The following is a 140037-nucleotide window of genomic DNA, read 5'->3' on the forward strand; positions in this document are numbered from 1 at the left end:
TTTTTGTAGAAGTGGGAACTCTGAAGAGTGAAACAAGGTCCAGATCTATCCTTAGCTTTAAACATCCAAGGGAAAACTCAGATTTGTTCTTCTAGAACATTGAGATGGAAATAGAGAGGCCGCCTCTGGCCATATCTCTATCCGCAAGAGCAGTGTTTCTCAAACTTGACCACTTGGACGTCAACTCAAATATTATCCCTCCCCATAAACTGGACTACAACTCCCAGCTTCCCCTGCCACCATTGCCCCACACAGCCAAACCATGAAAGAGTATCAGCCACTGTAAAAGGAAGAAAAAATTGTCTTGTGCATCTCATTAATAAGCCATATTCTAGACTCGTGATGGTGAACCTGTGGCACGCGTGGCACGCAGGTGGCACGCAGAACAATATCAGTGGGCACGCAAGCATTGCCCTAGCTCAGCTCCGGCACGCATAGCTGATTTTCGGGCCTTCCGGTCCCACCAGAAGTTGGCAAACGGGCCTTTTCCGGTCTCCAGAGGCCTCTGGGGTGGGTAGGGAAGGCTTTTTTTCTCCCTTGCCGGGCTCCAAGAAAGGCTCTGGTACCTGGGGAGGGTGAAAAACGGGCCTACCGGGCCCACCATGCCATGCCAAGTAGGGGGAGCACGGAGGTGGGCCGCGCACGCATGCATGGGTGGGTGTGGGGGGGGGTGCATTGGATTATGGGTGTGGGCACACGCGTGCGTGACCCCCCCTGTGCTCCCCCCGCTTTTGGCACGCAACGGTAAAAAGGTTAGCCATCACTGTTCTAGATAAATGTTTCTCAAATGGAAGAGATGGCAAATTGAAGAGATGGACTTCAATTCCCAGAATTCCTCAGAATTCCCCAGACGGCAAGAGGAGCCCCATCTTGCTCCATGCGCCCCAAAATAATAAGACCTCCCCGAAAATAAGGCCAAGCATTTATTTCGCGGTTCAAAAAAAATATAAGACAGGGTCTTATATGGTAGCTGTTTAGGAGCCAGTTGTGTGCGTGCGATTTTTTCTTTTTTTTTTAAGAATAAAGAACATTTTATTTAAAGTCGGGGTTTTTTTTTCCTGTTTCCTTCTGGGGGTGGGTGGGAACCTAAGAACAATAGCTGCCTTAATTGGATGTCCTGATTCAGCCACCCTCCTAACCCGCTCCACATTTTTTTTGTTTGTAACATTAAAAACACAAATAAATAAATAAAAAATTCTGCAGAACTACCGGTATTATTTTTGGGAGCGAGCGATGCAAGCCAGCACAATTTGTCCGGCTATGGACAGTCACAGCATATCAGAGGATTGTTTCCAACAGCCCGGTGATTGTGCACCTTCTCCGCTTTGCCTTTGGGTGACATTCAAAATGTCCCCGTTTGCAGGAGAACAAAGCCGTGGAAAAGGTGCAACAAAGAATGGTTGGAAAAGGTCACCGTTGTTTACCGCTTTGGCAGAGGCGCCCTTGATCAAAGTCGAATCTTCTGCATCACTTAGGACGAACAGGAGAAAGTCTTATTAAACGCAAACAATGCCGTCTTCACGGAGAACAGGTTGATTTTTAAGGGTGGCTGCGGAGAACTTGAATCTCTTCTCCAAGAGTTTGATCACTGCTTCCTACGGGCATTGTTTTAAGTTCACTCATTTACGGAGACCTGGATTGTTCTCAGTTGGCATTTCGGGCGCGGATGTCACGCTGGGTAGGGCCGCGACATCCTGCTGGATGGGGTTCAAGGCAGAGTTGAAGCCTGGGCTGTTGTTTGGAGCCAGCAGAAGGGGCATCAAGTTGAATCTCTAGAAACCCCACCCCCCACCCCTGCTTTGTTGCGTTCTGTGGGACTTAAGGAACACGCTTAAGATGTCCCCTGGAGTCAAATCTCAGATAAGTCCATCTTCCCTGTTCCAAAGTTGGAGGTTGGACACAGAATTGAACATGGAGATTCTGATCCCAGTTCTTCTACTGCTTCCAACACTGATTCTTATATAGAGTCTCCTGGTTGATCAGGGGGCTGGACTAGAAGACCTCCAAGATCCCTTCCAGCTCAATTCTAAAATTCTAAAATTCTAAAAATTCTATTCTATTCTATTCTATTCTATTCTATTCTATTCTATTCTATTCTATTCTATTCTACTCTACTCTACTCTACTCTACTCTACTCTACTCTATATATTCTATTCTACATTTATTAGTCTCTATTCTATCTTGTATTGTATTGTATTGTATTGTATTCTATTCTATTCTATTGCATAGTATTCTACTCTATTCTATATATTCTATTCTACGTTGTATTAGTCTCTATTCTATTCTATCTTGTATTGTACTATTCTACTGTATTCTGTTGTATTGTATTGTATTGTATTGTATTGTATTGTATTCTACTTTACTCTACTCTACTCTATATATTCTATTCTACATTGTATTAGTCTTCTATTCTATTCTATTCTATTCTATTCTATTCTATTCTATTCTATTCTATTCTACTCTACTCTACTCTACTCTACTCTATATATTCTATTCTACATTGTATTAGTCTCTATTCTATCTTGTATTGTATTATATTGTATTGTATTCTATTCTATTGCATAGTATTCTACTCTAGTCTATTCTATATATTCTATTCTACCTTGTATTAGTCTCCTATTCTATCTTGTATTGTATTGTATTGTACTATTCTACTGTATTCTGTTGTATTCTATTCTTTCTATTCTATTCTACTCTACTCTACTCTATATATTCTATTCTACCTTGTATTAGTCTCCTAGTCTATCTTGTATTGTATTGTATTGTACTATTCTACTGTATTCTGTTGTATTCTATTCTTTCTATTCTATTCTACTCTACTCTACTCTATATATTCTATTCTACATTGTATTAGTCTCCTATTCTATTCTATTCTATTCTATTCTATTCTATTCTATTCTACTCTACTCTACTCTACTCTACTCTACTCTACTCTACTCTACTCTACTCTACTCTACTCTAGTCATTAAAATTATTCAATTCTTCTGACCCTGGAAAATATCAATTTAAGAATGTTCCCAAGAGGGTTGGGCTGTGTCAAAGGGAACATCTGATGGGTCAAAGTTCTACCACATCTCACTAGCCAGCAGCTCTTGTGGCTAACCTTGTAGGAAAAGTTAGCCAAGTAGAAAGCGTAGGAAAGCAGGAAGTAGGAAACGAACCCGGTTGGTCATTGGATGAAAGACGAGCAAGGAAGACCCACATCTTAATAGATGGTGACAAACTGCCTTGCCAAAAATCCCTTCGGTCCATGGAGTCGCCCCACCCAACTTAAATGGAAGGTGATGTTAACTTTTTAGCAGTTCTATGGTCCTCTTAAGTTAGAGTGAAGATTCAACATGTTGGAAGGAAGGAACTCAAGAAACTCGAAATCACCTGAAGGCAGTGGGTGGGCTTCAAAAATTTTAGCAAGGGGTTCTCTGCCCGACTGCTGAGTGGGTGTGGCTATGGTAGTCAGCCTCCTGCACCATGGCGGAGTGGTGGTGATTTGCACTCCCCGGGCTCTAGAGGCTTTTCTGGAGCCTCCAGGAGGGCGAAAATGGCCTCCCCAGGCTCCAGGGGCCTTCTGGAGGCTGGAAACGAGGCCCAAATGTCCATTTTTTGCCCTCCCCGAGCCTCCGCGCGCGCCCTGCACTTACCTGCATCCAAAATGGGCCGCGTGGGGACTCCTGTGAAGGATGGGGCAGGGTAGGCGGGGCCAGCCAGAAGTGGGATTTGGGGGGGGTTCTCCGAACTGCACAGAATCTTAGCTAGAGGTTCTCCTGAACCCGTACGAACCCCCAGCAGCCCCACCCCTGCCTGAAGGTAGAATAAGAAGCAATGGGGGGGGGGAAACTAACCAAAGAGAGAACCAACTTAGAACGAAGGAGAAATTTCTTGACATGGAGAACAAGTTGTGGGTGCTTTATCACTGGAGGTTTTTAAGAAGGGATTGGGCCGCCATTTGTCCAAAACGGCCCAGGTGTCCTGCTTGAGTCAGGGGGTTGGACTAGAAGACCTCCAAGGTCCCTTCCAACTCTGTTATTCACGCCTATCTTCCCAGCTTCAGACCCTCTTCAATGAGCGAGGAGTTTGAAAACTTTTTGACCTGTTGCGCCAACCCAGGAACGATCGAAAACGGCTTTGCGCAAATTAAGCAGGTAAAGATATTACAGTATCCACTTTCCACCTTTGGTGCCAACCCAAACATCGCTCCTCTTAATCTCCGTAGACGACACTTATAGGGCAGAGCAGAAAAGCGAGTTTGGAAGGAAGGGGAAAAAAACCCCACCCCTTTCTCTCGATTCTCTTTGCTGCAATCTGCTCACTTCTCTTCCGGCTTGAAACAGTTTGTTGAGCAACTCAACAAACCCTGCTTATAAAAATCACGGTTTTACACGGTGGTTGACTCTTTGCTCAATTCCAAAGCTAGGAATCCTGGAAGGTGTGTGGAAAGTAACTCTGACAGACACATAGAGCGCCATTTAACTCGGAGAGAAATATTATCCTCTCCCCACCACTTCTGTGTAGAAAATATTGCCATATGATTTATATCCAGTTCCTTCTATTTGGGGGGAGGACAAGTTTATTATTTTAATTTGCATCACACTTTTATTATTATTTTTTTTCAAATAATTCAAGGCAGCCAATATATCCTACACAACTTCCTCCTATTTTTCCCAACAACAGCCCTATGAGGTGGATTGGAACGAGAAAGAATCATTGGCTCAAAGTCACCCAGCCGTCTTTCATGCCTAAAGTGGGACTAGAATTCACAGTCTCCTGGTGATTGGCTCAAAGTCACCCAGCCACCTTTCATGCCTAAAGTGGGATTCGAACTCACAGTCTCCTGGTGATTGGCTCAAAGTCACCCAGTCACCTTTCATGGCTAAGGCAGGACTAGAACTCACAGTCTCCTGGTGATTGGCCCAAAGTCACCCAGCCACTTTTCATGGCTAAGGCGGGACTAGAACTCACAGTCTCCTGGTGATTGGCTCAGTCACCCAATCACCTTTCATGCCTAAGGCGGGACTAGAACTCACAGTCTCCTGGTGATTGGCCCAAAGTCACCCAGCCACTTTTCATGGCTAAGGCGGGACTAGAACTCACAGTCTCCTGGTGATTGGCCCAAAGTCACCCAGCCACTTTTCATGCCTAAGGCGGGACTAGAACTCACCATCTCCTGGTGATTGGCCCAAAGTCACCCAGCCACTTTTCATGGCTAAGGCGGGACTAGAACTCACAGTCTCCTGGTGATTGGCTCAAAGTCACCCAGTCACCTTTCATGGTTAAGGCAGGACTAGAACTCAGAGTCTCCTGGTTTCTACAGTAGTTTGGCGCCTAAACCACTAGTTCAAACTGGCTCTGTCTTCTAGTGAGTCTATTTGATGGAAAAAGCAAAACAGGGAAGAAACGGCACAGGATGGCCTGATGAAAAGTTGCATTTGATAATAGAATTATCAATAGCCTGGCCTAACTTTCTCCCTCTTTTTAAACATTTTTAATATTTTAAAATATCTTTTAGTATTTTAATATTCAAAGTTTAAATTTGTTTTAAATTGATTGGGGTTTTAAATTTGTCTGGGCCAAACTATTTAATTCGATCTTATCTCTGCTTTTTAAATTTTGTATGTATGTATTTTATTGTTGGCTGTTCACCGCCCTGAGTCCTTCAAATAAATAAATATAATAAAAATCAAATAAAAGTAAAAGTAAAAGAATTATTTACCCAGATTAAAGTGATTCAATAACTTCCCCCGTCTTCTTCGGATTCAGCTTGAACCCATCATTTTTTTTTTGGAAAAACCTGGTTGCATTCTGCATTCAATTTTTTTAAAAAAAATTAAATCCCTAATCTCAACTACATAAGGGACGCGGTGGCTCAGTGGCTAAGACGCTGAGCTTGTCGATCGGAAGGTGGGCAGTTCAGCGGTTCGAATCCCTAGTGCCGCGTGACGGGGTGAGCTCCCGTGACTTGTCCCAGCTTCTGCCAACCTAGCAGTTCGAAAGCAGGTAAAAAAAAAATGCAAGTAGAAAAATAGGGACCACCTTTGGTGGGAAGGGAACAACGTTCCGTGCTGTTCTATTTCCCCCAAAGCTCAGTGCTTGCAAAAAAAAAAACACATATCAGGCCATTTGATCAGATAATGCGAAGTCTGGTTTTTCAGATATTTTGGGGGAAGAACCCTGAATTATTTTAGGGAACAATCTGCTCCCCGCAGCATCTTTTCCTATTCTGAGATGGACGCATCCTCCTCCCAAAACGGACCGTTGCTGTTTTTCCCAATTCAATTTAAAAGAAAGGAAACGTTCAAATGAAGAAATGAAAATGTGCAGGGTTTACATCCGATTTGATTTTTATTGTCCTCTCTGGGCCATTTCTACATTTCGTTGGGTTTCGATTTTTGGCGTGGGTGAATTATTTATTTAGGTGTACGCGTACATTCTTTACTTCTCGCTCCTCCGCAGAGGAAAAAAAAAACCCATCTGTGTCCACAGTGGTGGGAAGGCAAAACATGTTCCCCTTTTGCTTGAACATAGAATAAAATGTGAATATTTCATAAACGGGTGTCCACGTATCAAGAACCACGCGTGCCACAAATTTTTCTTTCTTCTCCCTCCCCTTTCCCCCCCATAGCAATAAATACAAAAATATCACTCTTAAAAACCGGACACCGGTGCAAAAGGAAGCTTCCTGCTTTTAAAACAGAACAGCTATTCCCCCCCATCCCCATTTTTGAGAACATGATGCTTAGAAGACATTCGCCCCTCCTGTATTTCTTCCCTCCGTTTACTTGGGTGTCAGAGTTACGTACGCTAAAGGGGAAAGAAATGTAAAAGTTATCGATGATTTCGAATACAAAACGGCTCTGCGACTGGGCCACGGTGCTGCTGTTTCTCTCTCTCGCTCAAGAGGCAGACCAGAGAAAAGACACAACTGGAGAGGTGCCTCCTTGTTTTGATTAAGGTCAACAGGACCCAGCAAGGAGGCAGGAGTGTCTCCTTCGCTTAGCTATTTTAGTGCACTTTTGCAGAAAGAAAGAAGGAAAGGAAGGAAGGAAGGAAGGAAGGAAGGAAGGAAGAAAGGAAGAGGGAGGGAAGGAAGGGAGGTAGGAGACAGAAAAAGAAAGAAAGAAAGAAAAAGGGAAGGAGAGATGGTGCTGCAGTCTCTCTCTCTCTCTTGCTCAAGAGGCAGACCAGAGAAAAGACGCAACTGGAGAGGTGCCTCCTTGTTTTGATTAAGGTCAACAGGACCCAGCAAGGAGGCAGGAGTGTCTCCTTCGCTTAGCTATTTTAGTGCACTTTTACGGAAAGAAAGAAGGAAAGGAAGGAAGGAAGGAAGGAAGGAAGGAAGGAAGAAGAAAGGAAGGAAGAGGGAGGGAAGGAAGGGAGGTAGGAGACAGAAAAAGAAAGAAAGAAAGAAAAAGGGAAGGAGAGATGGTGCTGCAGTCTCTCTCTCTCTCTCTTGCTCAAGAGGCAGACCAGAGAAAAGACGCAACTGGAGAGGTGCCTCCTTGTTTTGATTAAGGTCAACAGGACCCAGCAAGGAGGCAGGAGTGTCTCCTTCGCTTAGCTATTTTAGTGCACTTTTGCAGAAAGAAAGAAGGAAAGGAAGAAAGGAAGGAAGGAAGGAAGAGGGAGGGAAGGAGGGTAGGAGACAGACAGAATAAGAAAGAAAGAAAGAAAGAAAGAAAGAAAGAAAGAAAGAAAGAAAGAAAGAAAGAAAGATGGAGGGAAGGAAGTGGAAAGAGAGGGAGAAAGAAAAAGAAAGAAAAGGGAAAGAGAAAGGAAGGAAGAAAAAGAGAAAGAGAGGGAGGGAAGTGGAAGGAGGGAGAGAGAAAGAAAGAAAGGAACGGAGGGAGGGAGGAAGAGGGAGGAAGGGAGGGAGGGTAGGAGGGGAAGGAGGGAGACAGAAAAAGGGAAAGAAAGAAAGAAAGAAAGAAAGAAAGAAAGAAAGAAAGAAAGAAAGAAAGGGAGGGAGGGAGGGAAGTGGAGGAAGGGAGGAAGGAAGGAAGGAAGGAAGGAAGGAAGGAAGGAAGAAAGAAAGAAAGAAAGAAAGAAAGAAAGAAAGAAAGAAAGAAAGGCCAATCTATACATCTTTGAGTTGCTGAGATTGAGAAACAGCTGTAAATCAACTGGCAGAAGGGAGCCATTGACCATTTTCACAGCTGTATTTCACACAGGGGTTGCCAGCTGCCAATCTTGGCTTTCAACGCCCAGCTGCTTCTCTACTAATTCTCATCATTGGGTGATGAAGGTAGGACCCCTGGGGACTTCGAAGAAATATATATAGAAGTGCTTGCTATAGAATCAACTAACTGGCTCAGTTTATTCATGTCAACCCTGTGAGGGAGGCTGGCTCATCATAGATCAGGTCCTGCCTGTGGAACATCTAAGAAAGCCAGGGATCGGGGGTCAAAGATACTCCAAGTGGGGGCTTATCATAGAAAGGGTTAATCGACCCTGGTCCCCTACACTGTTGGGTCATACACTGGCCAGCATAAACCAAGGCTTAGTTGATGGGAACGAATCTAGGGCTCCTGGAGAACATCAGATTCCACCAGGCCTAAGAATTACCACAATAAATTAAGGGATTAAAACAACAACACAAGCAGAATTCACACACACATACACACACACATCCAGTTCCCCCACTGAGGTGATGGACATGCAGTCTCTCCGTTCAACGGCCTCCAAATCAGATCTTCTCCATCTTGTATCTTATCCATTGGGGGCGGGTGAGTTGAATCTTAACTCCCAGAATGCTCATTTGAGAAGTGGGGGATTTCTGGGAAATCACACAACCACATACATCTGGGAGACACCTCACCTCGCCCCCCCCAGGTTGGAGCATCCCTTTCGAACGAGGATGGGGGTCGACTCCTGCTCTCTCACGCCAAGGGGACACAAGATGGAAGGGTCGGTAGACTGCATGCTTGGAGTTGACTTTGAGTCTCTTTTGCACACTCAAGTGCGAGCGTTCAAAGACAAGCCTAGTCTTCAGTTGTAGCTTCCGTGATCCAGGACAACGCGGTATGAGCAGAAGGCGGAAACTTCAGAGTCAACACTGGACAGCGTTTCGGTCCAAACTTTGGACACCATCTACAAAAATGGTGGTTTGGGGCTGGTAGCTTCCGTGATCCTCTAAGCTACTAAGGTTACGAGGAGAGCTGCTTGGACCTTCTTGAGCTGCCATCTTGGTTCTTTCGGTCGCGTTTCCTCGTACGGTGATGTGTTCCCATCCTCCCTGCAAAGTCAGGAATGAGAGGAATGAAAAAATATTGGAAGATTCTGCACATGCGTAGATCACCAAATATGATGTCATATTTTTACTACCGTTTTTACTACTGGTTCTCAAGAACCGGACAGAATCGGGAGCAGTCCACTACTAACGTGGTTGGAAAAGTTGATACAACAACATATTAACTTGAAACTTGAAATATTCCTGTTGGGGATTTTACCAGACGTTTATAGTAAAGAAAATGTATATTTGATTATTCATGTAATAACCTCAGATAGAATTGTATTTGCACAAAACTGGAAAAGCGAAGAGGTTCCTACAGAGGAGAATATGATAAGGAAAAATATTAGAATGTGCAGAAATGAATAGATTAACACTGGCAATTAAAGAGGAAGAGCGAACGGGTTATTATGCGATATGGGAAACGTTTAATCGATGGTTAGAGGATAAATATAAAAATTAGAAATATAAGTAGATGAGTAAAGTATAGAAAATAGTTAATGTATTTAACAGAGTTTAAGCAAACTAAGAAGAGGGTGTAAAGATTGGTTATTAGTATTAGGTTGCTGGGTGGGCGTGGCCATTCAGGCATGGCCTACTCCTGCACCACAGCGGGAGGGGGGGAGCGTTTTCACCCTCCCCAGGCTCCAGAGGCTTTACTTGAGCCTCCAGGAGGGTGAAAATGGCCTCCCCCGGGCTCTGGAGGCGGGAAACGGGCTCATTTTCAGACTTCCGGGAGGCCTGTTTTAAGCCCTCCCAGAGCCTCCTCGTGGGCCCTGCACTTACCTCGTATCCAAAACGGGCCGTGTTGAGACTCCTGGGAGGGGCGGGGTGGGCGGGGCCAGCCAGTCCTTGCAACTACCGGTTCAGCGAACCAGATGTAAAATTAGCATCCGGTTTGCATGAACCGGTTCGAACCGGCTGAATCCCAGCCCTGGAACAAATGGTTTGTGTTTTTGATGCTCACCCCAATGCCGTAGTCCCAAGAGACCCCCTTGGGTTCCAGAGGCTGGACTCCGGTCCGATGGCAGACAGTTCCACAGCTCAGGCTGTGACTCCCTTGGACTTTGTCAGCTATCACCCAGATCTAAAAAAACAAAATATAACCAGAGAGGCATTAGAAGCCACCCTTCATTAACATGTAATGCCCACGTCAAAAATGGGCTTTCCTTTTGGAGCCCAAATGGGGAATTTTGAACCAGGAGAAGATGGCGGAGGTGTTCTCACAAAATGGCAGCCTGGAGGGGTATTTTTCATGTCATAAAATATCTACCATGGCAGGTAACCCCGATCAGAAGGGGCCCATTTCCTAGAATTTCCTCCAGTTTCTAGAGAACTGGAAAAGCTTCTTGGATGAGAAGCGAAACCTCAACTCCCAGAATTCCCCAGCCAACACAGAATTCTGGGAGTTGAAGTCCACACGTTTTGAAGTTGCTATGGTTGACCAACACCGAGTTCAACGATTATCCTGAAAGAAAGGATAAGCTGTGCTGGCTGGGGAATTCTGGGAGTTGACGTCTACTCATCTTAAAATGGCTGAGGTTAAGAAAACACTGGCTTAGGTTCTTAAAAGAGATATTTTTCTACTATGGCCACACCTGATCCAAGGGTCCAACAGAAACTTTCCGGACGTTGTTTGAAATGTGATCCCAACTAGATCCTTGAGGGTAACTCGGTGTGATTCCAGCACGAAACCACAGATTACCTATCGAAGACAAAATGGCGTTGAGAAATTTCAGACCAAGCAAGAAATAAACTCATCTATCTATCTATCTATCTATCTATCTATCTATCTATCTATCTATCTATCTATCTATCTATCTATCTATCTATCTATCTATCTATCTATCTATCTGTTGGTTATCTTATTCCTCATATGTCTTTGTAGTCAGAGAAGAGTCGGTTAATCTGGCACAGGTAGTCCTCAATTTATGACGACAATTAATTTTCATTGCTAAGCAAGGCAGTTGTTAAAGGACTCGTGTTTTTTTTTTTTGCCACCGTTAAAAGGAATCACGGCAGTTATTAAGTCAATCATATGGTCATGAAGCGAATCCACATTTCTCTGTTGATTTTGCTTGCCGGAAAAATCGGCTAGGAAGATCACAAGTGGGGATTCTGGGGAATGTTGCAACCATCGTAAACACATGCCAATTACAAAGCCCCAGACTTTTGATCGTGTGATTGTGGTGTTGGTCATAAGTATGAGGACTGGCCAGGGGTGGGCTTCAAAAATGTTAGCAAGGGGTTCTCTGCCCGGTTGCTGGGTGGGCGTGGCCATGGTGGGCGTGGCTTAGTGAGCCTGCTGCACCATGGCAGGGGAAGCTGTTTTTGCCCTCCCCAGGCTCTGGAGGCTTTCCCCGAGCCTCCGGGAGGGCAAAAACAGTCTCCCCTGCGGAGGCCTTCTGGAGGCTAGAAATGGGCCTGTTTCCGGCCTTCCCAAACATCCGGTAGGCCCATTTTTTGCCTTCCCCGAGCCTCCAGTTAAGTCTGTACTTAACCTGCATCCAAAATGGGCCCCTTGGGGACTCCTGGGAGGGGACGGGTGGGCGGGGCCAGCCAGGAGTGGGATTTGGGGGTTCTCCGAACTGCACATAATCTTAGTTACAGGTTCTCCCGAACCCCTGCGAACCCCCAGCAGCCCCACCCCTGGGACTGGCCCATAAATCACATTTTTTTCAGTGCTATTATAACACGTTAACAATTGCTAATGAACAAACGGTTAACAATTCAATTGCTAACCAGAAACGATTACGGATTGTGCAGTGCTTTTAATAATGTCGTTGCACTTCCTTTCCAATGGAAAACTTACACAACTGGCCAGCCATTCAAAGAAACCGGTTTTATTTATTTATTTTCAAAACCACCTTTTAAAAAAAAACAACAACAACCAGGAACAGAGGATTCTCTCCTTACCGTTTTTATCCACAGCCAGGACTGCCGTTCGTCCCACGGAGGCTTGCTTTAACTTCTGCTTCACGGGGGAAGGAACGTGGTACCAGCATTCGCCTGGATATAAAAATAAAATATGAAGTAAATATGAAATATAAAGAAAATATGAAGTAAAAATAAACAAGAATAATTTCCTTCCTTGTTATTCATTTGAATTCATCGAATTATTAAGGCAGCCACCGAAATACAAACTTGACTTGTTCGAGGCGGCCAATTTTAGCAATTGGCAGGCTTCTCGGACTACGTTCAACGATCGCCATTTATTTATCAAATTTCTATACCGCCCTACTCCCGGAGGTCTCAGGGCGGTGAACAGTCAAGATAAAATACAGATAATACAAACATTAAAAGTCCATTAAAATTATTAAATATTTTGGCCGAAAAACAAATTTAAAACACCCAATTTATAAAACAAATCAAACGATTTAAAAATTTATGTTGTGTGAAGCCAACGTTTTCTATTTTGTTGGGTGGGATTAATGGGCAAAGGCTAAAAAAAACCCCCGATTTTGGCTTTGAACCCTTTGTGCAAGGGAAAAATGTCATCCTTTCCCCTCTTTTAACTGGTGGGGAACTTAAAAAGCATTTACTTTGTTCCTTGGAAAAAAAATATCAACACCACAACTTCCGTCTTCTAACCTAAATGTGACTGGTTCAAAACACAGCAGGAACTGTGGGTTGTGTCAGTTTGGTGTTGTGGTTAAGAGGCTGGATTAAAAAAAAAACCCAGGAGACGGTGAGTTTTAAGCCTATCTTAGGTATGAAAACCGGCTGGGTGACTTTGGGCCTGGTTGAGCATTAGATGTGCAGGAAACCAGAGTTGGCAAACTGCTTTATCTTTTTGGGATGGGATGGGATAGAACAGAAAAAGAACAGAACAGAACAGAAAAAGAACAGAATAGAACAGAACAATAAGAGTGGAGTGGAGTGGAGTGGAGTGGAGTGGAGTGGAGTGGAGTGGAATGGAATGGAATGGAATGGAATAGAATAGAATAGAATAGAATAGAATAGAATAGAATAGAATAGAATAGAATAGAATAGAATAGAATAAGAGTAGAGTAAAATATAATAGTAGAGTAGAAAAAGAGGACAGTAGAATAGTAGAGTAGAATAGAATGTAATAGAAAAGGATAGGATATAGGAATGAAAAGTAGAGTAGAATAAGAGTAGAGTAGAATAAGGGTAGGGTAGGGTAGGGTAGGGTAGAGTAGAGTAGAGTAGAATAGAATAGGAGTAGAGTAGAATATAATAGTAGACTAGAAAAAGAGGACAGTAGAATAGTAGAGTAGAATAGAATGTAATAGAAAAGGATAGGATATAGGAATGAAGAGTAGAGTAGAGTAGAATAAGAGTAGAGTAGAATAAGAGTAGGGTAGGGTAGGGTAGGGTAGGGTAGGGTAGGGTAGAGTAGAGTAGAGTAGAATAGAATAGAATAGAATAGAATAGAATAGAATAGAATAGAATAGAATAGAATAACACAGTTGGAAGGGACCTTGGAGGTCTTCTAGTCCAACCCCCTGCTCAGGCAGGAAACCGTATACCATTTCAGACAAATGGTTGTCCTGTCTCTTAAAAACCTCCAGCGTTGGAGCATTCACAACTTCTGGAGGCAACTTGTTCAACTGGTTAATTGTTCCCACTGTCAGGAAATTTCTTCTTAGTTCTGAGTTGCTTCTCTCCTTGATTCGTTTCCATCCCTTCACCCTCGACCGGCTAAAAACTCACCTTCTGGTTTTTTGGAAGACACTGAACCGCGACAGAATGCCGAGCCATCTTGGGCGACGGCCCAGACTTGGTGAAACATTCCTATAGTGACTGAAACGAAGGGTTGGTCTGTCCCCACGTGCAGCCAGGAGGTGCCCTGTTGGGAAGAGAAAACCTTTGTGAGTCTTGGGAGACCTTCAAGAGATGAACTTCTATCTCCATCCCTTCCCATCTCTTCTTTGGGTCTGTTGTGGCCCGCCAGTGGCCAGCGGATCTGGCAGCAGAGTTAAGGAAGGATCCTCGGGAGATTAAAATAACTACTGGTTTGCAATAAAACAATATCAAAGAGGAGGAAAGATTTTAACCGATGGGTTTTGGGGTGTGACTTGAAGCCGGCATAGCACGTCTCCCTTGTCGCTGATGGCCCAAAGAGGAACAAACTCTTCCTTCGACCCAGGAGGTTGTGACATGATAGAAACATCTCGCAAAGCGATTGGAGGCCCTTCCAGCCAGGGTCCACTTGTGACAATTTTACATTTCCTGGAAATAAAAAAAGAAAAAGAAAAAGAGGATGTGAGGCACGTTTTCAGCCCTGAAGATGTTACCTAGTAGGGTTATGAAACTGCAAGAAGATTGCCAAGCTCAGAGAGCAACAAGGGCCCCACAGTTGTTGTCGTCGTCCTCCTCTCTGCAAACCTCATTCCCTTCTAGCACTGATGATGTTACCTAGTTGGGTCAAAGGAGGAGGAGGAGGAAGAGAAGACAGGAGGAGGAGGAAGGTTTTCTTGCAAGAAAACCATCAAGCTGAGGAATCAATAAAGACTCTACAGTCCTCCTCCTCTTCCTCCTCCTGTCTTCTCTTCCTCCTCCTCCTCCTCCTTTCTACTTCTTCCCCTCTTCCTTCTCTTTCTCGCTCCTTCTCTTCCTCCTCCTCCCTACAAACCCCACTCCTCTTCCTCTGGTCCTCTTCCTCCCCTTCTTCTCCTTCCCCCCCTTCCTCTTCCTCTTCTCCTCCTCCATCCACAAAACCACTCCTTTCTAGCACTGATGATGTTCCCTAGTTGGGTCCTGGAACATCTGCAAGGGAACCACCAAGCTCAGAGAGCGCCAAGGACCCCCACCATCCTCTTCTTCTTCCTGAAGTCTGCAAACCCAACTCCCTTCTAACACTGATGGTGTTACCTAATTGGGTCATGAAATGTCTACAAGAAAACCACCAAGCTCAGCGAATACCAAGGATCCCATAGTCCTCTTCCTCTGGTCCTCTTCCTCCCCTTCTCCTCTCCTTCTTTTCTTCCTCTTTCCTCTCCTCCTCCTCCCCCCCTTTCTCTTCCTCTTCTCCTCCTCCATCCACAAAACCACTCCTTTCTAGCACTGATTATGTTACCTAGTTGGGTCATGGAACATCTGCAAGGAAACCACCAAGGTCAGAGAGCACCCAGGACCCCATAGTCCTCTTCCTCCGGTCTTCTTCCTCCCCTTCTCTTCCTTTCCTCCTCCTCCTTCTCCTCCTCCTTTTCCTCTCCTCTCCTCCTTTCCCTCCTCTTCTTCCTCCTCCTTTTCCTTTTCCTCTCTTCTCCTTTTCCTCTCCTCTCCTCCTTTCCCTCCTCTTCCTTCTCCTCCTCCTCCCCTTTCTCTTCCTCTTCTCCTCCTCCATCCACAAAACCACTCCTTTCTAGCACTGATGATGTTCCCTAGTTGGGTCCTGGAACATCTGCAAGGAAACCACCAAGGTCAGAGAGCACCCAGGACCCCATAGTCCTCTTCCTCCGGTCTTCTTCCTCCCCTTCTCTTCCTTTCCTCCTCCTCCTCCTCCTCCTCCTCCTCTCCTCTCCTCCTTTCCCTCCTCTTCTTCCTCCTCCTTTTCCTTTTCCTCTCTTCTCCTTCTCCTTTTCCTCTCCTCTCCTCCTTTCCCTCCTCTTCCTTCTCCTCCTCCTCCCCTTTCTCTTCCTCTTCTCCTCCTCCATCCAAAAAACCACTCCTTTCTAGCACTGATTATGTTACCTAGTTGGGTCCTGGAACATCTGCAAGGCAACCACCAAGCTCAGAGAGCGCCAAGGACCCCTCATCAGGTCAACCCCGAGCTACAAATATTCTCTTCTATCGAAACTTAAGGAATGGCCTTCAGCCAATTGCACCCTGGCTGAATCATTCATTGGCTTCTTTCAGAAAAACATTCCACCCGGACTCTCGTATACAGAAAGAAAGAACAAACGAGCTATGATGTATATCTTACTGTCCCCTTGCCATTTAATCAGGAAAGCCCCGATCCAAACAAAACATAACTTGGTGCAAAAATGTAAATAGATTCAACAACGGCTTCAATTTTAGGGCCTTCCTTCCCTCAACGTGGCACTCACTGAGGTAAAAATTGCTTTCCAACTGAGGCGTAAAAGGCCCAGCGATGTTGGGACTAAATGTTGGAAATGCCATCAGACACCGGGATCGTATTATCATATTTATTTATTTTATTTTATTGATTTGATTTGATTTGTATACCGCCCTTCTCCAGCAGGACTCAGGGCGGTGAACAGCCGAGATAAAACAGAGCATACAAAATTTAAAAAACAATTTAAAAGGTAATTAAATAATTAAATAATTTCGGCCCACAATTTAAAACAACCCAATTAAAACCAATTTAAAATTAAAACCGAAACGGATGGGATCATATGGAGTAGACGTGTGCAGAAGCAAAAAAATAAAATACTAGGCAAGAATTTGTATGTGGTTGGAGATGATGATGCAACAGCATATTGATTTAAAACCTGAGATATTCCTGTTGGGGATTTTACCAGAAAATTATAGTAAAGAAAATGTATATTTGATTATTTATGTAATAACTGCGGCTAGAATTGTACTTGCACAGAATTGGAAAGGAGAAGGGATTCCAAAGATGAAAATGCGATTAAGAACATATTGGAATGTGCGGAAATGAATAGATTAACGCTTGCAATTAAAGGAAAGGAAGAATCAGATTATTATAGTATATGGGATTTATTTTATCAATGGTTAGAGAGAATAAATACGAAAGTAATGTATAATAAAGTCAAATAAATTAAATTAACTTATGGATAAATTAACGAAAGAAATAAAAGAAAAGGAAGAGACAGAATATTATCAAGTATGGAGTAAGTGGTATGAATGGCTTGAGATTAGGGAAAGTAAAAGTGAATAAATGATGTGACAAATGTGTACAATACTATAAATGAATAAAACTGGAAACAAAGGGACGATAAAGATAAAGATAATAAAGGATGAGAAAAATGGGAAATGTAGAAAATAGAAAGAAGAACGAAACTGATACGTAAAAAGAAACACATATTGTGCGTTTGTGTTTTGTATGTTGTGTTGTGTTGCTGTAAAATTAATTAATTTTTTTTTTAAAAAAATAAAGTCCTTGATGGAGCAGCGGACTAAAGCGCTGTTAAATAGCACTTAGCTGCCAGCTGCCTGCAATTACTGCGAGTTCAAAACTCACCAGGCTCAAGTTTGACTCAGCCTTCCATCCTTTCTAAGGTAGGTAAAATGAGGACCCGGATTGTGGGGGCAATAAGCTGACTTTGTATAAAAAAGAACACCGCTTGGGGGGGGGCCAAAAGCCCTACTAAGCAGGTATATACAAAAGTATGAAGGCTGTTGCTTAACGCATTGTAAGCCGCCCTGAGTCTCCGGAAAAGGGCAGCATATAAATCAAACCAATAAACAATAAACAATAATAATAAATAAGTTAAGAAGAGAAATGTTACAACAATAGATATGTTAAGTATTAAATATTAGCATTAAAATAAGAGTAGATATAAACAGTGAATATGGTGGTAACCTTTAACTGTTACGACACATAAAATTTGTACCCGGACGACACACCGTTTAATCAATGATGGAATGTTTATATTAAAAGAAAATTAAAAAAAATATAAATAAATTTTAAAAAAGGCCCAGCATGTGAGGAAAAGCTGGTTTGGAGGTCTATCTACTTATCTTTTTAGGAGATGCCAACACCCTCATCTACCGGCCAAAGCAAACGTTGTCTTTGGAATGGCGTCCGATGTTTAAAAAAAACCAAGAGAAGAAACAAGGAGTTCCCTGCAAACGAAGAGGGGAAGGAGTGGGAGACAATGGCCTGCTTTAAATGGACCTGCGAAAGGTGACATGAGTTACCTGGACCAGCGTCTCCGGCGCACAAAGTCCTTCATTGTTTTGTAGCCGTGATAAGACCTGTTGGAACAGAGAGGGACAGAATAACAAAAGTCAAAATGTTGTTTCGATGATGAAAGACGCGTAGGCAGGATGACGGTTCACGGGAAGGCCCCTCGGGCGGGAAGGCACCTTGATCAAGGCACCTCGGTGTGAGGTAACTTGGGGAAGCCACCTCACTCCATCCGGAAGGCTTCCTTTTATTGTCTTTTTACAACTATCATGGCAAAACATCAATCTCCCCCCAGAGATACGGAGGATCCCGGATCTGCGCACCTTCCGCCGCGCTTTAAAGACCTTACTATTTCACCAGGCGGGCCTGGCCTAATTTTCTCCCTCTTTTATAAAAGATTTTTAATTTTTAAATATCTTTTAGTATTTTATACATTCAATTCTACATGGGGCTCCCCTTGAGGAGCACTCGGAGGCTCCAACTGGCGCAGAGTGCGGCCGCGCGGGTGGTGATGGGAGCGACATGGCGTTCCCATGTAACACCCCTCCTGCGCGAGCTGCACTGGCTCCCGGTGGTCTTCCGGGTGCGCTTCAAGGTTCTGGTTACCACCTTTAAAGCGCTCCATGGCTTAGGACCCGGGTACTTGCGGGACCGCCTACTACCACCAATAGCCTCCCACCGGCCGGTACGCTCCCATAGAGAGGGGCTCCTCCGGGTGCCGTCGGCCAAACAATGTCGACTGGCGGCCCCCAGGGGGAGAGCCTTCTCTGTGGGGGCACCTACTATCTGGAACGAGCTCCCCCCAGAGATACGGAGGATCCCGGATCTGCGCACCTTCCGCCGCGCTTTAAAGACCTTACTATTTCACCAGGCGGGCCTGGCCTAATTTTCTCCCTCTTTTATAAAAGATTTTTAATTTTTAAATATCTTTTAGTATTTTAATACATTCAATTCTAAATTGGTTTTAAAAGTTTGGGGTTTTAAATTTGTCAGGGCCAAAATTATTTAATTTGATTTTATTCTACTTTTAAATTTTGTATGTATGTGTTTTATTGTTTGGCTGTGCACCGCCCGGGAGTAGGGCGGTATAGAAATAAAATAAAATAAATAAATAAATAAACGTTTACTTGTCCTGATTGGCTACAGAAAGCTCGTGAATTCCATATGGATCCCTCGTGTTTCCCTCATGTTATTTCCTGTGACAAACAATGCCTACGTGTTGGGCCCCCATGCCTTGTATATCTTGATATAGGGTCTCTGCCAGACATCCTGTTTCTACATTCCTGATAAGATTAGGACTTTGTGTTTTAACGTTGTTTACCCAGTGCGGTTTGCCGACAACTGAGGTCACACCATCCCCACATCAAAAGGGACCTCGGAGGAGGAAACCCTGTAAGCATTTCAGGCAAAGGGGGGGGGGCAATCGGTCCCATGATTTAACCCAGTTACTTAGAGCAGTGGTCCCCAACCTTTTTATCGCCGCGGCCCGCTGAGCGCGCGCAGGGGTGGGGGCACGGCCCAGGAGCTTTTGCGCACGGCCCAGTGCGCAAAAGCGGCCGGGGGACATGAACGCTGCAGCGCAAAGGCTCCTGGGCCGTGCGCTGCAGCGTTCATGTCCCCCGGCCGCTGCGCGGCCCGGTGCCAGGTACTCCACGGCCCGGCACCGGTCCGCGGACCGGGGGTTGGGGACCACTGACTTAGAGTGAGGGGGAAAAGAAAGAAAATCAACATCCTTACGCGGGAAAGTCTGACGCATACTGCCAACCTTCTCGGTCGGTCCCGCCCGAAACGCTGAAATCGACGGCCCAGTCGGACACCTGCGTGGCAGAGACAAAAGGAAAAAAAAAATAATAATAACAGAATTAAATTTTATTCCCCCGCCTGGCTCTGGAATCCCTGCCCAAAAAATAATAATAATCAGCTGTTGACTTCCCAGAATGCTCCCCGATGATGCTGAGAGAGGGGATTGTGGGAATTTGAATAAGACAAGAGTTCTTTTCCAGGCTCTGAGGCAATTGTCAGGGATACCAAGGGCAAGCCACTAGAACAGTGATGGCGAACATTTTCGGCATCAAGTGCCCAAATCGGAACATGCCGGAGCCCTGGAAACTTGGAGAGCAACTGGCTGGTGGCACTTACTTAGTTGGGTCATGAAACATTTGCCTAAATATAACAAAGCTCAGACAGCACCAAGGACCCCACAGTCCTCCCCTTCCTCCTTCTCCTTCTCCTCCTTCCTGCAATCCCCACTCCCTTCTAGCACCGATGATGTTACCTAGTTGGGTCATGAAATGTCTTCCTAAATATAACCAAGCTCAGAGAGCACCAAGGATCCCGCAGTCTTCCTCCTCCTCCTCTCCACAAGTCCCGCTCCCTTCTAGCACTGACGATGTTAACTAGTTGGGTCATGAAATGAGAGCATCAAGGATCCCACAGCCATTCTCCTCCTCCTCCTTCTCCTCCCTTCCCTCCTCTCCACAAATCCCGCTCCCTTCTAGCACTGACGATGTTATCTAGTTGGGTCATGAAATGTCTTCCTAAATACAACCAAGCTCAGGGAGCACCAAGGATCCCAGAGTCATTGTCCTCCTCCTCCTTCTCCTCCCTTTCCTCCTCTCCACAAGTCCCGCTCCCTTCTAGCACTGACGATGTTAACTAGTTGGGTCATGAAATGAGAGCACCAAGGATCCCACAGCCATTCTCCTCCTCCTCCTCCTCCCTTCCCTCCTCTCCACAAGTCCCGCTCCCTTCTAGCACTGATGATGTTAACTAGATGGATCATGAAACGTCTTCCTAAATATAACCAAGCTCAGGGAGCACCAAGTATCCCACAGCCATTCTCCTCCTCCTCCTTCTCCTCCCTTCCCTCCTCTCCACAAGTCCCGCTCCCTTCTAGCACTGACGATGTTATCTAGTTAGGTCATGAAATGAGAGCATCAAGGATCCCACAGCCATTCTCCTCCTCCTTCTCCTCCTCCCTTCCCTCCTCTCCACAAGTCCCGCTCCCTTCTAGCACTGATGATGTTAACTAGATGGATCATGAAACGTCTTCCTAAATACAACCAAGCTCAGGGAGCACCAAGGATCCCACAGTCATTGTCCTCCTCCTCGCCACATACCCCACTTCCTTCTAGCACTGATGATGTTACCTAATGGGGTCATGAAACGTCTGGAAGGAAAACAACCAAGCTCAGGGAGCACCAAGGACCACTCATTTCAACCCTGAGCTACAAATATTCTCCTTTGTCGGTACCAAGGGCCACAGAGCAGGTCCACTTACCCAAGACCACTGCGGTGATGGGGCCTTGGTGTTAGCTTTGGTACATTCGCGTAAGCCAGAAGCATCGCTCCACATATACCTGTCGGTGGGCAGGCCTCTGTTAAGGCAAACAGACACAAGATTCAGCAAATCTGCCTCGTGGGCAGATTTTTTTTTTAAAAAAGAATGCAAATTGACCAGATGTTCATTTTTTTAGGACATGAAAATGACCAGGTAGAGTAGTGCGGTGGCCTAGAGGTGGAGCTCTCGCCTCACAATCAGGAGGCTGCGAGTTCGATCCTAGGTAGAGGCAGATATTTCTCTCTCTCTCTGGGCACAATGAGAATATATCTGCTGGGGAAAAAAAAAACCAACTCCGCACTGGTGACAGGAAGGGCATCCGGCCAGTAAACACTCAGCTCCGTTCAGTTTCCCAGACTCCACCCCGGTGCAAAGGAATATGGGCAGGGTTGAAATCCAGCAGGTTCTGGAGAACCGGTAGCAGAAATTGTGAGTAATTCGGACAACCGGCAAATACCATATCTGGCTGGTCCCAGAATGGAGAGGGAATGGGGATTTTGCAGTATCCTTCCCCTGGAGTGGGTTGGAAATGGAGATTTTGCAATATCCTTCCCCCCGGGGTGTGTGGAGGGAATTGGAATTTTGCAGTATCCTTCCCCTGGAGTGGGGAGGGAATGGGGATTTTGCAGTATCCTTCCCCCAGGAGTAGGGTGGGAATGGAGATTTTGAAGTATCTTTCCCCTGGAGTGAGGTGGGAATGGAGATTTTGCAATATCCTTCCCCCCGGGGTGTGTGGAGGGAATTGGAATTTTGCAGTATCCTTCCCCTGGAGTGGGGAGGGAATGGGGATTTTGCAATATCCTTCCCCCAGGAGTAGGGTGGGAATGGAGATTTTGAAGTATCTTTCCCCTGGAGTGAGGTGGGAATGGAGATTTTGCAATATCCTTCCCCCCGGGGTGTGTGGAGGGAATTGGAATTTTGCAGTATCCTTCCCCTGGAGTGGGGAGGGAATGGGGATTTTGCAGTATCCTTCCCCCAGGAGTAGGGTGGGAATGGAGATTTTGAAGTATCTTTCCCCTGGAGTGAGGTGGGAATGGAGATTTTGCAATATCCTTCCCCCCGGGGTGTGTGGAGGGAATTGGAATTTTGCAGTATCCTTCCCCTGGAGTGGGGAGGGAATGGGGATTTTGCAGTATCCTTCCCCCAGGAGTAGGGTGGGAATGGAGATTTTGAAGTATCTTTCCCCAGGAGTGTGGAGGGAATTGGGATTTTGCAGTATCCTTCCCCTGGAGTGGGGTGGAAATGGAGATTTTGCAGTATCCTTCCCCTGCCACGCCCACCAAGCCACACCACGCCCACCAAGCCACGCCCACAGAACCAGTAGTTAAAAAAAAAATGAATTTCACCACTGATTATGGGGTCATTAAAAGATGATGACGAAAATAACCAGGTGTAACAGGCTGTCCAAAACAATCTTTTTTCTGCTTTTCCTACCTGTTACTGTAGCCCGTGACAGGATTCCACCGTTGATTTTCGTAAATATAGATGCTCTTTACATCCGTCTGTGGATGAATATTCTCAGGGCTGCCTGCCAAGCCTGTTTAAGACAAGCCATGAAAATTATCCCTCTATTTCCTTTTCCTTTCTTGTTTTTTTTTGACTTACGATTGAATGGTTCTCTCCCACCTAAAAACTCAAAGTATTAACTCAATGCCATGAATATAGAGGATGGTTGAAGTAAAGGTAAAGGTTCCCCTCGCACATATGTGCTAGTCGTTCCCGACTCTAGGGGGCAGTGCTCATCTCCGTTTCAAAGCCGAAGAGCCAGCGCTGTCCGAAGACGTCTCCGTGGTCATGTGGCCGGCATGACTCAATGCCAAAGGCGCACGGAACGCTGTTCCCTTCCCACCAAAGGTGGTCCCTATTTTTCTACTTCCATATTTTATCCGCTTTCGAACTGCTAGGATGGCAGAAGCTGGGACAAGTCACGGGAGCTCACCCCATTACGCGGCACTAGGGATTCGAACCGCTGAACTGCCGACTTTTCGATCGACAAGCTCAACGTCTTAGCCACCGAGCCACCGTGTCCCTTTGGTTGAAGTACAGCACCCTAATAAATTAATCCATGATATTAGTAAATCATACAAAACTCTAGGAGGACTTCAACTCCCAGAATTCTCCAGCCAACATGAATTCTGGGAGTTGAAGTCCACATATCTTAAAATAGCTGAGGTTGAAAAACACTGTTCTGGGTGAGCGAGAGTGAACAAGCCAGATGTTCTTGTAAAATTGGCAGGGACTTCCTCCCCATGTTCAACTGAAGGAGGATTGACTGGAAGGGATATTTCTTACCTGACAAAAAACTTCCTCCGTAACCACCAGTGTAAATCCAGGCGGTGTGGTCATAACCCACTCCCCACACAATGCCATCGCTGTTGCATTCAATCAGGCGAAGATGTCCCCCGACTTGGCGCCAAAACCTACAAGGGGAACGGCCCACTCATTCTAATCCCTGTTGTCAAAGTGCGCGCAGTGTGACTATGTGAGACAACCCAGGAGCAAATACAGTAAACGGAGGTTTGTATTTCAAATAGTGGTTTTATCTACAAAGAATATATACATACACGTACTTCAGTCAGATCTCAAACAAACAGCAATTGCAGCACGGAAGCACACAAGGAGAGAATGAGATACGCCCCAACAGGTCTCTTCTTATTACAGGCTCTTAAAGTGATATCAGCCCAAAAACCTTGCTGACTCATTCCCAGTATTACATCATCGTAGCAGCTGGTCAGCTCTTAAATCATTACTCTGACACCTGTCCCTTGCTTCATTTCCATCCCATCATACCATGCTAAGAGTTCTCCAAAAGAGAGAGATTATTCTCGGTTCCAAAATCATTTTATTTAGCAAGGGAGATTTGAGGTCAAGGTTACTCACATTTGATCACAAGGCATCGGCTGTGTTAGGGCCTCCAGGTCAGGGATGGGCTCGCTCACAAAGATGTCGCCTTTGCAGGTCAGCGACCAGATGGCTTCAGGAGAAGGAGGGCCCTGGAGCTGCCGGCCCTCACAGCAAGACATGTTCAGTAGGGCCAGCTGGGAGACACAAAAGGAATTGGGAAAGAGATAAGACATGGTTCAAATACTTCCTAACCTTAGATGAGGATACTTGTAGCTCAGGATTGAATTGTGGGGTCCTTGGTGCTCTCTGAGCTTGGTGGCTGTCTTGCAGACGTTTCATGACCCAACTAAGTAACATCATCAGTGCTAGTAGGGGTTTGCTCTGTGTTTGTATACAAGCGTCAGTGTTGGTGGGAATTTTCTCGGTGGTTCCTTGACTAGGCTGTTGTTTACTATAAGGTTGCTCTTCTGAGTTGGTGGTTCTTTGATTGGGGTATGGCTTACTTCTTGCTTGCTAATCTAGTGTTAATCCTGGTATTAATCTCTTGCTCATCTGGATGTTGCTTGCTGGAGAGGAGAAATTTTGATCTCATAAGGTAAGTGTTGTACCTTATGATTCTTGACAAATGTATCTTGTCTTTTTATGTACACTGAGAGCGTATGCACCAAAGACAAATTCCTTGTGTGTCCGAATTGTATTGTATTGTATTGTATTTTGTATTCTATTATGTATTGTATTATGTATTGTATTGTATTTTGTATTTATTTTGTATTGTACTGTATTCTATTGTGTATTGTATTGTATTTTGTATTGTATTGTACTCTATTCATATTCTTTCTTATTCCTATTCCTATTCCTATTCCTGTTCCTGTTCCTACTCCTATTCCTACTTGATTCTATTCTATTCTGTTGTTCTGTTCTGTTGTGTTCTGTTCTATTCTAATTAATTCCTATTCCTATTCTACTCTACTCTATTCCTATTCTATTCTATTCCTACTCTACTCTACTCTTATTCCTATTCCTATTCCTGTTCCATTCCATTCCATCTCTACTCTACTCTACTCTACTCTACTCTACTCTACTCTACTCTACTCTACTCTACTCACTTATTCCTATTCCTATTCCTACTATTCTATTCTATTCTATTCTATTCTATTCTATTCTATTCTATTCTATTCTATTCTATTCTATCCTATCCTATCCTATCCTATCCTATCCTATCCTATCCTATCCTATCCTATCCTATCCTATCCTATCCTATCCTATCCTATCCTATTCTATTCTACATTTGACCAGCTTTGGAAAACATCTCTAAACATACCCAGTCGTGCATATCTTGTTCGGTGCTTGCAGCTAGACGGACGGGCCACCGTTGCTTAGTCCTCTCCGGCGTATAGAGAGCGAACGAATGTTTGGCCTCATTCAGAATCTCAACTAGGATGGTGACTTCGTTGAGGAACATGTGGATGTACTGGGGAACGCAGAGAACATGTCAAAATCAGATCTTCAAGTTAAGGAGTACACTTTAAAAAAACGGGAACATGGGAAGCACTGGGCTACAGTTTAGTTAATGCTCGGCTGGGGAATTCTGGGAGTTGAAGTCCATGCATCTTAAAGCTGCCTAGGTTGAGAAATACTGCTTTAGGTCTAAAAGCAGAAAAGTTTCACAGTTCACCAGGTTATTGTGGCATGCCGGCAACCAGCAGAGCTGGCAGCAGAGTCGGACAGTGAGGAGGTTGGGGAGGAACATGGGCCAGTCCTGGGGGCTGGGGAAAGCTTGGACGAGGGCTCTGCATCGGAGGCAGAGAGGGAGATAGACAGTAGTGAGGCAGAGGAACAGCTGGAGCCCGTTCCCACTGTGTGCATGCTCAGAGCTGCCAGAAGACAAGAACAACTCAGAAAGCAAGGACGACTTGGGAGTAAAGCCACACCTTGAAGGTGATGGGCCCCTCCCATAGGAAACAAAAGAGGAGCAAATGGGGAGGGGGCTTTTGCAGGAAACGATTCGTTCATTCGGTCGTTTCAAGAGTGGGAAGATTTGCCCGTGACTCTAAGAGACTCTGTACCAAGTTTGGCCTTGCCCTGCGTTTGGAAACTATTGACATGGCAGCTTTCCAAGCGAGATAAGGTCTGTGTTGATAAATATCCCTCTGAAAGACTGTTTGCCAGGCCTTGCTGACTGTGAATGAAAGGAATTCACAGTTGTGTAAATAAAAGGGGTTTTGCCGGGACCAAGACGCTGCTTTGTGCTTTTTAAGAAAGCCTAGGTCAGAACACAGGGTTTCCAAATTGTCTTTCTCTAGTGGCTAAGTAGAATTTGGTTAAAACTCGGGACTATCCAGGCTGTTGTTGGGGTCCGCCAGCAGCCTGCAGAGCTGGCAGCGGAGTCGGACAGTGAGGAGGCTGGGGAGGAACATGAGCCAGTCCTGGAGTCTGGGGAAGGCCCGGACGAGGGCTCTGCATTGGAGGCAGAGATGGGGCCAGGGCCATCTGGGAGTTATGTGCGGACTCCGGAGCTTCCAGAGTCGGACAGCAGAGAGGCAGAGGAACAGGAGGAGCCTGTTCCTAGTGCATGCATGCGCAGAGCTGCCAGAAAGCAAGAGCAGCTAAAACAAAAGGGACGACTCGGGAGTAAAGCCAGGAGATGATTGGCCCCTCCCATAAGGCTTAAAAGAGAAACAAAGGCACTTGGGGCCTTTTGCAGGAAAGCAATGTTGCTAACTCGGTTTCCAGTCGGCATCTCTTGTTTGTTTCCGAACTCCGTGGGGCTTTGCCAAATAAGGCCTTTGGCAGGGTGTCAAAGAAGATAAAGGTTGGTGATTATCCCGAAGGACTTCTTCCGAAGGACTTGTTTTGCAACTAATTGGGACTCAGCTGGGAATGAACGCAATTCTCAGCTGTTACAATAAAATAGGGTTTTTTGGGACTAATTGTGCCTTGTAACGAGTCAGTAAGCCGAGGTCACAACAGCTGTAGGCTAGAGTGAGAAAGAAAGATACCTCAGAAAATGCAGGGAGAAACCATTTTCCTATGGTTGGCATAGGAACAACACGGATGTGTCCCCGAATTCAGTTTGGTACCCCATGAAGTAGAAGAATAACGCAAAAGGTGCTAAAATGTGTGTTACACGCTTCATTTTGCACACCGCAAGGTTTCTGCTTGGTAATATTGCTCTCTAGTGGACATTTTTTGAAATCACATTTCAAATGTGCATATTTCAAGGCCACCGGCTGTTCGTTTATTTCTGAGACATTTTTCATGCGTGTTTATTGCGGTTTATCAATAGATAAAATACAAAGAGAAAATATGGAGTAAAGAGGGAAGGAAGAAAGAAAAAGGCATTGACTTCCAATTCTCTTTAGCACAGTAAAAGATAACATTACAATCTCCGTTTTTTTACTTTGCCACAATCCTTTCTATAGCAAGAAACCTAATCTAATCAGCAAAAAACAGAATCAACGTTTCATTGTTTTTTCATTGCAAAATTTCTGAGACAGTTTCAATTTGCCGTAATCCCAATGCTTCGGGATCTTCTTCATTCTATCCCTACTTAATTTCTCAGATCAGAAATTGGAAAAATTGACAAGCAACGATAAAAGCTGTGACGATAAAAAAAGAAAAATGTTCTGCTCCTACGACATGAATTTTCAACTGGTGCGGCAGCTTGCAGGGAGGGTCACATGATCACCCTCTGCAACCTTGGGCAGGTGGAAGGTTGGACTAGATGACCTATAAGGTCCCTTCCAACTCGGTTAATCTCTTAAACCTTCCGAGCTAGCTTCCAACAAGCAAAGTCCATGGAAGAAGCTGAAAGACGGCACAATTCGCTTAACAATGGGAAAATAATGGAATGTGCTGAAATGAGCAAACTGACATTTGAAATTAGAGAACAAGAAGATAAACAATACTATGAGATATGAGACCTATTTTATCAATGGTTAGATAAAAACACATGGAAATGAAATATGGTAGAGACTTTCACAATACAAGAATCGTAGAACTGTGTGAAATATAACATACAGATGTATTATTATTATTGGATAGATTCAGGAGGATGAAATGAACGCGATAATAAAAATTAACTCAAATCTTAGAATACTTTGAATGATAATGCGGGAAGAAATAGTCACAGTCAAATAAATGATTAATGAGGATAAAAATATATAGATATACATTAGGTCGATGATATGAGAATCTAGGGAAATTGTAAATTGTAAGCTATCAATTTGGTAAATGATGCACAAAAGACTTGTAACCAACCGACACACTGTTTGCAATTGAAGATGGTTTTATGTATGTTTGTTTAAAAATAATTTAAAAACAAATAAACAATGGGAGCGATTCGCTTAACAACGATGTCCAAGCAGTCCGTAAAATAGGCGAGGTCGTGTGTTGACTCACTCAACGGCTGCATTGCTTTGCCATGGCAGTTCTGCTCCCAGCTGGGGTCATAAGTCAAGGATGACCTGCATTTTTGTGTCAAATCGGGGGAGTCAAGAACTGGGTGCGAATTCAACCCCCGCGGCTCGGACAAGCCTACCTTCTTTTCCTCGTTGTGCGTGTAGTAGACAAAGAGAATGCTGTCCCGGGTCCCGTCGTTCGCAGTGAATTGTTCCAGGGCCACCTGCACGTCAACCCAACGGTACGGCTTCCAACTTCTCCACCATTGCAATGTTCCGGTTTTGACCCAGACGGACTGGAAAGAGGCAAACATCCATCATTCCATCAGAATCAGCTAAGAGCAAAACTCATCGCCGCCCTTCAATCTAGCTAACTTCTTGGATCAATTCTATATCGAAGGAGGCAGCGTTTGAAAGACCCAAGGCAAAATGATGAAACGTGAGCCACCCGTTTATTGATTTATATTTATTTTGTACCCCGCCTTTCTTATTTTTACAAATAACTCAAGAGCGGTGAACGTATTTGATGCGTTTTCCTCCTATTTTCTCCACAACAATCCTGTAAGGTGGGTCGGGCTGAGAAAGAGAGGGACTGGGGTCCAAAGTCACCCGGTTGGCTTTCATGCCTTAAGTGGGACTAGAACTCTCAGTCTCCTGGTGATTCGCCCAAAGTCGCCTAGTTGGCTTTCATGCCTAAAGTTAAGATTAGAACTCACCGTCTCCTAGTGATTGGCCCAAAGTCACCCAGCTGGCTTTCATGCCTAAGGCGGGACTAGAACTCACAGTCTCCTGGTGATTGGCCCAAAGTCATTGAGCTGGCTTTCATGGCTAAGATGGAACTAGAACTCACAGTCTCCTGGTGATTGGCCCAAAGTCATTGAGCTGGCTTTCATGGCTAAGACGGAACTAGAACTCACAGTCTCCTGGTGATTGGCCCAAAGTCATTCAGCTGGCTTTCATGGCTAAGACAGAACTAAAACTCACTGACTCCAAGTGATTGGCCCAAAGTCACTGAGCTGGCTTTGATGGCTAAGATGAAACTAGAACTCACTGACTCCTAGTGATTGGCCCAAAGTCACTGAGCTGGCTTTCATGCCTAAGGCGGGACTAGAACTCACAGTCTCCTGGTGATTGGCCCAAAGTCATTGAGCTGGCTTTCATGGCTAAGACGGAACTAGAACTCACAGTCTCCTGGTGATTGGCCCAAAGTCATTGAGCTGGCTTTCATGGCTAAGACGGAACTAGAACTCACAGTCTCCTGGTGATTGGCCCAAAGTCATTGAGCTGGCTTTCATGGCTAAGACGGAATTAGAACTCACAGTCTCCTGGTGATTGGCCCAAAGTCATTGAGCTGGCTTTGATGGCTAAGACGGAACTAGAACTCACTGACTCCTAGTGATTGGCCCAAAGTCACTGAGCTGGCTTTCATGGCTAAGACGGAACTAGAACTCACTGTCTCCTGGTGATTGGCCCAAAGTCACTGAGCTGGCTTTGATGGCTAAGACGGAACTAGAACTCACTGACTCCTAGTGATTGGCCCAAAGTCACTGAGCTGGCTTTCATGGCTAAGACGGAACTAGAACTCACTGACTCCTAGTGATTGGTCCAAAGTCACTGAGCCGGGTTTCATGGCTAAGACGGAACTAGAACTCACTGACTCCTAGTGATTGGCCCAAAGTCACTGAGCCGGGTTTCATGGCTAATACGGGACCAGAACTCAGTGTCTCCTAGTTATTGCCCCAAAACCCTGTTACACCCCCCCTCCCCTCTCTCTACTTTACCTGCTCCACCGCCTGTTCGTAATGTCTGAAATTGTCCAACTCTCGGTGGGTCCTTTCCGACAGCTGGCGAAATATTTGCTTCCTCCATTGGGCAGTATGGCTGGGGCTGATGGAAAGTGCCAAGGATTGAGAGCAGGAGGTCAAAGCTATAACAGGGGAGGGGAAAAAAAGAGAATTCCCGATCAAGCAGTGATCGATAGCAGTCTTCCAATATCTCAGGGGCTGCTCCAAAGAAGAGGGAGTCAAGCTATTCTTCAAAGCACCTGAAGGCAGGACAAGAAGCCATGGGTGGAAACTAATTAAGGAGAGAAGCAACCTAGAACTAAGGAGGAATTTCCTGACAGTTACAACGATTAATCAGTGGAACAACTTGCCACCAGAAGTTGTGAATGCTCCAAAACTGGAAGTTTTTAAGATGATGTTGGATAACCATTTGTCTGAAGTGGTGTAGAGTTTCCTGCCTAAGCAGGGGGTTGGACTAGAAGACCTCCAAGGTCCCTTCCAACTCTGTTATTCTATTCTATTCTATTCTATTCTATTCTATTCTATTCTATTCTATTCTATTCTATTCTATTCTATTCTATTCTATTCTATTCTATTCTATATTTCATTTCATTTCATTTCATTTCATTCTTCCCTTAGAAAGGTTTTAGTATTTTTATCCTGCTCCACTCCCAACGACTCTTGAGGGGCAGATGGTAACAAGGATTAAAAACAAGCACACAAAAAAAAAAAATTAGTTCTCAACTTTCAACCATTTACGATGGTCCTGAAAAAAATTGATACAGGACTGCTCCTCCAGGCTGACTCTGTAAACCGCTTAGAGAGGGCTGCAAAAGCACTACGAAGCGGCATATAAGTCTAAGCGCTATCGCTGTCGCTATCACCACCCACCTGACTGAGCTGTGAACCATTTCAGCGGGCTCTGCGAATCTACAAGGCAGCCTCTGCTGGAGACCCAAATCCAGAGGGGAAGATCATCGGTCACAAAATGATCCTCGACCCCAGCCGGTAAGAACGAAGACAAACTGGAGGTCTCGGCAAGCACAGTCGCTTTGGACATCCTGCTGGCCTCTTTTAGGTCGATGTTGGTCCACTGAGGCTTGGGTGGAAGCGAGTCCAGATTGGAGAGAGGTTTATTATCTGGGCCAACTTGATGGTCTCCATCTGATCCGGCGGTGGCTTCATCCAGAACAGTGGCTAATGGGTCAATATCCAGCTCCGGGACCGGATGGGGACTCTTAGGGGTCTCGGGACCAGGTCCAGGAAGGTGAGCATCGTTCACAAGGGATTCTGCCTCCGCTTGGGACTCTCCATCGCTCTGGAAGACGGAGGGGCTTTGTTCTTTGATGTCGTCCGTAAAGAAGCAGCCGGCACTGGAGACGCAAGAGGGGAAAAACAGATCTTACTCTCCGTTATCCCAGTTGTGGTGGATGGAAACACTGGTGAGTTTAATAATTTAATTTAAGTTTGTATGTCTTTTCCCCCCCCAAAATTATTTTTTTTCTTGCAACATCAAATAAAGCCGTGATGGCGAACTTATGGCATGCGTGCACAGCCCTCTCTGTGGGCATATGCGCCGTTGCCAGCTGTTCTTCTGGTTTCCGGCGTGCCCATGCACACCAGGGGTGAAATGTAAAATTTGTTACTACCAGTTCTGTGGGCGTGGCTTGGTGGTGGTGGAGGGTAATGGGACTGGGTGGGCGTGGCCAGCTTTTTTTTTTTTTTTTAACTTTTCGAAGCATTTTTTTCTAATGCTTTGAAAAGCCTCTCTGCCGATCAGGCAACTCAGCTGGGATCGTCAGAGACTTTTCAAAGCATTTTTTTAAACCACCTCTTCAGCCAAGAGGTTGCAGAAAAAAATGCTTTGAAAAGCCTCTGACGATCCCAGCTGAGCCGCGTGATCATCAGAGGCTTTTATTTTTTTACTTTTAAACGCATTTTTTCGTCGGAAGAGGTTGTAGAAAAAATGCGTTTAAAAGTAAAAAAAAAAAGCCTCTGATGATCGTGCGGCTCAGCTGGGCATGGTGGGGGGGGGGCGTGCAGGGATTTTTGCTGCCGGTTCTCCGAACCACCCGCTGCCATCGCTACCGGATCGGGTGATCCGGTCCGAACCGGGAGCATTTCTCCCCTGATTGTAACATTGGGTGTTCTGTATTCTGCTTCAGATAACGGTTGCTTACCTAAGGAGGCTGGTGGAGCTGCCGGTTTGAGATTGGTCGCTCTCTCGGTTGCAGGCAATGGCTTTCCACATTTTCCCACTCAGCTCGCTTGGCGTGACGCCTTGACGGAAGTAGATCGCTCGGTCCTCACAGCTGATCCCCCAAACCTGCGTCGGAAGGGAAGGGGACGAAATGGATACGAGAGAAAAGAAGGGGAGGGGAGGAAAGGGAAAAGGGGGGAAAAGGAAAGGAAGATAAAAGGAGGGGAGGGGAGGAGAAAGAAGGATATATAAAATAAGGAAGGAGGAGAGGAGGAGAGGAGAGGAGAGGAGAGGAGACAGAAGGAAATATAAAATGAGGAGGAGAGGAGAGGAGAGGAGAGGGAATATAAAATAAGGAAAGAGGAGAGGAGAGAGAAGGAAATATAAAATAAGGAGGAGAGGGAATATAAAATAAGGAAGGAGAAGAGGAGAGAGAAGAGAAGAGAGAGAAGGAAATATAAAATAAGGAGGAGAGGAGAAAAGAGAGGAAATATAAAATAAGGAGGAGAGGAGCGGGAATATAAAATAAGGAAGGAGAAGAGGAGAAGAGAGAGAAGGAAATATAAAATAAGGAGAGGAGAAAAGAGAGGAAATATAAAATAAGGAGGAGGAGAGGAGAGGAAGAGAGAGACAGAGGGACAGAGGGAAGGAGGAAGGAAGGGGAGGAGAGGAGAGGAAAGGAAGAGAGAGAGAGATAGAGGGAGGGAGGGAGGGGAGGGGAGGGGAGGGGAGGGGAGGAGACAGAAGGAAATATAAAATGAGGAGAGAAGAGGGAATATAAAGTAAGGAAAGAGGAGAGGAGAGAGAAGGAAATATAAAATAAGGAGGAGAGGGAATATAAAATAAGGAAGGAGAAGAGGAGAGAGAAGAGAAGAGAGAGAAGGAAATATAAAATAAGGAGGAGAGGAGAAAAGAGAGGAAATATAAAATAAGGAGGAGAGGAGAGGAAATATAAAATAAGGAAGGAGAAGAGGAGAAGAGAGAGAAGGAAATATAAAATAAGGAGGGGAGGAGAAAAGAGAGGAAATATAAAATAAGGAAGGAGAAGAGGAGAGGAAGAGAGAGACAGAGGGACAGAGGGAAGGAGGAAGGAAGGAAGGAAGGGGAGGAGAGGAGAGGAAAGGAAGAGAGAGAGAGATAGAGGGAGGGAGGGAGGGAGGGAAGGAAGGGGAGGGGAAGGGAGGGGAGGAGAGGAGAGGAGAGATGAACAGAAAGCATCATATCTGCCCTCCAGAAGGGATATCCAACTATGAAACTATCCATCCTTTGACTTTCTCCTGGAGGATGTTGTTGGGAAGCAGACATAACCAGAGAGTGAAAACTGCAAAAATGCTTATCTTAACTACGTGCAAATGAAGCAACACGCAGTTGAGTTCTCAGTTACTTCTTTGGAAAATCTACCTCCCCCTCCACCCCCCGTTGAGACTCACCTGGTCATTTAAGCCCACGTCCACCATCTGCATTTCACCAATCATCTCGACCCAGCTGGTGCCACAAGGATTGTAGGAGTTCACCCCACGCCTGAACCAGATCTAGATGAGAAAAAATCCTCACGTCAGGGATGGAAGCTTTGGGGTTTCCCCGACCAAAATGAGCCCCTTAAAATCCTGACATTGGAACAAGTTATGAATAAGAGCAACAGTCTCATCCCAGATTTGCTTGAGGTAAATCCCAGAATGGGGCCATCTTTATTCAGGTAAACATTTGCAGTGGATAAAAAATCTATTCTTATATTGCAAGTATTATGAGAATAATGGTTGTAATTATAGTGTGTATAAAACTATAGAATTTTTTTAAGTTTATTTTTTTATTGGCCAAGTGGGATTGGACACACAAGGAATTTGTCTTTGGTGCACACGCTCTCAGTGTACATAAAAGAGAAGATACATTTGTCAAGAATCATAAGGCACAACACTTAATGATAGTCATAGGGAACAAATAAGCAATCAGGAACAATATCAATATAGATCGTAAGGATACAAGCAACAAGGTTACAGTCGTGAGTGGGAGGAGATGGGTGGTGGGAACGATGAGAAGATTAATAGTAGTGCAGACTTAGTAAATAGTTTGACAGTGTTGAGGGAATTATTTGTTTAGCGGAGTGATGGCGTTAGGGAAAAAAATGTCCTTGTGTCTAGTTGTTCTGGGGTGCAGTGCTCTATAGCGTCGTTTTGAGGGTAGGAGTTGAAACAGTTTATGTCCAGGATGCAAGGGGTCTGTAGATATTTTCCCAGCCCTCTTTTTGACTCGTGCAGTATACAGGTCCTCAATGGAAGGCAGGTTGGTAGCCCTTGTTTTTTCTTCAGTTCTAATTATCCTCTGAAGTCCGTGTCTGTCTTGTTGGGTTGCAGAACCAAACCAGACAGTTATAGAGGTGCAGATGACAGACTCAATAATATTCAATACTCAAATAATACGCAATATGTGTATTTAAAAGAGATTTGATACAGACAGTACACTGCCGTTGCAGAAATGGAAACGTTATGTATAACCAAGGAAAATGTATAATACAAATACTTTGTTAAAAAAAAGATCAGTCTTTTAAAATTCTCCTACAATCAACAGGACTAGTCACTTAGCCAACCTACACAGCTCCAAAAGCCACTCACTTTTCTGTCTTTCGTGACCGCCCAGACTACGTTCACCCCAACAGACACGTGCGAAATCCCATTGTCGGCAACTGGTGGATCCACAATGGTCCATGACGTTCCTGCCCAAAGAAAAGAGGCAGAAATCAATAGGAGGATCCCAACTCCTGTTGTAGCCCACTGGCAGCCAGCGGAACTGGTAGCAGTCAGACAGTGAGGAGGTTGGGGAGGAACATGGGCCGGTCCTGGGGGCTGGAGAAAGCTCAGACGAGAGCTCTGCATTGGAGGCAGAGAGGGAGATAGACAGTAGTGAGGCAGAGGAACAGCTGGAGCCTGTTCCCAGTTTGCACATGTGCAGAGCTGCCAAAAGACAAGAACAACTCAGAAAGCAGGGTCAACTCGGGAGTAAAGCCACACCTTGGAGATGATTGGCCCTTCCGATAGGAAACAAAAGGGGAGTGAATGGGGAGGGGGCTTTTGCAGGAAACAATTCGTTCGGTCGGTCGTTTCAAGAGTGGAAAGTTCTGTTCGTGACTCTAAGAGACTCTGTGCCAAGTTTGGCCTTACTCTGTATTTGGAAACAAGTTACGTGGCAGCCTGCCAAGCGAGATAAGGTCTGTGTTGATAAATATTCCTTTGAAAAACTGTTTGGACAGGCCGTGCTGACTGTGAATGAAAGGAATTCGCGGTCGTGTAAATAAAAGAGGTTTTGCCGGGACCCACTCCTGCTTCCCGCTTTTTAAGGGAGCCTAGCTCAGAACAACTCCACAGCAGAGAACCAGCTCCCTTGGGGTCACCCATGGGCCTACCCTGGGGGTTGTTTCGGTCGATCCCTTCTCTCACAATCGCCTGTCCTTCCCAGCAGGTGGCCCAGAGGAGATCGTACGGTCCGCAGCTGATCTGTATGACTTCGGCTGGAGCAGGGATTAAGCTCCAGGAAGATCCTTCTGGATTGTGATGAGTGACATCGTTTCGATACCAGATCTAGGAAGACAAGGTCGTTTTTTCAGGCACAATTAATCAGAAGGAGGCAAACCTTTACCATATTTTTAAAAGTATAAGACGCTCCGGACTATAAGACGCACCTACCTTTTTTGGTGAGGAAAAGAAGAAAAAGAAATCTGCCTCTGCCTCCCAGCAATTTTGCCTCATTGCAGCAAACAGCAAACAGCCTGCTTTACTTTCAGTTTCGTTTTCAGCATAGCTTGATTAGCACAAGGAAAAAAAAATTGCTCCCAGCAATTTACCTCCTTGCAGCAATCAGCAGAGGCCGCAACAAAACAGCTGAGAGTCGGTAGGTAAAATGAGGACCCGGATTGTGGGGGCAATAAACTGACTTTGTGTATATATATATATATATATATATAAAAGAACACCGCTTAGGGGGAGCCGAAAGCCCTACTAAGTAGGTATATACAAAAGTATGAAGGCTATTGTAAGCCGCCCTGAGTCTCCGGAGAAGGGCGGCATATAAATCGAACCAATCAATCAATCAATCAATCAATCAATAAGAGAAAAGGGGGGGGAAAGGAATTTTCACATAGTGCATAATTAATAAGGGGCGTTACTTTGCCTTGTAGAGTGACAGTCCAGACCGAGAGTCGACCCAGAGGTTCATCGGTGATTTCCCAGCCTCCCACGGAGATGTCATTAAAAGGATCTGGTAACTGCTTCGAATCTTGATGGGGTGGAATCTATCTCAAAATTAAAAAAAAAGAAAAAGAAAAAGGAAAGGAGAAAGACCTAAGAGTTATTGAATGGTTCTTCTGAAGGCCAGAAGAATGCATTCAGAAGTCCTTGCTGAACTCCACGATGGGACATCCTCTACTCTGGAAACCCCGCAGTACCTTCTAAAACGAGAAACAGCAGAGAGGCCTGCCAGAAAAATCGATTGGGAAAAACAAAACATGGTTTCTAATTCTTATTAAAAACCACAAGATCTATATTTTTTCTCCCAAGAGGTATTGTGGGAAAATTGCAAATATCCTTAAACAATCTAGAGAGGGGACAATCCTCACTTTTATCTGCCTTTCAGCACCCAAGAAACTACAGCTACCTGAACAAAGCAGAAGTGCTCGGCCATGCTCTGTTGTGATCTGCCAGAAGGCAAAAACAATTAAGGAAAAAAAAGGGCAACTCAGGAGTAAGGCTTGGAGTTGATTGGCCCCTCCCGTAAGACATAAAAGAGGAGCAAACGGACGTGAGCCTTTGCAGGAAGCAATTAGTTCATATAGTCCGTTCAAGCTCTGAGAAGCTCCGTTTGACTCTGTGCTCCGTTTGGCCTTGCAAAACGAAATTGACAATTAGGTCTCTGGCAACGGTTCAAGGGAGATAAAAGGTGGGTGCTTACCAACATTACCCTGAACGACTGTGGCCACTCGAGCAGACCTCAGTCGGAATCTGCACAGACTGTTTGTGAATCGTTACGGGCTGTGAATGACCGTAATTCACAGCCGTCTCAATAAAAAGAGGTTTTTTGGGGGACTTAAGATTGTGATTTATGCTTTCTCAGGAAGCCACGCTCAACCAACTCTGGACATATCAGACATTGCGAGAAAAAAAGAAGAAAAAGAGAGAGAAAGAAAGCAGCACACACCTTTGCCCAGGTGTCCCGCGCTTTGTACCTTCTGTACCGAATCCACTTTCTTCGTCGGACGCAGGAATTCCATCGCTTGTCCTTGGTGTACGTAGCTGGGAAGTCGATAGCGTAGGTCCAGCCCTTCAAAAGAAGAACAAAGTGGCCGAGGTAGAACGTGATGAGCCCGTGAGAATCAAGGCTGCAAAGAGCTCAAAGTACAAGTAGTCCTTGACTTACGACCCCAACATTCCTGTTGCTAAGTGACACACTTGTTAAGTGAGTTTTGCCCCCATTTTATGACTTAGAGTGCAGTATTGCAGGGCTACTTCTGCTGATCACCGGCTGCCTGCAATTTGGCAGTTCGAATCTCACCAGGCTCAAGGTTGACTCAGCCTTCCATCCTTCCAAGGTTGGTAAAATGAGGACCCAGATTGTTGGGGGCAACAGGCTGACTTTGTAAACCGCTTAGAGAGAGCTGTAAAAGCACTGTGAAGCGGTATATAAGTCTGCTATTGCTTGTGAAGGAAAGGGGAGGAAAGGAAAGGAAAGGAAAGGAAAGGAGAGGAGAGGAGAGGAGAGGAGAGGAGAGGAGAGGAGAGGAGAGGAGAAGAGAGGAAAGGGAAGGAAGGAAGGAAGGAAGGAAGGAAGGAAGGAAGGAAGGAAGGAAGGAAGGAAGGAAGGAAGCCAGCCAGCCAGCCAGCCAGCCATGGTGGCACAGTGGTTAGAATGCAGAATTTCAAACGGACTGCCCACTGCCAGGAGTTCGATCCTGACCGGCTCAAGGTTGACTCAGCCTTCCATCCTTCTGAGGTGGGTAAAATGAGGACCCAGATTATTGGGGGCAATAAACGACTCTGTAACCTGCTTAGAGAGGGCTGTAAAGCAGTATATAACTCTGCTATAGCTTGGGAAGGAAGGAAGGAAGGAAGGAAGGAAGGAAGGAAGGAAGGAAGGAAGGAAGGAAGGAAGGAAGGAAGGGAGAGCCAGTGAGTAGTCTTGTTTTTTATAATTCCACTCCGGACAAGGAGAGGACGTGAGATTGCCCACAAGTGCTCCAGACAGCTGCTCCTTGCCAGGAGCAGCAGCCTCCAGCAATTTTTGAGCTCTGAAAGAGGAGCGAATGAATAGCCTCTTTGATCAAACCACAGTCAGAAAAAAAAAAAAGGAAAATAAACTGAAGCATGTCTTAAAAGGGATATACAAATAACAAATTAAGACAATAACCCGTGTCATTTTTTTAAAAAATGGATTTACAAAATAGGCTTGTTAAAACTTTGGGTAACTTTGTGAGAAGGGACAGGGCATTTTCCCAGTAATTTATTATGGGTAGAGGGAACGGGAAAAAAGAAAATTGCATTTTCCTATTCACATGATCGGTTCTGTGGGCGTGGCTTGGTGGGCGTGGCTTGGTGGGCATGGCAGGAGAAGGCTATTGCAAAATCCCCATTCCCACCCCACTCTGGGACCAGCCAGAGGTGGTATTTGCCGGTTCTCCGAACTACTCAAAATTTCTGCTACCGGTTCTCCAGAACCTATCAGAACCTGCTGGATTTCACCCCTGAACTGAAGTAACTGTCAGCGCCTCAGCGCTGGCATAGAGAGGAGAGATAAGCTCTGAACTTTTGCCTGCTAAATCCCTTTGAAGCCCGGTCGTCGTGGAAATGAGGAGGGGGGAGACATTCCTGTGAAATGACGAGACAAGAAGTTTGGAAAGTGACTTGGAAGATAGCCAATAAGAAGCAGAGAACTGGGGATCGGAAAGGGAGGGATTAGGGGGCAAAAGGTCAGTCTTGTCCACATTGAGTCATGATCCGGTTGCTGGGCTCGAATAAAGAAAAGATTTCCTTAAAGATTGGCAGTTTGGAAATTCATTTATTTTGAGATAGCATCGAAGTCTGACAGTAACTTTTCCAGGCCCACATTCCCTTTTAAACACGGCTTTTCCCCCAAAGAAGGCAGATCCCATACGGTTCACCTACCCCTTTCTCTGTGGCTTCCCCTCCAAAATTTTCATCCACGTACCAGTCAGACTCCCACTCCCAGTGAGGGGACGGCAGCACAAAGCTTTCCAGCTGCTGATGCTTCAGCCCACTCACGTCACTCCATTGCCAGCGGTCGCTGGGCAGCAGACTGTCGCAAAAGCCCACCACCGGGTTCCAGCGCTGCCAGAGAAGGGGGGGGGGCAAAGAAAGAAACAGTCACACATCCCAATGACCTCATCCAACAGCAGATTTTGTTAGAATTTAGAGGCTGCTTTCTGACTCTACAAAGCCGTCAACCAGTGGAACAGGCTGCCACTTGAAGTGGAAATTCTCCTGGATGGAGAATCTTGAAGCCAGATGGCTCAAAAAATCCTTTAGCGGAGTCTGCACTGAGCACAAAAGAGACTTGGGTTGGATGACCGCCCCCCCCAAGACCAGGGGGGAAATCTACTTATCTTCCCTACCAGTTCGGAAGTGCACACATGCATCATGTGCAATTTTCAACTCTCTGCGCATGTGCAAAGCCTTCTGCGCATGTGCAGAGGGTAAAAAACAGGTTACTTCCTGGTTAAAACCAGGAAGTAATGACCTCCGAGCGGGTGGGTCGAGCCTCGTGCTGCCGCCGCTACCAATTCACCAAACCACCTACCACTGCCGCTACCGGTTCGCTCAAACTGGTATGAACCGGTAGCATTTCACCCCTGCCCAAGACCCCTTCTCTAAGTCTGCGCTCTCTGTACCTGATTCTCATAGGTTTCTTCTTTGAACCGGATGGGGACATCACTGGAGTGGACATAAACGTAGATTTGATGGTCGCAAACGAGTCCCCAACAGCATTGTTTGACGGCCGAAACTCGCTTCACTTCCAGTTCTCCATCTTTACACAGCTCCCAGTACTGGCCGGTGGTGGATAATGTGAACACTCTCCCAAAAATATCCACAGCCCACAGGAGCGATTGGGAGCCGCTCATGGCTGGAAAATACAAAGGGCAGAGATGGGTAAGGGGTTTACTCTTTAATTGCGCAACACTTGGAAAAGACTTCGCCATCGTTTCCATCAGGGAAGCTGTGAGCATCGCCAGTCCAAAAAACAAAAAACACATTAGCAGATTCCTGGAAGCCTCAGACAAATCAGCCATCAACGGGCACAGAGAGATAAATGTCATTTACACACTGTTCAAAAAAAGTAATCAAAAAATAAATAGAGACCGAAAGACCTCCTTCCCAGCACTCAACACCCAGATAAACTTAGATTAACATCAAGATTAATATCTGACCCAACAATTAAGACTCCAATCAAGGAACTACCAACTCAGACAATCATACAATAAACACTAGTATTGATGTTACCTACCGTGTTTCCCCGAAAATAAGACCCTGTCTTATATTTTTTTGAACCCCGAAATAAGCGCTTGGCCTTATTTTCGGGGAGGTCTTATTATTTTGGGGCGCGTGGAGGAAACCAGAGGAAATGGCGGGGACCGGCCGCGCACGTGTTTAAATATTTTCGGGGAGGGCTTATTTTCAGAGGAGGCTTATTTTAGTGCATGCGCTCAAAAGCCCGATTGGGCTTATTATCAGGGGATGTCTTATTTTGTTACAAATATTCTCCTTTATTGAAACAATAAACAACACTATAATCAAGGAACAAGCACGGATACTGACAAGCCACTTGTATCTAAAGAGAGCAACCTCACTTCCTTCTAGCCCTGATGATGTTAGCTAGTTGGTTCATGAAACATCTGCAGGAAAACCACCAAACCCAGAAAGCACCAAGGCCCTCAACCACCTCCTCCCTGCACTCCTTTCTAGCACTGATGATGTTACCTAGTTGGGTCACGAAATGTCCACAAGAAAACCACCAAGCCAGTGGTGAAACGCACTTACCTTCGCTACCGGTTCGGGAATGTGAGCGCGCGCGCTCGCTCGCTACGCTCACATGTGCCTCTTCTGCGCATGCGGAGAGAGAGCCTTCTGCACATGCACAGAGGGTCAAAAGCAGGACGTAATAATGTCCCAGCGGGTGGGCGGAGCCTTCTACCGGTTCGCGTGAGCCGGATTTCACTGCCGCACCAAGCCCAGAAATCACCAAGGACCACACAGTCCTCCTCCCACTCCTCCCTGCATCCTGCACTCCTTTCTAGCACTGATGATGTTACCTAGTTGGCTCATCTTCAAGAAAACCACCAAGTTCAGAGAGCACCAAGGACCCCACAGTCCTCCACGTCCTCCTCCTCTTCACAAGTCGCCTCTAGCACTGATGATGTTACCTAGTTTGGTCATGAAACGTCTACAAGAAAACCATCAAGCCCAGAAATCACCAAGGACCACACAGTCCTCCTCCTCCTCCATCCCGCATTCCTTTCTAGCACTGATGATGTTACCTAGTTGGCTCATCTTCAAGAAAACCACCAAATTCAGAGAGCACCAAGGACCTCATAATTCCACCTTATGCTACAAACGCTCTATTTTAAGGGGGTTTACACAGGACTCATTCCTAACCTGGTTACTCCCAAAGGGCAGTTTTACTTTCCGGAGTCAGAACAGGGTCTGGGGGAGGTGGCTGCAATAGGAAAAATGTCCCACAATTCACAGAAATGGGGCAGATCATAGGGGCAGCAAAAAACAATATAAAGGGACGTCATACGGTAGGCAAAGCAGGACCAATTACCAAGTCAGTTGGAACGGGAAAACAAGAACACAACTCTGCACTATATCTTAAATAATGCTTTCATTATCCCCCAAAACATTGTTTTAATTTGTCGCCTTGGCAACCGTCTCTCTCTCTCTCTCTCTCTCTCTCTCTCTCTCTCTCTCTCTTTCTCTCTCTATCCGGGAGTTCCAGGCAGCACTCCGGATTAATTAATTTATTTTTTAATCGCATTTACAGGAAAGCCAGCTCTACGCTTATATCCCTTCCCCTTCAATCCAACTGGACTTGCTCCAGAGTTAAACCAAACCCCGAGATGCCAGCTGGCTCCTTTCCAATGAAAAGCCAGTCAATTGTAAAGGGATTTTGGGGTTCAGATGACGGAGGGGGGGAAGAAGAAAGTCTTCAAGAAAAAAAGGGGGGGCATATTATTTGATTTGATTTAACGGTTTCTAGGGCTGCCCATCACAACACCTGCGATTCTACTATTATCAGAAGAGGGGGGGAAATGAAGAAGGATAGTGGGTGGGAGGGGTGCAAATCCACGCCGGGGGTGGGCTAGAAAATAATCAAGGCAGAATAAAAACGAAATAAAAATAACCTAAAGGTCACCAGCTGTCCCTTAGGTGGCTCAGTGGCTAAGACACTGGGCTTGCCGATCAGAAAGGTTCGGCAGTTCGGCGGTTCGAATCCCTAGGACAACTCTCCTGCAGTGAACAGGGGGTTTATTTATTTATTATTTATTTATTTATTAGTCCAATTTATACACCGCCCTTCTCCGTAGACTCAGGGCGGCTTACAATGCATTATAGCAACAGCCTGCATACTTTTTACGTATATACCTGCTTATTAGGGCTTTCGGCCCTCCCAAGCGGTGTTGTTCTATACAAAGCTGGCTTAATCCGGGTCCTCAATTTACCTACCTCCAAAGGATGGAAGGCTGAGTCTCACCTTGAACCTGGTGAGATTCCGAACTCGCACTAACCGGCAGGCAGCTAAGCGCTAGCTTAGCTTAACAGCACTTTAGTCCGCTGCACCACCAAGGCGGGTTGGACTGGATGACCTCCAAGGAGCCCTTCCAGCTCGTGTTACTGTTACCCTCCTCTTTTAACACGCCCTGCAAAACCGAGGCAATCTTGGGAGTGGGGGGGGGGGTTTAATGGCAAGGTGCGGATGCTAGCCATGGCAAAAAGCGGTCGAAGAGAGACCTTGGTTTTTGAAAGTTTAATAATATAATATAATATAATATAATATAATATAATATAATATAATATAATATAATATAATATAATATAATATAATATAATAAATATAATATAATTAATATAATATAATAAATACAATATAATAATATAATATAATATAATATAATTAATATAATATAATATAATATAATATAATATAATATAATATAATATAATATAATATAATATAATATAATATAATATAATAATTTAATTAATTTAATTTAATTTAATTTAATTTAATTTACTGCTTTGATTTCTATAGTAGCCCATCACAACCAAGGGGTTCTGGGGAGGGAAGGGGGGGGACCTTCTAAACGATCACTCCGGAAAGGAAGGGGTTGCATCGGATCCCTCTTTCTCCTCCAATGGGAGCCCCCCCGGCCGTCTCTTTTCTACCTGATCCTCCGGTTCGCTTTGGCTTCGCTTCTTCCGCGGCCGGCGAGCAAACGCGCAGCAAAAGCTGCAACACAAGGAAATAGAACGCTCCTCCCCACCACCACCACTGAAGGGGCGCCTCCTCATTGGCTGGCAGCACGGACGCCTCGGCTCCGATTGGCCGGCGGGAGAATCAGATGGTTACACAGCGTTCCATTCCCCCCGCCCCCTGCTTTGCGGGCGGATGGAAGCAGCAGCTGTTCGCTTGGCCGTGTGACGTCACGATCCGGGAGTGGACAAGCTTCTGACAAGACACGTGTCCGGCAGGTCGTGGGGAAAGGATCCCAAGGCAGGATCTTCTGCAATTTGGGGTGTTTTCTCCCCCCACCACCACTCGCTTCTTTGGAACAGGATGATTTCAAGCCTATGAAACAAGCATTTTTCTGGGTTTTGCTGCTGGCCTAAAAACACACAGGAGGGGTTCAGGAGGGGGGGGGGGGTACCAAACCTTGGTTTGTTCCAGGGTTGGTCTCTTCCATAAGTTAAAACTGGCCGGGTTCGCCCAAGTGTGCTAAATCACAAACTAGGAATGGGGATTTTGCAGTATCCTTTCCCCAGGAGTGGGGTGGGAATGGGGATTTTGCAGTATCCTTCCCCTAGAGTGGGGTGGGAATGGGGATTTTGCAGTATCCTTCCCCTGGAATGGGGTGGGAATGGGGATTTTGCAGTATCCTTTCCCCTGGAGTGGGGTGGGAATGGGGATTTTGCAGTATCCTTCCCCTGGAGTGGGGTGGGAATGGGGATTTTGCAGTATCCTTCCCCTGGAGTGGGGTGGGAATGGGGATTTTGCAGTATCCTTCCCCTGGAATGGGGTGGGAATGGGGATTTTGCAATATCCCTTCCCCTGGAGTGGGGAGGGAATGGGGATTTTGCAGTATCCCTTCCCCTAGAGTGGGGTGGGAATGGGGATTTTGCAGTATCCTTCCCCTAGAGTGGGGTGGGAATGGGGATTTTGCAGTATCCTTCCCCTGGAATGGGGTGGGAATGGGGATTTAGCAGTATCCTTTCCCCTGGAGTGGGGAGGGAATGGGGATTTAGCAGTATCCTTCCCCCTGGAGTGGGGTGGGAATGGGGATTTTGCACTATCCTTCCCCTGGAGTGGGGTGGGAATGGGGATTTAGCAGTATCCTTCCCCTGCCACACCCACCAAGCCACGCCCAGAGAACCGGTAGTAAAAAAAATGGATTTCACCACTGGATCAAATCTAAAAAAAGCCAAGAACAGGAATCAGTCAATATATTTTTTTTCCCTTGCCCCACTTCAACTCCCAGAATCCCCCAGCCAGCCAGTCAGAGCTGGAAAGTGGGGGAAGAAGATGTCTAAAAAACTTACTATGGGTTGGTTTCCTGCTTGGAGCAGGGGGGGTTGGACTAGAGGACCTCCCGAGGCCCCCTTCCAACAACTCTTTTTGTTATTCTTTGATGTTGCAACAATGGTTATTATTTCCATTGTCTTTTGTAATCAGGCTCTTGTTAGGCTTGGACTTGAAATAAAACCCTGTTATTGAAAAACTTGAAATCACAGCGCCGAATGAAAGAAAAACAAACATTCGTTTCTTTATTTACACTATTTAAAATGTTATTTATTGTTTCTTTTTCATAGCTATTTGTGAGTATACCCAATAAATATGTTTCCCGGTTTTAATGGTATTTTTGGTGCTATTATATTTAATTACCAAATATTCTGACTGCAGCGAGAATCATCTTTGCACAAAATTGGAAATCGGAAGAAATCCCAACACAAGATAAAATAATATCGAATAATACCGGGCTAGCTTGATCCCACTGTTTTTGGTTAAATTTAATTGATTTTAATTGGGTTGTTTTAAATTGCGGCCAAAATATTTAATTATTTTTAAACTGTTTTTAAATTTTGTATGTTCTGTTTTATTCTGGCTGTTCACCGCCCTGAGTCCTGCTGGAGAAGGGCGCTATACAAATTAAAACAAACAAATCAATAAATAAAAAATAATGGAACGTGCCGAGATGGACAAACTCACTAAAGAAATCCAAGAAAAGGAAGAATCTGAATACTATCTGGTTTGGCAAAAGTGGCATCAACGGCTGGAGAAAAGGAAACCCAAATAAAAAGAAGATGATCCTAAAAGATTTGAACCAAATCGTGTACCAATGAGACACAACAGAGTCACAACAAAACTTCAAAAAGTATCGTTATATAAGGCGAGAGGTGGGGATATATACTGAGAAATACAATTTATTTATTTATTTATTTATTTATTTTGTTTATTTATTACATTTCTATACCGCGTAGGACTCAAGGCGGTGTACAGTCAAAAAAAATATAGGTACACAAACATCATAAAATTGCTAATTCAAATTATTATTATAACATAGTTCGGCCCAATTAAAACAGAACCTCAAATTAGATAACATTTTCAAAAACAAAAAGTTAAAAATTTACCGATGTTATTTTCCTTAAGAAATAAGATATCGCCTTTAAATGTTGGATATGTTGTGTCCTGTTTTACTTGTATTGTATATGTTATATATACATATATGTTGTATATATACAACATATTGTATATGTTGTGTCCTGTTTTGTGTTCTTTTTTTTTTCTGGGTTGTGTGATGTTTTTAATTAAATCAAAAAAGTTTTTTTTTAAAAAAAAGTTTTTTTAAAAAAATGTTTGTTTATAAAACATTTAGAATAATAATAATAATAATAATAATAATAATAATAATAATAATAATAATAATAATAATCCAATACCTTAACAGTTCCTAGGTCCTTGGTTAGGACTCGAGCTGCTGAGCTATTAACCAGCCTCAAAGGCTGTGAATCTCACTAAAGATTAAATAATAATAATAATAATAATAATAATAATAATAATAATAATAATAATAATCCAATACCTTAACAGTTCCTAGGTCCTTGGTTAGGACTCGAGCTGCTGAGCTATTAACCAGCCTCAAAGGCTGTGAATCTCACTAAAGATTAACTAAATAATAATAATAATAATAATAATAATAATAATAATAATAATAATAGAGCATTTGATTTTATATTCGCCTCCTCCCCTCCCTTTAAGAGGTTTTTCTTTTTTTTCCCCTTCCTTCCCTCCCTTTTCCCCTCCCCTCCCCACTCTCACCGGGCGGGAGGGGAGGGGGAAGAGGAGGAGGAGGAGGAAGAGAAAGAAAAAAAAAAAAAGGGGGGGGGAGGAATATGTTGCAATCCGAGGAAATCACGTGACCTCCAGTCTTGTGACCGGGCTGACTTGCCGCCGCCCCGCAGGCACAAAGCAGTTGCATTGCTGCTGCTGCTGCTGCTGCTTCTTCTGCGGCGGGGTGGGAGAGAGACCCTTCCGAGCGGAGCTTCCTCCGGGGTTGCCCCCCCCTCCCCTCCCTATCCCACCCCATGCCCCGCCGGCTCTGGGTCCAATTGCTGCCTGCAGTCGGGAGCCAGCAGCCTTCCCGGGTCTGAGCCTCGGTCCTACCTAAAAGAAAAAAAAAAAGAGAATTCCAGCTAGCTCCAGTCTTCTCTCAGGTCCGCCCCCCCGACTCCCCCCCCGCTCCCCCGATCGCGATGGACAGCAAGCCGCTGCTGCAGGACCGGCCGCCGCCCTACAGCCCTTACGGGCCAGCGGGCAACTATGCAGCAGCCCAGACCTACGGGGCCATCCCGCCGGCGCCTCCCTACCCGTTCCCCGCGGGGACCGGACCAGGTGAGAATGAGAGGGGGAAGGTGGGAAGGAAGGAAGGGAAGAAGGAAGGGAAGGAAGGAAGGAAGGAAGGAAAGAAAGAAAGAAAGAAAGAAGGAAGGAAGGAAGGAAGGAAGGAAGGGTGGGTGGGTGGGTTGGTTTCCCGCCCCTTGGAAGAAGACAGGGTGCTGCCTCTGGGGAAAGAGTGCCTCTGAGCGCGGGCAGAGTGCCTCTCCGGGCGTGGGAAAGGAAAGGAAAGGATGGGAAGGGGGGGGAAAGGAGGGAGGAGGAGGGTTACCTGGGGTTTCTTTCTCGCCTGGGGGGATGGGGGAGGGAGGGAGAGTGGCTTTCCGGGCTTGCCAGCTGGAGTAAGGGAAAGCCCAGTTCTTGAGAAAGGGGTGTGTATGGGGTGGGGTGGGGTTGAAGGCCTTCTTCTTCTTCTTCTTCTTCTTCTTCTTCTTCTTCTTCTTCTTCTTCTTCTTCTTCTTCTTCTTCTTCTTCTTCTTCTTCTTCTTCTTCTTCTTCTTCTTCTTCTTCTTCTTCTTCTTCTTCTTCTTCTTCTTCTTCTTCTTCTTCTTCTTCTTCTTCTCCTCCTCCTCCTCCTCCTCCTCCTCCTCCTCCTCCTCCTCCCTCTCCCTCTCCTTCTTCTCCTTCTTCTCCTACTCCTACTCCTTCTTCTCCTTCTCCTACTTCTTCTCTTTCTTCTTCTTCTCCTTCCTCCTCCTCCTCCTCCTCCTCCTCCAAGTCTGGACTTGGCTTGCCCAACTTCAGCGGCCCCGTGGGACTACAGCACCCATCAATCCCGATGGGGTTGGGGATTGCAGTCCGGACATAACTGGTGGTGGTGGGGGGCGCCCTGTTGGCGAAGAGGGGTGGAGAGGGGGCACGAAAGAAGGAAGGAAGGGAAAAAAATTGGAAGGAAGGAATGGATTTGTTAGGAAGGAAGGAATTTGTTAGGAAGGAAGGAAGGAATTTGCTAGAGAGGAAGAAAGGAAGGAAAAAATGGAAAGAGGGAAGAAAAGAAAGAAAAATTGGAAGGAAGGAAGTTGTTAGAGAGGAAGGAAGGAATTTGTTAGAGAGGAAGAAAGGAAGGAAAAAATGGAAAGAGGGAAGGAAAGAAAGAAAAATTGGAAGGAAGGAAGTTGTTAGAGAGGAAGAAAGGAAGGGAAAATGGAAGGAAGGAAAGAAAGAAAAATTGGGAGGAAGGAATTTGTTAAGAAGGGAGGAATTGGGAAGGAAGGAAGGAAGGAATTTGTTAGAGAGGAAGGGAAGGAAGGAAGGAAGGACCCAGGTGGAAAACAGCCAGCTGGGTTGGGAGAAGGACTTTTTTTTTTCCTCCCAAAAACTTCTACCAAAGTTTTTTTTTTCTTCCCCACCAAGTAACCCATTGTTATTGTTGTTTTTTAGCTTAAAAATTGGGGAACTTGAGTTCTGCTGACTGGGCATCTGTGATTCAGAGGCCTTTTGGATGTGCACATTTGAAAAGAAAAAAAAAAAACCTTGGGTAACATGGTTGAATCTTGTGATGATTCATTTGAAACTTTCAAGGACTTAAAAAAAAATACTTTGTTTTGTAATCGCTTCCTTTGGTTCAAAACCAGCCTTTGAATTCCACTATCGCTTTCGAAAATGAGAAAAGTCCCTTTTTTTTTTCCCCATTAGGAACCATGATGGTGGTTCAGGAGGAGAAAGGGTTGGAATATTTTGTAGTTTGCTCGTGGTTTAGTGTAAGGTGTGAACTCGGCCAGTGTAACCTGCGAGGACTGGTGGATCATCTGTATTTTTTAAACCACCAGGCTGGCAAAGATACAGGGAGCCTTAAAAGAGGGGGAAAAAAACCCTGGCCTTTCTATAAAATGCAGAAGTCATTAATAAATCATAATTATTACCAAAGAACAAATATGTAACCATGGTTGTGGTTTGGAAACTTGTGCAAGCCAGCCAGGAGGGACTTACGACGTGTTTCTCAAACTTGGCAACTTTTAAGATGGATCGACTTAACTCCCAGAATTCCCCAGCCAGGCATAATAAGGCATAATAATAATTAATATGAAAAGGGTTTACAAAACTCCTGATTTGGGGCTATTTGTTAACAACACTCCCACTACCATATCCGCTGCAGAAATGTTTGGTCCGTCTACCACGTTGGCTTTGCTTTAATCATGGTTTGTGGATTGAACCCCCAACGGACTGGGTTTGTGCCTCCCTTTAGAACGGAAACCATGATTGGTACATCTGCAGAGGTGGTCTGTTTGTTGCATTTAAGCCCCACCAAGAAAATTGCATCAGGGCTTATAAAAGATAGATGGATGCAATGAGCTAATCGGTGTTTCTCAACCTTGGAAGCTTGAAGATGGGTGGACTTCAACTCCCAGAAGGCTAAAATGGAAGTCCTCCCCCGCTGCTGGCTGGGGGATTCTGGGAGTTGAAGTCCACCCATCTTCAAGCTTCCAAGGTTGAGAAACAGATGCATTGAAATTTGAGTGCATCTAAAAAGATTTGGCTTTTTCCTTGTCTAGTTTGGAAAAAGTACCAATAAAGGAGAATATTTGAAGCTCAGGGTTGAAATAAGGAGTCCTTGATGTTCTCTGAACTGGATTGTGACTAGCATTGATGATGATAGCTAGTTTGGGGAATGAAACGTCTGCGAGAAAGTAACCAAGCTCAGAGAGCAAAAAGGTTTTGGAAATAGCTGATCTATTCTTTTTCTCCCCGCTCTGGTCCTGCCAACGATCTGTTTGGAGAAGTTAATCATTAACCCCAGAACCATGTCATTAGGCCTTGACATAAAGAAGAGCAGAAGGACCAGGTTACTAAGGGGAGTAACAAAATGATTTATGGGGCATTGAGAAGAATTTCTCCCGGAGCTCCGTTTGAACAAATACCGTTGACACGTGGAGATGGAACCAACCAAGAACATCTCAGAAAAGGGGACTTCAGCTTTAAAAGGGTTGGAGATACTTTGAGGGTTCTTTTTGTGGTGTTGAGTAGAGTTGTGGTCTTGGTTTAATTTGGGAGAAGCAATGCTTATAGCTACAATCGAAGGGGACTCGCTTAAGGTCCAAAAGGACTTTGATGGTCAATTTTTTTGGGTTGGTGAGAGATCTTGCACATCAGTGGTGACTTTCTCCCAAGCTTTGAACCTCTGCTCTTCTCGATGGCTTTTTCTGGACTTCAGGTGTTCCTCACCTTCTTTGGATCAAGTCCACCTCTGAAATGAAGACTTGCCCATTGAATGACCAGAGGAGGAGATATCTCTAGTTCTAACAGGACAAGGAGCTCACTAGTTACCTAGTATAGATAGTCCTTGACTTACGACAATAGAGTCCAAAATTTATGTTGTTAAGTGAGACATTGCTTAAGTGAGCTCGGCCCCATTTATGACCTTTCTTGCCACCGTCGTTAAGCCGATCCCTGCAGTTGTTAAGTGAGTCATGCGGTTTTTTTTAAAAAAAAAAAATTTGATTTATATGCCTTCTCCGGAGACTCAGGGCGGCTTACAGTGCGTTAAGCAATAGCCTTCATACTTTTGTATATTTATACAAAGTCAACTTATTGCCCCCACAAACTGGGTCCTCAATTTACCTACCTTAGAAAGGATGGAAGGCTGAGTCAATATCAAACTAGGAAGTACCAGATAGCTTTTAGCTAAATGTTGTGTAGAAATGTATAGTTTATAGGGGGCAAAATAGCTTATTGTTATGAAGAATTGTATAGTACACAGGGGGGGAGAATAGAGGGGTGGTAAACTCTGATATAATAAATGCGGATGGATTTCACCTTGGGGAAGTCATGGGGGGTGGGGAGGGCTTGGGGGGTTAAGGGAGGGATGGGGAGGGGGAAAAATGGGGGAAAAATTGATGTTTGTAAAACTTTTTCAATTAAAAAAAAAAAAAAGAAAGGATGGAAGGCTGAGTCAACCTTGAGCCTGGTGAGATTCGAACTTACAGTAATTGCAGACAGCTGAATGTTAATAACAGGCTATTAGTCTGCTGCGCCACCAGGCTCTTAACAACCTAACCAGGCTGTTAAGTGAACATGGCTTCCCCATGGACTTCGCTTGTCAAAAAGTCTCAAAAGGGGATCATGTGACCCCGGGATGCAGCGCCCGTCATAAATACGAGCCAGTGGCCAAGCGCCTGCATTTTGATCATGTGACCACGGGGACGCTGCGGTGGTCCTAAGTGTGAAAGTCACTTTTTCCCAGTGCCGTTGTAACGGTCACTAAACAGAACTGTTTCTCTCTCCCATTTTGTTTCCTCCGTCCAGGATATACTGCTCCGGCTAGTTCACAGCCGCACAACTATCCCAATACTACGTATACAATAATCCAGCAGCCCCCTCCCACCACATCTGTCATAGTTGTGGGTGGCTGTCCAGCTTGCAGGTAAGTTTCCTTTTTTGGGGTGGGTGGGTGGGTGCAGTGGTGGGATTCAAATAATTTAACAATCGGCTGAGTGGGTGTGACCGGCTGAGTGGGTGTGGCCAGGGGTGTGTGACAGGCAGCACTCTGTCTCCTGCACCCCCCTGGGAGCATAATTTGGGGCCTAGGAGGCCTCCCTGCACTTACCTGGGAGCCAAAACAGGACAGGTGGGGATTCCTGGAAGTGGCCGGGTGGGAAGGCCCGAACCGGCTGAATCCCATCTGGGTGGGTGGGAGGAAACAGGACTGTTGGGATCAGAATTTCCGTGTCAGGATTCCAAGTAACACCCCCAACGAAACGTCCTCTCCAAGTCTGGACTTGCCTTGGCCGACTTCAGCAGTCCGCGGGACTACAGCACCCATCAATCCCGACAGGGTTGGGGACATACCTGAGGACACACATAAACCTCCAAGTGGCCTCAATGACCCTCTAAAAAGGATGCAAATGACCAGCTGTCTCAGTGGTGAAATCCTCCATGGTTTGGTGCCTGCACATGCCCGGTGCACGCCAAATGCACGCTGCATGCACCTGCACAGTCCACCAAACACATGCACATGCATGAATGCGCAATGCACGCCAAATGCACACTTCACGCAGAAAAAGGATGCTTAAGGTAAGTAGAACAGCGACGGGGGGGGGGAAACAGCTGTGCCGCGCTATTTAGATTCGCCAGAAAGCAGGATTTCCTGCTTTCTAGCGAATATAAATCATGCGGCACAGCTGATCTTTGGAAATACCGGTTGGGATGAACCAGTAGCTTTTGTCACTGCCGGTTCGCCTGATCCGGTGTGAACCGGAAGGATTTCACCGCTGCTTTGATTATAGATTTCCTGCTTTCTAGCGAATATAAATTGTGTGGCACAGCTGATCGTTGGAAATACCAGTTCAGACCAACTGGTAGCTTTTATCACTGCTGGTTCGCCTGATCCGGTGTGAACCGGAAGGATTTCACTGCTGCTTTGATTATAGATTTCCTGCTTTCTAGCGAATATAAATCGTGTGGCACAGCTGATCGTTGGAAATACCAGTTCAGACCAACCGGTAGCTTTTATCACTACTGGTTCGCACGAACCGGTGCGAACCAGTAGGATTTCACCACTGAGCTGTCTGCAAGGAATATAAATCCTTCCATTCCCCACCATCCAAGTCAGAGCTGAAGAAGCTTCTTGGAGGAGAAGCGAAATGTCTTCAAAAGAAAAAAAACAAAAGGAAGTCCAAGTTGCCTCTTGGTCCTTTGGGACAACAATGACCTGGATGACGGAGAATCTCTACAGACGTTGGGATTTCTCGGGTTTCCAAAATAACAGTTGGTTCAAAGATTTACATGTGTGCCTCTATGGTGGTTTCCGGGATGTTTTCTACTTCCTGGTCTGGTTTGACAGGCCTGGGAGTCTCCAGATTTCCCCCCTCCAAGGAATTAACCAGGCCTGATCCTGTTTAACATCCCAGCTGGGACCAAACATCCTGTTTTATCGTGCTCTGTATTTCCTTTTATGCTCATTTCTTTCCGTGGTGTGCTATTTTTTTCCTTTTTAGTAAAATCGCCGAGTCAAAAAACAAACTCAGTTAAATAAACCATCCTCGGTGCGCGACGAATTAGTTAAAATCCCAAAAGAAGGGATTTTTTTTTTGCAGATTTGAAGTGACTGTGACACTCCGAACAGGGCAAGCCCAGCTTTTAAACGGGAATGTAAACATTCTCCTATTTTTAGACGGCCTCGGGGATCGGCAACTGTAAACCACGGGAAAGTCACTTAGGTTATTCCCCCCCTCCCCTCCCCTCCCCGGCTAATTCTTACTGTATTAGCTAAGATTAGCCTTTCTCGAATTGGAAAGTTTTATGGCGCTCTGCCTTCTCGCCGAAGCTGTGATCTTCGCCGAGAAAATTTCTGCAACGTTTAAAACTGCAGAGAGATTAATGGCTAGTTCTCCAGAATCTCCGTGGCTAAACAAAGGCCGTTTTTAAGTCACTTGCACCCAATTTTGGGACCTCTTTTGCCGTGGTCGCTAAGCAAATCGGTCTTTAAGTGAATCCAGCTTCGCCCGCTGACTTTGCTTGTTGGAACTATCCCTCCCCCCTTCCCCCACCAGGAAGGTCACAGAAGGTAAATCCAAGATTCCGGGACATATGCAACCGTCGTAAATGCGTACTGGCTGCCAAGAGTCTTGAATTTTGATCCCGCGATGGCAGATCTTCCCAGCTAGCTTCCAACGAGCAAAGACGATATGGGGGGGAAGCCAGATTCACTTAAGGACCACAGCCGTACTCATTTAATGACTTGCAGGGATTCGCTTAACAGCTGTGGCAGGAAAGTTGTAAAATGGGGCAAGGCTCACTTCACTGCCTTGCTTAGCAACGAGACGTTTTGGGCTTCTTTGTGGTCATAAATCAAGGGAGGAGCCTTGTGCATTGGAATTCTGGGAGTTGAAGTCCGTGCATCTCAAAATGGCCGACGCTGAGGGAAAACCACCCTACAGAATGTGTGTGTGTGTGTATTGTTAACACTCTGGGGTGGTAGTACAGGTGGTCCTCGACTTACGACCGCAATCGAGCCCAGCATTTCAGTTGCTCAGCGAGGCCGTTCAGTTTTGCCCTACTTTATGACTTCCATTGTCCCGGTTGTTAAGTGAATCACCGCAGTGGATAAGTTAGTAACCTCGGACGTTAAGTGAATCTTTCTTCCCCCCACGCCCCCCACATGGACTTTGCTTGTCAGAAAGTCGCAAAAGGGGATTACATGACCCCGGGGGGGGGAACACAGCGACGGTCGTAACTATGAGTCCGTGGTCAAGAATTTGAATATAAACCATGGGGAGGCTGCAAAAGGTTGCAGGTGTGAAAAACTGTCCCAAGCCTGTTTTCAGTGCCATTGTTAACTTTGATCGGTCACTATAAATGGAACTGTCGTAAGTCGAGGACCACCTGTTATGTGTGCAACACCTGGGTTTCATCGCAGTGAAGTAACTCCTGTTGTGTGGTTTCCTTTCGCAGAGTTGGTGTGCTGGAAGATACCTTTACCTGTCTCGGCATCCTGTGCGCCATCTTTTTTTTCCCCGTCGGGATCATCTTTTGCCTCGCTTTGAGACAACGAACGTGTCCTAACTGTGGGGCGACATTTGGTTAAAGGGATCGGCGCCCCATTCCCGCCCCCCACCCCCCACCCCAAGGCTTTGAGGAGCTGTACCCCATTTTTTCTAATGTAAATGTCATGTACAATCAAGTTTATGCATCGGAGCTGATTTTGTAAAGAAATAATAATTACTACCAAGCATCGGCCGCCTTTTTCTCTTTCTCGTGACGTGTGAAACTGATATTCAGGCACATCTGTTACGAAGCACTAACACCCCCCCCCCGTTTTGGTTTTCGTGTTTGAAATGCACCTTTTTTGGGGGGTGGGGAGGTGGGTGGGGACATTTCAATAAAAGCACTTTTTCAAACTTCACAAGGAGGCCCAGCCTTTCCACCCTCTTTACTTCATACGGCTGTGAATTATTGTCATTCCCAGTCCGAAAGGCTTCTCAAACAGTCTTTCAGGGGAATGTTTACAAACACCCACCTTATCTCCCTTGGAATGCTGCCAGAGAACTAATTGCCACACGCAGGGCAAGGCCAAACTTAGCACAGAGTCAAAACGGAACTTTTCCAGAGCGTTTACCGACCAGATGAACTAAATTGCTTCCTGCAAAAGCTCACATCCGTTTGCTCCTCCTTTATGTCTTATGGGAGGGGCCAATCATCTCCAAGCCTTACTCCCAAGTCGACCCTGTTTTCTTAATTGCTACTGTCTTCTGGCAGCTCTGCGCATGCACACATTAGGAACAGGCTCACGCTGTTCTGCCTCGCTGATGTCAGACTCCGGAGTTTGCGCATAGCTCCCAGATGGTCCTGGCACCGTCTCTGCCTCTGACGCAGAGCCCTCGTCCGAGCCTTCCCCAGACTCCAGGACTGGCCCACGTTCCTCCCCAACCTCCTCACTGTCCAACTCTGCTACCAGCTCTGCTGGTCACAACAACCTCCTCTGAATTAAAGAGTAAAATCTCTTGTGATAGAAGCATTAATGTTCAGGGGTGATGGCGGCATAGATTGTGGGTCAGCCTTGAACCCATAGAGAGTGGAATTAAAAAAAAAAAAAGCCTGATCTGAATTGTTTACCAAAAGTTCATGCTTCTTTTGACAATTTATAGACTAAACATCAGTCGTTCTTTTCTCCAACCAGGCTATAATTCAAATGCTCTTTCCAGCAGTTTCAAGAAATACGGGGTGAATATGACAAGTTTATACAATAAAAAAAGCCAGGCTTGGTATCTGGATAACCACCAGGCTAGAAACTGGGAGATGGTGAGTTCTAGTCCCACCTTAGGTATGAAAGCCAGCAGGATGACTGGGCCAATCACCAGGAGACGTTGAGTTCTAGTCCCACCAGTGGTGGGTTCCAACCGGTGTTACCACCTGTTCTCTTTGCGCACGTGCTTTGCGAGCGATTGTCACAAACTTGCGTTCCGCGCAAGCGCATTAGGTTTCTGCCCACCTGAGGTGCGGCAATCCACTCTGCCGTATCTATCAGCTGGGCTATAAAACGAGAAATAAAGGTAAGTTTAACGTGGGGGCGGGTGGGAGGGCCCAGCTCCCAGTCAAAGAGAACCGGTTGAGTGACGTCACATCATCACCACTACCGGCTCGCCCGAACCGGGAGCAACCCACCACTGAGTCCCACACCTTAGGTATGAAAGCCAGCAGGGTGACTGGGCCAGTCACCAGGAGGCAGTGAGTTCTAGTCCCATCTTTGGCATGGAAACCAGTTGGGTAATTTTGGGCCAATCACCAGGAGGCAGTGAGTTCTAGTCCCATCTTTGGCATGGAAACCAGTTGGGTAACTTTGGGCCAGTCACCAGGAGACGGTGAGTTCTAGTCCCATCTTCAGCATGAAGGCCAGTTGGGTGACTTCGGGCCAATCACCAGGAGACTGTGAGTTCTAGTTCCAATTTAGCCACAAAGCCAGCTGGGTGACCTTGGGCAAGTAACTTTCTCTCAGCCCTAGGAAGGCGGCAACAACACATCACTTCTGAAAAACTTTGCCAAATAAAGGGAAGGGACTTGAAAATGACTCTGAAAAGGAGACCCAATTGAACGGGGGGGAAAAAAACCCCTTTTAACGTTTCCAATGATCCACGATCAAAAAGGCTGGTTTCAGACAATCTTGTTAAACAGCATCTTACAAAGGAGAATATTTGTAGCTCAGGGTTGAAATGAGTTTTTGGGTGCTCTCTGAGCTTGGTAGTTTTCTTGGAAACTGACAAATTTCATAACCCATCAGTGTTGGCATGGATGATGTTACTAATTTGGGTAATGAAACATCTGCAAGAGAATAACCAAGCACCAGGGATCCGTCCAGGGGTGAAATGCTACCGGTTCGCACTGGTTCGGACGAATCTAATGATAAAAGCTACCGGATCAGAACTGGTATTTCCGACAATTGGCTGTGCTGCGCGATTTATAATCTACATCGCGCGGCACAGCTGTTTCCTCCCCCCCCTTGCTGTTCTACTTGTTAAGCCTCCTTTTTCTGCACAAAGTGTGTGTTTGGCGCGCACTATGCACGCGTAGTGTGCATTTGGTCTGCGCTGTGCATACAGGCACGCAGCATGTATATGGTGTGCACTGCGCAATCCACAGAGCATTTCACCACTGGATCCGTCAATTAAAACGCGACCGAAAGGAAGAGCGAAGAATAGATTCAGCTTTTACATGACTGCAAACCAATGAATGTCCCATTGTACTGATCGGAGTATTTATTATTACTGTATCCCTAAAACATCTTATCTTACATAATGAAAATAATATTTGGCATGATATTCTGTTGGGTCATCCTTAAACGGCTTGCCTGTTTAGAAAGCAGCTACTCTCGTATCCAGCTCTCTACGTAAATTGTACAAGCAAAAACTAAACGGAAGTGATCCATAGGATTAAACCACACCATTGGCACAAGAGGTCTAAGCAGCGATGCTGGCAACAGCAGACTAAAGGATCAGTTCTGCTGGTTTTTTCCCTATTTGGCCTATTTCTGCTTTCCTAAATATAACTTCTCTCTTCCCTAAACAAGGCACGCTTCTAAAAATCAAAGCAAATCTGCAGGTGTCTTCAGCCATCGATAATTCGCAGAAACCAGAAGCCAAAAAAAAAAAGAAAAAAAAGAAAAGAAAAAAAAAAGAAAGAAAAAAGCTCATTTTTAAAAAGTCAGAAACTTTGGCAATTTGCAGCTGCTGTACACATTAATTACATTTAAATAAAGGTTTAAAAACAACTTCAGACAGACAGGTATTTGGAAATCATATTGCCGAAGACAGTATGGCCACCATCAACCAGGGAGAGCCTCCAGGTGCCGAGCGGGCAGCGAATTCGGAAACCATCCCAAAGCAACACCTGAAGGGACCGCAGGCTGGGGCAGGCTGTGCAATGTTGACAAGGTAGTAGGGTTTAAAAAAAAAATATCGTTTTTTTCCCCCCGATGCTGCTCATCGAAGGATTGGCGCCGATCTGTCGTTTGTGACTGTCGGTCGGAGTTTGACGGTTGCAAAGGGATTTTCGCCACTGTAATAAAGCAGACACACAAATTGAAGCACAACTACCGTGTTTCCCTGAAAATAAGACCCTGTCTTATACTATTTTTGAACCCTGAAATAAGCGCTTGGCCTTATTTTCGGGGAGGTCTTATTATTTTTGGGGCGCGTGGAGTACAACGGGGGTCCTCTTGCTGTCTTACCTGATTTCCAGCTCTGTCTCCCTAACCCTAACCAGAGGAAATGGCGGGGACTGGCTGCACGTGCTGTTAAATATTTTCGAGGAGGGCTTATTTTCGGGGATGGCTTATTTTAGGGCATGCGCTCAAAAGCCCAATTGAGCTTCTTATCAGGGGATGTCTTATTTTTGGCGAAACAGGGTAGAAGGCTTGTGATGATAAGCTACGTTAATTTTTACAAAGACGATTCCAATCCATTTCCAGGAATGTGATTAAGGCCATCTGAACGGCTCCCCAGGATGACCTCATGGAAAGATCAACCAAGGTGTCGAGCCCGGCGTGCCCGACATACAACCGGGATGGGAAGGCAGATCGGAAAGAGTAACACATCCCCAACAAAACTACAACGTAGAGGGGGCACGGGAAATAAGCGGCACGGGAAATGGTGGAGGAGCGTCGTTAAGAGGGATTGCATTTAGGGCGCGGAGGAACCCGGAATGAGAAAACCGGAAACGTTGCTGCAACTCATCCCAACACTGCTGAGCCACACGTTCATCAAGAGAGGGGTGGGGCACTAGGATATAAAGCGCTGCGAGGCGGATGCTCGTAGCGCCAACTTTGAAAGTTTGTAGCTTGGCGTTGTTCCATAACTGATGAAAAGCATTAAACCAGGATTCACTCTCCAGTTGATGTGTCCAGCTGTGTTTTATTGCTGTCTCCGTGCTGTGCGGGACAAGGAGCTGAGACAAGGCTGGGTTGTTTTTTTATTTTTTTTAGTTTCTTTGCATGTTTTCAATGATATTGCACGATTCCAACTTACCTTAGGAAAGGTGGCTTCATAATGCCGTTCATGTTAGGTTTCTGAGGAAGGAAGAAAAACTCATAATTGCTGAGTATGGAAGAAAAGGAAGGCCATTCAAACAAAAGGAATAAGCAGGAAAGGGACTTCAAAGGTCCGATTAAGCATGTTGGGGAACCTGGAAATGTGTGGACTTCCAACTCCCAGAATTTTCCAGCCAAGAAATTGGGGCACCTGGAGATGTCGACTTCAACTCCAAGAACTCCCCAACCAGAAAGTTGGGGAGCCCGAAGACGTACGGACTTCAACTCCCAGAATTCCCTAGCCAGCACGTCGGGGAGCCTGAAGACGTGTGGACTTCAGCTCCCAGAACTCCCCAGCCAGCACGTCGGGGAGCCTGAAGACGTGTGGACTTCAGCTCCCAGAATTCATGGCTGGTTGGGGAATTCTGGGAGTTGAAGCCCACAGATTTTTGAAGTTCCCAAGGTTGGAAAACCTTGACTGAAAACAGTCACGCTCTCAACCACTCAATTTTCCAGGCCTCTCCTGATTGTAATCCCTGCACTTGGTCCTTCTACGCTAATGACTTTGTAGTGTTACTTTATTTTGGTCTATCAATGCAGTATTTTATTTTTTTTAAATTTGTAGTTTAGACCGGTGGTGAAATTCAATTTTTTTTACTGCCGGTTCTGTGGGCGTGGCTTGGTGGGCATGGTGTGGCTTGGTGGGCGTGGCAGGGGAAGGATATTGCAAAATCTCCATTCCCACCCCACTCGGGGCCCAGCCAGAGGTGGTATTTGCCAGTTCTCCAAACTACTCAAAATTTCCGCTACCGGTTTTTCAGAACCTGTCAGAACCTGCTGGATTTCATCCCTGTTTGAAATCCAGCAGGATTTCAGACTGATTCCAATTTAGACTGATTATTAGTTTTAGGACCAAAAAAAGCAATAAGCCAGGATTGCAGGACAATCCTTTGTCATCATTTCCTACTTTAAAGAGAGGCACCTCCTGCATAATTAATCCTTGTTTTGAATAAGGAGGGTGTGATTCAGGGAATGGCTCAAAGAGAGTCAATTTCCTGTTGCTAATTTCACATATTCCACTTTCACCTAACGCCTAAACTGCAATGGCCCCTCGAGACCAGAAGGTGGCACTCCAGCTTTCCCATAAAACCTAAGCATTATAGCTGAAGTTTTCCCTTTAATCCCTATATTTCAGACCGAAGCGATAATAAATTAAACTCTATGAATCAAGGCCTAAAATGCTTTTAAAGTACCTTTCACTGCAAAACCACCTCATTGTTTGAAAAAGGGGCAAAAACTGCTAAAAGAATCCAGATGTTTCCAAATGCCATTATTTACTGCCTGCTTTCCAGCCTGATTTCCAGCGGTTTCCCTGGCTGGTTGATTTGACGTAACTCTCGAACAAACAGGAATTACAATATCTGAATTTACGAGCCTTCTCTCGGCCTCTGATAGGTCTGTTTTGTTCAAAACCCTAAAACATCATTTTAAACGTTTAAAACTGCATCTGAACCAAATGCCCATCCTTTGCTGCGTGCAACACAAAAGTCTGAAGCAACTTTTTAGCTCTCCACTGTGACGTCTGATTGTGCTAACACTGGGCTGGTATAATTGACACTGCGATGTCGAGCTTGGGAAATGCAACTGAAACAAGGAGTGGATTTCTCCACCCCACTCCCTAATTACAAGTACTCCTCAGCTTACAACCATACTTGAGCCCAGAATTTACGTCGTTAAGTGAGAAATTTGTTAAGTGAGTTGTGCTCCATTTTATGACTTTTTGTTGTTGCATTTGTTAAACTGGAATTCATCATCATCATTTAACGGCTCCATAATCCCTTGCAGGGTGGAGTCTGGGCCGCTAAATGGAACTGGCAGAGTGTTTACTGGCCGGATGCCTTTCCTGTCGCCAATGAGGAGCTTTGTTCAGCAGATATATTCTCATTGGGCTCAGAGAGAGAAATATCTGCCTCAAACTGAATTGCAGTTGTTAAAATTGGGAATATTGGTTGTTAAATAAATCTGGCTTCCCCATGGACTTTGCTTGTCAGTAGGTCACAAAAGGAAATCGCATGATCCCGGGACACTGCAACGGTCATAAATGTGAGTCAGTTGCCAAGCATCTGAATGTAAATCACATGACCCTGGGGATGCTGGAACGGTCATAAGTGTGAAAAGCGGTCCCAAGTCACTTTTTTCCATGCCGTCGTAACTTCGAACGGCCACTAAACAAACTGTCGTAAGTCAAGGGCTCTCTGTAATTTGCTAAAATTTAAAAGAATGCTATAACTAGCAAGTTCAAAAAGTTAAGTTCAGCCTGGCATTACTCAGATAGCTAGATAAAACCCGTCAGCAAAAGTATTTTCAAAAGCTGATTTTTTTTTTTTACATTTGACAAAACTGGTCGGTCTACTTACAGGAGGTACACTTTCTCCTTGAGCTGCTGTCGTTTTAGAAGTTTCAAGTTTTGGTCCTGGAGCTGGTTTGGTTGGCCCAGTAATCACGTAATCTGGTGGAGGGAGGATGGGGTTTTCTCTGTTTGTCAAGTTGACCGAGCTGACACTTCGGATGGGCGCAGGGCTAAAGAAAAGAAAGCCACTGTTAATAACAAAAGCACTTAGACTTATATACCACTTTATAGTGCTTTACAGCCCTCTCTAAGCTGTTTACAGAAGGTTCTGATTTAGGCTTCCTTAGAAATTAAACAGCACAAACTTAGTCCCGGCAAACCTCTTTAATTCATACGGCTGTAAGTTACTTTCATTTATAGTCAGCAGTCTTTCAGAGGAAGGTTATCAACACCCACCTTATCTCCCGTGGAAGAGCTAATTTCCAGACGCAGAGCAAGGCCAAACTTGGCACAGAGTCACAAACAGAATTTTCAACTCTTGAATCGGCCAAATGAACTAATTGCTTCCTGCAAAAGCTCCCATCCCGTTCACTTCTCTTTTATGTCTTATGGGAGGGGCCAATCATCTCCAAGCCTTACTCCCAAGTCGACCCTGTTTCCTTCATTGTTCCTGTCTCCTGGCAGCTCTGCGTATGCGCACACTGGGAACAGGCTGACGCTGTTCTTTTGCCTCGCTGATGTCAGACTCCGGAGACTCCGGGGACAGGAAAGAACTACCAGATGGCCTTGGCCCACTCTCTGCCTCCGACTCCGAGCCATTGTCCGAGCCTTCCTCAGACTCCAGGACTGGCCCACGTTCCTCCCCAACCTCCTCACTGCTCTGCTGGCTGCTGGTGGGCCACAACACAGAGTCAGCCTATGGCCCCCAACAATCTGGCTCCTCATTTTACCAACCTCGGAAGGATGGAAGGAAGGCTGAGTCAACCTGGAGCCAGTCAGGGTCGAACTGCTGGCAATCGGCAGAGTCAGCCTGCCATACTGCATTCTAACCACTCCACAGTCCATAGCCCAACAAGAAGCAACAGATCCTTCAGTTCAATTCTTAAGAGCTTCTATGTCAACCCAACATTACCTGGGCACCGGAATGCGCATGGTCTCTTCTGACGGACCTTCGAAGGGCTTCGTGTAAGAGGATGGGAACCAGCCTTTCCTAGAAGGCAATATTGTAATAATTTACCGATTTTGTAGAAACCCTTAAGATGGGCTGTATACAATAAGAGAAGACATTTGTAGGGGTCCTTGGTGCGCTCTGAACTTGGTCCTCCTGCTCCTCCTCCTCCCAATCTCCACCTCACATTGTTTTTATAATATGGGTAGTCCCCGGATTACGAATGGTCATTCAGCGACCATTCAAAGTTACAATGAAGAGACTTATGAGCAGTGATGGGATTCAGACGGTTTGCACCGATTCAAGCGAACCGGTTGTTAAATCTTCCCTGCTATCAAAGTGGATCCTGGGCGCCGCACTGCAGTGGGGAAACGGGCAACAGGGCGGCCAGCATGAGTGAAGAAGGAGGCCGCTTTCCCTCTTTCCCTGCTCCTCCTCCTTCCCTCGTGCCAGCCGCTCCATTTCCTGTTTCTCCGTTGCAGCACAGCGGCCAGGATCCACTTTGATAGCGGGGGGGGGGGGGAGAGGATAATTTAACAACCGGTTCACCCAGGTTGGCTGTCGCGGGAGGCTCGTCCCGCATGTGCGGCGGAGTTGGAGGACAGGGATGGGCCACGCCTCCCACAATGGCCAACCTGACCCTAACCGGTTGTTAAATTATTTGAATTCCCACCACTGTGGAAATTATGAGTGGATAGGATTTGCTGAGAAGTGGTTTGGGGTAATGAATGAAAAAGTTTGGGAAGCCGTGACATACACTTTTGTGATATCGTGTTCTCCGTACAGCCAGCCGTCCCTTTCCTCTGATACGAGCAGCGTGATAAGGTCGCCCTGGGCGAAACTGAGGAGTGTCTCGTTATTTCCAGCGGTGTGCGGGAAGATGGTCTTCACTTTCTGACGCTTTATTATGTTCAGTCCAGTGGCCATGGAGGTAGATCGCGATAAACTGGAATCATCTGCATGACGTCACGAGAAAGGCAAACAGACAGAAAGAGGCAGGGATAAGAATAAAGCATCATTAATCATAGAATTGCACAGCAGAGAGCATCAATCTAACAATGTGCTCCTCCAAGCTTAGTGGCCACAAATCAGAGTTCAAGATGGTCAGACTAGCTTGTGTCTGGATTTTGGGCCCTTCGGAGAGGGCTCACTCCAAGGCGCTGCTTGTCAATGCAGTCCATGCTTTTCCAAACAGATAGTTGCATTTCCAAACAGATAGTCTTTGAAGAAATCTTTCATTTTATTAAGCACGACAATCTGCCCCCGATCATGGCGTAGCCAACTCTGACTTCCTGACCCCAAACCCTCCCTTTCCGTTCCCCAAATCTCTGCATCTCATTGGCCTTCTTCCAATCACTCTCCGCATATCTACTATTTCAGCTCCCAGGAATGTCCCCCTCCCTCTCATCTCCTAGGGGATATTATCTTCAAGGAAAATAAGTAGGTGAAATATCAAGCGTCCTCTTGCCAGCTTCCCCCTCTTCTCCTTCTTATGTCAGCACTAGAGTAAATGCAGGTTGAAGTGCTGACACCTTCCTTCCTTCCTTCCTTCCTTCCTTCCTTCCTTCCTTCCTTCCTTCCTTCCTTCCTTCTTTCCTTCCTTCCTTCCTCTTTCTTTCTTTCTTTCTTTCTTTCTCTTTCTTTCTTTCTTCTTTCTTTCTTTCTTCTTTCTTTCTTTCTTTTCTTTCCTTCCTTCCTTCCTTCCATTCCCCCACCCACTCACCACCCACCCACCCACCCATCTCTCTCTCTCTCTCTGAAATATATAGGTAGTCCTTGACTGAGCCCAAAATTTCCATTGCTAAGCGAGACAGTTGTTAAGTGAGTTTCCCCCCACTTTATCACCATTCTCGTCACAGTTGTTAAGTGAATCTGGCTCCCCTATTGACTTTGCTTACCAGAAGCTCACGAAAACGGGGATCACGTCACCCTGAGTCATCGCAACCATCATAAATATGAGTCCGTGGCCAAATGCCTGAATTTTAATCACGTCTGAGCTCAGAGATGCTTCAACGGTTGTAGGGGTGAAAAACGATCATCGATCGTTTGTAACTTCGGACGGTCACTAAATGAATGGTTGTAAATCAAGGATTACCTGTATGCAAAATTACCACCTTGGTAGACTGATAGGCGCTATACTTACCTGCTGCATTGGTTAATTTCTCGGAAGAGGTCTTGGGTGCGACGGGTGGGTTGTTGAACATATCAACTAAAGGGCTGGTATAAGCTCTCCCCGGGGGGGCTGGGGGCACCTTGGGAGAATGCCGTCGGAGGGAATCGTAATTGTTTCCAACCTGCTGAGCGAAAGTCGAAGCGTCAACATTGTGAAACAACAGCACAAAGGCATGAGTAAATATTAGCGATTTTATTGGCTTCCTCCAAGCTGAATTCCTTCCTTGGAAAGTTTTTTTCCCCTTAATTAGACTCACTCGCAGGTTTTCCAGCTTGATTCTATCCCAGAATATATGGAAGCTCAGCACGGGAATGAATCGCAAAACTAGATTGTTATTTGTAAGGTAAAAATCAGAGGCGCTAGTGCAATTTGAGACATTCATAAAGTAACAGGTGTGTTTCCGTGTGGAATTTAAGGTGCCAGAGTAGAAACTAGGAGATGGTGAGTTCTAGTCCTGCTTTAGGCATGAAAGCCAGCTGGGTGACTTTGGGCCAATCACCAGGAGACTGTGAGTTCTAGTCCCGCCTTAGCCATGAAAGTCAACTGGGTGACTTTAAGCCAATCACCAGGAGACGGTGAGTTCTAGTCCCGCCTTAGCCATGAAAGTCAACTGGGTGACTTTAAGCCAATCACCAGGAGACTGTGAGTTCTAGTCCCGCCTTAGCCATGAAAGTCAACTGGGTGACTTTGGGCCAATCACCAGGAGACGGTGAGTTCTAGTCCCGCCTTAGCCATGAAAGTCAACTGGGTGACTTTAAGCCAATCACCAGGAGACGGTGCGTTCTAGTCCCGCCTTAGCCATGAAAGTCAACTGGGTGACTTTAAGCCAATCACCAGGAGACGGTGAGTTCTAGTCCCGCCTTAGCCATGAAAGTCAACTGGGTGACTTTAAGCCAATCACCAGGAGATGGTGAGTTCTAGTCCCGCCTTAGCCATGAAAGTCAACTGGGTGACTTTGGGCCAATCACCAGGAGATGGTGAGTTCTAGTCCCGCCTTAGCCATGAAAGTCAACTGGGTGACTTTAAGCCAATCACCAGGAGACGGTGAGTTCTAGTCCCGCCTTAGCCATGAAAGTCAACTGGGTGACTTTAAGCCAATCACCAGGAGACGGTGAGTTCTAGTCCCGCCTTAGCCATGAAAGTCAACTGGGTGACTTTGGGCCAATCACCAGGAGATGGTGAGTTCTAGTCCCGCCTTAGCCATGAAAGCCATCATGGTGAGCTTGGACAGTCCCTCTCTCTCAGCCCAACCCACCTCACAGGGCTGTTGTGGAGGAAGAAGATGTATTCTGTATATTTAGCGCATGTAAAGTAATAAAGGTGGGGGATAAAATTCTAATAAATAAATAAATAATAATCAATGTGTTTATTAAATAAATAAACGCTTGCATTGTACACTTGGAGCCATCAAATATTGATTCTTCTGCCCATGTCCCTCTCATCCCTACTCGGCTCCTAAGGTGAAATGGAAGCGGAGGAGAGCTTCTCACCAGGTTATTCCTCTCGATCATTGGGGAAGGCAGGGGAGTCCCCGATATCGAAACGGATCCTGGGGTCCTGATCTCTTCGATCATATTCATGACGTTCTCCGGAACTTTGGTGGCATCGCCGCAGGTTTCCAACCACGCCGGCAACTTGGTGGTAAGTATCTCTGAGCACTGCGGAGAAGACGAGGAATATATATATAAATTTCATAAATAAGAGAACGAGAAAACGAAGATGCTTCTTCCGAGCAAATCTAGGAATTGACTATGGTTTGGATTACAGTTTTGTTTCACGGAGGCAAATGTTTGGACAGGCCTGTATTAGATGTATTTGGAACACGGCATCCAGTTTTGGTTACCACACTGCAAAAAAAGATGTTGAGACTTTGGGAAAAAGTGCAGAGATGTTAAAAGGCCTGGAGACTAAAACGTATGAAGAACAGTTGCAGGATTTGGGTTTGGATAGTGTAGAGAAAAGAAGGACCAGGGGAGATACGATAGCAGTCTTCCAGTATTTGAGGGGCTTCCACAAAGAGGAGGTGGGGGCAGCCTATTCTCCAAAATACCAGAAAGGCAGGACAAGAAGCAACGGATGGAAACTAATCGAGGAGAGAAGCAACCTGGAATTAAGGAGAAACTTCCTAACAGTGAGGACAATTAACCAGTGGAAGAACTTGCCTTCAGAAGTTGTGGGTGCTTCATCACTGGAGGTTTTTAAGAAGAGACTGGACAGAGAATGGTGTGGAATGGTATAGGGTCTCCTGCTTGAGAAGGGGGTTGGGCTAGAAGATCTCCAAAGTCCCTTCCAGCTCTATTCTGATTGATACAGGGCCTTCTCCCACACTCACCTCCACGTGGTAATGGAACAGGCGTTGAGCAAAACTGCAGTGCTTGTCAACCAGGAAGCAAAACCTTTTCTTCTCTTCAAGTAAGGCCTCTCGGCAACCCTCCGCAATAAATCTTTGGATATCGCTCTGTCGGGAGCTGACGGTTTCCAAATACTACATAAAGCATGAAAAGACCAGATTCAGTCAATCAGACACACACACACAAAACTTGTGCTATTTGTTTAAGATATGCCTTGGTAGTACTAGGGTTTAAGGCACCCTGTTATTAAGCTGCTTAAGACCAGCTGCCTGCAATTACTGCAGGGTTCGAATCTCGCCAAGGCTCAAGGTTGACTCAGCCTTCCATCCTTTCTAAGGTAGGTGAAATGAGGACCCAGTTTGTGGGGGCAATAAGCTGACTTTGTATAAATATACAAAAGGATGAAGGCTATTGCTGAGCACATTGTAAGCCGCCCTGAGTCTTCGGAGAAGGGCGGCATATAAATCAAATTTAAAAAAAAAAAAAAAAAAAAAAATATTACCAGTCCATTTTCTAGGAAATCCAGATAGATAGATAGATAGATAGATAGATAGATAGATAGATAGATAGATAGATAGATAGATAGATTTATAGATAGATAGATATGGATGGACGGATGGATGGTAGGTAGGTAGCAGACAGACAGATAGTAGGTAGGTAGGTAGATGGTAGATAGATAGATAGATATGGATGGATGGACGGTAGGTAGGTAGCAGACAGACATATAGTAGGTAGGTAGGTAGATGGTAGATAGATAGATAGATAGATAGATAGATAGATAGATAGATAGATAGATAGATAGATAGATAAAGTGTTTTTCTATCGAGACACCTGGTCTACCCCAGCATGTGGGAGGGAGCATACTGCATCCCTTTCGCCTTTCACGACAAAATGGTTATTTTATACCAAATTTATATTTCGATGATAAAGAAGTTTCTCTTTATTTCTTTATCAGCGAAATATAAATTTGGTATTATATATATATATATATATATATATATATATATATATATATATATACACACAGAGAGATAGAGAGAGAGAAAGAGAGAGAGAGAGAATTAGAGTTTCATTATTGGACTGTTGACTTGAGATGGGTTCCCCTCGCACATATGTGCTAGTTGTTCCCGATTCTAGGAGGGAGCTCATCTCCGTTTCAAAGCCGAAGAGCCAGCATTGTCCAAAGATGTCTCTGTAGTCATGTGGCTGGCATGACTCAACGCCAAAGGCACACGGAACGCTGCTCCCTTCCCACCAAAGGTGGTCCCTATTTTTCTACTTGCATTTTTTACGTGCTTTCGAACTGCTAGGTTGGCAGAAGCTGGGATAAGTAACGGGAGCTCACCCCGTTACACGGCACTAGGGATTCAAACTGCTGAACTGCCAACCTTTTGATTGACAAGCTCAGCGTCTTAGCCACTGAGCCACAGTAAGGAGAAGCGAAATAAAAACAACACAATATTCCTCTAATATTCGGGCCTGGTAAACAGGAGTTCTTGTACAACTTGAGTTTAACAGCAGCTTCAAACTCTCAATTTTTCTCAAAGAGAAGTGCGCAGTCCGGTCGCATTCTACCACTCTGTATCAACATGCACAAAATATCATTTATGTATTCCCTTGATAAAGCTGCCAATTTACACAATAGCCAATTATTTTTTCCAGGACAGAAAGATTTATCTGTTGACATGGAAAAGGCTATAAATATTCTTGCTACCTCATGTCCAGAGACTAACTTCAGCCCCAAACACGTGTTTGTTTGTTTTTCTTAAATCTTAAGGCACTTTGGGATACTCCAAGTAGAAGGAGACGGGTTTGAATCTGGATTATGTGCGAATGGATGTCAAGATTTCACTTCTCGGTCCCACTTTGGTTGAGCTTAGTACAACGGAGGGAGGAACAGGTGAATGTTAATTGTTGCTGGTCTGCATAAATGAAAGCAGAAGTCAACATACAGTAGTGGCCAAAATTGTGGAAACCTTTTTGGGAAAGTGTATTTTTGAGGTTTGATGGCTAATAACACCACTTTTTTGGGGGGGGGGGTTTCAAGATAATCCTATTCCGCTGCTGGAATGGCCTGGGAATAAGCCAGACCTTCACCCAATTGAAAATCTATGGAGCCGGCTAAAGAAACTTGTTAGTCAGAAGTGACCCAGCAATAAAACCCAGTTAATCGAAGCAATCCTTCAATCTTGGTTTCTCATTATAACAGCTGCAGAACTCACAGACTTGGTTCACTCCATGGGAAGACGTTGTAAGGCTGTAATTCATGCTAAAGGTAGTTACCCAACTAAGGATTAACTGACATGGGGATCATTTTTGTATATATCTCGTTTTTTCTATGGGGATAATTTTTGTATATCTTGTTTTTTCTACGTGTTTCACTTTTCTTCTTTATACAGTAACTGCTACTCTAATAGCAAATCCTTCATAAAAGTTATTGCATTAACATTCTTGATTAAATTATCTTTTCATTGATATATAATTTTACGGTACGACTCCCCCCCCCCCCCCCCAAAAAAAAGAAAGTGGTGTTATTAGCTAGTTTTAGAAAATACATTTTTCCCAAAAGGTTTTTGCACAATTTTGACCACTGCTGTAATTGTGCTATGCACAAAAACCTTTCTGGAAATAATCTCAATATCAATTGATAGTATTAGAGGTAGTCCTCAACTTAGAACAGTTCGTTCAGTGACCGTTCTAAAGTCACAGCAGCACTGGATAAAGTGACTTATGACCGTTTTTCACACTTACGACCGTTACAGCATTCCCCCTCGTCACGTGATCAAAATTGGGATGCTTGGTAACTGACTCATATTTACGACAGTTGCAGTGTCCCCGGGGTCACGTGATCCCCTTTTTGCGACCTTCTGCCAAGCAAAGTCAATGGGAAAGCCAGATTCACTTAATGACCATGTTACTAACTTAACTGCAGCGATTCACTTAACAACTGTGGCAAGAAAGGTCGTAAAACGGGGCATAACTCACTTAATTGTCTCGCTTAGCCATCTAAGTTTGGGATTAAATTGTGGTCGTAAATCCAGGACTGCCTGCATTAACGCTAAAGAGGAACATTAATACCTCTTAATACCTAGTGGTAAAGGGAGGAAGGAGGAGACCGGAAAGGTGATTTATTTAAGTAACAGCATAAATAACACTAAATTGTGGTACGGTGGCCTAGAGATGGAGCTCTCGCCTCACGATCAGGAGGCTGTGAGTTCGATCCTAGGTAGAGGAAGATATTTCTCTCTCTGGGTACAATGAGAATGTATCTGCTGAACAAAACTCCGCCCTGGTGACAGGAAAGGCATCCGGCCAGTAAACACTTTGCTAGCTCCATTCAGTTGCCCAGAATCCACCCTGCAAGGGATTATGGGGGACATTAAACGGAGATGATGATAGGTTTGAATTTTAACAAAATATTGAAGTAAGCTTGACTTAACTTTCAAGCTAATACGGGAAGGACTCAGGGTGAAGGTACCAACCTCGGATTCTCTATGTTCATATTTGATGGCGTTCCGTCCTCCTTGGCTTTTCCGCCTGATTTTCTTCAGCTCGGCCTGAGATTTTTCCAAAGAATCCAATTTGCTTCGATGTTCGTTCTGGTACCTCTTCAGAGTAGCCTGCAAGGAGAAAATTGACAGAGGTCTTTGTAGGAAGAAGGTCCATCGTGAGGTTGGGAATCTGGTATCCACGGGTTCCCTACTTAGGGGAGGACACTGACAGTGGCATGCTAAAAAAAAAAAAAAGGAGATTGTTCCCTACTGTTCTGAAACTGTAGGGAATAACAATATTATTATAGTTATTATAGTTTATCGGGACATGCTTCAACCCGTTGAAAAATTACGAAAGGAACATATGCATGAGAAAACAGAAAAATAGAAGTCAAGAAGTTGTTCATAGAAAACTGGAGGTTCTTGCTACGTATTTTTCGGAGTATAAGATGCACTTTTTTCCCTCCTAAAAGAGGGTGAAAATTTGGGTGTGTCTTATACTCTGAATGTAGCTTTTTCGAAGCGATCTCCGCTTCCCTGCTTTGCCTGCTCCCTCCGGCTCTCAGCTGTGAAGTGTTTTTTCCAGCCCTAAGGAAGCGCTAGCGAGTGAAGTGATCTCCGTGGTTTGCCTGCTTTTCTCATTGCTTCTCTCTCGAAAGATCAGCTGTGCCTTAGAAGCTGTTTTTTATCCCCAAGCAGGGGATAAAAACCAGCGAACTAATGTGCTGAAGCTGACCAGACTAAAGACGCTAGCCAGATGAATATCTGGTAGGCAGATTTTTTTTTTCTCCTATTTTCCTCCCCAAAAACTAAGCTGCGTCTTATACTCAAGTGCGTCTTATACTCCGAAAAATACGGTAATTTATTTTATGTATGCATTGAGATCTTACTTTGGCCACCTAATGAGAAGGAAGGACTCACTGGACTAATGCAGGGGTTAGCAACCTGCGGCTCTGGAGCCGCATGTGGCTCTTTCATCCCTCTGCTGCGGCTCCATCACCAGTCAGCTCCACAATTGATAGGGCTTTCGGTTAGGACAGGTAGAGGAAAAAGGACGCCACGCTAGGAGGAGACTCTATGGTGGGGGAACTGGACTTCCGGCCAGCTCCAGAATTGAACGGAGGGTTTCTGGTTAGGACCTTTGTGGCTCTTTGCGTGTTTAAGGATGCCAACCCCTGGCCTAATGCTGGGAAAGATTGTGGGCATGAGAAGAAGGGGACGGCAGAGAACGAGGTGGCTGGCTGGAGTCACTGAAGCAGTAGTTGTGAGCTTAAATGGACTCTGGAGATGGTAGAGGACAGGAAGGCTTGGAGGAACGTGGTCCATGGGGTCGCGATGGGTCGGACACGACTTCCCAACTAACAACAACAACACAGATCTTATCTCATCTTTAGGCATATAGATTTCCAACCTTGCTAACTGAAAAAAGGGATACCCAGATTTGGTTGACATCAAAGCAGGAGAACGTTTGGCAGAAGGAACCAGAGAACGAATCCACAGCTTCTTCCAAGTTAAAACTATATTGGGGGGGGGGGGTCCTTGTTCCTCTCTGAACTTGTTTTCTTGCAGACGTTTCCTGACTCAACTAGGTAACATCAATTCCAGCATAAAACTATGTTACTCACGATAGACTAAATTCTGAAGGTTTTTCAGAGGTTGAGGAAGGTTAGTGGTCAACTCGGAGACGTGACTGATTTGTGGCTGCCACCAAGAAAACTAGCAAATTCTTGCATTTAATCTTTAAAAAACTTACATTCATATATTTTACATCTAGTTCGGTTTTCTTCTCCAGCTCCGATATAATTTCTTTATGGAATCTCTTGAACTGTAGTCATGAAAAATTGACAAAGGGCAAGAAGGTTAGTATATCTTCATATGAAAATATGGGTACGATATTTTAAAGCACCGCGGGGAGATTTTACTTACGTTTTCCTCTAGCTTGTCGTTGAGTTTCTTTTGAGCGATAGAAATCTCGATGAGGACATGCCCTGTTGACAAACAAGATTAAATTTTATTTCTGGTTCCTTGGGCCCTTCAAAAAAAAAGAAAAAAGGAAGAAAGGGCAGCACAAGTCAAATATCTTGATTCCTTTTTCAAACTCCTCGCCAAAAACAACACAAGAAGCTTTGTAGGAATCCGGCTTGGGTTATGAGGAACTGGGAAAAAGCAACAGATATTAAAAACTGCATTAAAACCTAATACAGCAGGAACTGGGTATGTCTAGTTTAATGAAGAGAAGGACCAGGGGAGACATGATAGCAGTCTTCCATTAGCTCAGGGGCTGCCCCAAAGAAGAGGGAGCCAAGCTATTCTCCAGAGCACCTGAAGGCAGGACAAGAAGCAATGGGTGGAAACTCATCAAGGAGAGAAGCAACTTAGAACTAAGGAGAAATTTCCTGACAGTGAGAACGATGAATCAGTGGAACTACTTGCCTCCAGAAGTTGTGAATGCTCCAACACTGGAAGTTTTTAAGAAGATGTTGGATAACCATTTGTCTGAAGTGGTGTAGGGTTTCCTGCCTGGGCAGGGGGTTGGACTAGAAGACCTCCAAGGTCCCTTCCAACTCTGTTTTCTATTCTATTCTATATATACACATATTGTCCTCCCTAGTTGAATACTGACTAAAATATTACAATAATATTACATTCTCATCCCTTGTGAAACAGGTCCCCCCAAACTGTTACATATATTTGGAAATTATTAACTTGTCATCTATATATTATACTAATGACAAAACAGTTAACAAGGAGAACAACCATAATAAAAAAAGGCAAGATTGTAGTTTCAAAACCCTCTGTCAGCAAACTGTTAGTGTAGTCAAGGCGTAGAAAATTTACCATGGCATCTCATCTACCGGTATTTCAAATCCTCACAATAATTAACAATGATTCGTCGTGGATCGAATATCCAACTGACATTTTCATGCATTTGGCCTCTTCCAATTTCGGACACAAAATTGTGCTGGGAAATGTTTTTCTCTCCATGAGGCTGCCTTCAACTCAACCCATGAATCAGGACAGAAGTTAAGCTACCCCTTAGCTGTAGCACCATTAAACTTGTCCTGATCAGACACCCTCTGACGCCAACTCAGAGAGAAAGCACGTTCTTGGCACGCTGAAGACCCTGGCTTCGATCCCCGACAGTCGTGGGAAAGGTCTGGAGCTGCCTAACCCCTTAGTTAGTGGTGGCCACCCAGGGTAGACCATCCAGAGCGAAGGAGGCCATCATCTGATGTTGCTAATTATAAAGGCATTTTCTTCTCGATAAATCTTCCTGCCCTTTGGTAGTATTTCAAGTGACAGTATGCTAGGGTTTCAGTATGTTAGCATTTCAGATGACACTAGACTAGAGCCTACAAAAATACAGAGACTAAAGTCAACACAATTATTTGGTGCTCTCAAAAGCTTGGCTGTTTCTTGCATTACCCTCCTAGATCAGGTTCAAGGTTCAAGGTTCTGGTTACCACCTTTAAAGCGCTCCGTGGCTTAGGACCTGGTTACTTACGGGACCGCCTACTACCATCAATAGCCTCCCACCGACCAGTACGCTCCCACAGAGAGGGGCTCCTCCAGGTGCCGTCGGCCAAACAATGTCGGCTGTCGGCCCCTAGGGGGAGAGCCTTCTCTGTGGGGGCACCGACGATCTGGAATGAGCTCCCCCCAGAGATACGGAGGATTCCGGATCTGCGCACCTTCCGCTGCGAGCTGAAGACTCTTTTATTTCATCAAGCTGGCCTCGCCTAAATCTTCTCCCTTTTAAGTGCAAATTTTAAATTTTAATGTATTTTAAAATATGGGTATTTTAAATTATGGGTATCAATTCAGCCAAATTTATTTAATTCATTTTATTCGATTTTAAATTTTGTATATATATGTGTTTTATTTTATGGCTGTTCACCGCCCTGAGTCCTTCGGGAGTAGGGCGGTATAGAAATTCAATAAAATTAAATAAATAAATAAATAAATAAATAAATAAATAAATAAATAAATAAATAAATAAATAAATAAATAAATAAATAAATAAATAAAGTCTTCAAGAAAACCACCAAGTTCAGACTCCATAGTCGTCGTCCTCCTCTTTTTGACTTGTGCAGTATACAGGTCCTCAATGGAAGGCAGGTTGGTAGCCCTTGTTTTTTTTGCAGTTCTAATTATCCTCTGAAGTTTGTGTCTGTCTTGTTGGGTTGCAGAACCAAACCAGACAGTTATAGAGGCGCAGGTGACAGACTCAACAATATTTTCAAAAGCGATGGTCTTTTTTTTTAATGAGCAATCTGGTAGGTCTTATTTACAAGAGAAGTGCTAAACGAACTGTCGTAACTCAAGGACTATCTTGTATGTAGTCTCTGCCTTAGCTCTTCGATCTCTTAAAACAGGACTAGCTCTACCCCTCAACTTGCAAATGGAAACAGGAAAGCTACCCAGGCGTGGCCCGGCTTACGGTTATGCATGGATAGGTCCCACCTATTTAAATGGGACTTACACATCGGTTAACTACGGGAAGGCTTAGCGGTGAGGTCATCGCCTCTTTCAGCTTCGGCATACCTATCTGTAGACAGAATGAAGCAATGAGGAAACCCTCCTTTGCCATGGAGAAGCTTAACCCGAAGCCCCAGTTCCATGGAGGGTAAAGTTTGTGGAAAGTGTGTGGGTTTCAAGAGCTTATTTTAACGCTCCGATTACGGTCACACAGTAAGTGCGTTGCAGAATGGGCTGCTAACAGCAACGCAACGGGCCCAGCGGTTCCCTGTTTGCGAAGATTAACATGTCAGAATCGGGGACTTAATGTTCTAGGAGTTTTTTTTTTAAACTTGCTGTCTGTGCCGCTTGAACGCGGATATTGTATACGTTCAGGAAATGAACAATGAACAATGAATTTATCTGGTTGGAAAAACCCTTGCTATATACTTCTTTGCTTCTTGGTAACATACAATAGCAATTACACTTAGACTTATATACCGCTTCACAATGCTTTGCAACCCTCTCTAAGCGGCTTACAGAGTCAGCATATTGCCCCCAACAATCTGGGTCCTTGGAAGGATGGAAAGCTGAGTCAAATTTGAGCCAGTCAGAATCGAACTCCTGGCAGTGGGCAGAGTCAGCCTGCAATACTGCATTCTAACCACTGCGCCACCACAGCTAATCAGCAGTAGCTCTTAGACTTATATACCATTTTACAGTGCCTTTACAGCCCTCTCTAAGCGGTTTACAGAGTCAGCCTTTTGCACCCAACAATCTGGGTCCTCATTTTACCCACCTCAGAAGGATGGAAGGCTGAGTCAACCTGGAGCTGACCAAGATCGAACTCCTGGCAGTGGGCAGAGTTAACCTGCAACACTGCATTGTAACAACTGCACCACTATGGCTGGCTGGCTGGCTGGCTTCCTTCCTCCCTTCCTCCCTCCCTCCCTCATTCACTTACTCATTTTCTTTCCCTCCTTCCCAAGCAGTAGCACTTAGACTTATATACCACTTTACAGTGCCTTTACAGCCCTCTCTAAGCGTGAATCCGGCTTCCCCGTTTGCGATCTTCAGAAGGTCGCAAAAGGGAATCACGTGATCCTGGGTCACTGCAACCGTCATAAGTACATGCCAGTTGCCAAGCTTCTGAATTTTGATCGCGTGATCGTGGGAATGCTGCAATGGTCACTAAACGGACTGCTGGCTGGGGGATTCTGGGAGTTGAAGTCCACCCATCTTCAAGCTACCAAGATTGAGAAACACTGTTCTAGACTTTTAATATAAGATGCAAAGCAGGATTAAATCAATCGTGCTAAACGTGTGAAATGGAACTTGAGTATTAGCACTGAAATAAAGAGAACGTTTGATTTTTGACTAACAAATTAATTCGCGTCAAATGAGGAGTTTGAGTGTGGGGAATTCTTTTTCCCCCCGCTGTGATTCAAGCCTTTATCCTTTTTTTCCCCTGTGCTGCAAGCCAAGAGATTCGGATGTTGCTCAAGGCTGCCTCGGATGAGCTGGCCCTGCCTTGAGAAACTGCTGAGTAGGTGAGATCTGTCTTCTCCTACGTGCATCCAAGACGTAAGCTCTTAAGCGCCGTGATTTAAAGCCCATTGCCCTTGAAAAAACAAACTCAGTCAAAAAGCGATTTACTGACTTACTGGCAATACCTATAAACACCAGGAATGGATTGAGCCCTTTGATTGATCAAAGAAACGGACTCAAGAGTTGGCTTGTTATCTTAACTTTGCTTTAATATTCCTATAAAATTCCTATAAAAAAACGTTGCTTTAATATTCTACTCTCAGGAGAAAAATAATAATCTATTTTGTATTGGAACAATCTTCCTACCTAAGTGCTCTCTCTCTCTCCCTTTATTTCTCTCTCTCCCTTTCTCTCTCTCCCTTTCTCTCTCTCTCTCTCCCCTTTTCTCTCTCTCCCTTTCTCTCTTTCTTTCCTTTTCTTTCTCTCTCTCTCCCTCCTTTTTCTCTCTCTCCCTTTCTCTCTCCCTTTCTCTGTCTCTCTCCCTTTCTCTTTCCTTTTCTCTCTCTCCCTCCTTCTTTTTCTCTCTCTCCCTTTCTCTCTTTCTCTTTCTCTCTCCCTCTCCTTCTTTCTCTTTCTCTCCCTTTCTTTCTCTCTCTCTTTCTTTTTCTCCCCTCCCATTGATTTATTTGTACATTCCTTACAGAATATTTAGTAATTTTATATTGGGAACTTAAAGCTCTCTGCAGTTGACAAAGTTCCACACTACTATTAGAGAAAGAATATCTGCAAATATATGGAGGTTAAAAAGACACATTGAAGAACGTGGGATCCCAGTTATAGGAAGAGAAAGGACAGCAAATGTGATAGATAGATAGATAGATAGATAGATAGATAGATAGATAGAAAAATGATGGATGATATAGATGATAAATATAGATAATAGATAAATGATAATTGATAGTCATTCCCCAAACAACAATGACCATCTTCCTAAAACAAAGGCTGACTCAACACACCTTCAACACAATGAAACACCTACAGGGCAAAAAAAGACACCCACTGAGTTGATAACAAGCCAAATCACCGTCTGCAGGTGCTGAAGGTTTCTTTTCCCCTTCTTCTTGCCAGAGGGTGTGTCATTTCGCACAACGCTGCCGATGCATTCTAAGGTGGTGAGTGGGTGCCCTTGAGCAAGCTTATCTAACCCATCGCCATTGCTTGTTGTGGGGCGTGGCGGTTTGAAAAACAAACCAGAAGACCAAAATATTAACCAGGGGCGTTCCCGTATTCCTATCCCAAACACCGTTTTGTATAATTTCTTCGAACCGAAAAAACTTGACCGGGCTGTTCTGAACCACGTTACGGGGCCAGAGTCATCGACCACGGTCATTGCAACCTTTGGACCATGATTCTCTCTGGCAGTCCTTCCTTATTTCCGCCTCGATTGAGTGTAGAGATTCTCAAGAGGAAGAAAAGTGACCTTTGATGAGCTGATCATGATTAGAAACAGGATGTGGTTAAAATCTTTGGAATTCCTGGCTGGTGAATCTCAGGGGAAGCCAATGGAAGATAAGCCCTCAATCTCCAGGGTGTCACAATACACAGACTAATTCCTCCAGGCTGGAGGAGGCGGTGGGGAATGGAGGATGGACTCATATCTCTTGGGGGGTTTTGTCCCATCATGTTGCTTCTCTGCCTAGGCATCTATCAGGAGAAGGCACGGAAGTTCAACAGCCTTAAAACATTTTGTGTCTCAAGAGGATGTGATGACTGGTACAATACAGGTAGTCCTTGATCTTGTAATAGTTGATTTAGAGTAGAGTAGAGTAGAGTAGAGTAGAGTAGAGTAGAGTAGAGTAGAGTAGAGTAGAGTAGAGTAGAATAGAATTAGAATAGAATAGAATAGAATAGAATAGAATAGAATAGAATAGAATAGAATAGAATAGAATAGAATAGAATAGAATAGAATAGAATAGAATAGAATAGAATAGAACAGAACAGAACAGAACAGAACAGAATAGAATAGAATAGAATAGAATTCTTTATTGGCCAAGTGTGATTGGACACACAAGGAATTTGTCTTTGGTGCTTATGCTCTTAGTGTACATAAAGAAAAAAATAAAGTACATTCATCAAGAATCATGGTTAGAATGCAGTATTGCAGGCTAACTCTGCCAACTGGCAGCAGCTCGATCCTGACCGGCTCAAAGTTGACTCACCCTTCCGTCCTTCTGAGGTGGGTAAAATGAGGACCCAGATTGTTGTGGGCAATAGGCTGACTCTGTAAACAGCTTAGAGAGGGCTGTAAAGTACCGTGAAGCGGTATATAAGTCTAAGTGCTATTGCTATATACGGGAAAGGGTCTCCTGCAGAAATTCCTCAAGGACATTTCTGAGTGTAATGTCTTCTCTTAGCTCCCTTGCACGTATTGTTCTATCCTGAGTTGCAACATAGGAAACCCTACTTCAAGAGGGAACACCGAGGGTTAATGGAGAAGGATTCTACGATTCTTCTCTGACCAGGAATGAACGACCAACGCAGAGTAAAATTCACATCAGACCTTTTCAATTGTTCGGTCCGCAATGCTGGCTCCGCTTCATGCCTATCCAACATATAGAACCAAAATAAAATTTGTCCTTTACGCTCAGATGGCCATTAAAAAAAAAAGAAAACTAATCGCAATTTCAAGAACAGACTCGGAAACGGAACAAGGGAGAGAGCCAAATCCACGGGCCGAATCCTTGGCAGGGCAAAGACGTCAGGGATAAAACTGATTCAGTGGCACAATTAGGGTTTGACTACGTGGGATCCTTGTCCTTTTTTTTGGGAGGTGGACATAACGGCGTTTTTTCTATTTAAATCACCCGCCTCACGAACAGGAAAAAAAACCCAGGTAAACATATCAGGTGGCTTTGCCTTCTGTGAAATACAGAGCAAATATTTGCATAATTTTAAAAGGCAAAATCAATTAGGCCTCTTTCATTTTTTTTTTTTTAAATTGTCCAATACAGTATTCAGTATTCAGAAGTTACCTTTAACCATCTGGAACAAAGAATAATTTTGTGGAAAAGTGGTGTTATTAGCCATCAAACCTCAAAAATACACTTTTCCCAAAAGGTTTCCACAATTTTGACCACTACTTTATAGAGGCAAAGAGACAGAGAGACTTGCAGGCAGAGATTTGAGAGAGAGAGAGAGAGAGAGAGATTATATATATGGAGAGAGAGAGAGAGAGAGAGAGAGAGGGAGAGAGAGAATGAATAGATAGATGATGTGTTGCTGCTTTTGTGGCTGTATAAATCCAGCAAGAATTGCGAGTTCCTTAAAATATATTTACATTAATGCTTTTTCTAAATCAATATTTGAAAAAAAACAAACAAACCTGAGCTATTTTTCTGCCTAGGTATGAAGTAAGATAAAAACTTCCTGGTAACATGTCCTCAGAGAACTGTGAGAAAGCGAAGGCTATTATTTATCTTACTATAAAGTTACACAATTGTTTACTTTTATATTTAGAATGCAAGTTCCTTGTAGGATTTTAACTTTTTGGACATCTAGGTTGTCGTGCTATGTGGACCAAAATGTGTTTTTTAAACTCTTGTTTTATACAATTAATGCAAGTCAGTGGAAATCTGAGTTCTTCTCTTTCAAAAAAAAAAAATTAAAAAAAAATAGAATTATTTTTCTATAAAAAGAAGCATTTTATGCTGTTATTGTCAAAAATAATTGTAATGAAAGTTACACGGGTTAGATTAATCTATTAATAATTTGCCCACAATTGGAAGGAAGAATTTCACAGGCTTTAGGGATGATAATAATACAGTGTGTGAAGTCACTCTATAATTTTCTTTGGAATTTCAAGAGAATCCTATTCCACTGCTGGAATGGCCTGGGAATAGCCCAGACCTTCACCCAATTGAAAATCTATGGAGCCGACTAAAGAAACTTGCTAGTCAGAAGTGACCCAGCAATAAAACCCAGTTAATAGGAGCAATCTTTCAATCTTGGTTTCTCATTATAACAGCTGCAGAACTCAAAGACTTGGTTCACTCCATGGGAAGATGTTGTAAGGCCATCATTCGTGTGAAAGGTTACCCAACTAAGTATTAACCGACATGGGGATCATTTTTGCATATCCCGTTTTTTCTATGGTGATCATTTTTGTATATCTCGTTTTTTCTACGTGTTTCCCTTTTCTTCTTTATACTGTTACTGCTATTCTAATAGCAAATCCTTCATGAAAGTTATTGCATTACATTCTTGATTAAATTATCTTTCCATTGATATATAAATTTATGGTACTACTCCCCCAAAAAGTGGTGTTATTAGCTAGTTTTAGAAAATACACTTTTCTCAAAAGGTTTCCACAATTTTGGGCACTACTGTATATCATTCTCTCTCTCTCTCTCTCTCTCTCTCTCGTTTGTGTGTGTTTGCGTGTGTATACACTCTGTCTGTCTGTCTGTCTGTCTTTGTATATATAATCTTTGTCTTTCTCTGTCTCTGTCTCTCTATATCTGTGGTATATCTATATTTATATCTTTCTCTCTCCCCCCCCCCCCAATTTATATTCTTCATTAAAAAGTTTAAATCTTTGAACTGGTTCAACGAGAAATATAAGCCACCGGAGGGAACGAAAACTCTTTTATTTTACGAGGGAACAAAAACTCTTTTATGCTACCTATATTTAGCCACCCAGTTAATCAAAGATTAACCCTGCAGATTTAAGGCAGAGATCTTCAAGATTCCTTGGGAAAACACCTAGACGCAACCTGAATTTAACCATGGTTAATCTTCTGTTTGTTTTTTTTTTAAAAAACGTAGAAACCAGCCTCCCTGATTTAAGGACGACTTGCTTTGAGTTTTGAAAGTTGTTTGAAGGGTTCATTTGCAAATGACTTAAAATATAACCGTGCTTTGTTCAAAAGATCTCTGACCTTTTGTATTTTATTTTTTTTACAGCCAAGGACTTTCTCCGAAATTAACTTGGAGGGAATCCAAAGGCCGTCTTTTCAATGAATATATATATATATATATATATAAAAAGTCCTACCGGAACTTTTAGGGGGCTATTTTAAGTCTCTGTTACGAAACCATCGCGGTGACAGTCTTCCAATAATTTGTACCATTTCAGTACAGCAGGGGACGAAAGCCAATGCTACTTATCACATGGCATTATTCACCGGTTTGGCTTCTGGGTGATGATTTATTTTCTTCAATAAAACCTTTTTGCTCAAGAACAGGGAGCTGTCATGATCTTGGCCGAAGGAAAAAGAATTGCTTGAAACAATCCCACAGGAACGAATGAATTCTCTCCGCTCCAGAGCATGGGGACATCAGCAGAATAATATGCTCAATCTATCTATCTATCTATATATAAAAATGGATGTGTGTGTGTATGTTCCAGCATAACTCTGGAACACCTCGAGCAATTTCAACCAAACTTGGTACACAGATGACTTACACTCTGGAAAGAAATACTGTGGGGGGTAAGACACCGCTAACGCCCCTCGGGGTGTGTGTGTTCTGTTAAGATATAGCCTGTTGTGCCTTAAAATAGCTTCTACTGGACTGCCTTAAAATGGCTTCTACTGTACAGCACAGTGGAGTTGCCATGGTAATGGCTTCACAGTACTCCACAAGGGGGCTCCCGCTGGTAAGGAGGGGGAAATCCAACATTAGAAATTAGTTTTGGTCCGGACATTTTCAACAAGGCTTTGATGATCAATAAAACATTACTGCAATTCGGCCTGCCTGCACCACTAAGAGACCGACACGACGTACTTCACGCAGATTACATACGAGAAAAGAACTACAAGAAGCCACTTCTGAATCAAGATCAGAAAAAAAGCACACCAAATGATCATGGATCAGCTAGCAAAACAACAAAGTGGTATCATTTTACTTGACGCTTCTGGGGGCACAGGGGAAACATTTTTAACTAACTTATTTAATTCTCACCGAAATCAGGGCTCAGGGTGAAGTTGCTCTTCCTGTCTAATACAGGACTGGGATAAATAAATACCCGGGCAACGCTGGTTTATCAGCTAGTATAAAAATAAAAAAGAACATAGACTCTCTTGGGGTGGCAACGACAAGGGGTTGGGACGTCCCCAAAAAATGCTTTTTCCAAAAGGCAACTGGACTTTCTTCTTGTTGTTTTTTCCTTTGAAAACGTTTCGAATTTGGAACTTTGATGTTATTATATATGTTGACGGAGGTTAAGATGACTTTATGCACAAAAATGGAAGGACACCTTGATTCCCACAACGGACGAATGGCTGCCAAAGTTGGTGGAGTTAGCAGGGAGGACTAAATTGACTGCATTGATTAAACAAAAACAATCAGCTGAGGGAAAGTCCGAACTTCCCCAAGGTCTTAAATTTATTGCTATTAAAAGCAGCGGAAGGCGCCCCAGCCGGGAACGCCTATCCGCGCAGCGAAAAACAGTTTGAATTAAAAGCCCTCTTCAATTTTCGATCGAAATAAGTCGCTTAAAACAATAGAGAAATAGGCACTGCAGTCTGATCACCAGCGACTGAGTGAAAAGACTGGACATGCGCAGTTGGAGTAGGCGGGACAAAGCTGTGGAGGAAGATTTGATTGGCACCCAGTCGATCTAATGACGGTGAAAGAAAACCCATACAGTGGAGTGGCGGAGCATCGAGGAGGTAAATGGCTAGTTTATACTACTATGTCAAAGTAAAAAGTTGAGGTTTGATGCTCTTATTCTACTGCACCAAAGGGAGTTGGAAATCAGTGTCTTTTCTTTCTTTCTTTCCCTTTGCCCTACATTCTCCTCTTCCCTTTTCCTACTCTTTTCTTCTCTATTTTTTATTTATTAGGTATTATAAACTAATAAAAAAAAGAAAGAAAGAAAATGCTTCAGTTCTCATCCAAGAAATTTCTTCGGTTATTTTCTTCTTCTTCAGTTTTTTTTTCAAAGGAAAAAAACCCCCCAAAAGTCCAGGTGTTTTTATGGAAAAGCACCTTTGGGACAACCAGGACATGGATGACTCAGAATCTCCGTAGATAATGGGGCTAAGAGATAAAATTCTCTGTTTCAGCTTTTTATCCTGCCTATTTATTGAAGGGCCTGGTGGCTCAGCAGACTGATAGCATTGTGATTAACACCAGCTGTCTGCAATTACTGTAAGTTCGAATCTCACCAGGCTCAAGGTTGGCTCAGCCTTCCATCCTTTCTAAGGTAGGTAAATTGAGGACCCAGTTTGTGGGGGCAATAAGCTGACTTTGTATAAATATACAAAAGGATGAAGGCTATTGCTTAGCACATTGTAAGCTGTCCTGAGTCTCCGGAGAAGGGCGGCATATAAATCAAATTAAAAAAAAAAGAAGAAGAAGGAAGGAAGCATTTTGCCCAGACTATATAAAGACAAAATATCTGATCCGGCCCTGGGATTCACTCTCATTCAGAAATTTCCATAGATATGGCCTGACTTCTACAAAAAATTAGATCCGTATGAGAAATGACTTCCTTTGTAGGTATACAATGGAAGGTAATCTGCACATTAAAAAAGGAATGAGAATATATTAATCTCCTGAAGGCATGTGTTGTACTCTCTACCTTGGGATTAAGTCGGGGTGGGGTGGGGGCTGATGCCAGAGGATTCATGCATCGTGATGAGTTGGATAAAATTCTGCTAGAAGATGTTATCATCTTCTATGAAGGAGAATAAAAGAGGAGAGCCAGTTTGATTTAATATTCTTAGGCGCCAGATGAGAAATTGAGAGACTGTGAGTTCTAATTCTACCTTGGGCATGGAGCTGTCCAGTCTCTTCTTGTAAATCTCCAGTGTTGGAGCATTCGCAACTTCTGGAGACCAGTCGTTCCACTAATTAATTGTTCTGTTAGGAAATTTCTCCTTAGTTCAGGTTGCTTCTCTCCTTGATGAGTTTCCATCATTCCTTCTTGTCCTGCCTTCAGGTGCTTTGGAGAATAGGCTGACCCCCATCTTCTCTGGGGCAGCTTCTTAGATATTGGTAGACTGCTATCATGTCACCCCTAGTGCTTCCCTTTGGTAGACTAAAGGTAAAGGTAAAGGTTCCCCTTGCACATATGTGCTAGTTGTTCCTGACTCTAGGGGGCGGTGCTCATCTCCGTTTCAAAGCCAAAGAACCAGCGCTGTCCGAAGACGTCTCCGTGGTCATGTGGTTGGCATGACTCAACGCCAAAGGCGCACGGAACGCTGTTACCTTCCCACGAAAGGTGGCCCCTATTTTTCTACTTGCATTTTTTACCTGCTTTTGAACTGCTAGGTTGGTAGAAGCTGGGACACTAGAGGTTGCCAATTTAGCAAAGCTTTAAAACGCCAAGAATAGCTCAGTGTCAAGAATCCTGCGGCATATATGATTTATTTGGTATACTTACCCAACTCTTTAGACACGGGTGACGCAACAGCAATATCGCCTATTTTTGCAATACCGTCATAGTAAGCTCTTCCAGCAAGGACCATACCTAGAGTTAAGAGATAAAAATGGGAAAAAAAAAGAAGAAAAAGCTTGCGTTTAATTGTTCTTGGAAGTAGTGTGCTTAATCATCAGTTAAATATTTTTTATTTTATTTATTTTTTATTTTTATTTATATTTATATGCCGCCCTTCTCCAGAGACTCAGGGCGGCTTACAATGCGTTAAGCAATAGCCTTCATACTTTTGTATATTTTATACAAAGTCAGCTTATTGCCCCCACAAACCGGGTCCTCATTTTACCCACCTTAGAAAGGATGGAAGGCTGAGTCGACCTTGAGCCTGGTGAGAATTGAACTCGCAGTAATTGCAGGCAGCTGGATGTTAAATGCTGCCTTAGTAGGAGGCATTAGCCTCCTACGCCACTCAGGCTCCTATCAGTTAAATATATAGTAAATATAGCCACTTTTGGCTATGGCATCAGGCTAGAAACTGGGAGACTCTGAGTTCTAGTTCTGCCTTAGGCATGAAGGCCGATTGGGTGACTTGGGGCCAATCACCAGGAGATTGTGAATTCCAGTACTGCCTTAGGCAGGAAAGCTGACTGGGTGGCCTTGCGCCAGCCACTCTCTGTCAGCCCTAGGAAGGAGGCAATGGCAAACCACTTCAGAAAACTGCAGAGACTCCTATAGGCAGTTTCCAAGAGTCAGACCCAACCGAGCAGAAGAAAATCAAATATTATTGACAAGTTCGCCTTCCCCAGATAGGGATGGAGGGTTAATCTATTCTCCTGAATATAAAATTGAAGCTGCCTTGGTCTACAACAATAGGGTTTTTTTTTTTCAAACTTGGGAATTTGAAGATGTGTGGACTGTAATTCCCAGAATTCTCTTAGCCAGCCTGACGTATAACAAAATTTATTTATTTATTTTATTTATTTATTTTATTCGGCTTATATGCCGCCCTATCTCAAATGGACTCAGGGCGGCTCACAACAATAAAACACAAGCCACAATAAAAATAAAGACTAAAATCTAAAATATTTAAAATTAACCCATTAAAACCCTTAAAACCCTATCATCAGACCAGGTCAAGGGATTTGAAAAGCCAAGTTTTTAATTCCCGGCGGAAGGTGCGAAGGTCGGGCGCTAGTCGGAGCTCCAAGGGGAGTTGATTCCAGAGGGTGGGCGCCCCAAAATCAAGGACTACCTGCAGAATTGTTTTAGCCAGGATTAAATGGTCATTCGAAACCAAGGCTTCAAGCTGGTTAAGAATGGAAGGAGCTTAATCCTATTTACAATTCTAGCACTCCCTTTACCCTCGTTCCCGAATGGAGAACAAATGAATTGGACGTTGTGGTGTTTGCTAAGCAACTGGTATTTTTTAAACATTTACGAGAAACGGCTCCCACGGAGTAGGAAGTCTGTAATTTTCCCCATTCAGCCAGAGTGGAGATTTTAATCTTTCTGGAGGAAGGTTCTAGTTCTGCTTCACATCAAAGCCGAACCAGTTCAACGTTTTAATGAAGCCAGAGTGCAGCTGGCCTTTGGTGGTTCTCCTCTGTTCATTATTCCTGTATCACGTCTGCACGTGATATTAATTTATTAGAATCATATCTTGCCTTGTTAGTTCAGGATCTCGGCTGCTTCCTCTTATTTGGTCTGCCATCAATAACTCTGGGAGATAGATAAGCTGGACGGAGGGAGGGTTAGAAGATACTTTAACAGCAACAGAGTTCGAAGGGATCTTGGAGGTCATCTAGTCCAACCCCCTGCTCACGCAGGAGACCTGTACTAGGGATTCGAACCGACGAACTGCCGGCTTTTCTGATCGACAAGCTCAGTGTCTTAGCCAGTCCCTGACTTAACAGCCATTCGTTGAGTGACCGTACAAAGTGACAACGGCAGCGGAAAAAAACTGACTTACGACCAATCCTCACGTTAATAATTGTCCTAGCATCCCCGCCGTCGCATGGTCAAAAATTCAGGTGTGTAGATATGGCATTTCGTACAAAATCCCAAAGTTGCTCCAGCTGCGAGACAATTGCAGATGGACCTCGACTCACAACCGTTCATTTAAGGACGGTTCAAAGGAATGACAGCCTTTGGGAACAAAATGATTTATGACCTGACGAGAAGCAGATCAGCTGTGCGGACATGGGATTGCAATTTGGGGGGCTTGGCAACTGGGCCACATTTATAACGGCTGGCCAGTGGTGAAATCCCCCGTGGATCGCCACCAGTTTGCTGCTCGCGCATGCATAGCGCCAGTGGTGAAATGTAAAATTCGTTACTACCGGTTCTGTGGGCATGGCTTGGTGTGGGGGGGTTAATGTGACTGGGTGGGCGTGGCCAACTTTTTTTTTTTTTTTAAACTTTTCAAAGCATTTTTTCTAATGCTTTGAAAAGCCTCTCTGCCGATCAGGCAACTCAGCTGGGATGGTCAGAGACTTTTCAAAGCATTTTTTTTACCACCTCTTCGGCCAAGAGGTTGCAGGAAAAAATGCTTTGAAAAGCCTCTGACGATCCCAGCTGAGCCATGCGATCATCAGAGGCTTTTTTTTTAACTTTTAAAAGCATTTTTTCGGCGGAAGAGGTTGTAGAAAAAATGCTTTTAAAAGTAAAAAAAAAAAGCCTCTGATGATTGTGCGGCTCAGCTGGGCATGGGGGGGGGGGGAGGGCGCAGGGGTTTTTGCTACCGGTTCTCCGAACCACCCGCCGCCATCGCTACCGGATCAGGCGATCCGGTTCGAACTGGTAGCATTTCACCTCTGCATAGCGTGCGCCAAAAGCACGCTGTGCGTGCAATCATACTGCACACCAAACATGCACTTCGCGCTGAAAAAGAAGACTTCACTAGGTAAGTAGAACAGCGAGGAGGGGGGGGAACAGCTATGCCATGCGATTTAGCTTCGCTAGAAAGCAAGATTTCCTGCTTTCTAGCAAATATAAACCGTGCAGCACAGCTGATCATCGGAAATACCGGTTTGGAGCGAAGCGGTAGCATTTCATCCCTGCTGCCGGCTGTGTCCTGCAATTATCCGATTGCTATTTCTATATGCAAGAATAATCCTGCAGCAATAATGACCAGAAAAAATTATGTTATCCTACTCTTAAATTTTCCCAGCCAGATGCTGACAAAAAAAAAAAAAAGTCAGTTGGGGAAGTTGGATTCGCTTAATGGTTACGTGATTCGCTCAGCGACTGTAGTGATTAAACACGGGTGTTAGAATGGCCATAAAATTGGGCCCAGTCATATGATGATTCGCTTTATGACTATTCCAACTGCGGTCATAAATTGAGGACTCCAGCCGAGACCGTTCAGGTTACGGTGGGCGTCTTACCAAATAGCCGAAGGCACACAAATAATTCATTTGCATCGGGCACATAAATACCCTGCATTATATTTAAATGATGCAATTGGCAGGGCTTTGGTTAAACAAAGCACAGTGTTAAATTAATGGATGGAAATGGAGATTTCTAAGGCTTCTTTCATCCATCTCCATCGTGGTTTAATTTGCTACTTTCCCAAAAAGCTGTTTGAGTGGAAAAATATGTCTCCCAGGCAGACTGGAGGAAAGCCACATCTATGACATCTGACAAGTTGCCTTTAAAGTCCTGAATTGCACCACGAGGAAGAAGAAAAAAAATAATCTAAAATTATGTGCGTCCCAAACAAGACCATCGTCTCTAAGAATAGACCGTCTTTTGATATGATGCCAAAGTGATCAGCCAGCAAAAGGGATCTTCACCCCCCACCCCCCTTTTCTCTTGTCTCCTGCAGCCCCTTGCGGAGCAAATGAATTTCAACACAATAAAAAGAGAAATTGGACATCTAACTGTTGGATCTAATGCTTGTTTTCATTAGCAGAGGAGAAATAAGCTTCAAAACAAGTCAAAACAGCAAACGTTTAGTGATCTAGTTAAGCGGTTAAGAGAAACCAGGAGACTGTGAGTTCTAGTCCTGCCTTAGACATGAATGAAGGCTGGGTGACTTTGGGCCAATCACCAGGAGACAGTGAGTTCTAGTTTCAGTTTAGGCATGAAAGCCGGCTGGGTGACTTTGTGCCAATCACCAGGAGATGGCGAGTTCTAGTACCACTTTAGATATGAATGTTGACTGGGTGACTTTGGGCCAATCACCAGGAGACTGTGAGTTCTAGTCCTGCCTTAGACACAAATGAAGGCTGGGTGATTTTGGGCCAATTACCAGGAGATGGCGAGTTCTAGTACCACTTTAGATATGAAACCCAACTAGATGATTTTGGGCCAGTCCCCAGGAGACTGTGAGTTCTAGTTCTAACCTTAGGTAGGAAAGCCAGATGGGTGACTTCGGACCATTGATTCTCTCAGCCCAACCCACCTCGCAGGCTTGCTGTGGGGAAAAATAGGAGGAAGGAGTATTATCTACGTTCGCTGCCTTCAATTACTTATAAAATAACAAAGATGAGATTTTTTTAAAAAATAACATCAGTAAAGTGAAATTCTGTCCCACAGCAGCGGGCCCGGTTTGCATGAGAAGGGTGCCTTTTGGACTTTCTCAGACATCTCCTAAACGTGGGTGGCTACTGTTTTGATTTTCTGGTTTGCCTTTCTTTATTTGAAAGCTACTGCGGAACGACTTTGGATCCCTGACGATAAATAAATAAGATCCCCATAAGATCAGCAGTGACTCATCTCGAGGTCAGCCTGTTGTCCCTTTGCAACAGGGCTCATCCAGTGTGTAGCCCATAAAATAAGCTGATGCGTCAAGATTTTCCTATAATACAGGGGGAAGAAAAAAAAAAGCTTTTGCCAATATTTCATAGCTGGTCACTTGGATGTTTTTCTCGGGTGACCGGTTGATTTCTTTCTTTCTTTCTTTCTTTCTTTCTTTCTTTCTTTCTTTCTTTCTTTCTTTCTTTCTTTCTTTCTTTCTTTCTTTCTTTCTTTCTTTCTTTCTTTTTCTTTCTTTCTTTCTTTCTTTCTTCCTTTCTTCTTTTATTCCTTCCTTCCTTCCTTCCTTTTCTTTCTTTCTTTTCTTTCTTCCTTCCTTCTTTTATTCCTTCCTTCCTTCCTTCCTTCCTTCTTTCTTTCTTTCTTTCTTCCTTCCTTCTTTTATTCCTTCCTTCCTTTCTTTCTTCCTTCCTTCCTTTCCTTCCTTCTTTCTCTCTTTCTTTCTTTCTTTCTTTCATTCTTTCTTTTTTTTCTTTCTTTTCTTCTGCCTGTCTGTCTGTCTGTCTGTCTTTCCTTTCTTTTCTTTTCTTTCTTTCTTTCTTTTCTTTCTTCCTTCTTTTATTCCTTCCTTCCTCCTTCCTTCCTTCCTTCCTTCCTTCCTTCCTTCCTTCCTTCCTTCCTTCCTTCCTTCTTTCTTTTTTACAAGCCTCATAAAACTTTACTGGATGATGGCAGAGAGTAGACCAAATATTTATGGACAGAACGAGGAAACCGCAAAAGTGAGCTTTCCATCTCAAAATGATGTCCCTTCGTGTTCCTCGTTTGGAAAAACATTCTTAAGCGTTTACCCAATAGGACTGATTTCTGCAGGCATTTTACACACATACAAGTAGTCTTCGACTGAGAGTTATTTGTTTAGCAAGTATTCACAGTTACAACGGCACTGAAAGTGACTTATGACCAGTTTTCACACTTAGGACCGGTGAAGCCTCCCTAGGATTATGGGATCAAAACTCGGGCGCTTGGCAACTAGCATTTATTTAGGACCTGAGTAATGTGATCTCCATTTTCAACCTTCCCAGCTGGCTTCCGTCAATGAGGGGGGCAGCTGGATTCACTTAACGACGGTGTTTCACTTACCAACCGCTGTGATTCGCTTAACAACCGTGGCAATAAAATAAAATATAATGGGGGAAAAGCTCACTTAGCAACTAGATTTGCTTAGCAATGGACATTTGGGGTTCAATCGTGTTGGCAATTCAAGGACTGCTTGTACAATTTCTCTGCTATGAATAAAAATGTATAAAAATGAGATTCTTTCTGACTTGAATCGTTAGTGTGTAGATCCTTGGCTAAGAATCTAATTCGGTCTAATTTGTCCAGTTCTTTCTTGCCCAGACAGCCTTGGGGAGCCTGTCCAAATCGCTTGATCAAAAGAAAGCCTTGGATTACAAATTCAGAGAGGAGAAGATTCCCAAAAGTAAAATCAGGTTATACTGAAAAAAGAGGAAGAACTTAAGATAAATGCTTAAAAGTATCCAGATCTTTAGCCTAGTTCAGGGGTCAGCAACTGGCGGCTCTGGAGCCGCATGCGGTTCTTTCATACCTCTGCTGCGGCTCTCTGTCGCTCAAAATATGCGTCACAACAGCCAATGTGTGACACCCACCGACGCGCAATTTATTAAACTTTTCGATCCCCGGTAGGCCAACCATGGATAAATCCCAAGAAAAGAAAAAGTTCAGAAGAAAACAGAACGTTTAATTCAACTACATATGCTAGTTTTGTGGCCGCTCAGGAAATAGTCAGGCACGGGAAGGGTTTTTGTGGCTCCCGGTGTTTTCTTTTCTGTGGGAAACGGGTCCAAATGGCTCTTTGAGTGTTTAAGGTTGCAGACCCCTGCCCTAGTTCCTAGGAGTAAGCAGTTGGTTATATCAGTAGTTTGTTGACATTTTGGAGGGAATACAGATAGTCCTCGACTTGCAACACTTCATTTAGTGACCGTTCAAAGTTACAACGACGGCACTGAACAAAGGGACTTATGACCGTTTTTTGCACTTACGACCATTGCAGCATCTTGATAGTCACGGGATCAAAATTTATATGATTGGCAACTGATTCATATTTATGACGGTTGCAGTGCCTCCGGGGTCACGTGATTCGCATTTGCGACCTTCTGATGAGCAAAGACAAGGGGGGGACGCCAGATTGACTTAACAACCATGTGACTAACTTAACAACTGCAGGGATTCCCTTAGCGACGGCAAGAAAGGTCATAAAATGGGGCAAAACTCACTTAACGACTATCTCACTTTGCAACAAGAAATCTTGGGCCCAATTGCGGTCGTAAATCGAGGACTACCTGTATTTCACTGCAAGGCAGCTATTAGATTTTCAAACTGCGAAATTAAAAAAAATTGACTAGACAGATTAAACGTGTAATGGAGACTTACCGTTAACAGCTTTTTCATAGTTTTTCCCCAGGTTTATTAAATTCCGCAGCCCTGGATTGAATTGTTCCATAACATTCTGAGGAGCAGCAAGAAAACGAGAGGTAGGGTTAAAGTCTGTCCTTCAATTAACAGAAAATTCTAGCTATTCATCCCCCTCTCATTTAACCTTTAAAAATACACGTAGCAGTGGTGGGTTTCAAATTTTTTTACTACCAGTTCTGTGGGCGTGGCTTGGTGGGCGTGTATTTCGCAGTATCCTTCCCCTGGAGTGGGGAGGGAATGGGGATTTTGCAGTATCCTTCCCCTGGAGTGGGGAGGGAATGAGGATTTTGCAGTATCCTTCCCCTGGAGTGGGGTGGGAATGGAGATTTTGCAGTATCCTTCCCCTGGAGTGGGGAGGGAATGAGGATTTTGCAGTATCCTTCCCCTGCCACACCCACCAAGCCACACCACGCCCACCAAGCCACGCCCACAGAACCAGTTGTAAAAAAAAATGGATTTCACCACTGGTCATAAGTACTGTTGTAACTTCAAATGGTCACTAAATGAACTGTTGTAAGTGGAGAAATAAGTGGGGTAGACTTCTTTTATAAGTAAAATGACTTGGATGATTGGTGTAAGGGAGAGAAGGCTGATTATTCTCGGTTTAAATGCTTTCCACTAATGATGCATTTGTGACAGGCGCATGACTACTAAACAACAGATCAGCGCATATAAATGAAAATACACTCATTTTCAGGAATTAAGTCCGTCGTCTTCCCATGACCTATTCCCAAAAAAGTTTGCCCCAAGTGTTGGCTTTGGTTAAGACATTCTGTGTTTCTCCTAAATGATTAATCTTAAATTTAAAGCCAATAATAAACAGAGTTAATGCCGAGTCTGCAGAGTAAGGGTATTTCCTAAATCTGGTTTGTCAACTCGCTCACATTCTTAGCAAGAAGCCAGGATGAACCTCAATCCGAGCGCGATTAAAATCTTTCCAACAGTAGGAAGTTGCAAGAGGCTTCCGATTAATTTTTTACCAGCCTATTTCAGAATAGGTATTTCGTGATTGTTTTTTTTTTTTTTAAAAAAATCAAAATCAAAACTTGCCAAGTATCCTTTTGAAACAAAGAACTATCATGTTACTTTAAATGTAATTCTTTACACTGAAGGGAGAAAAAAAACCAATGGAAATAGCAACACAGTTACATCTGCCACCTGATATGTTTTTAAAAGAAAATTAACAGCTTTAAATGGAAACAGTTTACATAAATTAAGGAAGAATAGGAAGGTGGCAATAGGTATAAACATAAACAGAGTTAGCAAAACAGATTTAATGTAATCTGATTCCACCGGGCGTTAGATAGGATAGCATTGCAGTTCCTAGAATTTATAGCCTCAAAGCTAATTTAGCAAACCCTTATAATTTTAGGAAATATAGTTCCAAATCTGGGGGAAAGCATTTAATATATTGCAATTCGTCTGAAGCCTGAAAGGAGCTGGGGATTTCCGTCAACTCTTCCTTCTCCTTGTGCAGCCATAAAAGTTGATCTTAAATCACTCACTCCTACGCAGCGGGCATTAAAAGTGCAACAGGGTGAAAGTATTTTTCGGAAGCCCTTCCTTGTTGCACTCAACTCTCACACCTACGGGCATGAAACATCTGGACGAGTCAAACGTTCCATCAACCTTGTTTCTCAACGTGAAGTTATGTGGACTTCAACTCCTAGAATTCCCCAGCCATCCATGGGGAATTCTGGGAGTTGAAGTCCACACATCTACACATTGCTAAGGTTGAGAAACATTAGAATATCAAATAACAGAGTTGGAAGGGACTTTGGAGATCTTCTAGTCCAACCCCCTGTTCAGGCAAGGAGACTCTTCACCATTTTAGACAAATGATTGTCCAACCTGTTCTTAAAAACTTCCAGTGATGGAACAACCACAACTTCTGGAGGCAAGTCGTTCCCAGCATTAGGCTCTTCTCCAGGGAGTCCTTCCTTCTCATTAGGTGGCCAAAGTATTTGAGTTTCATCTTCAGGACCTGGCCTTCTCAAGAGTAGTCAGGGTTGATCTCCTCTAGGACTGACTGGTTGGATCTCCTTGCAGTCCAAGGGATTCGCAGGACTCTTCTCCAGCACTCCAGCAATATTATATTTAGTTATGACTATATGTCTGGTCTTAAATGTAGAGCCCTGGAGGCCTTCTTAAAAAACCGAAAGGATCAGGATGAGCTTATTTTTTAGTATGGCAAAGTAAATCTGAGCTATACAAATTCAGTTTATAGATTAAAGGGTTCTCCTGCTCTTTGAGTATTGTATTAGAGAAGGTTTTGCTGTTCAAACAGAGATCCCTCTCTGAAAACCTCACCTTTGTTTCTTAAGACACGACACACCCCTGAAATGATCGTTGCTAGCTACCTCTTCACAACAATCTGGGAGGCCTGAGGTTGCTAGTTTTAAATTCAGTTCTGAAACCTTACAACCGCACCTTACCTAAATCGATTAATTCATTAAAAAAAAAAAAAGTTTGCAGCAATGCAATAGTCCAAATTCAGAGATGCACATTTTGAAATGGCCCTTGCAGAGAAAGGTGTAGTTCTAATATTGAATTGAATTAAGGCCCCTGGTCTAATGATACTGTGTCTTTAAGGGTTTTTTCCCCCTCTCCTTCTGTTCTATATTGTGTCCGATTCTCGGACACTGCCTGGACTGGTCCATGCAATTTTCTTGGCAAGGTTTTATTGGAAATGGTTTGCCGTTGCCTCCTTCTTAGGGCTGAGAGAGAGTGGCTGGCCCGAGGTCACCCAGCTGGCTTTGGCCCTAGGCAGAACTCTCAGTCTCCCAGTTTCCAGCCTGACACCTTAACCCCTACACAAGGGGTGTCCAACTTTGGCAACTTTAAGATCTGTGGACTTCAACTCCCAGAATTCCTCAGCCAGCCATTTGTGGACTTCAACTCCCAGAATTCCCCAGCCAGCCATTTGTGGACTTCAACTCCCAGAATTCCCCAGCCAGCAGAATTCTGGGAGTTGAAGTCCACAAATCTTAAAATTGCCAAGTTTGAGAAACACTGCATTGTGGCGAAACGTGCCCCCAATAGTTCTCAGAAAACTCAACGCAGTAAGTTTCAAATTCCCCTCTATACGTATTTTCATTATTTTCGAAGTATGTGTGAGGAATGTTGTGCAACAGGAATAAATATCTTCTGATATGAAGCCAAATAAAAGGGATCGCATGATAAGTCCACTGGCACTCGGCCCTGTAAGGAGAAAGGAGTCACCAAGCAAAGAGCAAACACAGATTATTTCCTTTTACAGCCCTCTGTACCACTGGGACTTTGAGAAATTTTGTTATGACTACGGATCGTGGAATTTATATGGTTTATGGTGATTGGGGCACTTCCTGAGCAGAGTAGCCCATCCTTCTGTCCTTGGAGAGAATAAAAAAAGTGATATGATTAGCAGACTATGAGCTGGATGGGACTTTGAAGGTCTTGTAGTCCAACCCACTGTTCGAGGAGGAATATGGAGATATGCAAGCTCCATTGCCAAGGGGACAATCGTTTTTTAAAAGTCCACAAAATGTTCAGAAGTGGCTCTTTAATTCACTGGAGGAGGAGAAGGAGGTTTAACAAACAGAGCGATAATATTCTGTTATTACAGCCAATCTCAATCAAAGTAGTTTTGGTTTTCCAGTGAGGTGGATCTACCAAAACTTTGTGCCTGATTCACAATCATCTGCGGAGTCCTTAGATGCTTTCTAAACTTGGTGCTTTTCTTGTAGACCTTTCATTACCATACCAGGTAATGTCATCAGTGCGTGTTAATAACCATCTCCTATTTTCTAAGCCCCCTTGCCTTATCAGGGAGTCTAAATCAGTATTTCCCAGCCGTGGCAACTTGAAGATGTGCGGATTCAACATCCAGAATTCCCCAGCCCGTGTGGCCGGATGGTGAATTCTGGGTATTGAAGTCCACAGACCTTTAGGTTGCCAAGGTTGAGTAACAGTAGTCTAAAACAGGGGTCACCAACCTTTCGGACCTCACAGACCAGTACAGTCATAATTTTAAATCCCGCGGACCACTAATATGATCTGCCTAATGACCGGCTGGATGGGCGTGGCTAGGTAGTCATGTGACTGGGTAGGTGTGGCCAACTCAATGTCACTCACGTTGAGGGGCGCCTCACCGGTTTCTACTCGCCCCTCCGCTCCCCGCCCGGGCTCCTTAGGGCCCCAACAGGAAGCAGTTGTTGGAGCTAAGCAGCCACCACGAGAAAGAGTTGGCAAAACAGCTCAGTTCAAATTGGATCTGACCGAGAAGGAGGCTCAGCAGAAGCACCTCACTGAGGACTAGGAGCATAGGCTTTCCAAGCAGAGGGAAGACCTGCGGGAGTGCAAGGCCAGGTACCGGCGCCTGGAGGCTCAGCGGGCTGAGATGGTCAGCCAGTTCCAGGCCATGATGCAGTCCCACTGGAACAAGGTCTTCCGGCTCTCCACCACCAGTGGCCCTTCCCTCCAGCCTTCGCCCAAAACCCCGCACCAGGAGGCCGAAGCAGACCCCAAGTTGGAATTCCTGCCGCCCTCCGACCCACACAAAAAGACCCCGAAGGGGGAGACTCTCTGCAGCAACACAAACGTTCATTGCATGTATCCGATCCAGGGGCCGTAGTTTGAGGACCCCTGATTTAGTGCAATATAAAAAATGCAAATAATTTTTCTGCGGACCACCAAAATTTTCTCACAGGCCACCAGTGGTCCACGGACCACCAGTTGGTGACCGCTGGTCTGGAAAATAAAAACGGCTTTTCCCTGGCACAATTGAAACTTTCTGGCCAAAAGTCCTAAAAACAAAATTTCTTATCTGCCGCCTGAATGCATCTGCCCTACCTTTGCCTCGCCTGGTTAAGCAAGTTGTGTTGACCCAAACAATCGTTCCATGCTTTGCCAGCTCCTGTCAGATTTAATGTTGCGGCTTGGATTTTTCTATCACAATATCCCTGTCAATAAATGTCCAAAGGAGAATTCGCAGAGGCCTGGTTGTTTCATTGCTTCAAATCTTAACTTCTGTTGACCTTGAGCGACGGAATTCGGGCAACGCAATCGAAGCCAGGGTGGATTTGATTTAAATCGACTTGATTCGACGATTTAAATCACGGTTTAAATCACTAGGAAAAAGGCTTGATTTAAATCCACTCGATTTAAATCATAATTTTTAAGGAGCAACCGTCATCTCTGTCCCGCAACGGCTCCTCCTCTGACCCGCTGTTGACTCACCGACAGCCTCAATATTGCAAAATCTGCAGCCTCATGCTCCATAACTCATCTCCGTTTCATGCTGAATAAACTGAATTATGAATGTATCTTAAACAGAAAACGATCTTTAAGATAGATCTTTACTCCAAAAGCATTTTATTAAAATAAATTTCATTTAAAAAAAAATCCGATTTAAATATTAAAAAAAAAAATCAGATTTTTAAGTTATTTTTTTTAAAAAAATCACCGATTTTTATCCACCCTGATCAAAGCACAAGGGCCTTGATTACTGTCAGAGGATGGAAAGGAGGAGGGAAGGACCACAGAGCCTTCTTAAATAATGCAATATAAAACTGCAAAGGAGAAGGTTATATTTCTGTTTCGGGCAACTTCATCATTGGGGTCGGTGAAAGATTAGACAGCTCGTGGGGAGGCCAAACGCCACTTCAGAACATATGAGAATGTTTGCAAGATTGCAGCTTCAATATAACCCCACCCCAATGCTGACAGATTTTGCAGGACCCCTCGATAAATGCATACAGATAGTCCTTGATTTATGACCACAATGGTGGCCAAAATTTTGCACTCCCACAGGTCTTCCCTCTGCTTGGAAATGTGAGTGACATCGAGTTGGCCACGCCCACCCAATCATATGACCACCTAGCCACTCCCACCCCACTGGTCATTATGCAGATCATATTAGTTGTCCGTGGGATTTAAAATTATGAATTTAGTGGTCCCTGAGGTCCGAAAGGTTGGTGACCCCTGTTCTAGAGATCCTGACATCTGACAGATCTCCAAAGTAAATTTAGTCTCCAGAATCCGCAGAGTTCCTTCTGACTTTTTATTTTTGCATCGTAGTTTGGCCTGCAGAATTAGCAGAGGTTGAGACTGAATGTTGGCTTGGGTCAACAAGGCAATGAAACGTAAATCCAGAAATAAACAAGGGCCCAATACCCTAAGAAGGTTTGCCTGAGCAAGTTGACAGAAGAGGTTATTGAAAGGTGAAGAGGAAAAATACTTAGATTTTTCTGGAGACGTTGTTGCTTAAAAGCAGCCCTGCAGTCATCAGAAAAAAAAAGCTAGAATAGGGTTTCCCAACGGTGGGAATTTCCAGAAGTCTGGACTTCTTCTTCTTGTTTATTAAAAATAATAATAAAGGTGGGATAAAATGAAACACATAAAAATGAATATTTTTTTATAATACAGGTAGTCCTTGAGTTGTGACCATTGGTTCCGCAATTGTTTCACGTTACGGCGGTGCTGAAGGAAGGGAGCTACGACTGGCGCTTGAATTTTGATAAGACTTTCTGCAGTGATTCACTTAACCGCCGTGGCAAGAAAGGTCATAAAACGGGGCAAAACTCACTTAACAAAGGTCTCCCCCCCTTAGCAACATAAACTTCGGGCTCAGTTGCGGTCCTAAGTCGAGGACTTACCTGTAAACATGCCACTGATGGGAAGGACAGAGCAGATTCCAAGATCCTGAAATTGTGTGTAGTTTCTGCCCTTTGTCGCCTAGGGATATGCGCCTGGTTATCTTGCTCTGGGGCTTAGAGCCAAAGCAAATGAACATAATCCATTATTTTAAGGGCCCCGCCCAACCGCTTACTTTTTTTTCATACACTCTTTGAGTGGCACTAATGGATCAACTCTCACACGTCTCAAGGGCAATAGGAAACCTGTTCATTCAGTCCTTGATGCATTCCGAGTTTGGTGGTCGACTTGCAGACGTTTCCTTACCCGACTAGATAACATTATCAGTGCTGGGATGTGTGTTGATGGTTGCTTTGACAGTGATGGTCATCGTTAGGTACTGACAATGTTACCTAGTTGGGTAATCAAAAGTCTCAAAAAAAAAAAAAATACAACCAAGCTCAGACAGCACCAATCTGCTTCTCCTCCTCTCTGCAAACCCCACTTCCTTCTAGCACTGATGATGCTACTTAGTTGGGTAGTGAAACGTCTACAAGGAAACAACTGAGCTCAGGGAGCACCTAGGACCCAGAGGTGGGTTTCAGCAGGTTCTGACCAGTTCTAGAGAACCGGTAGCGGAAATTTTGAGTAGTTCGGAGAACCGGTAGTAAAAATTCTGACTGGCCCTGCCCCCATCTATTCTCTGCCTCCCGAGTCCCAGCTGATCGGGAGGAAATGGGGATTTTGCAGTATTCTTCCCCCGGAGTGGAGTGGGAATGGAGATTTTACAGTATCCTTCCCCTGCCACGCCCACCAAGCCATGCCACGCCCACCAAGCCACGCCCACAGAACCAGTAGTAAAAAATTTTGAAATTGCCAGGACCCCATAGTTCAACCCCGGAGCTACAGATAGAGTAGTCTCTTCAAGCTGGACGGAATTGCCCTTTAACAGAAGGCTATTAAAAAGGATCCGGGTTGCCACTAGATGGCAGCAGAGTTGATTCTTTCTGTAGCCCTCTTAGGCCATCTAGTGGCTCTCTGCAGAAGAGCAGGCAGAGTTAAGCGTGTCATTGGCTTGAACTGGCTGGGGAATTCTGGGAGTTGAAGTCCACTCATCTTAAGAGTTGCCCAGGTTGAAGAAAACTAAGCCCCTTTGATGGTCTATTCTCCCCAACTTTCTCTTTGTAGAACAAGCACTTTCCTTCTTCTCAGTAGCCCCACCGGTTGGCTTAGGGAGGTGCTCAGAAACACTTGCCTTTATAAGTGCTCTTCCCACGCTATCAAAGTCCTTATTTCTGGCCTCACGCCTAAGAGATACTTAGATTGTATGCCAGTAACTGGAGATTTCTATGTGCAGATACAAGTGCCTACTCTCTTTATTTGTTTTGAGAAGGTTGAGGATACTTTCCTTCTTCCTTTGATCAGATCAACCCCTACTTTTGGGTCCCAGTCACTTTTAAAACCGTTTATTGGCCTGAAACAGGATCCCAAACCCATTGACCTGTTCTACCCAGTCAAGCTGAATATAATTACAGAGTTGGAAGGGGCCTCAGAGGACTTCTAGTCAAACCTCCTGCTTAAGGAGGAGATCTTATATCCTTCCGGACAAATGGCGGTCCAGTCTCTTCTTGAAAACCACCAGTGATGGAGCAGCTACAACTTCTGGAGGCAAGTTGTTCCACGGAAGGATTGTTCTCACGGACAGGACATTTCTTCTTAATTCTAGGTTGGATCTTTCGTTGTTAAGCTTCCATCCATTACTTCTTGTCTTGCTCTCAGGTGCTTTGGAGAATAAGTCAACCCAAGGAAGGCATGCTGCGTATCTCCTCGGTCAACTGTCTAGGAGGACATCCTCAGCTGCTGCCCCAGCCCTATGGGACATCTTAGCACCAGAGGTGAAGCAAGTCTCCATTCTTCTGGTTTTCTGGAAGAGTGTTAAGACCTGGTTTTGCCAATTAGCATCGGGGCCTAGAAGTATGATGCAACCAAGATGGGGGCCTAAAACTTTGATGCAACCATCGGGATGTCTGGTGGCCTGAGGGCACCCCTATTCCTTCTTAACCTCCTAGCCTTTACATTTTTAACCCGGTTTATTTTTACTTCTAAGTTTCAACTTGTTTTTAAGCTATGCTTTATGTATTTATATGATTTTTTTATAAAGCTGTTGCAAAATCGCCTAAAGTCCCTTAAGAGTCTTGGTAGTACAGTGGGCTAAAGCACTGTTATTAACTGTTATTAACATCTGCTGCTTGCAATTACTGCAAGTTCGAATCTCACCAGGCGCAAGGTTGACTCAGCCTTCCATCCTTTCTAAGGTAGGTAAAATGAGGACCCAGATTGTGGAGGCAATAAGCTGACTTTGTATAAATATACAAAAGTATGAAGGCTATTGCTTAACGCATTGTAAGCCGCCCTGAGTCTCCGGAGAAGGGCGGCATATAAATTAAAGCAAAAAAAAAAAAAGAAAAAAGTGAAATGGTTGGTCTAGAAATTTAATAATTTAATACAGAGCCTTGGTACTACAGTGGTTTAAAGCACCCTGTTATTAACACAGCTGCCTGCAATTTACTGCTGGTTCGAATCTCTCCAAGGCTCAAGGTTGACTCAGCCTTCCATCCTTTCTAAGGTAGGTTAAATGAGGACCCAGTTTGTGGGGGCAATAAGCTGACTTTGTATAAATATACAAAAGTATGAAGGCTATTGCTTATTGCTTAACGCACTGTAAGCCGCCCTGAGTCTCCGGAGAAGGGCGGCATATAAATCAAATTAAATAAAAATAAATAAATAAAATAAATAAATAAATAAATAAAATAAATAATAAAAAAATACTTTTGAACAGGGGTGGGCAAATGTGGCCCTTTTACAACCTGTGGACTTCAACTCCCATAATTCCTGAGACAGCTTGGCTGTCTCAGGAATTCTGGGAGTTGAATCCACAGGTTGTAAAAGGGCCACATTTGCCCACCTCTGCTCTAGAAGACTTTCCAACACAGGTGAGACATTCTGTTAATGCTAAAAGTTGGAGCTTTTGGGGGGCTTTTCATATAATGAAAGCATTTCATTATCCTAGAGAACATACCAGCTCTTATAAAAAGTGGAGACTTGTAACTCAGGTGGCTATTTGTTAAGCAGGACTACTGTGACCACACCTCATTCGATAGATTATAAAAGCATTAGCACCACTTCCCTTTCTGAGTAAACATACAGTCTCCTTTGTGTCATATAGGCGGTAAAGAATCATCCATATTGTTTTCTTACGCTCGTATCTCCAACTAATTATATTGATGAGATGTAAGCTGTTTTTATCGGGCCGACCCACCCGTCTTTATCTGGAATAATTTCTATGTTCCATTCCCCATATAGTCCCTTTCCGTCAATTAGAATTTCCTGTTTGAACCCCACCAAGGTTAGGTCGAAGCCGTCTCCCATCCCCACCCCCAGATGGATGGTGGGGTTTTGCGATCGGAATACGCAGGTGACTTTCCCTAACCCCACCCAAAGTGGAAACCTCATGCCTCTCTTCTGCCAAATAAACACACCCGGCGGTGTGAGTGAATCAGACTTTCTTTTCTTTCTTTTTTTTTTTGGCCAAGGAAGCCAACAAGGCATGGGAAAAGGGGGCTGACTCACAAGTCACAGGACGGGGCCCAGATCCCGTTGCTGGTTTTTCAGGCGGATAAAGCTTAAGGGTTTTTTAAAAAAAAATCTGCAAGAAAAGGGGCAGGTCCCAGAGATGGAGGAGAATTTGAAACCAAAGTGAAAAGAGTTGAGATCAGGCAAGCTGGACGGAAAGGGCTGGGCTGCCGAAGGCGTTGAGGTGAGACAGCCAAAAGTGTGGTTTTGGGGTAAGAAACTTCTGGCTGGAGTCAAAGGCCAAATCCCGGTTTGTTTGCCATGTTTTCAGACATGGATGGTTTGCGTAGAGAGTAGTCTTAGTTCTAAGCGCCAGTTAAAAACGAGCATCACAAGCAATGCAGGCAGTACACAACAATCGGGGGAGGCCCAGAATTTTCACTGCTAAGCAAGAGGGTTGTTAAGTGAGCCATACCTGATTTTATGACTTTTTGCCGCGGCGTTTAAGCAAATCACTACAGTTGTTTAGTAAATTACACGGTTAGTAAGGGAATCTGGCTCTCCCCCATAGTACTTTGCTTGTAGGACACTGGGTGGGAAAGTCATAAATTGTGATCGTGTAACCATGGGGATGCTGCAGTGGGGCAAGGACCGGTTGGTTATAAGTCGTCTTCTTTTTTTTCCAGGGCCGTCATAACTTCAAACCAAGAGCCTTGGTAGTACAGTGGTCTAAAGCACCCTGTTATTAAGAACAGCTGCCTGCAATTACTGTAAGTTCGAATCTCCCGAGGCTCAAGGTTGACTCAGTCTTCCATCCTTTCTAAGGTAGGTAAATTGAGGACCCAGTTTGTGGGGGCAATCAGCTGACTTTGTATAAATATACAAAAGAATGAAGGCTATTGCTTAGCGCATTGTAAGCCGCCCTGAGTCTCCGGAGAAGGGCGGCATATAAATCAAATTAAAAAAAAAAAAAAAAAACAGTGGTTGTAAGTTGAGAACTACCTATACAATACTCAAAAATGGCTTTTCATCCACTACCAGCCAAGGTGACAGGACTTGATTAGGTGGCTCAGTGGCTAAGGCACTGAGCTTGTCGATCAGAAAGGTTGGCAGTTTGGCAGTTCGAATCCCTAGTACAGGTCTCCTGCGTGAGCAGGGGGTTGGACTAGATGACCTCCAAGGTCCCTTCCAACTCTGTTACTGTTACTGTCACTGACTTTAATTTAGACCCAGAGTCTGTTTATGTTCACATGTGCATCTGCACCTAAGTCGGATGTGAAGAGAACACTCTGCCACCGAGTAATGAGAAACGACTTCAAAGATCATCTAGGCCGGTGATGGCCAACCTTTTCGGCACCAAGTGCCCAAACTGAAACGTGCGCCAGAGCCCCGGACACCTGAAGACCAGGTGGTCTTCGGGTTTCCAGAGCGTGGCCGGCACGCGCATGCACGCCGGCCAGCCGATTTTCAGATTTCTGGCACTCTGGGGTATGCGAAGACCAGCTGGCGGGCATGCATGCGTGTGCTGGAAACCAGAAACGCAGCTGGCGACGGCACGCGTGCCCACTGAGAGGGCTCTGCGTGCCACCATCATGGGTGCGTTCGCCATCATGCCATTTAGGCCAACCTTTTCCCCACCTGGAATCTGCAAAGACGGTGAAAGCATCTTTTGTCGAGTCCCCCAAGTCTGCTTGTTGGTAGCTATCCCTTGGTGGCGCAGTGGACTAAAGTGCTGTTAAGTAACACCAGTTGCCTGCAATTACTGCGAGTTCAAATCTCACCAGGCTCAAGGTTGACTCAGCCTTCCATCCTTCCGAGGTAGGTAAAATGAGGCCCCGGATTGTGGGGGCAATAAGCTGACTTTGTATAAAAAAGAACACCGCTTAGGGGGGCCCGAAAGCCCTACTAAGCAGGTATATACAAAAGTATGAAGGCTATTGCTTAAAGCATTGTTAACCGCCCTGAGTCTCTGGAGAAAGGGCAGAATATAAATCGAACCAATAAATAAATAAATATATAAGTGTCCTTGACAGCTACCGAGAACGGATAGCGAAACAGCAGGATTTTTGCCAGTTGCAAAATGGTGGCAAGATTTCTGTGGTAATTCTGTTCATAAATAATAAGGCAGGCCTGTTTACTTGGTTTTAATCCAAGTTCCTTCTTCTGACCTTGGGACCTGTCAGGATAAAATGCTCCTCTTGTTTTTTTTTTCCTCAGAATTTAACCTTTGTAGGGTCATTGAGGGCTTGCCTTGCTTCTAGGTAAAGCCAAAAGAACTCTGATAAAAACAAGGGAAGGTAGCTTGGTACAATGGCTTGGCTTAAACACAAGGCTAAGGCGATGTTTTTCAACCTTGGTGACTTTAAGATGTGTGGACTTCAACTCCCAGAATTCCCTAGCCAGCATTGACTCTAGGTCAGGGGTCCTCAAACTTGGCAGCTTTAAGACTTATGGACTTCAACTCCCAGAATTCTCCAGCCAGCATTGACTCTAGGTCAGGGGTCCTCAAACTTGGCAGCTTTAAGACTTGTGGACTTCAACTCCCAGAATTCTCCAGCCAGCATTGACTCTAGGTCAGGGGTCCTCAAACTTGGCAGCTTTAAGACTTGTGGACTTCAACTCCCAGAATTCCCCAGCCAGCATTGACTCTAGGTCAGGGGTCCTCAAACTTGGCAGCTTTAAGACTTGTGGACTTCAACTCCCAGAATTCCCCAGCCAGCATTGACTCTAGGTCAGGGGTCCTCAAACTTGGCAGCTTTAAGACTTGTGGACTTCAACTCCCAGAATTCCCCAGCCAGCATTGACTCTAGGTCAGGGGCCCTCAAACTTGGCAGCTTTAAGACTTGTGGACTTCAACTCCCAGAATTCTCCAGGCTGGAGAATTCTGGGAGTTGAAGTCCACAAGTCTTAAAGCTGCCAAGTTTGAAGACCTCTCTGCTCTGTTTTCTTGAAAACTTCCAGCGATGGAGCATCCTGAATATATCTTGATTTTGTTTTTCCTCCATCAGGAGCAATTCTTTTTTTAAAAAAAAAGAACATGGGCTTCTGAACATGTGCAGAACTTCGGCTCGTTTAGTTCACTGAATAAATCTGGATTTCCCCCCCCCCTCCCAGTTGGTGATTTTCCTGACTTGCTTGCTTATAAATCATTTCAACTGTAAATCAGCACAGCTCAGGTGTGTCAGACTACAACTCCCAAATTCCCATCATCCTCAGTCAGCTACAACTCCCATCTCCTCCAGCTAAAAGCCAACGGGGGAACTGTAGTCCAATCTGCATCTAATTGAGGAAGTTGTCTAGCCTTCGACTCACTTTCTGAACGTTGTGAGAAAGGGAAAAAGGACTCACAAAAGAAACAACACACAGACACACCCTAAAAAGCACATCTATTTTCATCAGCACAATCTCGAACTACCTATAAAAGTAAACAGCCATCCTTACAAAACCAATAAGCAATCCATAAGAAACAAGATCAGCAAATCCAAAATGAGAGCAGGAAATAATAAAAAATATTGCATAACCCCCAATATTAAACAATGAAAAGTATACCCTGACCCCCCCCCCACCAAGTAGCCAACAAAAAGCAATACAGCAATAACTGTAAACAAATAGCCACTGACTTTTTTTTTTTTTTAAGACACATTAAAAATGTGCTTTCCTGTAACTTTTCTCTCTATTTAAAATCATTTCTGGAACTGCTCCCTTTTAAAAAAAAAAAAAAATGTCTATCACTGCTTTAAAAAGGAGCAAAGCAAGAAAGGACTTTGAAAAAAATAAAATGACACAAAAGAGAGGGGGCGGGTTTGGAAATCACAGGAAGACAGCCTGGGAAATGTTTATTTTAAAGTAGCAATTCAACACACATATATAAATATATATATAAAGAAAAAAAAAATCACATGAAAGCAGTTACAGACAGAACTTTTGTTGTAAAAAAAGTAGCACTGCAAGAAAAGACTTTTTGTTTTTTTAAAAAAAGACAGGAGGGAGGAATCCACGGATAGAAATATATATAATCTATAAATATATATAATCTAATATATATATGTATATATATAATATACATATATACATATACATACACTACACACACACAAACACACAAATATATATACTTCTAAACTGAAAGTAGGGGCCCGATGATGACAAATTAGAGAGCTTGTCTAAACATTGCCAAAAAGAAAACTTTTAAAGTGTTGTTTAGGATTTTAGCCAGAGTTTCAAAAGATCTTACAAAGTGTTTTGTTGGGATCTTGGAGGATCTTAAACTGGGATTTTAGCCAGGATTTTAAGCATTTCAACTAACAGACTTTTAATGACGCGGGAAAACATCCAAGATTTTAACTTTATATATATATATAATCTAATATATATATATGTATTTCTGTCTGTGGATTCCTCCCTCCTGTCATTTTTTTTAAAGAAGTCTTTCTATATATGTATATATGTATATATATATATATATGTGTGTGTGTGTGTGTGTGTGTGTATGTATATATGTGTGTGTGTGTGTGTATATATATATATATATGTATGTGTGTGTGTGTATATATATATATATATATATATATATATATATATATATATATATATATATATATATGTTATACATATATATATACACACATCATATATATAATTTTTTAGAAAAGGAGCAAATCCAAGAAGTGATCGGGTTTGTTTTTTTTTAAAAAAAAAAAAATCCCACGAAAGCAGCCAAGGACAGACTTTTCTCTTTAAAGGAGCAATGCAAGAAATGACTTTTTTTTTTAAAAAAAAAGAAAGAAAAAAAAAAGTCGAAACTCCCACGAAAGCAGCCCAAAACAGAAGTTTTGCTTTGCAATCTTCCCAGCCCATAAAAGAGCAAAAAAAAAAAAGTAATAATTAAGTTTGCATTGAGTCAGGCATTGGGTGGGGAGAGGGAGAGGAAAATCCTCTCCTGGTTGCATTGGGGAGGGAGGTTGTCCCTTTTTCCCCTCGAGGGGGAAGAAGCCCAGCTTTTGGGGGGTGGGAGAGCTGGAGTCCCCCCCTCCCTCCCCTCTCGCCCCCCCCCCAACTCACCTTATAAGTGCTTTCGGTCAGCTTATTGACTTCTTCGGGACCCCGAGACATGACGGCGGCGGCCAAAGGGAGGCGAAAGCGGCGGGCTAGGTGGCTCCGGGCGGGCAGACGGGTGCCTGGGATCCCCTCGGGACGTGTGAAGCGGCTGCGGCGGGTTTTTTTGGGGAGGGGGGGGAACTTGAATCGCGGAGCGACGCAAAGACCCTCCTTCCTCGGCGGCGCCCTCCGCGCCAACTGTCAAACTTGCGGAACCGGCCACCTCAGCGGAGGGAGGGGAGGCCGGGGGGCGGGCGGTTCCCTCGGCGCGCGCGGGCCCCGCCCACCCCTGAGGTGAGGCGAGGCGAGGCGGGGTGGGCGGAGCCGGGCGAGGCTTTTCTCTCTTTCTCTCGCGGAGGGAGGGGCGTCCCCTCAGAGGGAAGAGCCCGGCCGCCGGGCCTCCCTGAGGAGAAATGTGGATTCCGTCACTTTTTTTTTTCTCCTCCTTTTTTTCCCCCCTCTCCTTTCCCCTCCTTTTTCCCCCCCCTCTCCTCTTCTTCTTCTTTTTCCTCTTCTTGGGCGAAGACAGGAGCCCAAGCTGGTGGACTAAGCCGGGCAAAGGGTGTATTATTGAGACAGGCGGAAAGGAGGCCACCAGGAGATGCCCGCCTTTGGCATCTTTTCCAAAAGGGACCGCACTTTCAGGAGAGGTGCTGCCCTCTAGTGGAGTTTTTAAAATGCTAAGATACCTTAGGAAGGCAACCGGTTTGGATAGATAGGGAATGGGTGTTTTTGTGTGTGTGTGCACAATACAACTTGTGAAAAGGTGTGTGTGTGTGTGTGTGAGAGAGGGGGGTACATTTTGGGCAGTGCCCGGGGAAAAGGGTTAAAAAACCCTCCCCCCCTCTTCAGCTTTATGAATATTGCTTAACGCATTGTAAGCCGCCCTGAGTCTCCGGAGAAGGGCGGCATATAAATCAAAATAAATAAAAAAAAATAAAATAAAATAAAGACAACCCTTTTTGGGGTGTCTTTTTGGGACCTTCCCTCGTTTGCAATTTGGTTTTTTTAAAAAATTGCATTATTTAATTGCATTAACTATTGGATTGGCTGCACTTTGGAAGCCTCCCTCTCCCTCCAGTCTTTTCAGTTTATTTATGCTCAGAATATATTTATTTATTTATCAAACCACCTGGAAATGCTCCAGCCCTTGAAACAACCGAATACAATGTGTCCAGAGAGAGATTGGTATATGTTTTTTATTTCTCTAAAATGATGTTTTTTTTTTCTCTCTTGTGTTTTCTTACCCCTGAAGGCAGAGAGGCAAGCCAGACCCAAGCCAAACCAGCAATGGTGTGCAAAAAGGCATCGTGGGCAGAGATGGTTCAAAGAGCTTTCCGGCTTGCAAGGATTACCTTTAACTGGCCTATGAACCAGAAATCTTGCAGGAAAAAAAAAAAAAAGGAATGCCGTTTCTGACGTTTGCAAACCGGGTTGAGACAATCAAGAACAAATTCCAGAGGCCTCCTTGTGTTAGCTTTTCTCAGAAACCACCTGAAATGCAAACAGGTTTTATGATGGTGGCAGCGGAAACTCTCGGCTGCTGGAGCCTGTTTGTCAGGCTGCAGACAGCAAAACCTTCTTCGTGGCAATCCCCAAATCCCTGAATTCGGTGGCCGAGTTCTCACAACTCCTTTATCTCTCGCGTGATATACCGTAAGACAAGGGTGAAATCCAGCAGGTCCTGACAGGTTCTGGAGAATCGGTAGCGGAAATTTTGAGCAGTTCGGAGAACCGGCAAATACCATCTCTGGCTGGCCCCAGAGTGGGATGGGAATGGAGATTTTGCAGTATCCTTCCCCTGGAGTGGAGAGGGAGTGGGGATTTTGCAGAATCCTTCCCCCAGGAGTGGGGTGGGAATGGAGATTTTGCAGTATCCTTCCTCTGGAGTGGAGAGAGAATGGAGATTTTGCAGTATCCTTCCCCTGGAGTGGAGAGGGAATGGGGATTTTGCAGTATCCTTTCCCCAGGAGTGGGATGGGAATGGAGATTTTGCAGTATCCTTTCCCTGGAGTGGAGAGGGAATAGGGATTTTGCAGTATCCTTTCTCCAGGAGTGGGGTGGGAATGGAGATTTTGCAGTATCTTTCCCCAGGAGTGGGGTGGGAATGGGGATTTTGCAGTATCCTTCCCTCAGGAGTGGGGAGGGAATGGAGATTTTGCAATATCCTTTCCCTGGAGTGGAGAGGGAATGGGGATTTTGCAGTATCCTTTCCCCAGGAGTGGGGAGGGAATGGGGATTTTGCAGTATCCTTCCCCCAGGAGTGGGGAGGGAATGGAGATTTTACAGTATCCTTCCCCTGCCACGCCCACCAAGCCACGCCCACAGAATCGGTAGTAAAAACAATTGGATTTCACCACTGCTGTTACCTCGGTTGATGTACGTTGGTTCAGCTGTAAATTGAGCTACGTAGATGCAACAAACTATGATGCATTTAGGCTATCTATCTGTGATCTGTTCTGCAACCAGCCAGGCATGATTAAATAAATAAATAAATTACAGTTACACAAACCCTGGCTTGGTGTAACGTGTCTCCTGCTCGGGTTATGGGGTTGGACTAGATGACCTACAAGGTCCCTTCCAACTCTCTTAATCTGAATTCAGCCAGGGGACTGTTTTACCCACATGCTGGAAGATTTTAAAGGGCAGCCAAGCGATTACCTCATCATACAGGTAGTCCTCGATTTACAACAGCTTGTTTAGTGACCCTTCAAAGCTATAACGGCACTGAAAAATGTAATGTATGACCGTTTTTCACACTTGCGACTTTTGTAGCATCCTGATCAAATTTCAGACACCTGGCAACTGGCATGTACTTACGACGGTTGCAGTGTCCCGGGGTCCTGTGATCCCCTTTTCTGACCTTCTGACAAGCAAAGGCAACGGGGAATCCAGATTCACTTAACAACCGGGTTACTAACTTATCAACAGCCGTGATTCACTTAACAACAGGGGCAGGGAAGGTCATAAAACGGGGCAAAGCTCACTTAACAAACGTCTTCCTTGACAATCGAAATGTCGGGCTCAGTTGCCGTCGCAAGTGGAGGTCTACCTGTATTTGAGATCATTTTAAGCAGGTGAGATTCTCGTCTTTTTGCAAAAGCTGCTATGGAATCTTGGGGGTTTATCCTAGTCCGGTTGTGTGGTGGGTTGCCAAAACGATAACAACAACAAAACGATTTGTGTTGCTGCTTAGGAACTCATGCTGAACTTGACTTGGAAATTTAGCTGTGAAGCTGCAAGAGAGGTCCTGCTTTTCTCTTCACTAGTGTCTATCGGGGCTGCGGTTGCTTCTAAAGTGTCTGTGTGTGTGTGAGTGTGTGTGTGTGTGAACTATATGTTTTCCCGGTGGAGGACTTGCCATTGATCTACGAGTGAGTCATGCGTGTGAGCAGACTGCTCCGGAGAGACGTTCTGTCTCCCCGTGTTTTTCAGGAAAGACATCGTGCGTTCAGAAGTGAGCAGCTTGTACAGTCCGGAGCGCTCAAGTGTTTCTTTTCTCAACATTGTGAACCAAGCAAGTGTGAAGGACGCTGCACGTTGCACCTGCAGAGGGGCCAACAGCCTGAACGATCAATCACAGAATCCACAATTAGACTCTAACCTCTGCCGTGCATTCACCAGTTCCTAAAAGTTCCTAAAAGATACAACTATCCCAAAGGCGCTTTTTTTGCAAGAAGCAATTGGACTTTCTCGTTTTTTTTCTTTTGAAGACGTTTCGCTTCTCATCCAAGAAGCTTCTTCAGCTCTGACTGGATGATGGTGGGGAAGAACGGAAGGATTGATACTCCTTGCAGACAGAGCTGGTCATTTGCATCCTTTTTAGAGAGTCGTTGCGGCCGCTTGGAGGCTTATCTGCGGCAGTTCCAAGAAGGCTCCACACAAGAGGGTGAAATCCAGCAGGTTCTGACAGGTTCTGGAGAACCGATAGCAGAAATTTTGAGTAGTTCAGAGAACCGGCAAATACCACCTCTGGCTGGCCCCAGAATGGGGTGGGAATGGAGATTTTGCAGTATCCTTCCCCTGCCATGCCCACCAAGCCACGCCCACCAAGCCACGCCCACAGAACCGGTAGTAAAAAAAATTGGATTTCACCACTGCTCCGCACCCATTTGGACTACTCGAGTGACCCTGAGGACACAGTTCTCGCGAACCGGTAGTGGAAATTTTGAGTAGTTCGGAGAACCGGTAAATACTACCTCTGCCTGGCCCCGCCCTCAATCTATTCGCTGCCTCCCGACTCCCAGCTGATCGGCTAGAAGGAAAAAATCAGGGCTCACTTGACAAAGAAGAGGGGGGGGAACAAGCCTTGGTAGTACAGTGGTCTAAAGCACCCTGTTATTAAGACCAGCTGCCTGCAATTACTGCAGGTTCGAATCTCGCCAGGCTCAAGGTTGACTCAGCCTTCCATCCTTTCTAAGGTAGGTAAATTGAGGACCCAGTTTGTGGGGGCAATAAGCTGACTTTGTATAAAATATATACAAAAAGTATGAAGGCTATTGCTTAGCGCATTGTAAGCCGCCCTGAGTCTCCAGAGAAGGGCGGCATATAAATCAAAAAAAAAAAAAAAAAAAAGACACCGTGGCTTTAAATTGAGAAGCCAAGAAGCCTCCCAACTGATCGGCTAGAACCGATCCGCTCCTTGTAAACTGCTCGGTGGTGGTAGATTGGCAATTGAGGCCAAGCTGCCTGAAAGCAATTTCCGATGCTCTCGGTGGTGGCAGAGCGGCAAAAAACTTTTTCAACTCTTGCCGTGGTGCTTCAAAGGGCCGCCCTACAGCTGATCAGCGGTAAAAGGCAGTGTGGTGGTAGATCAGTGCGCTCCAAAAACAAATGAGTAGACCGGTATGTTCCAAGAACAAATGGGTAGACCGGTACAGCTCTGCAAGCAATTAAAAGTCTGATAGACCAGTACCTCTGCTAAATCCTAAAGAATTGTTTGTCACATGACCATCAAACCACGCCCACAAAATAAGCCACGCCCACAGAACCGGTAGTAAAAAAAATTAGAACCCACCCCTAGTGGGCACATGAACCTAAGTTTTAGCGCTTGTAGACCAAAGAAAGCAGAATCGATAAATCAACAGAGCAACAGGTCGAACGTAGGCACAGGCCAAAGGAGTTATATATTTAATATATTTTCTCCCATGCCCTTCTTCCTTGAACGATTTCTGACGCAAAGTTCTCAGGTTGTTTCCTATCCTGGCCATTTATCAATTGGTTCCCGTTGAGCAGTTATACTGGTTCTCTGTCCTGTCCGTTCAGCTTATCTTGTGGTGTGATTGGCACTTCTCTGTTTGACCTCTGTTTGACGCTCCAGTGAAATCCTTTGAGGATCAAAGACAATTTCCTTACTTAACTTGTTCTCCTAAATTAGGATGGTGAACTGTTTTAGGGTTCATTTCTCAAGAATTCAATTTTTTTTTAAAAAAAAAACTCCTTCTTTTCACCCCATGTGAAAAAAAACTGTGGATTTTTGGTATGTTCTTATAAAAAAGGACTATTAACCAGTATCACCATTATCCTTCCCTCCTTCCTTTTTCCTTCCTTCCTTCCTTCCTTCCTTCCTTCCTTCCTTCCTTCCTTCCTTCCTTCCTTCCTTCCTTCCTATAGATAGATAGATAGAGATAGAGATAGATAAATAGATAGATATAGATAGATATAGATAGATAGATAGATAGATAGATAAATAGATAGATAGATATAGATAGATAATCGACAGGTAAGTAGATAGATAGATAGATAGATAGATAGATAGATATAGATAGATGATAGATACCACAGATAAATATATATATATAGAGAGAGTTAATAGATAGATTGATAATATATAGATAGATAGTTAATAGATAGATAGTTAATAGATATATAGATAGATGGATGGATGGATATAGATATAGATATAATAGATTTACACGTGTACATAGAGTATATATACATATGCACACATGAGTATATGCACACACACATACAGACACACACTCCACACAGATGCATGTGTACACAAACACACCTACCTCTGTTTATAATGCTGAGCTCTACTTATATGATTCCCATATGACACGAGCCCCAAAACTAACATATCTCATTGTTATTTATGTGCAAACCAGATCACTGGGCAGTAAAAAAGCCCAATTTTGACACTGGGGGAAAATAGCGCATGAGGTGAAGCAACTGGATTATATATCAGAGAAAAATACACACACGCAATTTGTGATCTTCAGAATGAAAATAGAATAGAATAGAATAGAATAGAAGAGAAGAGAAGAGAATAGAATAGAAGAGAGGAGAGGAGAGGAGAATTAGAATAGAATAGAATAGAATAGAATAGAATAGAATAGAATAGAATAGAATAGAATAACAAGAGTTGGAAGGGACCTTGGAGGTCTTCTAGTCCAACCCCCTGCTCAAACAGGAAACCCTGTACCATTTCAGATAAATGGTTGTCCAATCTCTTCTTAAGTTGTGGTAGTACCATAGTTGTGATAGAAAATTCCCCAATGTTGATGGGCAGTATCTGAAGTTGAGAAAATATTTAACAAAAAACCAAACCAACAAACAAAGAAACCAACACCCTCCCCCCAGAAGCAGACAGTAGAAATAGCCCAGCAAGAGAGTAAACTAACTTCATACAAATCCATTGTGCTAAGTAAAGAATTTTTTTTTTTTAAGAAAGATTCACAACTGAGAAAAAGCTGTGCTAAAATTACATTTTCCTTTCAAGTGGGTTTAGTTCAGAAACGAAAACACTGAGGAATGTTTACTCCTTCATCTTGCATACATTGCTAAAAGCTCAGTAAGAAAGAATTTACTAAAACAATCTGCTGCCTTTTTTGAGTTTTACAGGCCAGCCTTTTGTGTTTTGAAATACAACGTGGATGTGAGAAAAAGCTATTTATTTCACAATTTCGGATGTGAGCACAGTTTTGATGATTAAATGAAACTCAGGAAGATATTTTATGCAGAAACGTTTGGGAATAACTTACATCGTATTTGTATATTTAAAATGCACCCTTGAATAATAATTTATCTTATCGCTCTGATTGTTTTTTAAGAGTCTCTGGAGGAATAGCCTAATTTTTTAAAAAAAAAATATTTAAAACCTCTAACTCCTTGCGGCACGTAAAGTAAATCTTTAATTCAGATGGCAAATGTGTGTGAAATTGCTGAATTAAGTGCTTGTGGTATATCTATGGTGAAATCAGCCAGCAACGGGTAAATTTGTAGCGTAGTGAGTTAAAGCTGCTATTTGGCCCTGTGCCCATGTCCATTGTTTGAATCTATATCAATAGTAATAATTTAAATTTACTGATATTGATACCATTCATAATTTAAATCTGATAAAGTCTGGGTGCATAACACGCTAGAAGATTTAACTGTGGCTGAAAAGAAGAAAGTGTGGGTAATTAATGTGGGAGCATTAGAGGATAGGAGAGTAGAAGACAAAGAATAGGAGAAGATAACCAAGAATCAAGATCTGAAAATCAACGTTCTAAAATTATGGCCTAAACTGGGTGTAGTTTAAGGCAATCCTTCTCCTCCCCCTCCTCCTCCTCTTTGCACACTCCACTCCCTTCTAGCACTGATGCTGTTACTTAGTTGGGTCATGAAAGGTTTGCAAGAAAACAACCAAGTTCAGAGAGCACCAAGCACTGCACAGTTCTCTTCCACCTCCTTCCCTTCCTCCTCCTCTTCCTCCATTCCACAAATCCCACTCCCTTGTAGCACTGATGATGTTCCCTAGCTGGGTCATGAAACGTTTGCAAGAAAACACACCATGCTCAGAGAGCATCCAGGACTCCACAATTCAATCCCGCCCTACAAATATTCTCTTCTATGTGTAGATATATTACCCATAAACCTTATGGCTGTTGAGGTCTTGTCCTTACAAATACTGTGGAAGCACCGGCGATAATCAGGACATTCCTTCTGGCAGTGCGAGCTACAGGCTGATCCACCAGAAAAAAACACAGTTTTTGTTGTATCAAAAATTGGCATGTCCAACAAAAAGTTGTTGCTTTGTTTGAGAAAACATGGAATTGAAGATGCTTGATTTATTTTGACCGCTTGTTTTCTCCTGCTCTCGCTCAAGATGAACTTAGGAAAAAAACATCACGGTAATTACAGTAGATGTGAACGTTTGAGGCCTCCTTGTTTCATTTGAGAATCGCCCCCAAAAATAATTACTTGTTCTGTTGACATAGAATTTAAGGCAGCAGGGAATATGTTTTGAATATTCACTTTATTCACAGCAGACAAAAGCCATTCTTCTCTTTGGCTAACAGGGGGAAACATCAACTGTTCTTGAGTTCCTATTGTCAAAAGGTGCCTATATAGAGGATTTGCAAATCTTTACGATCTTATTATCTTCATAGGCCACTAGATGGTGAGCAAGCTTTGCAAATAGAATTCTTTATTGGCCAAGTGTTGACTGGACACACAAGGAATTTGTCTTTGGTGCATATGCTCTCAGTGTACATAAAGGGAAAAGATACATTCGTTAAGAATCATAAGGTACAACACTTAATGATAGTCATAGGGTACAAATAAGCAATCGAATCATACTAGGAAACAGTCAATATAAATCGTAAGGATACCAGCAACAAGGTTACAGTCATACAGTCCTAAGAGGGAGGAGATGACTGATAGGAACGATGAGAAGATTAATAATAATAGTAATGCAAACTTAGTGAATAGTTTGACGGAGTTGAGGGAATTAGTTGTTAAGCAGAATGATGGCGTTTGGGAAAAAACTGTCCTTGTGTCTAGTTGTTCTGATGTGCAGTGCCCTATAGCGTCGTTTTGAGGGTAGGAGTTGAAACAATTTATGTCCAGGATGTGAGAGGTCCGTAAATATTTTCACAGCCCTCTTTTTGACTCGTGCAGTATACAGGTCCTCAATGAAAGGTGGGTTGGTAGCCATTGTTTTTTCTGCAGTTCTAATCCTCTGAAATGAGGGCCAGATCTGAGGACTGACAATTTTTCTTGAAATTTATAGACATTTGCTTGCTTGATTTTGCCTGTCAAGCTTTGAGAGAACCTGAGTCGCAATGGACCACTGTACCTCCATCCCATGCTTGGACACCCCTGATAGGCAGTTCCCCAAGTACTGATAGAAGAGAAGGGAAGGGAAGGGAAGGGAAGAGAAGAGAAGAGAAGAGAAGAGGAAGAGGAAGAGGAAGAGGAAGAGGAAGAGGGGAAGGGAAGAGGAGAGGAGAGGAGAGGAGAGGAGAGGAGAGAAGAGAAGAGAAGAGAAGAGGAAACTGGAATAGAATAGAATAGAATAGAATAGAATGGAAGGGAAGGGAAGGGAAGAGAAGAGAAGAGAAGAGGAGAGGAGAAGAGAAGAGAAGAGAAGAGAAGAGAAGAGAAGAGGAAACTGGAATAGAATAGAATAGAAGGGAAGGGAAGGGAAGGGAAGAGGAGAGGAGAGGAGAGGAGAGGAGAGGAGAGGAGAAGAGAAGAGAAGAGAAGAGAAGAGAAGAGAAGAGAAGAGAAGAGAAGAGAAGAGAAGAGAAGAGAAGAAGCTTAGAGTTGAACTGTGGGGTCCTTGGTGCTCTCTGAGGTTGGTTCTTTTCTTGTAGAGATTTCACGACCAAACTAGGTATTATCATCAATGCTATAAGGGAGTGGGGTTTGCAGACTGGAGGAGAAGGAGGAAGAGGAGGAGAAAGAAAAAGAGATGGAAGAGGACTGTTTGGAGCTCTTGGGGCTCTCTGAGCTTGGTTGTTTTCTTGTAGGCATTTCACAACCAAACTAGGTAACATCATCAGTGCCTATGATGATCAGCGAATCATCAACGTATCAGCATATCTTTTTTTTTTTCCCCTTGCTCACTTTCTTGGGCTATTTTAGCACGGATGATGTTACCCACGTTGGTTTTAATCGTCCATTCAGTTCTGCATTAAAAAAACAAAAAAGTCAGACCATCTTAAAAGAGGTGCTTTGAAAACCAGCGAAGAGTGTTCCTTCTAAAGGGCTCCCTACGGTTAGTAATGCTTACTCCTGCCCGTTCTTTAATGAGAGGTGGTAGCCTCATCTTCTGAGGTTCAACGCAAAAGTCGGTAAAGTTTGAAATGTCACAGCCTCGGACTGATTATTCCAAAGCGGCCGATGCTCCGAAGAATAATGACGGCGGATCATTTGCATGATGTTAGAACTTAGAGATGCCAGTCAGGGCTGACGATCCTTACCGTGGCGAGCAAACTGTGCCCATACATAATGGAAAAGGGCTTTTCTCCAGAGGGAGCCGCCGTTGCGTCTTCTGGCTCTCTAATTACATCTAGAATCAATCACAGTTTTATTCCATGTAGCATCAACCTAGTGAACTCTCAAGTTTCCTTTTTTTCTCCACGTATTTAAAATGGACAGTGATTACATTAGTGGCCCAAATTGTGGAAACCTTTTGGGAAAAAGTGTATTGTTGAGGTTTGATGGATAATAACACTACTTTCTTTTTTTTTGGAGTTTCAATGTAATCCTATTCCACTGCTGGAATGGCCTGGGAGTAGCCCAGACCTTCACCCAATGGAAAAATCTATGGAGCCGGCTAAAGAAACTTGTTAGTCAGAAGCGACCCAGCAATAAAACCCAGTTAATATAAGCCATCCTTCAATCTTGGTTTCACATGATAACAGCTGCAGAATTAAAAGACTTGGTTCACTCCATGGGAAGACGTTGTAAGTCCCTAATTCGTGCTAAAGGTTACCCAATGAAGTATTAACTGACATGGTGATAATTTTTGCATATCCCGTTTTTTCTATGGTGATCATTTTTGTATATCTCGTTTTTTCTACCTGTTTCCCTTTTCTTCTTTACACTGTAACTGCTATTCTAATAGCAAATCCTTCTTAAAAGTTATTGCATTGCATTTTTGATTAAATTATCTTTTCATTGATATATAATTTTATGGTACTACTCCAATAAAAAAAGTGGTGTTATTAGCTAGTTTTAGAAAATACACTTTTCCCAAAAGGTTTCCACAATTTTGGCCACTACTGTAGATCTCTCTTTCTCTCTCTCTCTCTCTCTCTCTCTCCCCCCTCCCTCTATATAGATATCCATGGTGTATATATATATATATATATTTATGTATATAATATGTGTATATGTATGATGTATGTGTTTAGGTAAATATACACTTTCCCTTGAGAGAGCAGGCAACAGGATTTCATTTTTAATGTGGGCCAGTGTGCTCACAGTAAAAAAAAAAAATGACGATAAAGTTATCTCATTGCTTCTTAAAACGGTATGGAGTATTTATCATTTAGAGGGCACTCCTCACACGTTGCGTGGGTAAAGCTGACGAAGAGGTGATCACTTCTTTACATGATCCTCCTTTTCCTTGGAAAATTAATGACCGTAAGACGGTTCGGGGCAGCCGAAGGGACGAACGCCATCCAAAAGAACTACATTCGTTTAGCGACGGTTGCAATGGAAGAGAAGAAGAAGAAAAAAAGGCACTGACAACTGATCCTCACCCCTACAGCATCTCCACAGTCATGTGACCATGTGACACATGGATATGTGTTCATATCCATGTTTATACGTATTCCTGTTATCTCGTACATGTTTGACAAATTAACTAACTAAATAAATAAAATACATAATACATAAATTTTGCGCTCAATTATGGTCGTATGTCGAGGACTATCTGTACAACAATGTGGCTTCTTTGTCACTGCTGAGGTGTGCAGCCCTTCAGATGGTTTGGACAGTTCCACAAAGTTTTTCTTTTTTTTTACAAAGACGTGCCAAGAATCAAGAATGTAAATAAAAAAAATAAAAACCATCCCGAAAACAACACCCTAGAGAAAGAGGGAAGAAATGCAAGGGGGAAAAAAAAAAGAAAGAAAACCCCAGTCCAGGAAACATATATCAAAAGCATTCCTCCGGCATCGGGTTGGCACTCAAAATCAAACAGAATATGAAACGAGCGAAATGCCTGGGAGGGAAGGAAAAAAAAAAATGCTTGTGCCCGAGCCAAGAATATATGCAACAGCTCTAGGAAAAACAGGCCGTACGTGAGATCTCCCTTCCGCTTGTCTTGGACTCCCTGTTTCCCTTCCCTTGGCAGATGCTGCAGCGTGGATCCCCCAGAAGGTGAGTCCTGAAAGGCCATCTAAGTGGAGAATCCATATTGGATATACAACAGAAGGAGGAAAATAACCATATGCGTCTCCCTGCGCCATTTAGATGAGATGAGAAATAGGATTCGGAAATAATTGTCACTGTATTGGAGAAGATATACCTAATGAACTCAATAGAAACTCACTCTTTTCTTTCCCATCTTTTAAGATACGACCGGGGTCGAACCCAAGTCATTCCTTGGCTTAATGACATCAGATCCAAGTTGACCCTCCCTGCATCAGACCAAACCCCCATTGCAGTCTCATTCAACCAAAGGATAGAAGCCTCCTCACCAGCATCTCTTACAAAAGGGATGTCCAACCTTGGCCATCTCAGCATTTCCTTCTGTCCTACTATTGCAGCACCATTGAGAGTGTCCTGACATACGGCATTCTTGCATGGTATGGGAGCAGCTCTGTAGCAGACAAAAAAGCTCTACAGAGAATCATTAAAACTGCCCAGAATATCATCGGACTCCAGCTACCAGCCCTGGACGACATCTTTGAATCTCGCTGTTTGAGAAAGTTGCATAACATTCTCAGAAACTCTTCCCAATCCTGCTTACAATCTTTTTGGACTGTTGCCTTCTGGCAGAAGATACGGAACAATTAAAACTTGGACCACACGACTTTGGAATAATTTTTATCCCAGAGCTAAAATTGCACTCAACAATGAACTAAAGGGCCACCATCAGTGAGTTGGAAGAGACCTCATAGGTCATCTAGTCCAACCCCCCGCCCAAGCAGGAGTCCCAACACTATTTCTTACAGAAGGCAGTCCAATCTCTTCTTGAAAGCTTCCAGAGATGAAGCTCCCACAACTTCTGAAGGCAACTTCTGTTCCATGGGTTGATGGTTCTCACTGTCAGAAAATTTCTCCTTCTTTCTAGGTTGAATCTCTCCTTGTTCAGATTCCATCCATTATTCCTTGTCTGGCCTTCGGGTGCTTTGGAGAATAGCTTGACTCCCTCCTCTCTGTGGCAGCCCCTCAAATATTGGAAGACTGCTATCGTGTCTCCCCTGGTCCTTCTCCTCACTCGACCAGCCATGCCCAGTTCCTGCAACGGTTCTTTATACGTTTTAGCCTCCAGTCCCCTAATCATCCTGGTTGCTCTTCTCTGCACTTTTTCTAGAGTCTCAACATCTTTTTTATAGTGTGGTGACCAAAACTTCATGCAGTACTCTAGGTGTGGTCTTACTAGGGCTTTATAGAATGGTATTATTATTTATTTATTTATTTATTTATTTATTTATTTATTTATTTATTTATTTATTTATTTATTTAATTTAAATTTGTATACCGTCCTTCTCCTGGTGGACTCAGGGCGGTGCACAGCCAAGTAAAAAACATCCAATACAAAAGTTAAAAATTTAAAAGAATTATATCCTTTGGCCGAAAAATTAAGAACCTTACGACTAAAACCCATTAAACAATTAAAAAGCTAATATCTCAAAAACGGGGGGGGGGGTATAGTATAGTATAGTATATACTATACTATAGTATAGTATATAGTACCTTATATGGAGACGGTTCTATGGTGGAAGTGCAAGCAGTCCTCGACTTACAACCAAAATTGAGGCCAACATTCCCGTTGCTAAGTGAGACACTTGTTCAGTGAGTGTTGTCCTGTTTTACGACCTTTCTTATCACCGTTGCTAAGTGAATCCCTGCCGTTGTTCAATTAGTAACAGGGTTGTGAAGTGAATCTGCCTTTCCCCGTTGACTTTGCTTGTCAGAAGGACGCAAAAGGGGAGCATGTGACCCCGGGCACACTGCAACTGTCATAAGTATGAGTCAGTTGCCAAGTGTCTGAATTTTGATCACATGCCCACAGGGATGCTGCAATTGTCATAAGTGTGAAAAATGGACCCGCGTCATTTTTTTTCCCAACTTTGATCGGTCACTAAATGAACCATTGTTAAGTCAAGGACCACCTGTATCTCCAACAGTCTTTTGGGAATGGAATAGCTGGGGGTGGGTTTAAATTTGGGTTTTCCCAGGCCAAGATTAATACCCCCCCTCCACACACCTTCTCTCTCCGTTTGCAACAATTCCTTTGTGCCTCGTTTTCCTCTTTATTCCTTTGAAATAAAAAAAAAAAAAAAGGAAGAAGAAACAGGGGCACAGAACAAAATGAATATTGAATGCGAGCACCCTGAACTCTTAACAACTTTCACTTCCGATTGAAATTTACATTTCAAGGTCATTCAGCTTTGTAAGATATTAGGAGGTGGGTGGGGGGGAGAGAGAAAAAAATACTACATAGTACGATCCTTTCCGTTGCTAGGAAACATTGGAAAAAGAGAAAGGAGGCTGAAGGAAAACAAACCTGAGGTGACTCTGTGTGATGTTAACTGGGAAATTACGTCCGGCGCTTTGAGATTAATGGGAAATGACTTTCTGGTAGGATTCCATCTCCAATAGCCCATCAGGAGTTGAGAGCGGATGGAAACAAGGCATGGATGGATGAGGGATGCCTGTAGAGATTTCGGAGAAGCTGAACACGTCATTTATGGATGCTGGATGCTTTTTTCCCCACTTGTGTAACCAAGGGTTCTTGAGATGTTTCATCATGCATCCGAAAGCCGGACTAGGACCGGAGGCTAAAACATACGATGAACGGTTGCAGGATCTTCAAATAGATGAAGAAATTACCTCAAATGTATGACGAAATCACCTCAAATATATGAAGAAATTACCTCAAATATATGACGAAATCACCTCAAATATATGAAGAAATTACCTCAAATATATGAAGAAATTACCTCAAACATATGAAGAAATCACCTCAAATATATGAAGAAATTACCTCAAATATATGAAGAAATTACCTCAAACATATGAAGAAATTATCTCAAATATAAGAACAGTTGCAAGAATTGAGTATGGCTAGTCTAGTGAAGAGAAGGACCAGGGGAGACATGATAGCAGCCTTCCAATATTTGAGGGGCTGCCACAGAGAAGAGGGGGTCAAGATATTCTCCAAAGCACCTGAAGGCCAGACAAGGAATAATGGATGGAATCTGAACAAGGAGAGATTCAACCTGGAAATAAGGAGGAATTTTCTGACAGTGAGAACAATCAACCAATGGAACAGAAGTTGCCTTCAGAAGCTGTGGGAACTTCATCCCTGGAAGCTTTTCAAGAAGAGACTGAACTGCCATCTGTCAGAAATGGTAGAGGGTCTTCTACTTGAGCGGGGGGTTCGACTAGATGACTTATAACAGTGATGGCTAGCCTTTTCCGGACTGAGTGCCCAAAGCGTGTGCCCGAACTCCCAAAATGCAAAGTGCGCGTGGACCCCACACGCCCTCCCCATCCCCAATGCATCCACATGCGCCCTGTTCCCAACCATACATGCGTGGTAGAGACCTGAAGACCAGCTGGCTGGCGGGAGGCACGGCGGAGCTGAACTGGGACGACGGCTCGTGTGCCCACAGAGAGGGCACACAGACCGATAATGTCCCTTCCAACTCTGTTAATCTGTTAAATCATATTCTGACGAGCACTAATTTTAGCACGCTTCAGCCCTCGCAGCATAACAGGTTTAGAAGGCCGGTGGGGAAGAAAGTTCCTCATGAGCTAAACAAGAGGCTATTGAGACTGCAAGAACTGGATATGTCTAGTCTAACGAAGAGAAGGATTAGGAGTGACATGATCGCAGTCTACCAGGACTTGAAGGGCTGTCATGGAGAAGAGCCTCTTCTCCAAAGGTCCTGAGGGCAGGACAAGAGGCAACGGGTGAAAACTTACCAAAGAGAGAAGCAACCTAGAATTAAGGAGAAATTTCCTAACAGTGTGGACAATTAACCAGTAGAATGACTTGCCCCCAGAAATTGTGGGTGCTCCATCACTGGAGGTTTTCAAGAAGAGACTCTTCAGTCTAAGAGGAGTGGACTTCAAGTCCCACAATCCTACTGGCCCGCTGTCAGGATTCCGACGGATGCCCTAATTAAATCATGAGTCTCGAGCCAAGCTTCAAAAGAAATCCAGCTATTTATTAGGAGCTTCATGACGGCACCTTCCCAAGTGAAGCCAGCTCTGACCCTACATAATTTACGCTCCAATTATGACCCTGTTTCCCCCCTCCCCCCCCCAGGGTGTGTCATCAATCACATTCACCAACGGAGCAATTTCGAGGCTTTTAGAGATCACTCCCCCTCCGGCTGCTGCAGGTAACCCTGGGATACAGCCTTGAGAGAGATAAGCATGGAATGTGCATCTGTCTTTGGCTATTTCGCAGGTTTCCCATCCCCCCTGGCCTATGGCAACTCGAGAGTAAGCCGGGGATGCTTTACGAGTTGACAGCCAGCTTTTTTCCCCCACTCAGTGCCAGTTACTGGGAAGTAATGGGCAGTTGTTGGCTTTATCTTCTGCTGGAGGTCTCCCCAAAGGTATTTGGGATTAAATTAATTAAATTAATATGTCAAGAGTAGAGTAACGAATGCACATATATCCACATATAGCACATGATGGGGAAATGAATATGAACTGGCTCCATTTAAAAAAAAACTTGAGAAGATATGAGAAGATGCTGAACTTCTGAGTTGGGAGGTATTGGGCCCCCCAATTTACACAATCCATCACTCACTGGCCATCATCGAAGGATAAAAAGTCCTTTATCAAGTACAGATTGATTCTTTAAAAGCCTGCTGGCTTCGCTTTCTTGCTTCCAGGAAAAACAAACTTGCTAAACACGACCCAGCTCCCAAAACCCTAAATCCAGTTTATACATTCAAGGAGATCAGCGCCCACCTTGTTGTTATAAAATAATGCCTCTCTTCTCCACAGTTTGGGAACAGCCACAAAGCTACCATTGCCATTTCTACCTGAATCTCAGAGAACCACCAGCTGGGCTCAGTACATCTCCAAATCTGTTTCATGTCCTGAATCTTTTTTTTTTTTACCCCAGTAACAAGCAACGAGTGATGGAAAATAACAGTGATGGAGTTGAACGTGTGGCAGTTGTAACCCAGCAGAGAGAGAGAGGAGAAGGGAAGGAGAGAGAAAGAGACAGAAAAGGAAAGAGAGAAGAGAGAGAGGAGGAGGAGGGAAGGAGAGAGAAAGAGACAGAGAAGGAGAAAGAGAGAGAAGGAGGGAAGGAGAGAGAAAGAGACAGAGAAGGAGAGAGAGAGAGAAGGAGGGAAGGAGAGAGAAAGAGACAGAAAAGGAAAGAGAGAAGAGAGAGAGGAGGAGGAGGGAAGGAGAGAGAAAGAGACAGAGAAGGAGAAAGAGAGAGAAGGAGGGAAGGAGAGAGAAAGACAGAGAAGGAGAGAGAGAGAGAAGGAGGGAAGTAGAGAGAAAGAGACAGAAGGAGAGAGAGAGAGAGAAGGAGGGAAGGAGAAAGAGACAGAGGAGAGAGAGAGAGGGAAGGAGAGAGAAAGACAGAGAAGGAGAGAGAGAAGGAGGGAAGGAGAGAGAAAGAGACAGAGAAGGAGAGAAGGAGGGAAGTAGAGAGAAAGAGACAGAGAAGGAGAGAGAGAGAGAAGGAGGGGAGGAGAAAGAGACAGAGAAGGAGAGAGAGAGAGAAGGAGGGAAGGAGAGAGAAAGAGACAGAGAAGGAAAGAGAGAGAGAGGGAAGGAGAGAGAAAGAGACAGAGAAGGAGAGAGAAGGAGGGAAGGAGAGAGAAAGACAGAGAAGGAGAGAGAGAGAGAAGGAGGGAAGGAGAAAGAGACAGAGAAGGAGAGAGAGAGGGAAGGAGGGAAGGAGAGAGAAAGAGACAGAGAAGGAAAGAGAGAGAGAGGGAAGGAGAGAGAAAGAGACAGAGAAGGAGAGAGAAGGAGGGAAGGAGAGAGAGAGACAGAGGAGAGAGAGAGAAGGAGGGAAGGAGAGAGAAAGAGACAGAGAAGGAGAGAAGGAAGGAAGGATAGAGAAAGACAGAGGAGAGAGAGAAGGAGGGAAGGAGAGAGAGAGACAGAGGAGAGAGAGAGAAGGAGGGAAGGAGAGAGAAAGAGACAGAGAAGGAAAGAGAGAGAAGGAGGGAAGGAGAGAGAAAGAGACAGAGAAGGAAAGAGAGAGAAGGCGGGAAGGAGAGAGAAAGAGACAGGAGAGAGAGAAGGAGGGAAGGAGAAAGAGAGAGAAGGAGAGAGAGAGAGAGAAGGAGGGAAGGAGAGAGAAAGAGGCAGAGAAGGAGAGTGGGAGAGAGAGAGAGAGAGAATGATTGATGAAGGGAGCAGGGAAAACAGCCAGTCCTTTTTCTTTTTTTGATATTTCTGAACTAACTTGCACTGCAGGGAAATCATCGGGTTTGATGTTAGTTGCCTCGGGCTATTGCCAAGAAGAGAACGGAATGAGAAATGTCGGCAACCCAACAGAACCGTAAAGGTTTCCTAGACTGGGAGTTGAGATCACACAACAGTCGCCCTGGAAGTTTGTTTTGAAAGAAAGTCCCCTTCCTCCTCCAGGCTTCTCTGTATCTCCTTGAAGTTTAACAAACCTCCAGCAACTTAACCATTTCCTTAAAAAAAACGATTAAACTAACCGAGATTTGCCAACGTGTCTACAGAGTTTCCCCCCATGGCCATGGGGGAGTCTTAGCAAATCAAATCGCTTGTTTATTGAATTTGTTGTCTCAGGATGCCCGGATTTGTCCCTTGATTCTGGAAACGTTGGCTCGCCATGCCAAGAGTGGATCATCTTCCTTTTTTCTTTTTCTTGAGGCAAAGAAAAAAAAAGTGTTGATTTGCAATCCATAAATCTGGAGTTTTGTTCGTTTGTTTGTTTTTGCAACCTCCTTGCAAGGAGGTTTCGTTGGCAAATTTGAGCCCTGCAAAGTAACCCTCGCTGTGGAGCACTTGAATATTTGTGAAGGTAGACAGGACAGATTTTTTGTTTTCAGGCCATTTTTTAGGCTTTTTAGAGGCTGTTTTTTAGGCCATTTTCAGGTCGTTTTTCAGGCCATTTTCAGACAGTTTTTTGGGCCATTTTCAGGCCATTTTTTGGGCCAAAAACAGCCAGAAAACAGCCAGAAAAATGGCCTGAAAATGACCCTGGAAACAGCCTGAAAAAACTTCTGTTCCATCGGTTTGATTGTTCTTACTTATTTTATTTTTATTTTATTTTATTTTTGGATTTATATACCGCCCTACTCCCGAAGGACTCAGGGCGGTGAACAGCCAAAAGATAAAACACACATAATACAAAATTTAAAAAAACAATATAAAACCCATTAAATATTTGGCCCAAACAAATTAAAACACCCCTATTGTTTTAAAACAAATTTATTTATTTATTTATTTAATTAAATTTCTATACCGCCCTTCTCCCGAAGGACTCAGGGCGGTGTACAGCCACAAGATAAAACACATAAATACAAAAATTTAAAATAAGGTAAAAACGAATTAAATAATTTGGCTGAATTTAAAATACCCCATAATTTAAAAACAAATTAAAATTTACATTTAAAAAGGGGGAAGATTTAGGCCAGGCCAGGTTGATGAAATAAAAAAGTCTTAAGCGCGCGACGGAAGCTGCGCAGATCCGGGATCCTCCGTATCTCCGGGGGGAGCTCGTTCCAGATTGTAGGTGCCCCCACAGAGAAGGCTCTCCCCCTGGGGGCCGCCAGTCCGATTAAAAGGAAGTTAGGCCAGGCCAGCCTGTTGAAATAAAAAGGTCTTGAGGGCACGGCGGAAAGTGCGTAAATCCAGGATCCTCTGTATCTCCGGGGGGGAGCGCCTTCCAAATGGCAGGTGCCCCCACAGAGAAGGCTCTCCCCCTGGGGGCCGCCAGTCGACACTGTTTGACCGACGGCACCCGGAGAAGCCCCTCTCTATGGGGAGCGTAGTAATGTAAATGAAGCGGGCTCTGATAGATGACCACTGGATAACTTTCTATTCACTCTATTCTAAAAAGCAATGCATCCGGTTGGAAAAAGTACAAACTCAGCCAAAATCCTTTTGGTTCCTCTAGGAGGCCTCTAAGTTGTCAGAAGAAAGGAACATTCTAATGATATACAGCTTAAAGGTTGGTTAGGTCAAGGGGATCCACATGAGTTAAAAGTTGTCTATCGTCAGAAGATGATTTGAGTCTATGCTTCAGTAATCTACAAAAGGAATTATAACTGTTTTGCAAAGAAACTCAGTAATTAGGAAATGCCAATTAAAAATGATAAATGTATATGACCATATGAATTGCTGAGTTAACAGAATCCTTTGTCTAGAAGGGTATAAAACCATTGTACCTAATTTCTGTTTTTGTTCAACGCTTCATGTACAGAGCCTTGAACCTATTGCGCAATATATAATTTGTCTCTGATTAATCCAAAAGTTGTGTTTGTCTTATTAAATCCACAACAGTAGAAATGAGAAGAAATTTCCTGACAATGAGGACAATTATTTCAGTGGAACGACTTGCCCTCCAGAAGTTGTGAATGCTCCGACATTGGAAGTTTAAAAAAAAAATGATTGGGCAGCCATTTGTCTGAAATGGTATAGGCCAGGGTCTCCTGCCTGAGGAGAGGGTTGGACTAGAAGACCTCCAAGGTCCCTTCCAACTCTGTTCATTTCTTTTATTAATATTTTTTTTTAAAAAAAAAATACAATGGCGCTTTTCCTCGTACGCAGTCAAGGGAAGGCGTAGGGGCTTGTTGGAGTCAGAGAGAGAAAGAATAAGGCACAGTCAGAAACTCTGACACATCCCGATGATGGTCGAAAGAAGATATTTGATGAAGTTTCTAGCCGATGCGGTTGTCACCTTAGGATGTGATTCATCCACGCTTCCGTCTTGGGACCGCGGTGACTTGACACGGATTTAATGGGACTTCAACAAGCTGAGCTGCATTTTGAACCACAATTCTGATGTGAGAATAGATTTGACACCCTTTAAAACGAGAACACATCGTTACACAGCTGGGATTGTTTATCCCCCCCCCCACTTTCCTTTCCTTTCCTTTTTTCTTTTTTCATCACGTAGGATGAAAGCAAGTTGCCAGTTTGCCCCGATGATGATTTAAGAGTTCAAGAGAAATAGACGTATGGATTATATGGACATATACAGTAGTGGCCAAAATTGTGGAAACCTTTTGGGAAAAGTGTGTTTTTGAGGTTTGATGGCTAATAACACCACTTTTTTTTTTTGGAGTTTCAAGATAATCCTATTCCACTGCTGGAATGGCCTGGGAATAGCCCAGACCTTCACCCAATTGGAAATCTATGGAGCCAACTAAAGAAACTTGTTAGTCCGAAGGAACCCAGCAATAAAACCCAGTTAATAGGAGCCATCCTTCAATCTTGGTTTCTCATTATAACAGCTGCAGAACTCAAAGACTTGGTTCACTCCATGGGAAGACGTTGTAAGGCCGTCATTCATGCTAAACGTTACCTAACTAAGTACTAACTGACGTGGTGATCATTTTTGTATATCTCGTTTTTTTTCCTATGGTGATCATTTCTGTATATCTCGTTTTTTTCCTACGTGTTTCCCTTTTCTTCTTTATCCTGTCACTGCTCTTCTAATGGCACATCCTTCATAAAAGTTACTGCATGAACATTCTTCATTAAATTATCTTTCCATTGATATATCACTTTATGGTACTACTCCCCCCAAAAAAGTGGTGTTATTAGCTAGTTTTAGAAAATGCAACTTTTCCCAAAAGGTTTCCAAAATTTTGGCCACCAGTGTAGATTCTGGTCGGCACTATATCAGGCGGGAGAAAATTGAGAAACCATGGTTTGTTTGATTATTGGGTGATACCCCAGGAGTCCGACAGCTGGAAAAATCACGATGGTATTAATGGCTTGGAAGGACCTCCTTGGGATGCAAGCAGGACCCCAAAGTCGACGGAGCTAAAATAATATTTATATTTCTTCACACGAGCTGGAATGTTATACCTCGATTCACAAAGGGAAATGATAAATAGATTAAGCCTCAACAGATGGCTGATTCACACTTTTCTCCTGCAGCACACCTCTATCTAATAGAGATTTTTGAAAAGATCCTCCCCTCGCTCGGTTTCACAGCTAGAATCAATTTAGCAGATCGGGACAATGTGTGAGAAATTAATCAGCTTTGTTCCTCTATAAAGCCTCCCTTACGTCATCCTGCCCGGTTTCCCATTCCCCGAATTTCTCACCTTGACCCCAGCTGGTGAGTTTCTGGGATTGGGGGAAAATAAAAATAAAAAATCTGATGTTAATTAGCATTTCTGAAACCCGGCGAGAGAAGCGGGAACGCAGCCTGCTTGTTGAAATAAATGAGCGTGAAAGGGTTCTGAAGGAAGACAGTAAAGCCCTATTTGAAAAATGCTGTATCGTATCATTTATATATGCAAACACACACACACAAACACACACACACAGATAGATAGATAGATAGAGATAGAGAGAGAGAGAGAGAGAGGGAGAGAGAGAGAGAGAGAGAGGGAGAGAGATAGAGAGATAGAGAGAGAGAGAGAGAGAGAGAGGGAGAGAGAGAGAGAGGGAGAGATAGATAGATAGATAGAGAGAGAGAGAGAGAGAGAGAGGGAGAGAGAGAGAGAGTTGGTTGGTTCATTCATGTCTTGTGATTTTAAATAGGCTGTACACCGCCCTGAGTCCTTCGGGAGAAGGGCGGTATAGAAATAGAAATAATAATAATAATAATAATAATAATAATAATAATAATAATAATAATAATAATAATAATAATAATAATAATAATAATAATAATAATAATATTCATTCTTCAGGCAAAAGAAATCCCTTGGTGGTATAAGGATAAAATGCACCTTCAAAAAGGAGAGGGGAAGGAAGAGTAGGAGAGAGGGGTTAGAAAAGGAAGAAGAAGAGAGGAGTAGGGGAAGTAGGAAAGGGAAGGAGAGGAGGAACGAAGAAAAGGTCAGAAGAAGGAAGAGAAGAGAAGAGGAAGAGGAAAAGTTGGGGTAAAATAAGAGAGAGGAAATGGTCAAAGAGCAGCCCCCGAACAATTCATAAATAATAATTAAAAATAGTTACGACGAAGTGCTGACAATCCATGCTAGAAGACTCAGCTGCTTCTTATCTGACCAAGCTACTGCATATAAACAGGCCTCAAAACCTGCACTCCCTTACACTGACAACATTACCTAGTTGGATAATGAAACGTCGACAACAAACCACCAAGCTCAGAGAGCCCCAAAAATCCCAGTCCAGGATTTCACTCTTTTAAATCCTAATTCTTTATTCTGCAATCCAAGCTCAAGGAACCGATCGATTGATGGATTATTAATCCATGTATATGGCCGTCCATCTTGCAGATGTGACTCTGGGCAGCTAACCACCCATTTAAAAAAAACAACACTGTCAACAAAGCATTAAACACGTAGTATAACGGTGGCCAAAAGCAAACCCAATAAAAACACTCAGCAGAGCAAGAGTTTGCAGCCAGGCTCCCTTGGCTTCTACAAACCCTGTGTACCAACGAAACGATGCCCCGTTTTAATGCCTAATTACGCGTGGCATTCTTTAATTTTTACAGCCTGTTGTTATTTAGCTCGGAATCAAGTTGTTTTCCCCTTGTTAATGCCTTCGGCTACCCGTTTTGTCAGGTTTTCAAGCTAGCAAATGTTTGCCCCTCCAAAAGCCCTATATATATATATCACATAACTCAGGGTTTGCCCGTAAACCTTGCTTTGACTGGTGCTCTTTCAAAGCTGAGTAACTTTAACCAGCAAACCCTCCATTTGATCGTAATCTCTTTATGTCCTCCACGGATGGCTCTTTTTCACCGCTACTCTCCAGTTTTTTCCAAGTTGGAGCGTTTGACAATACTCTTTGTAGCCGCACTGTCAGTGGTGGGTTTCAAAAATCTTTACTCCCAGTTCTGTGGGTGTGGCTTGGTGGGCGTGGCTTGGTGGGCATGGCAGGGGAAGGATACTGCAACATCTCCATTCCCACCCCACTCTGGGGCCAGCCAGAAGTGATATTTCCCAGTTCTCCGAACTGCTCAAAATTTCTGCTACCGGTTCCCCAGAACCTGTCAGAACCTGCTGGATTTCACCCCTGCTTCGATCGGACCGTAGTCGGCATATTCCAGGTTGTCCAAGCCCAAAATTTACATTTTGTAAATTTACAAAATTTACATTTAAGGGTCTTCTGCTTGAGCAGGGAGTTGGATTAGAAGACTTCCAAGGTCGCTTCCAACTCTGTTATTCTATATTCTGAAACTTCATCTTTTTAGAAGTTGGACTAGACAGCCAAGGATGCTATCCACCTTCCTCCACTCTTTCTCTCTGTGTCCTGGTTAAGCTTAGGTTGAGCTGAAATGCGTGGTGGAAACGTGAGCCCAGATCCTGGTTTCCCAGTAACATCATTAGTCATGCAGAGGCGTGAATCAGAAAACCGAAAGGCCTTTGTAGCCATGATAGTTATGAAAAAGGAATTGTCATTGACATGTTCCGATTTGTACATGAAGTGCTCTTTAGTTCTCTGGCTCATTATGGAAGTGGCATAAGAGAAAGTCATCACAGGTGCTTCTGAAGGCTTCGGCAAAAGATAATAAAGGAACAAAGCCAGCATCGATTCATTTCTCTCCCCAACCTTCAAGCTTTGTTTTGATGTTTAATCGGACGCGAAAGAGAATGAGACGATGATACATTTCGAATTTTCAATAGAGTCCGCTCACAAAGGGCTCTGGGATTTGGTTGTTCCCTCGGCACAATGCAGGGGTCCTTAGAGGAACGTAGTTGCTCATACGTAGTTTGCTTGATCCTCATTCAATTAAGCATTAAATTATGAAGCCTGCTTCTCTTCGGGCCTGGGAGCCGTTTTGAGAGAGGGCAAAAGAAGAGTAAGGTAGAAATATTGCAAGGGCCAACTTTTTATTTTTTATTTTAATTTGATTTATATGCCGCCCTTCTCCGGAGACTCAGGGTGGCTTACAATGCGTTAAGCAATAGCCTTCATACTTTTGTATATTTTTACAAAGTCAGCTTATTGCCCCCACAAACTGGGTCCTCAATTTACCTACCTTAAAAAGGATGAAAGGCTGAGTCAACCTTGAGCCTGGCGAGATTCGAACTTACTAATTGTAGACAGTTGGAGTTAAATTACAATGCATTAGTCAGCTGAGCTATCCAGGCTCCTTTGTCCAGAGGTCCATTTTCCTCTCCCAGGGACCGGCCTTTGAGAAGCCTACATGTAGGACACAAATACCTACTTCCCAATCGGTTGGCCCTGAGAAGCTTCCACCCCAAAGCTGAAGTTCCTTCTGTGGGTTTTGTAACCATGGGCAGATTTTTCCTCACTGAAACCATCAATCCATCCCTTTCAGTGGTGAAATCCAAATTTTTTTACTACCGGTTCTGTGGGCGTGGCTTTGTGGCTGTGGCGTGGCTTGGTGGGCGTGGCAGGGGAAGGATACTGCAAAATCTCCGTTCCCACTCCACTCCAGGGGGAAGGATATTGCAAAATCTCCATTCCCACCCCACTCTGGGGCCAGCCAGAGGTGGTATTTGCCGGTTCTCTGAACTACTCAAAATTTCTGATACCGGTTCTCTGAACTGCTCAAAATTTCCGCTACTGGTTCTTCAGAACCTGCTGGATTTCACCCGTGATCCCTTTGTGTAACCTGAAAAAGTCAGAATAATCAAGAAAATAGACTCCCTTTATTCCTAGAGTGACAGAATGGATTTGTGGAAATGTCAGAATTCATTGAAATGGCAAAGCTGACTGACCTATTTGGTCAGAGGAAAAAAAAAACTTTTCTAAAAGATAAGGACTTATTGTTGAAAGAAAGAAAGAAAAAAATCTCCAATCCCCACAAGACTTGTGTCACATCTGGGGCGCCAAGAGGGGTTTTCTACCCTGGAGACGGTTAGTTGGTTTTAAGAGAAGATCCTACCTCCACCTTCTTGTGTACAGGTAGTCCTTGACTTATGACCACAGTTGAGGCCAAAATTCATGTTGCTAAGTGAGACATTTGTCACGTGAGTTTTGCCCCCATTTTACAACTTTTCTTGCCATATTTGTTAAGTGAATCCCTGCAGGTTGTCCTCGACTTATAACAGTTCATTCAGTGACCATTTAGAGTTATGACGACACTAAAAAAAATTGACCATTTTTCACACTTAACTACCATTGCCGCATCCCCACAGTCACGCGATCAAAATTTGGATGTTCGGCAACTGCTTCATCTTTATGACGGACGCAGTGTTCCCCGGGCTCCTGTGTTCCGCTTTTGCGACCTTCTGACAAGCAAAGTCCGTGGGGGAGTCGTCCAGATTCACTTCACAACCCTGTGGCTAACTGAACGAAGGCAACGATTTCACTTAACAATTGTGGCAAGGAAAGTGGGACAAACTCACTTTCACCCATGTCCCACTCAGCAACATAAATTTTGGGCTCAGTTGTGGTCGTAAACCGAGGACCCCCTGTCCGCCACTCTAAGGGGAATGGCCACGTCCTGCTTTCGACATGCCACTAATTATGTCTTATTTGTGCCTCGTTTCTCCCTGTAATATTTCCCGTGCCCACATTGGGGGGGGGGCGATAAACATGACTGACGACCACGGGCGTGCGTGAATAATGAAGTTTTGCCCAGGTGGATGAAAGGAATAAATAAAAATAGCAGGCAGCTCTTTTACCATTCCCTTCGGTTCCAGTTTGCTTCTGAGAACAAATTTTTCCTCTGTTATTTATTTCCTCCCCCCATTTTCTTTTTCTTGGCTGATCATTCATTGTTGTGGCCCGTACGCGGCCTGTGCAGCTAGTAGCTGATTCTGACAGTGAGGAGGCTGGTGTGGTGCTGCGCCAGCAGCCTGTGCAGCTGGCGCTCGAGTCGGACAGTGAGGAGGCTGGAGAAGATGTGGTGCCAGAGGCAGGGATTCAGCCAGGGCCTTCAGAACCTCTAGAAGCTCCCGTAAGTGAAGAGGACGAAGAGGAGGAGCCTCTTCTCGATGCACGGGCGCGCAGAGCTGCTAAAAGGCAGGAGTGGCTCCTCAGGAGGAGGTCTACTCGAGAGTAAGGCTAGGGGGTTAATTGGCCACTCCCTTAGCCTATTTAAGGAGGAACGCCGACTGAAGCAATTTGCAGGGAACAACTCAGGTTCACATACTTCGTGTCTTGTCTTGCTTATCTTATCAGCTTCCTGCAAATTGCTTCTGGGCATTCTGCCAACCGCAGTAAGCTTTCAGTTATTATTCTTTGAATTCTTGGCGGCTGTTAATGCAGTTAATTAACAGCCGTTGTAAAAGACTGGTTTATTTAGTAAACTAAAGTTTGAACGGACTTTATGTGTGCTGCGTTCTTACGGGTCCGTAGCTGGGACAGAACATTCATTTATTCGAAAGCTGCCGATGGAAAATGTAAACGGCACAAAGTTTTATCCGCTGCCTCTCAGGTTTTTTTTTTTTTTTTACATTTCCATAAAATGCAGCTAATTCAAAATGCAGGCAGTCCTCGATTTACGACCAATCATGGTCATAAGTCGAGGACTACCTATAGAGCAGTCACCGTTTAATAACCAGAAGCTAAATTCGGCAGCAACCTTTTAATGCAAGGCTAATAACGAAGGAAAAAAACAGATGATTTGTGGGCGGTTGATGTTACAGCAGCTCTCGACACGCTTCGGCAACAAAGCCGACACAATCAATCATGTATTTTATTTTATTTTTATTTTTTTTTAATTTAAGAGGATGAAGTTGTCCTGGCACAACTTTTAAAAAGTTGCCTTCCTAGATGGCTGACTTTCTCCCCACCCCTCACCCCCAAAACAAAAATTAATCCCTGCTTTTCTCAAGCCTTTCCCTCCTTTGCGTTAGCTTCCTAACTTTGATATCAAGTTTGACTTTTAATTATAAAAGAAAAAAGAGTAGCGGACCGGCTGAGGTAGAGATGAAAAGAAGTGTCGGAAATCCAAATAGATATTTCAGGAAACAAAACACAAGCGCAATAAAAGTTTTAACATTTGAGTAGGAAAATGTTCCTGCTTGGTCTTGGGTGGACTGCTATTCCATTCCTTCTCTTTTGCCATAAGATTGTGTGTGTGTGTGTGTGTGAGAGAGAGAGAGAGGAAGAGGGAGAGGAAGAGGGAGAGGGAGAGGAAGAGGGGGAGAGGGAGGGAGAGGGAGGGAGAGAGGGAGGAAGAGAGAGGGAGTGGGAGAGAGAGGGAGGGGGGAGAGGGAGAGGGAGGGAGGGAGAGGGAGAGGGAGAGAGGGGGGAGAGAGAGGAAGAGGGGGAGAGGGAGGGAGAGGGAGAGGGAGAGGGAGAGGGGAGAGAGGAAGAAGGAGGGAGAGAGAGGGAGGAAGAGAGAGGGAGTGGGAGAGAGAAGGAGGGAGGGAGAGGGAGAGGGAGGGAGGGAGAGAGAGGGCAGAAGAGAGAGGGAGGGAGGGAGAGAGAGGGAGAGAGAAGAAGAGGGAGAGAGAGAGAGGGGGGGGGAGAGGGAGAGGGAGTGGGAGAGAGAGACAGGGAGGGAGGGAGAGGGAGAGGGAGGGAGAGAGAGGGGGGAAAGGTAGGGAGAGAGAGGGAGAGAGGAAGGGAGAGAAAGGGAGAGGGAGAGGGAGAGGGAGGGAGGGAGAGGGAGATAGCAGGATGCTGTCAGATCCATGTGCTGTTTTCAGGGAGCAGAGAAGGAAATAGCTGAAAATCTTTGAAAAATAGATGCGTGAGCTTTTTTTTTTTAAACCTTCTGGCGAAATCCTTGCAGATTTGAATGGAAATAACCTGAAGGAAAAAAAAATAAAACCTTCACCCTTCTTTCATTTTCTTAATGCTTTAATTCAGATTCAAGACATGCAGCAATGGGAGGAGAATGGAAGGAGAATTTTGATTGTGGCTGAAAGCTTCTCTCTCCCTCCTCCTCCCTCCCCCTCCCCCTCCCTCTCCATCCCTCTCTCTTTCTCTCTGTCTCTTTCTCTCTCTCTTCCCCTCCCTCTCTCTCTCTCCGTCTGTCTCTTTATCTCTTTCTTTCTTTCTCTTTCTTTCGTTCCCCCTCTCTCTCTTTGTGTCTTTCTGTCTGTCTCCCTTTGTCTGACTTCCTCTCCCTTTATCTCGCTCTGTCTTTCTGTCTCTTTCTATCTCTCTGTCTCTCTCTCTCTCTTAATTTTCTATCTCTCTCTCTTTCACTCTTTCTCTCTGTCTCTCTTTCTATCCCTCTGCCTTTTTCTCTGTCTCTGTCTCTTTGTCTCCTTCTCTTTCTCTATCTTTCTCTCTCTCTCTCTTTTCCTCTTTCTTTTCCTCTATCTTTCTGTCTCTTTCTCTCTGTCTCTCTTTCTCTGTGTCTTTCTTTCTCTTTCTGTCTCTCTCTCTCTCTTCCTCTCTCTCTCTCTTTTCCTCTTTCTTTTCTTCTATCTTTCTGTCTCTTTCTCTCTCTCTTTCTCTGTGTCTTTCTTTCTTTCTCTTTCTGTCTCTTCCTCTCTTCCTCTGTCTCTCTTTCTCTGTGTCTTTCTTTCTTTCTCTTTCTGTCTCTTCCTCTCTTCCTCTGTCTCTCTTTCTCTTTGTCTCTTTCTCTCTCTTTCCTTTGTCAAACGAAATAGCTGCTCTTGGGTGAATTAACGGATCAGCCTTCGTTGGAATATTTCCCCTCCCCATCTTCGCTCTGTTTTTCAGAATTCAAGAGAGGCTCCCGGCCTTGAGAATGAGATAACCCAAAGGTTGCGTTTCCATTTTCAGCTTTTTGATCTGAGCAGACGCTTTCTCGTCCGTTGGAGAGGCTACAAACCCAACTGCAAAGATTGTTGTAGCCTCCGAGGAATTGGTTTCTCTTTCTGATTAAAATCCTGGGCTGGGCTAGGAGCTAGGGTGAAGGCACCTCCAAATCCTTCCATTTCCCTGCTTGACTTAACTGGGCTTCTGCATTGCACCCAATTTAATTTTGCTGCAGGCTCCCGACAACCTCCTTTGTTTCCAAAAGATCCCTTGTATTATTAATTGAGCAGTCTGGCATTATTTCAGCTCGATCCACAATTCACGATCCGCTCTTTATTCCTTCTACTGACGCCACCTGTGTGTCCAGAGAGGCCTCTAAACATTCCTGCGACCTGCATCTCAAATCAAAATTTATTGAAGGAAAGCCAGCAAAATAGGAATTAAAAAAAAAAGCTAAAACCAAACTATTTAGAAAGGACGGCCAAACGCAAGACCATCCAATCGAGTCAAGCTCTTTTATTACGATCATAGATCAGAAAAACAATACAACAAGTCAAATCAACGCTCAAAGAATTAAGATTTAAAAACCCGAGAACGGGTGAGTTGCATAAAATAAAGAAACCGTACAAAACGTAACATGACATAGAAATTGAGTATTGAATAAATACAATAAAATAAGCGGGGAGGAGAAATTTTTTGTAGTGTCATCATTTCGTGATTAGGCTACTTTATGCCTTCAGCTAGAACAGTGTTTCTCAACCTTGGTAGCTTGAAGATGGGTGGACTTCAATTCCCAGAATCCCCCAGCCAGCAGCGCTGGCTGGGGGATTCTGGGAGTTGAAGTCCACCCATCTTCAAGCTTCCAAGGTTGAGAAACACTGAGCTAGAAGTTTAATACAGATCGTCCTTGATTTATGGCCACAACTGAACCCAAAATTTCCATTGCTGGTGTTAAGAGGATTTAACAATCTTTCTTGCCAGAGTTATTGTGAATCACTGCAGTTGTTAGATTACAAACCCCAGTTGTTAAGTGCATCTGGTTTCCTCATTGATTTTGCTTGGTGGAAGGTCACAAAAAAAAAGGGGATCGCACAACTCCGGGAACATTGCAACTGTCATAAATACATGACAGTTGCTAAACATCTAAATTTTGATCACATGATCTTAAGGACTCTGGAACGGTCGTAAGTGTGAAAAACGGACATAAGTCCCTTTTTTCAGTGCTGTTGTAACTTTGAATGGTCACTACAGAATAGAATAGAGTGGAGTGGAGTGGAGTGGAGTGGAGTAGAGTAGAGTAGAGTAGAGTAGAGTAGAGTAGAGTAGAGTAGAGTAGAGTAGAGTAGAGTAGAGTAGAGTAGAGTAGAGTAGAGTAGCAGAGTTGGAAGAGTTGGAAGGGACTTTGGAGGTCTTCTAGTCCAACTCCCTGCTTAGACAGGAAACCCTACATCACTTCAGACAAATGGTTATCCAACCTCTTCTTAAAAATTTCCAGTGTTGGATCATTCACAGCTTCTGCAGGCAAGTTGTTCCTCTGATGAATTGTTCTCACTGTCAGGAAATTCCTCCTTAGTTCTAAGTTGCTTCTCTCCTTGATTAGTTTCCACCCATTGCTTCTTGTCCTACCCTCAGGTGCTTTGGAGAATAGCTTGGCTCAGTGGTGAAATCCAATTTTTTTTACTACCGGTTCTGTGGGCGTGGCTCGGTGGGCATGGCAGGGAAAGGATACTGCAAAATCCCCATTCCCTCCCCCAGTGGTGGGAATCAAATAATTCAACAACTGGTTCTCTGCCCTAATGATTTCTTCCAACAACCAGTTCACCAAACTGCTCAGAAAGTTAACAACCGGTTCTCCCGAAGTGGTGCGAACCGGCTGAATCCTACCACTGCCCTCCTCACTCCTGGGGGAAGGATATTGCAAAATCTCCATTCCCACCCCATTCTGGGGCCAGCCAGAAGTGGCATTTGCCGGTTCTCCGAACTACTCAAAATTTCCGCTACCGGTTCTTGGAGATATTGGAAGACTGCTATCATGTCACCCCTACATGAACGGTTGTAAGTCGAGGACTATCTGTTGTACTCCTTTTGCCTGGACTACCTCGCAAGGCTGACAGTGATCAACACGGATGCTTTTCCTGACCGATTTTATCAGATGCATGCATGGTGATGATGGAATGACATCACCGGAAGGCTGGCGAGGCATCCTTTACTCCTCTTTTAAGGAAAAATTGGCAAAGGTTTGGATGTATTTCTTCTTCAAAATAAATGAAATACAGCCAATCTCTTGGAAGCGCTGCTCCTTTTGTTACTAAACTTGCACAGG

General features: G+C 44.1%; 3 protein-coding genes across 6 annotated transcripts; 1 reads left to right on the forward strand and 2 right to left on the reverse strand.

Moving 5' to 3' along the window:
- Positions 1-6317: 6317 nt before the first annotated feature.
- TECPR1 (tectonin beta-propeller repeat containing 1) lies at positions 6318-44113 on the reverse strand. Of its 3 annotated transcripts, XM_060692859.2 has the most exons (25): positions 44033-44113; positions 40480-40712; positions 39737-39919; positions 37776-37898; positions 36748-36873; positions 35989-36163; positions 35201-35301; positions 34022-34123; positions 32572-32717; positions 31283-31764; positions 30389-30534; positions 28748-28903; positions 25529-25678; positions 24244-24401; positions 23656-23783; positions 22798-22900; positions 21304-21400; positions 19761-19840; positions 18035-18091; positions 14242-14416; positions 13898-14033; positions 12137-12229; positions 10819-10925; positions 10188-10307; positions 6318-9226 (listed from the first exon to the last, which is right to left on the reverse strand). In XM_060692859.2, the coding sequence occupies exons 2-25, from the start codon at positions 40708-40710 to the stop codon at positions 9041-9043; spliced, it is 3561 nt and encodes a 1186-aa protein (XP_060548842.2). In that variant the 5' UTR covers positions 40711-40712; positions 44033-44113; the 3' UTR covers positions 6318-9040. The 3 variants fall into 3 exon arrangements, with proteins under 3 accessions (XP_060548842.2, XP_087734676.1, XP_087734677.1); XM_087878550.1 differs by lacking the exon at positions 44033-44113 and having other exon boundaries at positions 37804-37898; positions 40480-40711; XM_087878551.1 differs by lacking the exons at positions 40480-40712; positions 44033-44113 and having other exon boundaries at positions 37804-37898; positions 39780-39887.
- A 3173-nt stretch (positions 44114-47286) lies between these two features.
- On the forward strand, positions 47287-55596 carry BRI3 (brain protein I3). The gene is made up of 3 exons (XM_034430608.3): positions 47287-47753; positions 51999-52116; positions 55146-55596. The coding sequence occupies exons 1-3, from the start codon at positions 47615-47617 to the stop codon at positions 55276-55278; spliced, it is 390 nt and encodes a 129-aa protein (XP_034286499.1). The 5' UTR covers positions 47287-47614; the 3' UTR covers positions 55279-55596.
- Positions 55597-57920: 2324 nt separating this feature from the next.
- Positions 57921-108348, reverse strand: BAIAP2L1 (BAR/IMD domain containing adaptor protein 2 like 1). 2 transcript variants are annotated; one of them, XM_060692858.2, is made up of 14 exons: positions 108012-108348; positions 92724-92799; positions 85581-85667; positions 73172-73233; positions 72999-73070; positions 71237-71374; positions 67736-67888; positions 66894-67061; positions 65374-65524; positions 63988-64186; positions 63195-63272; positions 62130-62292; positions 59711-59751; positions 57921-58742 (listed from the first exon to the last, which is right to left on the reverse strand). In XM_060692858.2, the coding sequence occupies exons 1-14, from the start codon at positions 108060-108062 to the stop codon at positions 58667-58669; spliced, it is 1515 nt and encodes a 504-aa protein (XP_060548841.2). In that variant the 5' UTR covers positions 108063-108348; the 3' UTR covers positions 57921-58666. The 2 variants fall into 2 exon arrangements, with proteins under 2 accessions (XP_060548841.2, XP_060548840.2); XM_060692857.2 differs by having other exon boundaries at positions 65374-65527.
- Between the last annotated feature and the right edge of the window lie 31689 nt (positions 108349-140037).

This window comes from Pantherophis guttatus, chromosome 14 (assembly GCF_059756535.1).
Source record: "Pantherophis guttatus breed Tessera chromosome 14, ASM5975653v1, whole genome shotgun sequence".
NCBI lineage: Eukaryota > Metazoa > Chordata > Lepidosauria > Squamata > Colubridae > Pantherophis > Pantherophis guttatus.

Coding starts and splice junctions, on each gene's coding strand:
- TECPR1 (XM_060692859.2), bottom strand. CDS start 40,710: ATGAGCGGCTCCCAATCGCTCCTGTGGGCTGTGGATATTTTTGGGAGA. Junction 35,302..35,988: donor CGACCGAAACAACCCCCAGG/GTAGGCCCATGG, acceptor TTCTTTGGGCAG/GAACGTCATGGACCATTGTG. Junction 12,230..13,897: donor GTCTTCCAAAAAACCAGAAG/GTGAGTTTTTAG, acceptor TTTTATATCCAG/GCGAATGCTGGTACCACGTT.
- BAIAP2L1 (XM_060692857.2), bottom strand. CDS start 108,062: ATGTCTCGGGGTCCCGAAGAAGTCAATAAGCTGACCGAAAGCACTTAT. Junction 73,234..85,580: donor ACCCGTGTCTAAAGAGTTGG/GTAAGTATACCA, acceptor GTTTGTCAACAG/GGCATGTCCTCATCGAGATT. Junction 64,187..65,373: donor GAAATTAACCAATGCAGCAG/GTAAGTATAGCG, acceptor GACGTCATGCAG/ATGATTCCAGTTTATCGCGA.
- BRI3 (XM_034430608.3), top strand. CDS start 47,615: ATGGACAGCAAGCCGCTGCTGCAGGACCGGCCGCCGCCCTACAGCCCT. Junction 47,754..51,998: donor CCCCGCGGGGACCGGACCAG/GTGAGAATGAGA, acceptor TCCTCCGTCCAG/GATATACTGCTCCGGCTAGT. Junction 52,117..55,145: donor GGTGGCTGTCCAGCTTGCAG/GTAAGTTTCCTT, acceptor TTCCTTTCGCAG/AGTTGGTGTGCTGGAAGATA.